The 116,270-nt window shown below is 38.4% G+C and overlaps 3 protein-coding genes across 5 annotated transcripts; 2 read left to right on the top strand and 1 right to left on the bottom strand.

The window, feature by feature from the left end:
* Positions 1-12,748: 12,748 nt before the first annotated feature.
* Positions 12,749-13,162, top strand: LOC121878799. The gene has a single exon (XM_042385222.1). The coding sequence runs from the start codon at positions 12,749-12,751 to the stop codon at positions 13,160-13,162; it is 414 nt and encodes a 137-aa protein (XP_042241156.1).
* A 2,267-nt stretch (positions 13,163-15,429) lies between these two features.
* LOC121878798 (mucin-5AC-like) lies at positions 15,430-73,392 on the top strand. Its single transcript, XM_042385221.1, has 14 exons — positions 15,430-15,532; positions 15,793-15,933; positions 22,216-22,320; positions 29,128-29,275; positions 30,364-30,458; positions 31,208-31,253; positions 43,345-43,380; positions 47,226-47,335; positions 49,728-49,871; positions 51,622-51,746; positions 52,074-52,210; positions 56,315-56,470; positions 63,610-63,749; positions 73,285-73,392. Exons 4-14 carry the CDS (start codon positions 29,179-29,181, stop codon positions 73,390-73,392), a joined length of 1,194 nt encoding a protein of 397 aa, XP_042241155.1. The 5' UTR covers positions 15,430-15,532; positions 15,793-15,933; positions 22,216-22,320; positions 29,128-29,178.
* Positions 73,393-86,572: 13,180 nt separating this feature from the next.
* On the bottom strand, positions 86,573-107,089 carry LOC121878784 (translocation protein SEC63 homolog). Of its 3 annotated transcripts, none has more exons than XM_042385195.1 (14): positions 106,955-107,089; positions 102,759-102,852; positions 101,847-101,961; positions 101,518-101,623; positions 100,582-100,805; positions 100,236-100,364; positions 99,536-99,723; positions 98,570-98,770; positions 97,433-97,599; positions 95,489-95,655; positions 95,035-95,197; positions 91,480-91,619; positions 90,255-90,452; positions 86,573-89,315 (listed from the first exon to the last, which is right to left on the bottom strand). In XM_042385195.1, exons 1-14 carry the CDS (start codon positions 107,079-107,081, stop codon positions 89,019-89,021), a joined length of 2,316 nt encoding a protein of 771 aa, XP_042241129.1. In that variant the 5' UTR covers positions 107,082-107,089; the 3' UTR covers positions 86,573-89,018. The 3 variants fall into 3 exon arrangements, with proteins under 3 accessions (XP_042241129.1, XP_042241130.1, XP_042241131.1); XM_042385196.1 differs by having other exon boundaries at positions 91,480-91,622; positions 95,053-95,197; XM_042385197.1 differs by having other exon boundaries at positions 95,053-95,197.
* Positions 107,090-116,270: the final 9,181 nt, after the last annotated feature.

Raw genomic sequence — 116,270 nt, 5'->3', positions numbered from 1 at the left:
ATAGTTGTGACTAGTTACGATGTTAGTAAGCAAATAGACAAACTAAAGCCTAATAAGTCACCTGGTCCCGATGAGATATTTGCCAGAGTATTAAAGGAATGTAAGGAAGAGCTTAATATACCCTTAGCAAAGTTGTTTAACATGTCCTTGAAAACAGGTGTAGTACCAAAATCCTGGAGGATAGCGAATGTAATACCGATTTTCAAGAAGGGGGATAGATCACTATCCTCTAACTACCGCCCTATGTCTAACATCAATAGTAGGCAAATTACTGGAAGCAATCATTTCAAACTCTATTCGAAATCACCTGGAGAAGCACCGATTGATCAATGATTCCCAGCATGGCTTCACAAGCGGACGTTCATGTCTAACTAATCTATTAACATTCTTTTCATCAGTTTTCGAATCGGTGGACGAGGGGCACAATTATGATGTGGTATATCTCGACTTTAGCAAAGCTTTCGACAGAGTCCTCCACGAAAGACTAATTAGAAAGGTAGAAGCACATGGCATCAAAGGTAATATCCTTAAATGGATTAGGGCGTGGTTACAGGACAGGAAGCAGCGAGTGAGCATTAACGGCACTAAATCCCATTGGAGCAATGTCACAAGTGGAGTTCCCCAAGGCTCAGTAATTGAACCATTATTATTTATCATATACATAAACGACATAGATATCGGCATAGACAGCAACATAAGTAAATTTGCTGATGACACTAAAATAGGACGTGTTATTAAATCTGACAAGGACTCCGCAACACTACAGGAAGATCTAAACAAATATTTCGAATGGTCTGAAAAATGGCAGATGAAATTCAACGTGGACAAATGTAAAGTATTCAGTATAGGAGATGTAAACAGGGAAACCAGATACCAGATGAACAACCATGCCATAGAGAAATCCGACTGCGAGAGAGATTTAGGAGGAATGATAAGTAGGAACCTTAAGCTAAGTAAACAATGTGTTTTTGCTCGTAACAAGGCTAATAAAGTACTTGGGTTCATACAAAGGAGTGTTAGTTACAAGACTAGCGAGGTCATCCTAAAACTGTATCTTGCTCTTGTGAGACCACGCCTGGATGATGCAGTTCTGTTCTGATCACGGTATTACACAATGGATATAGAAAATGGAAAGAATTCAGAGGAGAATGAGAAGAATAATCCCGGGCATTAGGAACCTTGAGTATAGAGACAGGTTAAGGCATCTTAATTTGCACTCCCGCGAGAGACGTAGAGCGAAGGGCGACCTGATAGAGGTGTATAAGTGGAAGGCAGGGCTAAACAAATGGAATCCGACTGCTAGAGAGATTTAGGAGTAATGATAAGTAGGAACCCAAAGTCAAGTAAAACAATGTGTTTACTCAAAAGAATAAGAAAGAAGCACTCTAAATTACAAGAAAGGAGTATGTTAACAACACAGCTTTTATAGGCTTCATCCAAACTGTATTCATACTAGAGAACTAATATTACGGATTAGGCAGTTCAGTTCTGTCATCAGACAGGTAACGGATATAAAAACTTCTTGGAAAGAATTCAGAGGAGAATGACAAGACTAATCCTGCATGGTGTCCTGAGTAGGAGGACAACAGCGGCCCAACTTGCACTCTCCAGAGATGCAGGGCGAGGGCGACCTGATAGAGGCGTAAGGAAGCTGAAAAGCAAAACAAAGGAAATATTGCTAAAGGTACTAAACTATCCAACCAGGAGCGAACTTCGTAACAATGGTTTTAAATTAGACAAATTTAGATTTAGACGTGAAATAGGTACCAATGCTTAAAACAGGATAGCATGAATGGAACAAGTTACCAAATAATACCACTATTAACTCGAATACTGAATAGCTTCAATTTATAAATGAGCAAAGTTGTATCCCCTTCAACATTGCATTACATAAAATTTTAAAATATGGAGTGAGAAAGCAGAAAGGTGTGGGTAATTAGAGAGATGGAGTAGAAATGAGTGTTGCCAATCACTCCTCAACAGCTGATATTTAACATAAGAACATAAGAAAATAAGGAGTCTGCAATAGGCCGGTTGGCCTGTGCATGGCAGCTCCTGTCGAGAGTTGCTACCACTCTATCATCCATGAATCTATCTAACCTCTTTTTAAAACTCTCCAGCGTTCCAGCACTTACTACAAAGTTGCTAAGCTTGTTCCACTCGTCCACCACCCTATTTGTGAACCAGTTCCTTCCTATCTCCCTCCCTAAACTTATCCCCTTTATTGATTCTTTTCACCCACTTAAATACCTCTATCATATCTCCCCGTACTCTTCGTCTTTCTAGGGAATGCAAGTTTAGTTTCTTTAACCTATCTTGATATGGAAGGTTTCTAAGTCCCGGAATCATTTTCGTCAGTCATACACACACACAAATTTGTCACACAATAAGACCCTCACTCCTTATGTTTCCCGTCTTAATTTCCTTTTTAGCGAGTATGTGAGTGGTGTTGGAGTATGTGTGTGTGGTTGTTGGAGTATGTGGGTGGTTGTTGGAGTGTGTGCATGTGATGTGTGGGTGTAGTGTTGGTGTGTAATGTTTGGCTGAAGAGTGTGGGAGTCAACCTTTTTGGAGGGTGATGAAGGAGGGTCACGAGGTCAGTTCCTCCCCTTCCTCACTCAAGCGTGGCTAATTGTGATGAATTTGATACCATAATGACCCTTAAGAAATTATCTGCAAAACGTTTGCAAATAGGCTATCCTTAAACAAAATATTTCTATATGATATAGTGATGGGAATTCCATTACATTATAAAAAGACATACGAAATGTTGATCCCGGAGTCAGTAAAATCTTTTCTAATTTTGTTAGTCACACCATTTTTTTATCAAAATAATCCTGAATACTTTACCTAAAAGTTTGGTTCAATAAATATATTTAAAAAACAAAAGCTCTACATGACATGGGTGTGAACAGAACTGTTTCTTTTATCTTCACCACTGGTCGGCCCGTTAGTCGCTTGAGCGATCGGTCACGTCTGTTACACACTTCACTCAATTGACTTTAATACATAACTAATCATGTCTTAACACTTGTGATAGAGGTTGGGTGGGAGATTATTGGGTCACGTTACTAACCTGACCTGATGCAAAGTCAGGTCACCCAGTGTTGGGTGGGGGATTAGTGGGTCTTATGACCTGAAGATGTCTTGAATGACATTATTTTTTACCTATGAGGTATATACATAGTACTGTACTGTATTATATATGAAGGGTACAGGTATTAATAAGCACAGATTATTACAGTAGCATATCTGTACTAATTAATGAAAAACAACTAAATATTATTGTACGTATCGTGAATGAGTCGGTACTTTAGACAAACAGTGAGGGGAGGGGGGAGGTGAGGTCACTTTTACCCCCTAATGGAACCTTCAACCCCTTACTAGTTCACAATGAGAGATTAACCTTATAAAATGTCATTGTCGATAGCGATTAATTTGAGTATAAACATCCCTCATTTTGCACCATATATAATAATTTTAGTAATTAACTTATACATTTGAGTACAGGTTATGATACTATATGTGGTTGCAGTTTCAAAGTCTTGTGACATCACTAATGTATAATGAGTCTCCATATGCCCTGGTTTATTCATTGATCAGTTGTCTCAGTGCAAAAGTAGTCCTGTCGAGCTATTATATATCAATTAATTTTAAAATAGAAATTATAATGTAAAATGTTATAAGACAATGGCTTAGTAGTGCTGTTAATGTGTGTGTTGTGTAAGTGTCTTGGCATGTCACCTCACCACCTGACTCCTGAACAAACTCTTCATCAACTTCCTCAAATCCCACAATGTGCTTGGCCAGCTCAACACACACACACACACACACACGGGAATTAAGACAACAAGCATCCAGTGAGGGTCTTGTTGTGTGACTGCATGGTGGCTAATTAAAAGATCAGCTGTTGAGGAGCTTATCTCTTGGCAACACTGGTGCATGTTATCACTCTTTTCCACTCCATCTCTCTCATCACCCACACCTTTCTGTTTTTTCACTCCATATTTTACAATGTTATGTTATGTAATGTTGAAGGGATACAACTTTGTCCTTTTATACTTATACTTATCACAATCTCCCTAAAAAACTTTAGGTTTTGTGTTTATTCAAGACATCTTCAGGTCATGAGACCCACTAATCCCCCACCCAAGAAAGGGTGACCTGACATTCCATCAGAAGATCAGTAATATGTGACCACTAATCCCCCACCCTACCTCCACCTGACATTGAGTCAGGTCATGTCCCCCCCCCAAAAAAAAAACTTTAACTTAAATATTTATTCAAGAAATATTCAGAAAATTCTCTCGTTTATCAAGCTCGGAAGATTTGTTCCTAAAGCCGGAAATTTTTTGCAGGTTCCGGCTTTGGGAATGATTTTCCGAGCAAATTTCAATTCTGGCTATCGGAGATTTCTGGGTTTGAGGGATTACGGCTAATGTATATATATATATATATATATATATATATATATATATATATATATATATATATATATGCTGATAACCACAAGGAAAGAAGAAAACACGAAGTTCCCAAGCGCTTTCGTGTAATTCACATCTTCTCCTTAGTCTGTACCAACCCCTGAAGATGTGAATTACACGAAAGCGCTTGGGAACTTCCTGTTTTCTTCTTTCCTTGTGGTTATCAGCATATACAGTACCTAGATCACGCACACCTACAGTGATTTACTTGCATATATATATATATATATATATATATATATATATATATATATATATATATATATATATATATATATATCACTGTAGGTGTGATCTAGGTATATATATATATATATATATATATATATATATATATATATATATATATATATACACACACACACACACACACACACACACACACACACACACACACACACACACACACACACACACACACACCATTTTTAGTCCATATAACACGCAGACTTTGAACATATATATATATATATATATATATATATATATATATATATATATATATATATATATGCAAGTAAATCACTGTAGGTGCGCGTGATCCAGGTATATGCTGATAACCACAAGGAAAGAAGAAAACACGAAGTTCCCAAGCGCTTTCGTGTAATTCACATCTTCAGGGGTGAGTACAGACTAAGGAGAAGTACAAAACAAGGTATATATATATATATATATATATATATATATATATATATATATATATATATATATATATATATATATATATATATATATATATATATATATATATATATACACACAGAGGAGGGTGAGATCAAGGAATTGGCTGTATTAAAGACATCCTGCATCGGACATCTTGCCTGCAGGCGGCTACCAATACTCAGCAGCAGCAACAACAACACAAATATTACCTGATAGACAAGGAAAGAGCGTCAAGAAGTGACTAAAGTTAAAACATAAGATGTCACAAAACATGTCTTGCAAGGGAACGAATGGATCGTTCAACACAGAAAACGCCAAGTTACGTTACAGTATCATGTGATACTTAGACATTCACTTAACCCTCTCAGCCTCGCACGACGTCACTGTGGCGTCAAACATACTGTATAAGGCGAAAAAACTTACGCTCAGCCTCGCTATGCCAACGTGGCGTCCAATGGGCTATATTTTCAAATAACTCAAAACTATTCAGTGAAACTGACTGAACTTTGGACGCCATTTGAAAGACGTCATTTTCTTTGTGTGGGCTTTGTTACCTTCCTCTAGACGGTCTTGGTCATCGTGTGCATGGCAGTGGAGCATGAAGCCAGTGTCGCTCTGGCCATTATAGTGAGAGGAGGCTGCGCTGCTCAGCCCTTTAATTATTCCATGAGTTTTTGTGTTATATTATTTTTCCTCATACCACAATATTCTACATGCTTTGTTCTTTATTTTGGAATATAGGACATATCAATGAACACCATAATACAAGGAAAATGTGAATGGAAAACAAGATCTTCCGAAACATTTTCCTACTTTTTCAAATTATACTCGAAAAATGTAGCTTAAATTTCAATAATTTTCAATTTTCTATGGTTTCATACAATTTTTTAGACAAATTTATGCTAGAAGAGACCCATTACATTTAATAAAACAATTCCATGGCAGTAAAATGAGACATAAAAAAATAAATAAATAAATAAAAAAAAATTCTAAAAACCAGCTTTTGTGATAAAGTCCAGAATGCGACATCTAGCTTTATACCTACGTATGTATATGCCTTGAATTAACTCGCCAGGTCAAGATACAGGCAATTAAAACATCTAATAATTACTTAAATACGCATTGCTACCGTCATCTCTTGCCCTAGAGCGAGCAGTAAACAAATGTCAACTATCGAGGGGTGGAGATGGGTGCGATGTCGACATCGCATTCTTGACTTTGTCACAAAAACTGGTTTTTAGAAGAAAAAAAACGGCTTTTTGTTCAATTAAGAATACGACGTCTAGCTTTGATTACCCGAGCAGGTGGTGACATTGCGTGTAAGGCTCCGCTAGCTTAGGTCCAGATAATAATTATAAACTTGTTTGGAATATTTTCCTTAATAAAGAACATTTACCGGAAGGTAAAATTTTAATTTACATATCCCAATTAGGATACTCACTTTATTCTGAAGAGGAAAAAGAAGGTCCTGGTTATGGAGATTGATTAGGTGGGGGAGGGGACCCCAGTACCACAACATGTGAAGCATCTTTCAGAGATAGATGGACATAGCTGTTTTGAAAGGTTTTTGAAGATTTCCAAAAGCCCACTTCTTTGATCTGACTGAGGCTCATATGCTGCAGAAAGGCCACAGACCCTGCATATTTCCTGGTGTTATGTCCCAAAAATTTCTTACCAGGGTCTGCTTGACTCACGAACTGAGATAAGTATTTTGTCATTTGACTAGGAGACAATTTCTTACCGTCTTGTGATGAGAATACATAGGGGTCTCGATTAGGGAATCTGGTTAACCATTGTTGAAGATTCTTAACTGGTCACAATATAAGAGGAACCCTTGTCTCATCCATTAGCCGTTATATCCTGATAAATTGAGCTTGAAAATCCTCCCTTTCTTTTCTTCTTAGAATCTACGTAGGAAAAAGGGTGACATATTCCTCAGAAAATACCAATAATGATGGATTATTGGAAACTGAAATCAGCTCACTGATTCTCATACCTGTTGCTATTGCTAGAAGGAAGGCTGCCTTCTGGAGCAATCTGTCCCGGTTCAGATTTATATTGTAATTAGGCACCATAAGAAATTTAGTAACTTTATCTACAGACCAAGGTGGGATTTTCTTCGCCCGAGGGGGTCTCTGAATGAAAGAGAACGATCTGAGCATTTGATAAATTCTTGGGTTCAAAGTAATATTAAAACCCAAAGCCAGAGGGTCAACCAATGCTGATTTATAAGATGCAATTGTATATTCTTGAAGGCCTTTAACTCTGAACAGAAAATCTAAAAATTCGAACACCACTATTTCCGACAATGTGATTGGAGTCGTTAACCTGATAAATTGTTGAAAAAGTTTCCAAGATTTCTCATATTGCATAGAAGCTTGGGGCCTATGACCTGCTATCACTTGGTTAACTACTGTATATTTGAATTTTAGAAACTCCAAACGTGAAGTGCCAAGGATATCTCGAACTGAGGGTGCAGTACTTGGTCTAGACATCCTTGTTGCAATTGTAGTGGATGCGGGCACCAGTCCAACAGATCCAGGCACCACGGTTGTAGGATCCAATATGGTGCAATTAAGAGAACTTTTCCCTGGAAGGATCTGACTTTGTGAACCACTTTGGGCAACATTTTCACAGTAGTAGTAGTAGAGCATTTCTTATAAGATTCGATCGTTCCAGAGATGCATAAGTTGGTATCTTGTGATTGTTATGAGGCAAAGAAATCTATTTGTGGAGTCCCAAATCTCCTCACTAGATACTTTAACTTTGATATCTTTAGGGACCATTCTGTTTCCGTCGATACTGGCCTGAGACGGGACAACGCAGCTGCTCAATTGTTTTGTACTCCCGGTATGTGAATTGCTTTGAGGTAAAGTGTTTGTGTTACCTTCACAGTAGAATAAACTAGAGAGAGAGAGAGAGAGAACAGGAGAGAGACAGAGGGAGTGTTGACAACGAGCTTTGCTGAGGTGTTAAGTGAGAAACAGATGGCCCCTCGCCTCCGGTTGACTAGTTCGATCAGTCTCTAGCTGTCCAGTGAGCCATCAAGTCAGGGAGTTAATAAGTCCTACATTAGACCCGAAACACGTAAGTTTTATATGGTGTAACACCATACTCTACTCAAATATATTATATGTAGTCGTTAATAGTGATGGAACGTACGATTGAATTAATTATCTCATATGTAACATATGTAATTTGTACTCTGCAGGTTGACCAAATAAAGAACAATAAAATCCTACGTGCAAGGGTTGTAGGGGTTCGTGATATTATGTGTCTAGCACTCAGGATGGATGGATAGAAACTCTAGATGGTGGTTTTCTTATATAAAATATATTGTATACAAGACAGTCTGGTGCTAGTGATGCCATGTGGTGAGGAGCTTGCTTGGAAGATACGTTAAGTGAGTAGCGTGCTTGAAGAGGTATCTGTGCAGGAGCTTCGTTAGAGGAGATGTTGCGTGTTGCTGTCCTCCATGTTGAATGAGGGCTGGACAGCGAGGAGCTTGCTTGGAGGAGGTGTTGCGTGTTCAGGAACGTAGGCCAGAATGAATCTCAGTGGAGAGAATTCGAGCTTATATACACAGCAGCCAGACGTAAACCCGTGGGAACTCGCCGGTTTCTCGACTCCGTTGCTAGGGTACTGTCGCATTGGAATGCGGATGTAGTTTGTAGGGGAGAGGTCCACTGCAGGGTCTCATTATCCCACAGTTGCTCATTGGGCGGTTAAAGTCAAAACGTGGGTCCTATAGTCTGCCGATACAGTCTACTGAGAACTGGCGAGTGACGTCGACGGACCTTCAGCGAGGCCCTTTCCCTCCGGCACCCGACACACCCCGCAGCAGAAGAGCGCCCCGGCCCTTTGTGTGAATTTGTGAATTGAATTGAAACAGTTTATTTAGCCAGAAAAAACCCAGATACAGAGTGGATAATAATAACAATATAATAATAGTTAATCCCAGCGAAAAGGGGTTGTGGGTTGAATACGTGTATAGTACTTGTGCAGCACTCGTATACAGTATGTACGTAGAGAAACGTGACGCCTCTGTAGGTGGGTCCACTGTCAGCCATTTCAGAAAAGACTGGTTTCGGTGCCAAAATTGTTCGTACAGGCGCGCGGGAGTGTTATCGTTCATTCCGGAAAGGCACGCAGCAGGGAGGAGCCGTGTGTCAGGAAAGAGAGTGGACTCTGCGTCAATAATATTCGTACGAACACGCGGGAGAGATAGTGATCAAAGCATACAGACAATTGGGTAACGTTGTGTAAGTAAGTAGTGAGGTCCCTATATAGGTTGAGAATACGAAATAGAATACATTCAATGGAATATATCTATTTCAGTATATTGGGATGAGCCACTAAACATTAAATGCAAGCAAGGGCGCTGCAGTAGTGCTTGTGACCTCAGCTTGTGTAAGGAGTCCCTATATTGATTGTGGGGTCTCTGTGGTCGTGTTAAGTGTGACATCACTCGTGCGTATGGCACGCGCTTGTGTGAAGTCACTCTTGCATATGGCACTGTTTGTGTGACGTCATTCGTGTATATGGCACTGCGTGACGTCACTCGTGCATATGGCACAGTTGTGTGAAACCACTCGTGCGTATAGCACACGTGAGTGTGTCACTCGTGCATATGGCACTGTTTGTGTGAAGTCACTCGTGCGTATGGCACTGTTTGTGTGACGTCATTCGTGTGTATGGCACTACGTGACGTCACTCGTGCGTATGGCACACGTGTGTGTTACTCATGCGTATGGCCCTGTTTGTGTGACGTCACTCGTGCGTATGGCACTGTATGACGTCACTCGTGCGTATGGCCTGCGTCAGTGTGACATCTCCAATTGTGTGATATCAGCGATCGTGGGACGTCACCATGAGTAGTAGCTGATACTAAGCGTACATTTATCGAGCAAGACAGATCATGCTCATGGAAGGGAATGAGTAAAAAATGTGACGGGGCAGTGATGATGCAGAACGTCACCGAAGGTATGAATCGACTACAAAGTAAGGGCAGCACAGAACTAAGTGAAAGCAAAGCCAACCTCTAGAAGGAGGACCTGAAAAGAATAACTCAGGAACCCATAGCCACTGAGACACCAGCCGATGCAGCATCATACTTCACAAACGGCTCGGTGGACCAAAACGTCATAGATCCGGAGCGACCTTCCACACCCAAGGTCAGACCCTTCGATGGAAACATTCTAATGACTGCTCCACCCTACAAACAGAGTTAGTAGCAATCTCAAAGGCCCAAACAAATCACATCCACCACCCGGATAGCTTAGGAAGTAGCCTCCCCAGCAAGTGCGGACCCAGTTCAGGGGGCGCGCCACTCCGAAACTGACCACTTCTAAGAGTGGGGGTTGGTGGTAAACGTTCACTGATCGAGGGTCCGCTTACACTTGCATACCTCCATCCCCAATCCCAAATCCGGCCTGGCTGCTCCAAGAACTCCAGCCGGACTACGGTCCGACAATCTCAACAACAACAACAACAACAGAAGATCGCGGAAAGGTGTTATCACTACTGTGGTGGGATGTAATCCTAGACAAGGTTCTTCAAACTCCAGAGCACGAGCAGTAAATATAAGTACAAGACTTGGCAGGATAACCAACACGTACAAAACAGGAGCAAGCAAAAGGGACTCCTTGTCGTAGCCAGGCCTGAGCCGATCTGAGAGAATTTAGCTAACTCGACAGGGAGAGTTGCTCGACATTACTAGGACAATAAATGAGATCTTCTAGTTACTTGACAAGCGCGGTACAGACATGGTACATCGGGACGTAGTCAGTAGACATAGGCATTACACATAAGCATAGATATCAGACATGCTATAATAATATATAGTAATACAGGCGTGTTCACATATCTTGGTATTTACATATCGATACGACTACCAGAGACACGACCTTCCTGTAACCGAAACTGACAAAGAAACGCTAGATACTCCAAGAGGACTCCCGACGCTCACCTTAACCGTGGAGCAGGGAACATTTCACCAGGGGGAGCGAGGAAGTACTTCCGAGCATCAAGCTCGCTCACCGAAACCACTAACGTTGATGAAGGACCATAAGGGAATAAGGAGCAAAAATACAAAAGGAAGCAAGGGAAGCCTCCTGGGATCGAGTGGATGTTGGAATTCACTATGAATATGGTACAAGGCGGAGGAGGCCCCAAGGGACAAGGACCGGAGGAACCAAGCTGAATATATGCAGACTCATCCTCATGCCAATCCTCGTCAAGGAAGAAACTTGTGGGTCTGGTGACATCAGGAATAAAGACAACCAGAGAAACAGACGATGAACGCTGCACGTTATGCCGCGGAGATCACCTTCTTCAGATGTGCCGGACATTCCTCAGCATGTCCACAGGGAAGCGAACTTCCCTAGTAAGGGAAGAACGTCGCTGCTTCGCCAGCCTGGGTCGTAATCACCGGATAACGGAGTGCAGCAAGAAGATGGTATGTGGTATAGATGGCTGCTCTGGGGTACACTCGAGGCTTCTATACTTCACGGGAGTTCTGACGAGCAGTGGCAAGGTTCAACAGGGCGAAGTCGAAAGAGGAGAACGCCAGACCAATTTCCAAAGGGTGAAATGAGCAATTACTGGAGGCACTTAGACCTAGAATGAGTGAACTTAAGGCCTTTATGCCACCACCGGAATCGGCAACTAGTGGAGCTAATTCATGGAAGACCGAAGCTGGTGCAAGCACCATGGGGAAAAGGGCTGGGAGTACATAAAGCGTGCTGATGACCACGAATAGAAGAAATCCGCATAGATGGGTCAGGGAAACCATAACCAACAAAGGAATTGATGATCGGCGTGAAGAACCCAATGATTACGAGTTGTGATTACAAGAGTCCAACAGAGTCGCACTTCCAATAGTGAAAGTCAGGATGGAGAAGAAGAATCAAATGGCGAAGGAGCAGTGGTCACCGGAGCTCTCTTGGTTAGGTTAATCTAGTTAACCGGCTGCAGGCAGAGAGAAGGCCAGTTTTTCCCTCTCCATTGGCACGATCATGAAAGAAAGAAGTAGTGTAAACACCAAAGAGATCAGTGTAAAGGTGGTTAGCGTAGGAGAAAGAAAGAGCCGATCCATCACTATCCCCGAGGTCATTATTGTTTCACCAGGAAGAACCGGAACTCTCAGACAATAAGAAGCTTGCCGAACAGCGATTGGCGGAACTGAGAAAATGCCTCCTAAAGAACCCAGGGTTCTCTCAGAGGTATCAAGAAGAGATGAGACGAGACGTCTAGTCGACGAGGGACATGCTGAGCGAGTCCCACGTCAAGAACTGAGTGTTACACCCGGGAAGACCTGGTATCTCCCACACCACCCTGTGTTGAATCCCAACAAGCCAGAAAAGGTGAGAATATTTTTTGATTGTACATCCGAATATGAGTTGATGTCAGGTGATGCAAGGGCCAGACCTTAACAACAATTTGATGGGAGTCCTCATCAGATTCAGACAAGGAAAGGTGGCACTCATGGCTGATATCGAGGCAATGTTCCACTAAGTGCGAGTAGTACCCGAACATCGAGACGCCGTACGATTCTTATGGTGGACGGACGACCAGCTGCAAGGGGCCTCGCCACTTACCGAATGACAGTACATCTCTTTGGAGGTATGTGTAGCCCTTCATGTGCCGCGTATGTGCTACAACGAACATACCAAGATTACAGGGAAAGTCTCCATGACGACATCAAGAAAGGGAATCGTAACTTCTATGTCGATGATCTGCTTCTTTCAGGAGCATCACCAGGTAAGGCGGCGATAGTCACTCGCCAAGTGAGGCAGTTGATGAAGAAAGGCGGGTTCAGACATGCAAAATGGATATGCAACCACAAAGGGGTCCTCGGAGCAGTCCCACAAACGGAAAGAGCCATGGAAGTGAAAGAAGTACTTTTGAAGGATGACAGGCTCCCAGCTGAGCAGGCATTGGGAATCATGTGGGATCTAGAGAATGACGAACTTGCAGTCCGAATCCAAATCCCAACGAAGCCACAAACGAAGTGAGATCTCCTGAGTATGGTCAGCTCCATATACGACTCATTCGGAATCATCGCTCTGAGCACCATACGAGCCAAAATCATATTCCAGGACGAGTGCAGGCGAGGCATCAGGTGGGATGAGCAAATGACCGAACACAACAGAGCCGCTTGGCGGCAGTGGCTAAATGATCTTCCCCACTTGTCTCAAGTACGTATCCCTCTCAAAAGATTAATGTCATTTTTAAATACAAAAGTGAAAGAAATTCAATACAGTCATCATATTTTCTGATGATTGTGAATCAAAACAATATGACTTCTGTGATGGCAACTCTCCAAGCTGTATAGTCTTGTGCAGCCTCTTTCATCAGGTTTTATATGAGGAGCTCTGGTCCATAACCTGCTAAGAGCCATATATCGCCGAGATGTGTTATGTATTGCACTGTATTCCCCAACCTCTCCTCTGTCCCCTGGGTAAGTCAGAGAGCCAATTGGGAACATGTAAATGTGGGTGAGGGTCCTCTGAAAAGATTATTATATGTCACACATTCCTACCTTAACATTTTCCTTCATTTGCTATTTTGGCACTTAGCAGATTATGGTCTGGAGCTCCTCATACACGAGGTCATTTCTCACAATCTATCCTTATGTCATTCTTGGCCTCCTCCTCCTCCTCCTCCACATTCAAACTCATGCATTTACTGACCCAATTGGTCTCCGCCATTCTCTTCACCAAACTGAATCATCTCAGCTTATCTTAACAAAACTTTGTCTATATAATAATGTCATTATTCAAACATCCTCTTAAGTCTGAAGAGAGTTTATCTCTGTCATGGTACACATTCATCTCAACATTCTTATGTCAACTCACTCAATCCTACATATATCATCCTCTTCGCCCATGTTTCAGTGCCATAAAACTTTGCATTTCTCACACTGGTTCCATTCAACTTTCCTCTCAAGCAAAGAGAAGATCCTCTGACTGCAAAATAAAGGTAACGGCTCCCTAAACCTCTTCCAGCCAAGTATGGTTCGTGCAGCTGAGTTATCTTTAGTGCCATCTCCACCATTGATCACATTATCCAGGTTGCAGAGCTCATTTATGCAATAAAGGGATATATTCCCAGTGTTGAGCTTTTCCAATCATGCTAAGGCCAGTGAGTGGAGTGAGTGTGAAATTTGAGTACATAAGAGGTGTAGTGGTGTAAATAGCATACTACAGGATGTTGATAATTTTATATGCTCTGTACAGTATATGCAGAGGTCCAGTAAGAGAATGAAGTATCTTCCCAGCTATGGCCAAACTATAATGAAACCTGATTAACCAACACAGTGAATGGTATCACTGGCGACCCCTTTCCAAGTTTCCACAGGCTTGCTAGCTGTTTATTGGCTCAACCGTTCTATAATTTATTTGTCAAACTCCTGGGAAGATACTTCACTCTCTCAATGTACCTGCACGTACACTGCACTAAAAGTGATAGTTATTGTGCTTATTTATGTGTTAACAATTAAATATGTTGGTAATTTTTGTTAATTCAGCAATATGTGTACATGTGCATGCTTGTGTATGTGTGCAATATGTGTGTTAATCATAGAATGTCATTTAAATGATACATAAGATTCCCATGCTTCATTAATATAATTTTAGTGATAATTTCACAAAAATGTATTTTTTTTAATGGTAATTAGTAATTATATAGAGTGTACACTTGTCTGTGTGTTCTCTGAAATTGTGTAAAGCTCTTCGTCATCTTAACTGTGATATTATTTTATAATGCTATAACTGTTTGTTTCAGCATTCCTCATCCTTCCATTAGGCATTGCTTGGTCATTACATAAAACAGGCATAACCTATCCTAGCCCAGTCTTTCCTAACCTAAACTCCCCTAACCTAATTTAACCTAATGTAACTTACCCTAACCTAACCTTACCTAAACAAACCTATCCTAATCTAATGTAATTTTTTTATTATATGAAATTATTTATTTCAACCAGATAAGATTTTTTCCCGTTTCTCTTTGAATTTTTATTCATAATTAGAATAAGTTGGTCAACACAGCCAGGATTGATACTCACCTACTACTTGATAGCTATAACACTTGTACAGGTACTCATATCTTATCTGAAATAGTATACAACTACAGTATTAAACTTATTAGAATACAGAGGTATTTGTACATGTACAGTATATTAGTAATGATAATACTTATTATTAAGTAAGTTAATAAGTATAGATACTATACAGTACAGTATAATAAAGTATTGAAACTGATCACTCTCTTCTCTTGTCTTTACAGTGTGTCCGGATGGCACAAAGTTTGAACGTAAGGCTATACGCTGTGATCGCATCTGTGTCTATTACCGCTCTACTTTCACACAGAAAGGCATATGTCTGGTAATGGAATGAACTGACTTTTAATATAAGGATGTACTCTATATCTGCCATTAAACAGTTAAAGCTATTAGTTACCCATCTTGACTAAATTTGGTTGAGTGATGAAAAGCATGATATTAATTTCTTCCTTTTATTTTATCAGTAAATGAGAATCAATCACACATTAAGACAGGCATATGAATTAGACATGAAATGTAATGCAGTTGACTCTTTTTGTCGTGCCTTTTAGGAGGTTTATTACTAAGACCTGAATGTTTCAGTATGATGGAGAATATGCCCCAGGCTGTGTTGATAAGGACTCTGGCATAGTTTGCCCTGGCAACAGATACTTGAGGGATAAGACAACATGTGTCTCTATTCAAGATTGTAACTGTCGCTTCCCTGATGGCACGCCTGGACCGGTAATGTTTTATTTTCTAGCTTTATTTTTTTTATAATTGTATAACCATATTATTTCAACTGATCTTTCTAATTTTGTGATTAAATTTTAAATGTACATTTTTGACTATCTTGTAGACTTGATTTTTCCTCAGATAACATTGAACTATAATTTCCTGTGCATTTGTAGTCACAGCTGATGCTTTTTTGAAAATTTATCAGTGAAAGGATCAACCTGTAAGAGGTTAGTGGATGATGATTTCAATAGAGATACATTTGTGACAGTGGCATTTCTTACCTAGGAGGGCTTCATTGAATATCATTAACCCGATAACTGTGGTCGAGTGATTCGCCGATCAACCCCCTCAGTGCGCAAAGAAACGCGAATATCGATTTTCCCCAAACGTAATTTTAAGTATCATGGATTAAAAAATAGTATGTAGAAGAATGTAGAAACCAAATATGGGTCCATTACTTACCATTACTCCCCAGCAGCAGCACCACAACCACTTCCCCAACATTACCACAATCACTTCCCCTGCAGCAGCACCACGCACACACACACACACACACTGCAATTAATATATCAATTTATTTAATTATTAATGGTCATTTCAACTGATTGGAGAATTTTTTAATAAAAATAAAAGTATCTTTATGTCAGCTTTATCTTTACAAAAATATTCAGTACTGATTGTGACTGAGCACAGCATGGCAACTATATTATTGTGATCCACGTCATGCCACTCCACAACAATAACAAATGACCCTCATGATTGGCAAAATATTTTCGAAGATTTTAAATAATATTTTCTATGGTATGATTATTGTTCCTTACATGAACGAAAAGTGCACTGCTTTCAGATGCTGTTCTAATATTGTACTTGTGCTTTCTGGGAAAGCATTGCACCTCAGAATTAAACAGCACAACAATAATAGAACAGCATAAGAACATAACATAAGAACATTAGGATGGAGGAAACTGCCCATAGTGGTTGGGAAACAGTTTAGAAGTGTATAAATCATCGTGTGTCCCAGAAAGACTTCTGGTTGAAGCAAGTTTAATAAGAAAAATGAACTCTATAAGCCTTAGTAATGGTCAGTACAAAACTGATATGTTACACAAATTTATTTGTCAGTTGCCCAAGGTTAGAAATGCTTTGAAAGCATTTGAGGTATAAGTAAGATAGATGATTAGTAGTTCTCGCATATTTTTTACCTGACTTAACATGAACTAGTTACGTCGCCCTTTCTTATAAACTCCTCTTGTGTTTTCGGTGGTGGTGGTATGTGGATTAGTGGATGTCATGTTTTTGACCTGGGATAGGACATGTAGCTGAGAGGATAGATGGGGTTTTGTCAGGGGAGGGTACCAAGCCAGTAGTGTGTCTTAGTGTAGGAGGTAACGACAAAGGAAAGGTTAGGAGTGAGAAACTTTTCAAGAGGTTTAGGGAGGTGCTGGGGAAGGTTAGAGATAGGGGAGGGATCCCGAGAGTATGGGGTGTCTTGCCTAGAAGGGGAGTTGGTCTGTCCAGGGCAATTGCTATAAATTGCCAACTGGAAAAACATTGTGCAAGCAATGGTTGGGTGTTCATTGATAACTGGCAACCATTCTATGGCAACGACTACCTGTACAGTCGTGACGGAGTACACTTGTCTCTCGCTAGGGTAAAGACGTTGTCTGCATCCCTGGAGCGTGAAATTGTCACTCCAAAGGGGGGGGGGGGGGCGCCAGTAGAGAGAGGTCAGGGTAAGTGGGAGTAAAAAAACAAGCATGTCCTGGGGAGTAAAATTGGTTACTCGGGACAAGGGGTAAAACAGGACCAGGGAAGGGTAGGTTTAAATGTATACTATACAAACAGTAGGAGCGTTAGAATTAAAATAGAATTGCTGAGAGCGGTTGTATGTACCGAGAATGTAGACGTCATAGCAATTACCGAAAGTTGGATGAATCTAGAGAGCAAGAACTTATTATCAGAGTACCACAGAGAAGGGTACAACCTTTTTCATAAAGACATGGAAGGTGGGAAGGGTCGCACTCATCGTCAGGGATACATTAAAATGTTTTATTAATAATTCAATAAAGGGTGAAATAGGAACCGAGTCTGTATGGGTATAAATTGCGGAAGGAAGAGAAAAACTAATTATGGGAGTGATTTACAGGCCCCCAAGTTTTGGGAAAGAAGCAGCTCAGCCCATATGGCAGGAAATGAGTAGGGCAGCAAAATACAACAACCTGTGCGTTATGGGGGATTTCAACTTCAGAAATATTGACTGGGACAACATTGTTGGTGACTATGAATCTGAAGACTTCCTAGACGCAGAACATGACAATTTTTTTAAACAACTAATTACAGAACCTACTAGAGGTGACAATATATTAGACCTAGTATTAACAAATAAAGAAAATATTATCAGAGATATCACAGTAGGGGAAGAACGAGGGAACAGTGATCACAGAGAAATCAGGTTCACCCTAAATTGGGAAACTAAAAAAATGACAATATGGTCAGTCCCAGACTTTCGATCGGCAGATTATGAGGGGGTTAAGAAGGTGCCTAGGTGAGGTCGCCTGGGAACAGTCAGGTCAATCCCTGGTAGGAACGGGTGAGGTCAATGGCGACACAACATTTGATCATGACTATAATATATTTACTAGTATACTACGTAAAGCACAAGAACAAAACATACCCTACGGAAAAATTTGGTCAAATAAGAATGAGCCAAGGTGGATGACCAAAAAACTTAAAGATGACATAGGAATAAAGAAAGGAATTTATAAGAAATTAAAGGGAGGGGAGGAGCAGCTCAGAAATAGGTATAATGAACTATCTAGGAATGTGAAGAAAAATGTAAAGGAAGGCAAAGAGGGACTACGAAATTAGGATAGAAAGAGAATCCAAGGCAAATCCCAAGGGATTTTTCTAGGTATATAGGACAAAGGTCAAGGACAAAGTGGGATCTTTAAAGTCAGAGAGGGGAAGTGATCGATGATAGTGAGAAAATTAGCAAAGCATTAAACAGCTACTTCTTATCAGTTTTCACAGAAGAAATTCATAAGGAAATCCCAGAGGTGGAACTGATATTTAGGGGAAATGATGAAGAGAAATTAAAGAATATCACTATCAGAAAAGAGGATGTTCTTAAGAAGATATATAAATTAAAGTCAAAATCCCCAGGGCCGGATGAAATTTTCCCTCTAGTTTTGAAAGAGTGTATTTACAAAATCATTAGACACGGGAGTTGTGCCAGACTTGTGGAAACAGGCAAATGTAGTACCCATATTCAAAAAGGGAGACAGAGCATCAGCGTCAAATTACCGGCCAATTATTTTGACGTCAGTAGTGGGGAAATTTCTTGAATCAATTATAGCAAATAGCATCCGATCGCGTTTAGAGAAAAACTAATTAATCTACGACTCTTAACATGGGTTTACAAAGGAAAAACTTGTCAACCAAATCTGCTGACTTTTTTTAGGAAAGTCTTCAAGGTAGTAGATAATGACGAAAATTACGATATTATTTACTTAAGAACATAAGAAGATAAGAAAATTAGGAGTCTGCAATAGGCCGGTTGGCCTGTGCATGGCAGCTCCTGTCGAGAGTTACTACCACTCTCTATCATCCATGAATCTATCTAGCCTCCTTTTGAAACTTTCCAGAGTTCCCGCACTTACTACAAAGTTGCTAAGCTTGTTCCACTCGTCCACCACCCTATTTGTGAACCAGTTTCTTCCTATCTCCCTCCTAAACCTAAACTTATCCAACTTGAATCCGTTGCTCCGAGTCCTATCCTGCTCGGATATTATAAGAACTTTATCTATATCCCCTTTATTGATTCCTTTCACCCACTTAAATACTTCTATCATATCTCCCCGCACTCTTCGTCTTTCTAGGGAATGCAAGTTAAGTTTCTTTAACCTATCCTGATATGGAAGGTTTCTAAGTCCCGGAATCATTTTTGTCATTCTTCGCTGCACCGACTCTAGTGAATTTATATCCATTCTATAATAGGGGCACCAGAACTGAACCGCATAATCGAGGTGCGGCCTAACTAGCGCAAGATATAGTTGCAATAAGACCTCTGCACTCTTGTTACTTACACTTCTAGATATAAAACCCAATACTCTGTTTGCCTTATTTCGAACATTAACGCACTGTTTTCTAGGCCGTAGGTCCGGGCTTACAAGTACCCCTAGGTCTCTTTCACAAGTCGACTTCTCTAGGTTGATGTTGTTAAGGCTGTATACATTATAAGTATTTGTTCTTCCAATATTAAGTACGCTGCACTTGCTGGTGTTGAATTTCATTTGCCATTTTTCAGACCACCCCTGCAGTTTATTTAGATCTTCCTGTAATGCATTTGCATCCTGCCCTGAATTAATTTGCCGCCCTATTTTGGTGTCATCCGCAAACTTGCTTATGTCACTGCTGATCCCAGTATCTAAATCGTTTATGTAGATTATGAACAAGAGTGGGCCTAGTACTGACCCCTGGGGAACCCCACTGGTTACACGGCCCCACTCAGATTTAACACCATCTACGCTGACCCTCTGCGTTCTATCGGTGAGCCATGATTTTATCCAATTTAAAACTTTCCCCTCGATACCATGAGCCTTAATTTTTCTCAGAAGCCTCTGATGCGGTTCTCTGTCAAATGCTTTGCTAAAGTCTAAGTAAATAACATCGTAATTTTCGTCATTATCTACTACCTCGAAGACTTTCCTAAAAAACGTTAGCATATTTGTTAGACAAGATTTTCCCTTTGTAAACCCATGTTGAGAGTCGTAGATTAATTTGCTTTTCTCTAGATGCGATCGAATGCTATCTGCTATAATTGATTCAAGAAATTTCCCCACTACTGACGTCAAACTGGTCGGCCGGTAATTTGACGCTGATGCTCTGTCTCCCTTTTTGAATATGGGTACTACATTTGCCTGTTTCCACAACTCTGGCACAACTCCAGTGTCTAATGATTTTGTAAATAAGTTTACGAGGGGTCCGCTAATCTGTTCCCTACACTCTTTTAAGACTCGAGGAAAAATTTCATCCGGCCCTGGGGATTTTGTATTCTTTAGTTTATTTATCTTCTTAAGAACATCCTCTTTTCTGAGAAAAGTTAAGGCTCATGGTATCGAGGAGAAGGTTTTAAATTGGATAAAATCATGGCTCACCGATAGAACACAGAGAGTATGCGTAGATGGTGTTAAATCTGAGTGGGGCTGTGTAACCAGTGGGGTTTCCCAGGGGTTAGTACTGGGCCCAGTCTTGTTCATAATCTACATAAACGTTCTAAATACTGGGGTCAGCAGTGACACAAGGAAGTTTGCGGATGACACCAAAATAGGGCGGCAGATTAACTCAGGGCAGGATGCAAATGCACTACAGAAGGATTTAAATAAACTGCAGGAGTGGTCACAAAAATGTCAAATGAAATTCAACGCCAGCAAGTGCAGCGTACTTAATATTGGATGAACAAATACTGTCAATGTATACAGCCTAAGCAACATCATCCTAGAGAAGTCGACTTAGGTGTACTTGTAAGCCCGGACCTACGGCCTAGAAAACAGTGCGTTAATAATGTTCGAAATAAGGAAAACAGAGTATTAGGTTTTTATATCGAGAAGTGTGTGTAATAAGAGTGCAGAGGTCATATTGCAACTATATCTTGCACTAGTCAGGTCGCACTTCGATTATGCTGTTCAGTTCTGGTGCCCTTATTTATAGAATGGATATCAATTCACTGGAGTCGGTGCAGATAAGAATGACGAAAATGATTCCTGGACTTAGAAACCTTCCATATCAAGATATATTAAAGAAACTAAACTTGCATTCCCTAGAAAGACGAAGAGTGCGGAGAGATATGATAGAAGTATTTAAGTGGGTAAAAGGAATCAATAAAGGCGATATAGATAAAGTTCTTATAATATCCGAGCAGGATAGGACCCATAGCAACGGATTTAAGTTGATAAGCTTATGTTTAGGAGGGAGATAGGAAGGAACTGGTTCACAAATAGGGTGGTGGACGAGTGGAACAAGTTAAGCAACTTTGTAGTTAATGCCGGAATGCTGGAAAGTCTTAAAAGGAGGCTTGATAGATTCATGGATGATAGAGAGTGGTAGTAACTCTCGACAGGAGCTGCCATGCACAAGGCCAACCGGCCTATTGCAGACTCCTTATTTTGTTATGTTTATTAACTGTAAGTTTGATCATGGTTTTCCCTCATTACTCCAAAATTTTAACATGCAAGTATATCCTTTTAGCTGGTTCTTATATCTCTAATGCTAACTATTTTACATGTTCAGCCTGGCCAAGTTTTCAAAGTATCAGAGTGTGAAGTGTGCCAGTGTGATAATAACAACTTGGTGTGTGACTCCTCTGCTTGTGCCACCACAACTACAACTATCACAGTAAGTAACCGTCTCCCTCAACAAAGGAATGCCTGGAAAAAATAATTTAATAGTCCAACCAAAAAATATATGAACTAGGTGAATGTAATTATTTGTAAAACTTTGCACAGTATGTGAGCACTGTTCATTCAGCACAAGATGGAGCTGCTTTACAGTGTATAGAGTAGGGTGAGCAGGCATATATACTGTACTTTATTTCTCTTCTTTTCATTCTTCATAAATGAGGAGCTCCGGTCCATAACCTACTAATAGCTATATATCACTGAGATGTGTTATGTATTCCCCAACCTCTCCTCTGTCCCCTGGGTAGGTCAGAGAGCCAATTGGGAACATGTACAGTCTCGTTCAAGATTCTTCGAACACTGCTGGAGACAGCTGGCAACTCAAGACCGTTTGTTTACTATAGTATGGAGTATAATATAATATGAAACAACAAAGCCTAACCATTAATTAAGCAACGGGGAACTAAGTAACCACTCACCGATCACTTTACATTTATTCCTAATTTTTACGACGTACTATAGTAAGCAAACGGCCTTGAGTTGCCAGCTGTCTCCAGCAGTGTTCGAAGAATCTAGAACGAGACTGTAAATGTGGGTGAGGGTCCTCTAAATAGACTATTGTATGTCACACCTTCCTATCTGAGCATTTTCCTCCATTTTTTACTTTGGCACTTGGCAGATTATGGTATGGAGCTCCTCAAATCTGCTTAGGCATTGTGCTTTTCCGGTTTAATGGAAAGCACCTATTACATTTCCCAAATTTCTCTAATATTATTTGTCACCCCTCCTCTCTCCCCTCACTCCTCCTCTCTCTCCTCCCCATCCTCTCTCTCCTCCCCCTCCTTTCTCTCTCCTCTCTCTCTCCTCCCTCTCCTCCCCTCTCTCCTCCCTCCTCCCTCCTCCTCCTCCTCCTCACTTTTCCCTTCCCTCCTCTCTTTCCCCTCGTATCTTACCCCTCGTATCTTCCCCTCGTATCTTTCCCCTCGTATCTTTCCCCTCGTATTTTCCCCCGTATTTTCCTCTCTTTTCCCCTATCTCTCTCCGCCTCCTATCTTTCCCCTCCTCTCTCTCCCCCTCATCTATTTGTCTCCCATCCCATCTCTCTCTCTCTCTCTCTCTCTCTCTCTCTCGTGGAACTACCATGTAGAGGGGGGACTGGTCCTCCCTTTCTCCATGGAGGAAAGGGCTTCTCATACTGGAAGGGTCATTGGGGAGGGAGGAGACTAATTGGTTTTGTTGAAGGCTGGCTAGTGGGACTTTCCTCCAGCTCAACCTCCCCGGACTGGAGAGTAGCTTTCCCAGGTGTTTGCTGTAGGCTGGAAGACAGGAATTCTGGAGGTTGTGATTCTGCACACTGCACCCTGCGGCTCGCAACGCGCCTCTTTGTTTCCTTATTCTGGTTAGATGGGAGGCTTGACTTGCAGTCTGGTCAAGTCAATCGGCTGGCCAATGTGTCTGACGTCCGAGCCAATCATTTGGCAAGAGTCAAGGAGGCACCACAAAGTCGACACCCTATTTTGTCCCGCAGGCACCAGACTTCGTGGTAGCCCCACTACCCCTTGGGCCATTGTGTGGCCTCCCCCCCCCCCCTTTCATTGGGCTCCTTGGTGCTTCGGTGGGTGGGGTGGGAAAGTGAAGGCTTGGTGATTGTTTTATGGTATCCATTCCCACAAACTCCGGGTGGCTCGTTAATGGACTAATCTCCTGGAACTCCTTCTTTAGTGGCCATTCTGGAGCCTTTTGTGGCTAGTAATGACCGACATTCTTGCCAGCATTGGGGACATCTTGACAGACTGCTGTCATGAGACGGACTCCCCCTGGTGTCTTTGAACCAGACTCATATGAGATATATTTAGTCTTATCTTCAAGGGAGATTGATCGAGAAAACCAGAATATTTTTTAAACATACCGAGATATTGTAAAAATATGTGGGTGTGCACCAAAAGTTGTACCCCAAGCAGATGTGAGTAATAAACTTAAGACTCTTAAATGTATTGCTGGAGCTCCAGTGTATTGTTTCCCCTCACAGCAGTATGAACCAGACCCAAGGTGTGGTGTATTGTACTCGGCTTCTCCAATACTTGGAGGAAATCTTACAGCAGGAGCTTGTGGAGAGAATCGAGAAAAAGGTCAATGGAATTTTAACACCTACACTGTCTCTGACCATCACATTGAACCAATTAAATCTCCCTGAGACCCTAATGGCAGCTTGGTATACACTGAAGATTAGGCTGTACATGCCTATGCCAAGAAGATTTTTTATTGCCAAAAGTTTGAACATATATCCACAAACAAGATCTACTATCTGTGTGTGCCTCATGTGGGCTTGATGCTCATAAGGATGAAGAGTGTACAGACCTTCCATCTTGTATTAAATGTGGAGAGGGACATGTATCAACATATAAATCTTGCAAAACCTTCCTCTTTCAAAAGGAAGTGCTGACCCTAGGGGCTAAGGAGCGAATTTCCTTTACAGCGGCAAAAGAGAGAGTCTCGGCCACTTTTTACACTGGCTCTACATTTGCCAATATAGTGTCTCGGGCAACCTCCAATAACCAGAGGCAGAATACAAGTAATCATTCATCCACAAAATACCTCCACATCAAAAACATCAAACCTAAAAATATCTTGTACTCTAATTCTACTACGCTTAAGTGCTTCATGTCAGTAGTTAGTGTACTGTCCTCACCTTGGTAATTGTATCTCAGAAGTTCACTTCTTCACCACTTAGCTCTCAAAAGGAAGAATGCCTGGGTAACAAAAGAAATCATAGTGAAGAATCTTTGGAGGGGGACACCCCTCCAAGGGTTCAGCCCACATATCATCAAGGGATCCTCGAGGGATAATAGGGCGTTGGCTCATGTCAACACCCCCTCCTCAGAGTCACCAGCTGATTCAAAGTTGGATAGCTCTACTAAGGGTCCTGCCAAAATACCAGCAACAGCAGGAGCCAGTCAACTGTGGGACCTTGATTCTAAGGGTCTACAGAATTTTGAGAAGTCTGGGCGGGTATCTCTGAATACCAACAAACCTGTGGCATCATCATCGCCCACTGGATTGCTGAATACTTCAGGTAAACATAGTCATTCCTCTACCTCCAAGTCAGTTCCCCCAATCAAAGTCAAAGACTTCCTCTGGAAAGCCCCTAGCGTCTGGTCTTGCCGGAAGTTAACAGAAATAATTTTCACTGATCCAATGGAACATACAATGGCTAAAAGCTAATTGGGAGCCTCGTATCATTTTGCTCTCTCGTATCTCACTAGTATATGTGTTTGCAGGAAGTGATGGATAATAAAGGCCAGCACCCTCCTCCTCATGGTTATCAAGCCATATACGAGTATTCTGACCGAATAGAAAATGGTGGTCATCATGGAGGAAGTGCCATCTTTGTCTCCACCTCCATAAATGTTTCAGTTACCACAACTGTATACAGCTTTGTTCCCCCCTGCAGGCAGTGGCTGTTCGCCTCCATCTAAGAAGGGTGTACTCTGTTCACTCTGCCTCCCTCCTGGCACATCAGTGACCAAGACAGATTTAACTGACCTAATTGGTGAGCTTCCTCTTCCATTCTTAATTCTGGGGGATCTGAATGGAAGGAGTAGATTTTGGGAAGACAGCGTGACCAATCCTGTGGTACAGGATCTGGATTTCCATATCATGAACACCGGTGCCCCAATCCATTTCCACATGCAGACAAGAACCTACTGCCATAGACCTCTCTTGTGCTGTCCAGCAGCAGGCATGGATTTTTTTGTAGGAGATCTGGGATGATCTACGTGGGAGTGATCACTTCCCAGTCAGCCTTCGCACACCTGACGTGAGTGGCTCTAACTGTCTTCCTCGCTGGTGTCTGGGGCTGATTGTATCCGCTTCAAACTCTTACCCGCTGTCCAGTAAGGGTGGGAGTGGACTTTACACCCTCCACCATGACTGTATCAAGAATTTTCGTCCAGGCCATTACCATGCTATTGTGGGGTCAAAGCTGGGTTATGCATGCGAGCTGTGCTCTTTAGCCAAACCAGCCAGGCTAAAGACCATCGATGCAATTAATTACACTGGCATCCATTTGGCCACGAGGGCCTTTAGATCCTCCCCATTACCCAGTCTTCTGGCGGATGCTGACGTACCACCACTGGATATGCATTGGCATTCCCTTCTTGCCTGCTGCTGGTACCGAGTACAATGTTTCCCTAGATCACCAATATAGGAGGTCATATCTGATAGGTCCGTAGACCCTAGATTTACCCATTGCTCACGCCTTCTCCGATCGTTTGCCTATTGTGTCCGGAGCTGGTTGACAGCTTGTCACTTCCCAACTCCTGGTCACAGCAGTGAAGGTGCCGACTGTGACCCCATGGGACCTACTGGAGGTGTACTTCTGTCAATACTTCCTGGAGAGCAAGGCTGATGTCAATGAGGTGATGGTCAGGATGTATTCATGGTGGCTCGGTGCATAAGATTTGGAGCCATGTCTTCTCATTTTAGCCACAATGAAAGACTTCCCGCCTTTGCATCCATTTTTACTATGGAGCTCTCTGCTATATGCCTAGCCCTTGAAGAAATTAGCACCCATAATGTTGTTAGTTTTATTGTTTTTAGTGACTCCAGAGCAGCACTGACTCCTCTGAAATTTTCAGTCGCATCAACCCTCGAGTATATATAGATATTTTTAACTGGCTAGTAGTTCTATGTCGGTAGGACCATAATGTGTATTTATGTTGGGTTCCTGCCCATATCTCTGTATGAGGTAATGAGAGGGCTGATGAGGTGTCCATGTTTTCTTCCTCGTGTCATGCTCCTTTGTATTTCTTCCCTGCGGTTAGGTCGACCATCTGGGCCTCTTGGAAGCTTCATTGGAACAGTTTATCCGTTCTCAACAAGTTTCAGGAGATTACAAGGAAGATTTCTCTGTGAGAATATCCTTGGATGCCCCATCGCTATAAGACTGCCCTTACCCGTCTCCGTGTTGGCCACTCACCTCGCCAAGTGTTTCCTTGTGGCTAGAGGACCACATCCCTACTGTGATAACTGCCAGGTTCCACTTAATGTGTGACACTTACTGGTAGTGTCCCACTCATGTTGACTTAAGAAACCATTTTTTGGTCTAGTGCCAGCAGGGGGACGGCTCCTTCTCTATCTCAAAGGTGCTCAGGGGGGAGAAGTTCAGCACCTGATGGTGAACTTTTTAAAATTTTAACTTCCATTGGGGTACTTGACTGCTTGTGATTTTGATATATAAACTTACTAAGCTTTTATTTTATTCATACGTATCATAGTTTTAACTTATGATTTTAATTTTGGAGGGTCAAATAGCCACTGTCTGCGACGCCAGATATTTTATCCAATCAATCAATCCTCTCTCTCTCCTTTCCCCATCTTTTCTCTTTTCCTTCCCCCAACACACACCAAAATACAGTAACTTCTAAAACTTTTTAAATTCGCATTTAATTGAAAACCAATATTTTTTTCACTGAACTACTAGCATATTGCATCCAATTTTGATGGAGATATTAAAGGGAAAGGAAAAACTGTTTTGTGAAAACCTGATGGATAATTAGTTTAGATTTTGGAAGTTAATTTTGAAACGAGAGTCTTAGTGTCATAAACAGACAAATTTAAGAATGTATTCCATAAACCATTTGTCTAATTATGTTCCTCGTGTTAATGTGAGTTTCGTGTTGCGCGAACTTTGTTTAAGTGGGGACAACGTACAGTCTGACCTCGCCTAGCAATTTCGTGTCTCAGAAGTCTGTTTTGCTCAAATTTTGCATTTTCTTGAGCACTCTCCAATAACCGTGTTTATCGCTTGTTCATGTGAGAAAAAATATAAATAAAATCATTGCAATACTCTAATGTGGCTTAGAAATAAAGAAATTACAAAACTATAAAATAAGAAAAATGAAGAGCATGGGTGTGTATGTCTGAAGTGCACATATTTGTTGAAGCAGTGGGGCTGTAACTGCGTCGGGACCCTAGCTGACTCCCTCCCCCAATGTGATGTCATAGCCTACACACACAGCGCAGCGTGGCAGCAGCCACACATCTCTAAGTCAGCTGGGTGGCTGCCTGCCTGAACTGTGTCACATCACCAAGATGATGGTTTGAGTGTGGAAGAAGCTATTTTTGTACATAAAATATGTGCTCTTAAGTTTTATGATATGATGTGTATCAATTTTATAGTTTAGCATATATTTTTTTTTCTTTCATTTTTGACATAAGTCTTTTGAAATTTGTTGAAATTATGCTAACCTTGTGCTCACTAAATCGTTTTACTCTGAACCACATCGTTTATATATCGGAATAAGTGTTAAACAACTGCCCAATAAATATGGCAATAGTGTGTAAGTTTGAAACAAAGGTTTATCTTGTAATTAGATTTAGATTTTCAGTAAATGATTAACAAGTTTTCCTGTTTTTAATGCTTATTCCACAAATTCGGGCTCGGTGGAATACCAATTAACACGAATATGCAAGGTCAGACTGTACCTGTATACAGACTCTGGATGTCGGGCTGTAGAGGGTAGACTTTACCACAATTTTATTATGTTTAAAAATTTTGTTTAGATTTTATTTACTGTTGTGCACCAGCCTAAGATGTTCATCGTGTCAAAATATTCTGTTTTTATGTCACAATTATGTCTCTTGATTCTATCTTTTCTTGTTTCAGGTGATGTTCCTTAAGAAACTCATTTGTGTCTTATTGATTTGTTTATTTTTTTATTCACAGAAACCAATGTATATTTTGTTCTTTTTATTGCTGCATGATGTAGATTACATTTATATGCATAGTTTTTTTTTCCATTAGCCATCATTTGAGTGTAATAAGTGGAGTTCGTGGCTGAGTGAGTCAGCCCCCATGAATGGTAATGAGTGGGAACTTCTGGATCATTATCGCAACAAGTATCCTGAAATGTGCTCCCAGCCAGAGAATATTGAGTGTCGGGTCAAAGGAAGTGAGTACTTTACTGAACTACACGAATTATCTGTCTTACCTATACCATTTCCACATCCAGAGCAACATGACATATGGAGAACTATTCACTGACACTCAATTGTTGATCAAATTCACTCCTTTGAATTTAAATTCCAGAATTAATTCTAAAATATTTACAATGTTTACTATGGAGTGTGTATTCACTATTTTTTATTATAGTTTAAGGGGTATCCAGAAATCTGTGTATAGATGAAGTACAGTAAGAGATACAGTGTTGAATTATCAAATTGGAAATTCTCTAATAAATATATTTCAACACGTGCAGACTGCAGAGCTCACATACGCAAGCTCTGTGATGGCTATCTGCACAAAAGCATTTACGATGGATAAATTCAGATAACAAAACTCTTTTTTATACATAAATTTGAGTACATTATTTTCTCTGGTGGGTTTGTATCAAACATAAATAGTAAAAGTTGTAATTTATATGGTATACTGTATCTTGTAGTTTGACACAAGTGTGTTAGTTCTTTGTCAAACCAGTTTTCCTCAAATGCAGGGAGGTTGTTTGCTTCCTCTCTTTTGAACACTGGGAAAAAGAATTTATTTAACACCTCTGCTTTGTCATGATCTGAGTCTGTGCACTTACCATTCTAATCTATATTCCTAAATCATATTCATCCCTTTCATCATCAATCCATGCATAATATGCTTCATTAAGCAGTACATGACAAATACAGCTCACAACTTACTGCCTCCTGCACCTCTATCCTCCTCACCCTCAGGCCCCCATCACCCCTTACCACTATGCACACTGTTACCAGAAAAAAAAAATCTCTGCTGGTTTACATTCAACTGTTTGGATTCAGTTGACAGAGAGCGAGTGACTGTGGGCCTGGATATGCCCCCTATTGTATACTGTACTCATTGTTTCCAAGATTTTTTCTGTAATTACTCTTTGACAAATATCTCATATTTTCATAAAAAAATAACAAATAATATTATTGCATTCAAGAATCCAAGTGATAAGGTATTTTGATAATCACTCCATATCACTAAATGTAAGTGTATCAGCTTGTATTTTCTTTTATGATATTTCTCCTTCAGGCCATGAGTCACCAGAGGCAGCAGAGCAGGTGTTCATGTGTAACACCCAGAAAGGTTTAGAATGTCTCCACTCAAAAAATCCCTCAGGATGCTTGGTAAGGATTTTACGGAAAGGAAACGAGTAAAGACCCTTGTAATTTGTGTTTAGATACAATACAGAGTTCATCACATTTGAACAAGGAGAGTTTAGATATTATGATATACATGTAGACATAAAAGAGAAGATATCTGAATATTTAAAAAAGAATTATTGAAAAGAGATTCCTTTTTGTTGGAACACTGTTGTAAGTATTGGATAGTGAACATCTGTATACCTTAGACCTAATGATACAAATAGGGATTACCATATTTTACAGCATATAAGATGCACCGCCACATAAGAGAAAAAATCGTCCATTTTAGCAGGGAATGTGCAGCAAAAACCTTTGTGTGTATTTTCCTCCTGAAGCCATAGTTTTCTTAAATTAATTAATACAGTACCAGTAAATGTGAGGAATAAATAAAAATATTTCCAATAAATAAGTTACAGCAAAAAATACTGTATTGCCAAATCAGTAAATAAAAACCAAATAAAAGTTTAATATATATATATATATATATATATATATATATATATATATATATATATATATATATATATATATATATATATATATATATATATATATATATATATATATAATGGTACAGTACTCTTTAATTAGGAATAATGTTTTTTTTCCAAAATGTTTATACTTCTACACTAGAATATTATTACATAGTAATATAAATGTTGAACTAGCCAAAGTTAGGTGGGCTATCACTACAAACAATTCTAAACTGAATCTAATTATGTTTTTGGCAGGACTATGAAGTGCGGTTCTTCTGTGGATGTGAAGGAACTCCAACACGTAAGTTCATAATGTTGTTATGGTTGTTTAATGTAATTCATTAAGGATACAGTAAGAGTTGCTTCAAACGTTTAGGATGAGATCAAAACGTTCTTTTTTTTTACCTACAAACTTTCTTCTTCATTAAACAATTCTCTCTGATGAATGAAACATATGGCAATACATTTTAAGTGAGGCTAGTAACGTGACCCAATCATCTCCTACCCAACCTTCATCGCAAGTGATAAGACATGATTAAGTGAAGTGTGTAACAGAGACGTGGCGATCGTCCAAGCGACTAACAAGCCGATCAGTGGTGAAAATACCCACTGTAAAAGTTCTGTTCTGCTCACGCCTGTATTATATAGAACTTTTGTTTCATTAAATATATTTATTTAACCAAACTTTTAGATAAAGTATCCAGGATTATTTTGATAAAAAAAATGGTGTCTAACAAAATTAGAACTGATTTTACTGACTCCGGTACAACATTTCTTGCGTTTTTTTATAATCGAATGGAATTCTCATCACTATCATATATAAATATTTTTTTTAAGGATAGCTTATTGGAAACGTTTAGTATAGAATTTACTAAACATCATTATGGTATCAAATTCATCTCCCTATCACAATTAGACACACTTGAGTGAGGAAGGGGGGAGGGAGGAAGTGACCGAACGACCCTCCACCCCTCACCCCTAAAAAGGTTCATCTCCAACACTCTTCAGCCAAACATTACACAAAAGAACATAAGACCATAAGAAAATAAGGAGTCTGCAAAAGGCCGATTGGCCTGTGCATGGCAGCTCCTGTCGAGAATTACTACCACTCTCTATCATCCATGAATCTATCTAGCTTCCTTTTAAAACTTTCCAGCATTCTAGCATTTACTACAAAGTTGCTAAGCTTGTTCCACTCGTCTACCACCCTATTTGTGAAACAGTTCCATGCTATCTACCTTCTGAATCCAAACTTATCCAACTTAAATCCGTTGCTCCGAGTCCTATCCTGCTCGGATATTTTAAGAACTTTCTCAATATATCTCCTTTATCGATTCCTTTCACCCACTTAAATACTTCAATCATATGTCCCCGCACTCTTCGTCTTTCTAGGGAATGCAAGTTTAGTGTCTTTAATCTATCTTGATAAGGGAGGTTTCTAAGACCCGGAATTATTTTCGTCATTCTTTGCTACACCGACTCCAGTAAATTGATATCCATTCTATAATAAGGGCAGCAGAACTGAACAGAATAATCGAAGTGCGACCTGACTAGTGCAAGATATATTTGCAATATGACTTCCGCACCCTTATTACACACGCGTCTATATATAATACCTAATACTCTGTTTGCCTTAATTCGAACATTAACGCAAACTTGCTTATGTCACTGGTGATCCCAGTATCTAGATCGCTTATGTAGATTATGAACAAGAGTGGGGCCAGTACTGACCCCTGGGGAATCCCACTGGTTCCACAGCCCTACTCAGATTTAACACCATCTACGCTTACTCTCTGTGTTCTATCGGTGAGCCATGATTTTATCCAATTTAAAACTTTCTCCTCGATACCATGAGCCTTAACTTTTCTCAGAAGCCTCTGATGCGGTACTCTGTCAAATGCTTTGCTAAAGTCTAAGTAAATAACATCGTAATTTTCGTCATCATCTACTACTTCGAAGACTTTCCTAAAAAGTCACTAGATTTGTTAGACAAGATTTTCCCTTTGTAAACCCATATTGAGAGTCGTAGATTAATTTTGTTTTCTCTAAATGCGATCGGAACTATTTGCTATAATTAATTCAAGAAATTTCCCCACTACTGACGGCAACTAATCGGCCGGTAATTTGACGCTGATGCTCTGTCTCCTTTTTTGATTATGGGTACTACAATTGCCTGTTTCCACAAGTCTGGCACAACTCCAGTGTCTAATGATTTTGTAAATAAATTTACGAGGGGACCGCTAATCTATTCCTTACACTCTTTCAAAACTCGAGAGAAATTTCATCCGGCCCTGGGGATTTTGTCTTCTTAATTAATTTACCTGCTTAAGAACATCCTCTTTTCTGATAGTGATATTCTTTAATCTCTCTTCTTCATTTCCCCTAAACATCAGTTCCACGTCTGGCATTTTCTCTTGACTTTCTTCTGTGAAAACTGATAAGAAGTAGTTGTTTAATGCTCTGCTTATTTTCTCACTATCATTGATCACTTCCCCTCTCTCTGACTTTAAAGGCCCCACTTTGTCCTTATTGAGAAATTCTACTGCGAGAAGATTTAGGAGTAAGGATAAGTAGGATTCTTAAGCCAAGTAAACAACGTATATTTACTCGAAACAAGGCTAATAAAGTCCCTGGGTTCATACAAAGGAGTGTTAGTTACAAGACAAGTGAGGTCATCCTAAAACTATATCTTGCGCTTGTGAGACCTCACTTGGATTACGCAGTTTAATTCTGGTCACCGTATTACAAAATGGATGTAGAATCCTTGGAAAGAATTCAGAGGAGAATGACAAGAGTAATCCCAGGCATTTGGAACCTTGAGTACAGAGACAGTTTAAAGCATCTTAATTTGCACTCCCTCGAAATATGTAGAGTGAGGGCCGATATAATAGAGGTGTATAAATGGAAGTCAGGGCTGAACATTACATTGCAAAGGAACTCAAACTATCCAACCAGGAGCGAACTCATAACAATGGTTTTAAATTAGACAAAATTAGATTTAGGCGCGAAATAGGTAAACATTGGTTTGGAAATAGAGTAGTGGACGAGTGGAACAAGTTACCAAATATCATCATTAACTCGAATATGCTGGATAGCTTCAAACATAGGTTGGATGGATATATGAGCAATAGGGGTTGGGTGATGGGACTGCCCTATCCCTATCCCAGCCCCAGGAAAACACACCCTAACCCTACGGTTCCTATCTCTTGCACAAAAAACCCTATCTAAGAAACTCACCTGGCTGTCCAGAACTACCACGACCTTATCACTGGGTAGGGTTTGAATAACTGCCCTTTTCTCTCCTGGCACCACACCATCCTGCGTCTTCTCTTCCTCGCTAGTTTCCTCCAACATTTGGTAGGGGTTACTTCACTCCACACCCTGGTCAGCTTTACTGAGTCTGACTCTAATCCCCTTGGAGACAACCACTCTCCACCCCTGCTCCTCCTGACCCTCCTCTGCAGATGTCCTGCTAGGCTTCGTTCTCCCCCTTTAAAATGTCTATCTCTCTCCTCAACTGCTCCAGCTGACTTAAAAGAGTGGCCACGGGGTCGTCTTTCCTCACACACCGTCCCTCTTCCCCCACAACACAACGATCCACAGCGGCCATTTCCTATGGTCACTAACACGAGCACTTAGCGGCACGTCCTTCTCCAAGCTAGGTCAAGTTGGTACTGAACTAGGTCAGGTCGGTACTGAGCTAGGTCAGTTCGGGACTGAGCTAGGTCAGGTCGGTACACACCATCACCCCCACACACACACACATAAACAAACACACCAAAAATCAGCCACACACACCCCAACATCACACCCTCACCACACCCTCCCCACACCCACTCCAACACCATTGACATAAGGAGTGAGGGTCTTATTGTGTGACAAATTTGCGTGTGTGTCTAACTTCGAGTTAAATATCAGCAGTTGAGGTGTGCTTAGCAACACTCAGTTCTACTCTATCTCTCTAATTACCTACACCTTTCTACTTTCTCATGTCGTTTTTTACTTATACTTATCACAATCTTTCTAAAAAATATTGTAGGTTTTGTGTTTATTCAAGACATCTTCAGTCATGAGACCCACTAATCCCCCACCCAAGAAAGGGTGACCTGACATTCCATCAGAAGGTCAGTAATATGAGACCACTAATCCCACACCCTGCCTCCACCTGACATTGCGTCAGGTCAAGTACACGAGACCCCCTAATTCCCCACAGCTCCATGGGAGTTCAAAATACCAGTCATTGCTGTAACACAGTTTCATTCACGGCCATATAATATAGCTTTTTAATTTTCAAATATATTTGTTTTATCAAACTTTTAGATAAACTATTCTGGATTATTATAGCGAAGAAATGGAGTTTCTAACTTAATTAGAACTGCATTTACGGATTCCTGTAGTTTAGACTCAATGAAAACATCCTAGCACCCAAAAACATTCTAGGGAAGTAAGCTAGTGTCCGTGTGTGCAAGATATCTAGCTTAGACACTCGGAAACTTTTCCCAGTAACCGGAAAATATTCTGGGGATAAGGAATTTTTCCGGGTTCGAGAAAGTCGTCTGGTTAGCCGGAATTCTCTGATCCCCGGACATGCTCTGCACCAATTGTTCTGGCTACCGGAGATATCACTGTAATTTAGGATCATTTGGTGCCAGGTTGACAAAATATTTTCCTAAAATTCCTGAAAAAAGAATCCCACACTGAACATGAGTCATTCCATACTCATTTGCTTACAAAGAGCAAACAGCTGATCGGCTTACCACATTGTCTGTCTTCAACACTTAGTAAATTGGTACAGTACAGTTGTGTATTTATCACCACTTAATAAATACTATTGTAGTGTATTTATCATCACTTAATAAGTAATATTGTAATGTAAAATATTATGTATCTGTCTATACCCTGGTTTATTTATTAATCATTTGAGTAAGTCTACAAGTAGCCAAACCGAGTCATCATTTAACACTCAAAAGTAGTGAATAACATTCTTAAGAAGGTTTCTTCATATCAAATGCTATACAGTGTGTTATAGTGACCCCTGTTGTAAGCTGGTCTGCTGAAAGCTCTCACTTGAACACATCTTGCGTAAATAACCTTGTGATACAGCTTATCTTTTTATTTTCAAGTCATATTACAAATTACATGCAGTATTGTATTTTTTCTCTATTACTGAAGATGTTATATTAATCATGATGAACCATAAACCATAAGAGGCCAATCATATGAGAATATAATACTGAATCAATAAATAAATAAACAAGACGAATGCAGCAACACCTGATCAGCCCCAGTGTCTTAGTTCTTAGTAGGCCTATAGCAAATCTAATTAGACTACTGTACAGTATTCAGTAAGTGTTGTTCATTTCATAAGATTTTTTAAATTTAATCTTCCACATTTCTTAAAATATTTTTTAATAGTATTTCTGGTGACCAGAGCATCTCAGAGTCCGAAAAAAGCGAATTTTTATATATTGAAGTCCGATTTATCGAGGTTTTACTGTACTTGTCAGTAGTAAACGTGCTGTATCACTGGCTGGCAGAACAACCCTCTGTCTCAGACCAAAGCTGATACCTTCTCCGAGAAGAAGGCTGTGGCCCAGTGTGAACTTTGCAAACTGATGAACGAATGGTGGGAAAAATATAGCGTGTGAAATGCAAAAAATTGCTGATCAACACAAGGTGTGTAAATTTTCAACTCCACTAAAACATTATATTGCCAATTACTCATAGTGTCACCCCCTCCACTCATCCAACGGTAACTCCCTAATTAAAGTCAAAGTAGCATCCGTCAGCATTGGAAAGAGCACTAGTAATCACTACTCAACTGAAACATGGATTTGGATGTCCTGACTACCCAGCAGGTCCCTCAGCATCCTGAGCTGAACCACCTCTGCTATCCAACATCCCGAATGAGGTAACTACTGCTCTCAAGCAGATGAAAAATAACATTCACAGGGCGTGTTGGAATCCCAGTCGAGGTGAAAACGCAGGAGGACCTCTGCTTCCCAGCCGTCTCCACTCATTCCTGGAAAATATATGGGACAAGGGAGACCGGTTAGACTGTGGTAACTACTGCGGGATCTCAGTACTCTCCGTAGCTGCAGAATTATCTCCCAAGTCCTCCTAAACAGACTTCTTCTTGAGGCGGAAAACCTCCTCCCAGAATCCAGAATTTCAATGTGGGTTTAGACCATCATGTGGTACCACTGACATGATTTTTGCTGCCTGCCAGATACAGGAAAAGTGCAGAAAACAGCGTCTTTACTTGTACATGGCCTTCATTGACCTTATTAAAGCCTTCGGCTGGGTCAACAAGGAAGCCCTCTGGTGGACCCTCAGGCACTTTGGCTGCCCACCTAAATTCATCGCTATTGTGGGGTAACTCCATGATGGTATGAACGGCAGTGTACTACACAATGGTACCCAGTCTGAGTTCTTTCCCATGCAAACAGGGGTAAAACAAGGATGTGTACTAGCACCAACTCTCTCTTCCATTTTCTTGGCTACCTTCCTTAATCGTGCTTTTGACAATTTAGCCAGCAGGGTGGACATCCAGTGCCGGATGAAGGGGGCATTTCAACAAAAGACGACTCCAAGCAGGAACAAAGATATTGGCCGATTCCATCACTGAACTTCAGTAGGCAGATACCTAACCCTTGGCGCTTACACTGAGCACGACCTACAGGAGATCCTGAACATCTACATTGTTGGGTATGAACACTTCCGCCTTGAGGTGAATGTATGTAAGACCCAGATTCTCTTTCAGCCTGCCCTAGGTTCAGACACACCTCCACCATCCATCCAGCTTTATGGTACTACTTTCTGTAATGTTACCCACTTTCAGTATCTCTGCTCCCACCTGCCCATCACTGCGGACATCGATGAAAAGATTCAGCATCGGATCAGATGCGCATCGCAAACCTTTGACAGACTCTGTACCCGTGTCTTCAGCTGTAGGAAGCTGAAAATATGTACAAAGTTGCACGTGTATTGAGCAGTGGTCCTCCCCACACCCTGTTATATGGCAGCGAGACATGGATCACATACAGGAGGCACCTCAAGGCTCCTGAAAACTTTCACCAACATAGTCTATGTTCCATTCTACTAGTTCGCTGGGAAGACGAGAGAACAAATACCAGTATTCTCGCTGACATCACCTGTAGGAGCATCGAGGCTACCATTATCCATGAACAACTGCACTAGACTGGCCCTGTTACCCGCATGGACGACAGTAGACTGCCAAAGCAGCTACTTTACAGTCCCCTAACGAATGGTAAATGTAACGCTAGCTGACTACGGAAAATGTATAAGGATAGTCTTAAGACAAACCTGAAAGAATGGCAAATCGACCCCTTCACCTGGGAGACGATCACTCCACACCGTAACGCTTGAAGGACCACCACACGAGAAGGTGTCAATACTTTCAAGTTAGCCCGACTGCATACCGAGGCATATAAGTACCGGCATTGGAATAACGCACTACATGTAGCCCCCGACATGTGCAATATCTGTGGATAGCTCTGCCGAGCCTGTATCGGCCTCTCATGTCACCTCAGAGCTCACCAACGAAGTTGACATCTTTGATACAGTAACTCATTTCATTGTATCATAGCTGGATGATCGTCATACTCTATTCCGAGTGACAGCAATATAGTACATGTTATCTTCTTGTTGATCACTGAGCCATGTGGTAGTCTTATTTTTCTTACGTTACTGCAGAAAAGTTCTCACGGGATAATTCTCGCGGTTCATTCATAGATTGCACGAAAATTATTTATTTTCAAAAACTTATTTTGGGATTCATGATGCTAAAATGTATAGTATAATTTTACATTGGCAGGAGCCCTATATTCCCAAGTGGAAAAATTATTTAAAAAGTTTCAGCTCTTTTTACAAGAAAACATTCTCACTACAGTATCCACTCAGTGAGAGCCGTCTTGATGCTGTGGGTGGATTTGCGAAACCGATGTTCCGGTGAGCAGTACCAGAGGGAGGGAAATTGTTTCCCATACTGGGTAGGTCACTGGGGAGGGTCCAGACAAAATCGCTCCAATCCTGCTGCCATTTTTCAGAGCAGACCGGCAGCATCATTCCCAGCCTAGACCACCAGGGCTGGAATACTCTACCATGTGTTTGCCGTGTGTGGTGTCCCATAATGCTGGGAGACGGGAGTCCTGGAGGTTGAGCGAAGCCATACCCTGCCGCTAGCAACACACCTGCTGGGCCCCCTATTCCAGCTAAGTGGGTGATTTGGTTGGGCCCGATCAAGTCAATCGGTTGGTCACAGTGTGGCTAGGGTCAAGTGGGCATCAGGGGACCTAGCAAGCCTATGGTCCAGGAGGTGCCGTCTTGGATACCCGCGTATGCTTCCCCGCTACCCCTGGGGTCACCAGGGTCTTATTTATGGCATTGACCGCCCCTTGTTGGGCTCCATGGTGGGTGGGAGGGAATAAAGTTATTTTTTTTTACGAGAAGAAGAGGCTTGAATGTGTTTACATTTGTCGCAGAATGGAAGAGACGTGTAGGGGTATCGAGATATTATAAATGTCGTCTAGCACTCAGGATGGAAGGAAACTCTAATGTGGTTTTCTTGTATAATATAGTTATATGATAGACAGTCTGGTGCTGGAGGTGCTGTGTGGTGAGGGGCTGCTTGGTAGAGACGTTCTGTGAGTAGCGTGTTGAAGGAGGTAGATGTGCAGGAGCTTCGTTAGAGAAGATGTTGCCTGTTGCTAGCCTCCTGGTTGAATAAATGTTAACAGCTAGGAGCTTGCTGGAGGAGGTGTTGCTTGTTCAGGAAAATGGGCAGAATGAAAGTTGGTTGGTGAGGAAGCTCAGAGAAGGACATGCTCGCTGGCGGGAGCGAGGACCGCCAGGCAGGCGAGGAGAAGCGAAGGGCTGCCAGGCAGCGGCGGAGGAGGTGGTGTTGCTTGTTCAAGAAGAATGGTCAGAATGAATCTCAATGGAGAGACAGAGCTTATATACCCAGCAGCAGCCGCCATGAGTCATGTTGGGAAAACCCGAGAAGTCGCCGGTGAATAGTTTCGTTGCTAGGCAACGGCACGTTGGAATGTGATAGCAGGTGGTGGGCTGCTACGCAGTTTGTAGGGGAGACGTCCACTACAGACGCATCTTATGTCTTCTTGCAACTTTTCAAGTAATTTGTACCAAAATAGAAGATTTTTATTGTCCACATTTATGGTTCAAATATTTTTTTTATGACTGCGTAAACTTGCAGATAGACCTTATTAATGTGGTATAGATGTAGATGTCCGTCAGTGATGAAAGCTAAATACGAGGTCATGTAAACATTTTTACCTAGACTTCGCCTTTGCTAGGACCAAGTTATAACAAGCTAGTCTGCCAAGTATCCAGGAAGTACCCATGACTCAGAGTTAAATAATACCTAACACAATCTAAGTTTATCAAACCTATTAAAAAAATGGGGTAAAAATTAACAGTGGTAGAGCAATATTTTTACTTAGAAAAATAATTATGTTCAGAGGTTTTTTATCCGATGCATTTAATAGTAATTTTATTTTTTTGCAAAATTAGTGTCTTAACCTAACCTAACCTAACCTTACCTAGCCTAACCTAACCTAACCTAAGAAAGCTGTAACACACATGACAAACAATTAAGTTATCAAGAAAAATTTCAATATCTATATTTAAAAAAATACATTTGCAGAGATAACAAACTTTTATAATCATTTCTCCAACATATCTATAAATCTGCTGATGATATATAAAGGTAACTTAGGATGCCACTATTGTGTATTATAACCTTTGATTATCTCTGTGAATGGATTATAAAAAAGAAAAGGTTAGGTTAGGTTAGGTTAAGTTAGGTTAGGCTAGGCTAGGTTAGGTTATGTAAGCGTGAGGTAAGGTAAGGTAAATTAAGGTTAGGTTAGGTTAGGTTAGGTAAGGTTAGGTTAAGTAAGGTTAGGTTAGGTTATGTAATGTAAGGGTTAGGTTAGGTTAGGTAAGGTAAGGTAAGGTAAGGTAAGGTAAGGTAAGGTAAGGTAAGGTAAATTATGGTTAGGTTAGGTAAGGTTAGGTTAAGTAAGGTTAGGTTATGTAATGTAAGGGTTAGGTTAGGTTAGGTTAGGTTAGGTTAGGTTAGGTTAGGTTAGGTAAGGTAAGGTAAGGTTATGTAAGGTAAATTTAGATTAGGTTAGGTTAGGCAAGGCATGTTAAAGTTAGGTTCAGTGAAGGTTAGGTTAGGTTAGGCTAGGTTATGTTAAGTAAGGTTAGGTTTGGTAAAGTTTAGGTTAAGTAAAGGTTTGGTTAGGTTTTTTTTTTTTACGGAGATTAGCTCACCTGGCACAGGTCACCGACCCACATCAGGCCTGGGGGAAACTATTATAATAATAATAATAATAATAATAATAATAATAATAATAATAATAATAATAATAATAATAATAATAATAATAATAATAATAATAATAATAATAATAATAATAATAATAATAATAATAATAATAATAATAATAATAATAATAATAATAATAATAATAATAATAATAATAATAATAATAATAATAATAATAAAGAATTATAAAGAAATACAACAATTTAAAAAAAAATAAATAAATAATGAAAAACAATATATGTATGTGTTGTCATGTAAGAGAAACAATTGAGACCCTGCAATTGTGTGTAAATGTGACAGAAAGTCAGATCAGCAACCTGGGACTTGGTAAATTTTCGTGATGGCGGCAGGGTCTACCATTAGACAACACATTATGCTTCCAATATTTTTGCAGGCGGTAGTACCTCCCTGTTTGATAGCTACCTACTCCCTACCACCAAGGTTAAGGTTAAGTTAGGTTATGTAAGGGTTAGGTTAGGTTAGCTTAGCTTAGATAAAGATTAGACTATGAAAAGGTTAGGTTAGTTAAAGATTAGGTTGGGTAAAGGTCATGTTAGGATGACTATTGATTGCATTATACCAAAAACCGATGAAAAAAATACTTTTTGTAAGAAAAAATGTGATGCCACTGTTACACAATTATACCAACCCTCTTTGGACAAGAGAACTGAATTTACAGTGTAAACACTCGAGTTACAGACTGCTAACAGACCCATAATTAAATTTTGAGTATGGGAAATTTATTGGAATGTAAGGAGTCTGTAAGTTACGGTACCGTATCTCTGCTACTGTACAAAACTGATGAGGGGTTTTGAGTATGCAGCCGCTGGACATTTTTGATGTTCACAGGTCAGTTGTAAGAATTTATGGGAGTGACACAAAAATATTTACCCAGCAAGATGGTAGCCTCCTAGTGGAGGTCTCCTCTCCCCAGGAGAGTGCTTGATTCCATACCCTGTCTGAGGTACCTGGTGCCCCAGTCTCCTGTGCTCCACATGCCACCTTTAACCAGTGTCGAGCGGTGGTATTCTCTAAAGAGCTGCTCCAATATTCAGAGGAGAAGCTTCTGGAGGAGCTGTGAGTCCAAAAGGTGGTGAAAATGGATAGGTTCTGCAAGAAAGAAAATGGCGCTCTTAACCCTACACCAACTCTGTTATTGACATTTGATTGTTTTGAAATTTCAACCTCTATCAAGGTTGCCTGGATCTCTCTTAAGGTGAAACCATATGTACCAAACCCTAGACGATGCTTCCATCGTCAGATGTATGGCCATGTCAGCCACACTTGTTGTAAGTTAGAGCACGGTGTTCTTGCAGTGTGTGTTAACTGTGGTAATGCCCATGACGGTCAGAAATGTCCGGGTCCAGTCTGATTTTTACACTGTAATGAGGTGCACCTGGTGCAGCCAAGCTTCCCATAACCTTATGGTTTTAGGGTAAGGGAAGCTGTCGTACAGTGCTCTCCTCTGGTATCTAAACTTTTAAGTATTCACAGTGCTTTGGTAAGACTGCAGTGTGGCATTTCAAGAGAGAACTGAGGTTAGTACTGGAAAAAAAAACAGAATTCAGGACACACTGGATAACACCCTTCTCAGTTATGGCCGGCCCAGGCATGATTCAAACCTTTGAAATATTGTTGAGAGATGTGCGCATTACCCCTGTACCATCAACACCCCCTTCTCATATGATAAGGATTATAAGAGGGTGGAGACAATGCAGCCAGTACTTATCACTTCTTCTCTACCAAAGAGTAACTCCTAATATCAATGGAAGAAAAATTATTAGAAGCTTCTTATTTGTTTTTCCAGTGATTACAACCTAGAGACATTTTGTGTACAGTGCCACTTATAGGTTCTGGAGAGAATTTTTTTTTTTAAAGCACTAGATTGTTCCTACAACACTTATTTACAGAAAATACTAAATGGTAGTCTTCCATTATTGAATTTATTTGATTTTTTTATATTTCATTGCATTATATAGTATCACATATTGTAATGGTTCTATTATACTTTTGACAGAATTTCCTGAGACCACAACACAACAACAAATGATACGTAAGTTTCTTAGCCTTTGGTATTCTCTTGTTCATTTTGAAATTATCACTTAAATTTTATTTAAACTTTGTCAAATTTCATAACTCTTGTTGTTTAATTTTTATGGGTGTTTCTATACAGGGAGTTCCCGGGTTATGAATGGGCTCTGTTCCTGAGGACGTTCTTAAGTTTGATTTGTACGTAAGTCGGAACACATGCTATGTGCATATCATACTTACAGAACAGTGTTTAAAATCCCACTACCGGTATATCAAAGCCTAAGTCCTTATATACATCTAAAATCACTTAATTTAAGACAAAAGAAGAAATAGAATGACAAAATACAGTAAATGAAAGTAAAAAATATGTCCTCAGGTAAATAAAATACTGTAAATTTCAAGTTTAATCCCATTCGTATCAGCGGGCCTTCGTAAGTCGGGGAGCTCCTTTATACAATATTATATAATCATAAGGCAGTAGTCGAATGCTACTGTACTTCTCTACACATTACCCTTAAGGATACTGACTTCGACAATTTTAATTATCATCCGATTTTCGTGATTTTTATATACCTATATGTTATGTATATCTATATAGTATTGATTATATCCAAGTTTCAAGCATTTTGGTTGGAAATTTATTATAACAAAATCGAAATTTCAAGAAATTTATTTTTGATATGCCTCTGCTATCTCATGAAGAGTCTTCTTGCATATTATTTATGTGATAGTTATCAACATAATTAACGAATTGTTGGAATTACTTTTTATATATTTATAAAATTATTAAAAAAAATCATATTCAACCACTCCTAATCTATTTTTTTAATAACAAAAAAGTACGACCAACAAATTCGAAGGTTTTTTTTTTTGCCCTTTCAAATGACAATTTTTTTTTATTGGCCCATAAATAGTGGATAAATTTCTGAAAATGTAATAAAAAATAAATTTTTGAATAAATGTTCTGGAGCAAGGGCTGCGGCAAGAAATGAGTCATACGACGAACTGTTTCGACAGTGGAGAGCGAACTGAGTTCCCTATTTGAATGCTAGTCCAGCCAGGGTTGCCAGATGGTTTCAGTTGCTTATGGCCAAAAACACAGGAATAAAAGGCCAAAGAAAGGTCAAATGGTAAAATTGTTTTTAAAAACCTACATACTCTCCAAATTAAACTTAGAAACCTTTAAAAACAACAAAGTAAACACAAAACGTTGAAATATTTCTAAATAAATCAATTTAACAATAATAATAGGCATAAGGTAAAATAACTCACCTCAATCTTGTTACAGGAATATCGTTATGTCAACTTCTTCTTGAGCGCTTCGTGCAGTCTGTTGTGAGTGTGAAGTTGATGCAACACCAATTCTACCACCATACGAATAGAGAATATCAGACTTGAAGTTCGTTATCATTCGATCCGTTATACGCATATCCTTACAACAGATTGAATTCTCGAAGAGATGCGCTCGGATTCTGATAATTGCATCTAGAAGATTGATTTGCATTCTGTTTCTTGGTTTTGTTTTGATTGCAGTTACCAGAGAAAATATTCGTTCAACAATAGCATTGCTTGCTGGTGTGACTAGGCAATTAAGTGCATAAGCTGCCAATTCCTTGAAGTTTTCATGATGATAGACACCAAGCCAAAATTTGGTTGTGTCATCTGGAATTTCATTATTTTCAAACACATTTTCTAGTCTCCAATCTGTTACAGTAATTTTCTAATATTGTTGTTCTATTTCATCTGAATTATTTTTAGCTAAATGCAACATAGGTAAATCACCTTTAGCTGTTTGGTTTAATACCTTCAAAGGATTAAGTAATGAAAGATTTTTGAATGCTTCAGCTGCATTGCACAATCTGGAACGCACTTGATCGATGGCCTCAACAATAAATATACGGCTTCTTCTTTTAACATCAAGGACTTTGCTTTCTTCTTCTTTAACTTGTTGTCTCTCCTTGAACTCCTTTAGATGACTATTAACTTCTTGCTGAAATTTGGCTCCAAAATCAATTTTTTCGATGCCTTTGTCTGTACCATCATTACTGTAAATTCTATTGCAAAGAGTTTTTCTGAGTGCCCGCCGGGCACCAGCTGCCCGGCGGGCCGGCACTCCGTTCAGTCTACGTATTGTAAACGCGTTCAATACGCGTTTAGTACGTACTTAAAAAATGGCCAAATTTTGGCCAAATTTTGAATATGGCCAAATCGAAATTTTGGTGGCCAAATACCTTCCAAAAAGGCCAAATATCTCATATTTGGCCATAAAAAGGCCAATCTGGCAACCCTGAGTCCAGCTGCTCCTCCTTCCTCGCTCTACAGTCAGCAACATAACAGAAAGATGCCAGATAGCAGCAGAGAAAACAGTAGTTATCTTTTCTTGTTTATTTCTTATGAATATTTTACTAGAGGCTGTTGATACACATCAGAATTACCTTGAGCATGCACGTGAGAGGGGGGCATTTAGCTGTCCATTTAATTGCCAAATCTCCAAAAATAACTTTGATATTGTGGGAATTTCTGCAGGAAAGTGCACAAAGATCTGATTTTTTTTTTTCATATTTTTCAATTATCTTTCCTCAGTCGGTTTCCTTAATTTAACCCTTAAGCCCTGGGTTAGGGTGCCGCTGGCAGTACCCCCACGTGGGGATAAATCGAGAAAAATCTAAACTCTTCCAAAAATAATTTTTAACATTTTCAAATGATAAAACAATAAAAAAATAAGTAAGGAAAATTATATATTGACCCTCTAGAAACTTCCCTGGCAGCGAGGAGGGAGAGAGGGAGGGGGGATATAATGGGACAGTGTTGTTTTGAATTGAATTGAATTAAAACAGTTTATTTAGCCAGAAAAACACAGATACAGAGTGGATAATAATAACAATATTAACATGGCTGAGCCATTTGATAACCTGAGCTCTCTTTTAGGCACCTGATTATACTATACATTTATCTCAAGGAAGTGTTATGTAACATTTAGTATCATCTGTAATAGTACAAAAGCATGGTGGAAATAAGAACATCTCATAATGTTACCACGGTTATCACTTCAATATTTATTAATTTTATTTATTTATTTATTTTTTATTTTTATTTATTTTTATACATAAATTACAGTGGAATTGAAAAACATAAGTATAATGAGGGAGCAGTACAACATGGGTTGTACAGTAATAAGGTTGAACAAGAGGACAGAGCTGTCAGGATTATGTCTAGTTGGCAATTATGTTTATTGCAATGGTAATTACTTCTCTATTTACATGATAATTTCCGATAAAACGGTTTTGATGGTACAGTAAAAGCAGGTACTGTAAATATAGTAGGTGTTACAAGAAATATTATTACTTAGACAATAGATATATTTTAAGAGATGATTTAAAGGAAGGGAGCGTAGTCTTTGCTTGGATGGGTGGGGATAAGTTGTTCCACACCTTCACACCTTGATATTTTATGGAGGTCTGGGACTGAGAGGAGCGCATGGAGAGTGGTCTTAGTAGCTCTGGATGCCTTAAGTTGTATCTCTGATTATTCCGGAACAGGAAATAATTATTGTCAAGCAGGTGATTGATAGATTTGTAAACAAAGAGGGCACAGCAGTTGCTGTTAATATCTTCGAATTTTAAAAAATTTTATATCGCAAATTTTTCGTTTGTGTGATCTGTTTTTTCACGTACTGTACCACAATCAATCAACCTTTCGGAATAATAATGTTTTGGCCTTGAAAACGTAAAAAAAGATAATACTATACTTCTCAAACAGTATTGTGTTTACTGGTGGTAGAGCTTAAATACTGCTCTGCTCCCATATTCTTCGATAAAGATATCCTCATAGCTGATAATTTCTCTAAGTTCTCTTTGTATTTCACAGCTCCGATTGCGGAGTGCATACCGCCCAAGAAGTACAAGACATGTGCTGTGCCATGTGACAGAATATGCAACTATCATTTATCGGTTCTACATAGTATCGGTGAATGCATGGTAAGTATATTTTATCTTCTTAATCACAAGGCATCCAAAGTGACCGCTAGGCTTTAAGAACACATATGTTGCTGGCAGCTCCACTTTTGCGATTTACAAGTTTCACACGGACCCCCAAATTCCCCGTTTTGCGACATTCGTGCACCTTCCTCCCAAATTTCACACTCCCCATAGTAATAAAATGAGTTTTGTACTTTCTACTTATGAGTCTCGTGTTTAGACCTTTCTTAAGTTATAAGTTAAATATTTTTGTGTGATTCATTACTGTTTTTGTTATATAAGATATACTGTAGTTTGGTATCACAAGTACTGTAATAAACACTATCAGCAGTTCGTCTATTTAAACATATCATCGGGAACTAACTATGACACAATAACTCCTCTGGGTTGAGTGTGGGATTTTGTTATGAAAACTTATTGTTTACAATAATGTTTTATTAACCAGACACCAGTTGAACCGAAATAATGTGGTAATTATGGTGAAATGTATTATTATTTTTGTCTTTTTTTTCCAATTAAGGTGATTTAGTTTGCATTAAGAACTTGTCAGGGCTTGTAAATTGTTTCCTTGATTATTATATAAAATTTTGGTGGTTAATATTGAGCTGCCTTGTGATAAGTAAAGATGGACTCCATTTCACCATCCTACTATATAGGTGCAAGGCCTTCTTGTGTACTCCAAACTGTTCACATGCAGAGGTCCAGAGTTTGATTCCACTGGTCTACAGCCAAAATGCTTCAGAAATGAGAGTAGTCAATCTTTACTAATTTGGGGGCACTGAGTACAAAAATGATGCATAAAATTGACAATTGCATCTACTTATGAGAAGGGGGAGTGGAGGTCAGTATAATTTTTTGTGGGGGGGGACAGGCTTATACTGAATGGACCTATTGTGCGACTTAAATGAATTTTGGCACTGTTTGCTATTCTGGCCACCTTGAGAACAGAAAGTGGATGGTGCAATCATAACTCAGGAATACATCGCCCTACTTACTGGATTGCATCAATTCGTTCTTGGAAGTCATACAGTCATAAAGTCTCTTTTCAGTGTTTGCTTTTGACATTGATGGTTTTTTTAACCAAATTTGAACAAATATGCCTAGTAATTGCGTGAACAGTGCAGATAACTTTTGTTATGTTTGTGGAGAATTGACTTTTGCATCACAAAAGCTTGCTATAACTGCCTTGGTTAGGAAAGCGTATCATCTTTATTTTGGCTGTAAGATTGGAGATCAGGACAAGAACTGGGCCCCTCATATATGCTGCAATATTTGTGCAGAACCTTCGCTAGTATTTGAATCGGAAAAGGATATATATATATATATATATATATATATATATATATATATATATATATATATATATATATATATATATATATATATATATATATATATATATATATATATATATATATATATAATCAACACCTCACCCCGCCAGGACTCAAACCCAGATTTGGTAAAACGTTACTCTGATCACCCACCTAAGTGGCATGGGTAGTCCCCATTAGAGGTTCACGGCGCCATAAGCTCGTTGAACAGGCCTCATGTGAAATATAACAGAGTCTAGGATTGCTTTTAGTGTCCTGGTGGCCCAGAGGTAACGTTCCCTGGTCACAATCATAAGATCGTGGGTTCGAACCCTGGCGGGGTGAGGTGTTGATTATATGTAGAAGTCCGCGAGCTTTATTGGGCTAATGAAATACATATATATATATATATATATATATATATATATATATATATATATATATATATATATATGTGTGTACTTTGTTATCAAAGTTAACTGTATAAACAAAGCATGGAATTGTCTTGCGGGTACACTTTTACATTTCTTATAAATTTTGTTGTCTTGTTTCTGATTATTTGTGAGAGGATTTTTAATTTTTAAATATACTTATTTTACCTCACATTTAGATAAACTATTCTGGATTATTCTAGTAACGAAGTGGAGTTTCTAACTTAATTATAGCTGTTTTTATAGACTCCAGAAGTTTAGACTCTTGGAAAACTTTCTCCAGTACCCAGAAGCATTCTGAGGATGTGGGCTAGTGTCTGTGCACGATGAGTAGTTTAGACACTTGGAAAATTTTCCCAGTAACCAGACAGGTGTTCAGGGAATTTTGTCCACACCCGTATATGTATGCATGGGCAGTACAATATACAGGGCATATTCACTCCTGAGGTTAGGTTAAGACCTTTTTTTTCTTAACTTCCTGTAACCCAATTTTGGTCATAAGGTATTAAATTTGCCCATTACACATATGCTCAACATAGTTTTATTCAAGAGCGTAACCCCCATGTTTGAGTCTACTCTTAAAAACAAAACAACTTTCAGTGAATGTCTTTTAAACATGTATGATTATAAGACTGCTTTTACCCATAGAATGGTGACAACTGTGCATATGGCTGTGTTGACAATCTCGACGATATAACCTGTCCATACGGTCAGTTTATGATAAATGACACACACTGTGTTCCTGAGGCTGAGTGCACTTGCCGACAAGATGATGCTGGACCTGCTATAATGGTATGTAAAATAATATTTCAGAATCTTATTATATGATAACAAAACAGTTAATGGGTCACAGAGAAACGCATTTATTCAGCAGATGTTTGGAATATTACCGACAAGATTACAAGTTTTATCTCGGTGTAGAAAAATGCTGTGAAATTTTGTTATTGGAAAGCCCATCCAGATATTTGTTTATTACAAGTGTTTTATTATTGCCAAATGATGTGCAATTAATATTTAAAAAAAAAAATTAAATATTAATGAAAATTGGGTGAACACTATTTGATTTCTTCACACATCTATAGACAGGAAATACTTTATACAGTGGGGTCTCATTTTATGCGAGTATACCATACCGGTACAGCGGTATGGTATAACATACATATAACATCATCCATCATTACCACATATAGCACCATCCATCATCACTACATATAACACCATCCATCACCACTACATATAACACCATCCATCATCATCACTACTTATAACACCATCCGTCATCACTACAGATCGGTAAAGTAGTTTCCGAGATTCTCGTGCGGACACACTAACACACACACGAACACACAGACATTCATTCATCTTAATCTATTTCATGATATATTCCTTTAATAATAATCGACTTTTCAAAGCCACTCAGTTATAGGTAAAATCCTAGACGTAATTTGCAACAACACACTAGATTCACACCAACGAATGGCCTTGACCACCGCCACAACAGTTAATGCTATGAACAGTGGTACCAACTGTGAAAATTAATTCCCACCACATACCAACTTGTATAAGGAATAATATAATATAATATATACCAGTAAATGTGAGGAATAACTCAAAATAATAATAATATAATATGAAAAAAAAATTATTCCCATTTGGTTACAATTGTTTGACTACACATGAGACAACTGAGATCCCTCACTCCAACCTACCCCACTTAGCGTGAATTCTTAACACATAAAGAAAGCTTATTTTCTTTTATGTTTTTTACTTTATGATAAGTTTGTTTTATGAGTTCAAAATTAACCATAACACCTCACAGCCCGGTAAGGTTAACCTACCGTGAACATGAGGGGTAAATATGAAATTCCACCACCGTAAAACTGTCCAGAACATCAGAGGTTGCGGACCATTTATTGCCATAAAATCGATTTTCGACCTGTAATATATTTTATAATATTTTTTGTATCTTAATGAACTGTACTACAGTATATTACTTAATTACTTACTTACCCTAAGTACAGTTCATTAAAAAATTAATTATCTTTTTATAAAATACTATTAGCTTATTTTTTATTGAAATATATACTGCGGCCTTTAATGGGGATACTGTACAGTGGTCTAATCAGATTTGATATCGGCCTAATGAGAGCTAATAGGTAAGAGATGACACCAGCGTGCTGGAGGTGAGAGATGGTGGAACTGGCTGTTGTTGCGTTCGCCAGTTTTTTTTATTTTTTCAGTAGAGTACTGATATATTATAAAAATATGTTCAATAACTAAAATGACTAAAATCACTAAATTTGGGGCTAAATAACCATAAGATCACTAATTTAATGCTATACCGCTACCCACAACTACCGTGCAAGCTATACTGTAACTATCGTCACATTTCAACCAATCACGTAAGCTATAACCGTATACGTCAGAATCACATAAAATGAAACCCCACTGTAGGTGGAAGTTCAGCTAATTTATGTTTTGCTTTTTTATGTATATGTTAGGACTAAAGTGATTTTCATTAGCCAATAAATTATTCTTACAGCCTGGAGTTTCATACAATCTACCTTCATGTAAGCGATGTACCTGCCAAGACAACAGTATAAGCTGTGTCCCCTTGGAACATTGTTTATCCACTCCTGTTCCTACTGAAACTTCAACCACAGAGCTGTAAGTTATTGCCCCAACCATTTTATCAAAAAACCTACATAGTAAGATACTTAATGCCAGTTATTATTTCCACATGTAAGATGATATATTACTCACTGTTCAAACAATATACTGTATTAAGGTTTCTAATTTTGTTCACATCAGACAACTGAAATTGAAAAGTAATAGCTAAAGTTCACTGATGTTGTAGTTGAAAAACAAGATTGTATTTGCTTAAACTATTTTCTTTGATGTATGAAGTTGGTGCTTGTACAAGAATTTTTCAATGTATTTGCATAGATCTGTACATTTATCTCCGGTTTTAATGTGATTTAAAAACAATTCTAGATGTGATGATTGGACACCATACGTTAGTAGTATAAATGAGGATGAAGATGGTTTCATGTTGACTGTGGACCAAATTCTTAAACAAAACAAATTGTCATGCGAACATCCTGCCAATGCAAGCTGCAGGGAAGTTTTTTGTAAGTATAGCTGTTGATGCAGGTTTATCCTGCATCCCTCCCCCCAAAAATTGCACACACATGCATCGGTCATGCAGTATTCCTCCATGACCCTCCCTCCCTCCCTCCCTCCTTCCTGCTGAAAATTAAGTAACTGTCACTTACTTCAAGGGTGATAGGGGTGTGGGCTGGTGCCTCTACATATGGTGTCCTTTTAAGACAGGGTTGCATTTATGACCCAATGAACAACAGATGCCTTGTAATTTAATTACATAAGTAAGGGGCTAGAGGGGGTGCCAGCGTCTAACACAGTTTAGGGCACAGGTGCACCGTGTTTAGTAAGCAATCCTCATTATGTGACACTTTATAATTTCTGGTGTTTGTTTAAGTTGGGAAACATTAATAACACGTTGTATTATGTGGACATACAACACTGCTTGTTAATTTTTGGCAATACTTGAGGCATGGCGATGTGTGCCATTATATGGGGAGAAACTTTACGTATAAGAATTTATTGTATGCTATCAATTGGGAAAAAAGTTTGAAAATATTTATTTTATTTTTTTAATAAACACCGAACCCCCTAGTATAAGGTAGCCATGAATAATGTTTATAATGTTTCTATTGTTATGCCATAACATAGCAACTTGAATTACGCTAAGGATTAATATAATAATGAGGGCACACATGGCACAACAAAAAAAACAAATTGGCAACTCTGCACAACTTAATCCTTAATATTTATTACTTAAAATTAATGTTACTTCACTACACGACAAACAATGTTAAATGCAAATGTTACAAAAACAAATAAGGACGAAATTGAGCGTCATGGGTTTAATCACAGCCCTCTTACTTTATCACAACAGTTCAGGAGTGAAGGTTTGTGATTATACACGTCACAAAAGATTTAAATAAAATTTAATAACAAAAGTTCACCATAATAAATGTGCAGTTTCCATCATGAACTATTAAATTTAATCAAGATAATATATAATATACATGATCACTGACTTTAAAAATACTGTATTTAGCATAGGACAAAATATTGTAGGCAATGACTCCTCACAAAGTTAAACTGCACTTGGTTTTCCATCCTTAATAAACAACTAATATGTGCACAGTATATAAACCATAAACCACTTTACACACAATTCATTATAACAGAGCAGCACTGAATATATAATACATAATACCCTCTTGACGAAATTTGGCTGCCGGCCACCCTTTATATAATGCTGCACTGATGATTCATGTATAATATGAGGACACGCATCTCGTGGTTCCAAGCCAGTGTTTTGAGACCGGGCAAAGTTTTTCATGCTCCAATCTTAACATGTTATTGCTATGTGTGGCAACAATGTTATGAATGCATTTGTTATGCAAGTTCATGACATGGCAAAGTTCGTAATAAGTTCCTTCCTGTGCTCGTGTGCTATGAATCTCGGAGTGTTGTGGTGGTGGAATGTGAACCTCACCATCGTAGTGCCTCGTTACCACATTGCTGAACTAGTCTGCGTCTGACCACCCAGTCTTACCTCAACCCTGGCCTCGGCGGACACCCAGCCAGGGGATGCCAAAACTTTTGATTGTGACTGTACAAAGAGTAAGTTCTTCCAAACGCATACCTCCCATGCATCCAGCTCGTGACATAGTTCAGGCAATCGACCAGCTCAGCCGACTCACAGGCATGTGCTCTTTATTCTATCTTATTGTATTGTTTTGTATTATATTTTCCATGTTTCTAAGTCACAACAGATTATTGTAATAATTATTCACAAGTTTTATAGTTTCATTACAAAGTCATATCTCAGTTAGCCGGAACAATTGATGTAGAGCTCTTCCGAGAATGAGAGATTTCTTAGTAACGAGACGACTTTCTCAAAGCCGAAAAAATCTCTCATCCCAGTAATTTTCCAGGTAACGGAAAAATGTTGTCTGAAGTTCCAGAATGATGCATTACATCATTTCTCAAACCCGGAAAAATATCCCCCATCCCCAGAGTTTTCTGGGTACCAGAAAAATTTTCTCTGAATTTTCAGAAAATGTGCCTGATTTTCATCTCTCAGCCCCGGAAAATAGACTCCCTTACCACCAAAATTTTCTGGAATTTTTCGGGTACTGGGAAAATTTTCTCAGAATTTTCCAGAAAATGTGCCCCTTTTTTTCTGTCGAAGAGTTTCGGTTAAGAGAGATTCTGGCTAACGGAGATATAATATAAAAGACTGCTGGGTTGGTGCATCGGCCACATAGTTTATAGCCAAGGCCTTGGCTAGAACCACTTCCATACACGTTCACTTCTCTCACATACACACTATGGTCTTTGTTTTTTATTTTATAATATAATTATCTTATATATTTCTAATCCACATTAGATTACTGTAGAGTAAGTCCCCATTTAACGTCGTTTCGTTATAACATCACTATTATTTAGATCCCAATAATTTGGTTAACGGGACGACTCAATATAACGTTGTCTTTGCTTCATCACGGACTACTTTGTACGACTCACCACTCTCTTTTCTTGCCGCGCTACGCTTTAATAGCTTGGAGCATTACCTTTCACTCACTGAACGTCACACAGCGTACCCAAGCGACGCCAGTCTTTGTTAAGCTTCCAGTCTTGCTTGTTCAAAGAGTTTTTGCTCAATCCTATACTGATGCTAATGGAGGAAATAACCTGTTTTGAAAAAGGAGAACATACTGTGGACAAAGCTGCTGCTCTAGGTCTAACCCCTACACCAGTGGGTACTATCCAGATCGACAGACAAGATTAAGGCTAGTGCTGGAAGTTGTAGTTCTCTGAGTGCAACAAAGACAAGTTGTTCTCGAAGTTCCGTTATTGAAAAGATGAAGGACCAGAATCAACACAATGCCCCTGTGAGCCTTATGGTTATCCAGCATGAAGCAAAATCCTTGTTTGATGACTTAAAGGCAGTAGAGGGTGAAGGATCAAAGGAAGAGAACTTTACGGCCAGCTAAGGATGGTTTCAACGTTTTAAGCATCGTTACAACTTCCATAACATTAAAATGACTGGTGAAGGTGCTAGTTCAAATACGGTTGCTGCTGATATATTCTTTCCTGATTTCAAAAGCATTGTCGAGGAAGAAGGCTACTCAGCGAAACAAGTCTTTAATGAAGTCTTTAATGTGGATGAGACTGGTCTATTTTGGAAGAGGATGCGAGATAGAACCTATATCTCAAAAGAAAGAGAAAAGAGCGCCAGGTTCTAAAGCAGCAAAAATCCGTTTGACACTGCTGCTTGGCGCTAATGCTGCTGGCGACTTCAAGCTGAAGCCTACTGTATGCTAATTTCTCGCACTGCCAACCCAAGGGTCCTGAAAGGTTACTCCAAGGAACACCTTCCTGTCATTTACAAGGCAAATAACAAGGCATGGACAACCAGCTCCATATTTAGCTAGTGGCTAAACGTGTACGCCGTCCCTGCAATGAAGGAATACTGTGCCAAGGAGAACCTTGTCTTCAAAATTCTTCTTGTCGTTGACAATGTTCTAGCTCATCCTCCCGATATCGACGACTTACATGACAATGTTCGAGTTGTCTTCCTGCCTCCTAACATGACAACACTGATGCAGCTTATGGACCAAGGTGTAATCGCTGCATTCAAGGAGTATTTTTTATTGTGCACCATGGCCCAGCTGCTAAGGGCTACAGATGGAGAAAATAAACCTATGGCCCAAGAATGTTGGCGCCGCTTCAACATTCTTCATGCAATCGACAACATTGGCAAGGCCTGGGAAGAAGCTTCTGAAAGTTGCTTGAATGGTGCATCAATCCCCAAATTTTTGGTACGGATCTTCCGAAATCCGTATTTCCCAGGTCCGGATCTTCGAGGGTTTACTGTACATCTAAAATCACTTAATTTAAGAAAAAACGAGAAATAGAATGAAAAATTACAGTAAATGAAAGTAAAAAATAAGTCATCAGGTTAATGAAATACAGTAAATTTAAAGTTTAACCCCATTTGTATTGGCGGGCGTTCGTAAGTTGGACATTCATAAGTCAGGGACTTTCTGATACTGTAGTTTTCAATGTATACAGATAATCTTAATCCAATGTACAATTTAAAAATATAACTTACTGAAACCAGCTCCCTTTCACAGCTCAACTTCCTGCTACTGATCTCCAACAAAATATAATCTGTGATGCCATACATGGTCTGAAGTGTCTCAGTGTAGACAATGTCGCAGGTTGTTTTAATTATGAAATTTCCTTCTACTGTGCCTGTGAAGAAGTTACAACTGTCTCAAGTACTATCAGTAAGTATTTTGCTTATCAGTCATATAATTCTCTAATTGTTCTGTATCTACCGTTACCCTTGTCTATGCTGTAACATCTACCACCAGTTAGTACAAAGCTCATCAATCATATAAATAAATATTGTACCTGCTGTTACTCTTGCCACTATATCTAAACTGATGAAATAAATTATTAAAGATCCACAATTCTTTTATGGATTTTAAAAATGCTGGCCATTTTATGGTGTGAATATTTAATAACCTTGACAGAGAGTTTAACAGCTCTTGCCATGGACCAACTTAAATTTATGCAACCATCCAGCTGTAAAGGCACAAGGCTCAGTATATGTTATTTTCTGGTGAAAGTTTGGTCGATTCACAGAAAAGTGACCCAGAAATGGGTACACCTTTAATTTGATGAGATTAAATCACTTGTACACAAACATAGGAAGGTTGGTCAATAATTATAAATGCTCTGTGCTACCCCTTCACAACTAGCATAGACACAGCTGCTTTATGGCTGTATTACTATATGGGCTTTGTTGCCACAGGTTCAGATAATGATAATGATGATTAATCAATGGTGTGGCCTATGACAATGATGATTAATCAATGGTGTGGCCTATGACAGTGATGATTAATCAATGGTGTGGCCTATGACAATGATGATTAATCAATGGTGTGGCCTATGACAGTGATGATTAATCAATGGTGTGGCCTATGACAATGATGATTAATCAATGGTGTGGCCTATGACAATGATGATTAATCAATGGTGTGGCCTATGACAATGATGATTAATCAATGGTGTGGCCTATGACAATGATGATTAATCAATGGTGTGGCCTATGACAATGATGATTAATCAATAGTGTGGACTATGACAATGATGATTAATCAATGGTGTGGCCTATGACAGTGATGATTAATCAATAGTGTGGCCTATGACAATGATGATTAATCAATGGTGTGGCCTATGACAATGATGATTAATCAATGGTGTGGCCTATGACAATGATGATTAATCAATGGTGTGGCCTATGACAGTGATGATTAATCAATGGTGGATGATTAATCAATGGTGTGGCCTATGACGGTGATGATTAATCAATGGTGTGGCCTATGACAATGATGATTAATCAATGGTGTGGCCTATGACAGTGATGATTAATCAATGGTGTGGCCTATGACAGTGATGATTAATCAATGGTGTGGCCTATGACAATGATGATTAATCAATGGTGTGGCCTATGACTGATGATTAATCAATGGTGTGGCCTATGACAGTGATGATTAATTAATAGTGTGGCCTATGACAATGATGATTAATCAATGGTGTGGCCTATGACAGTGATGATTAATCAATAGTGTGGCCTATGACAATGATGATTAATCAATGGTGTGGCCTATGACAATGATGATTAATCAATAGTGTGGCCTATGACAATGATGATTAATCAATGGTGTGGCCTATGACAGTGATGATTAATCAATAGTGTGGACTATGACAATGATGATTAATCAATGGTGTGGCCTATGACAGTGATGATTAATCAATAGTGTGGCCAATGACAATGATGATTAATCAATGGTGTGGCCTATGACAGTGATGATTAATCAATAGTGTGGACTATGACAATGATGATTAATCAATGGTGTGGCCTATGACAGTGATGATTAATCAATGGTGTGGCCTATGACAATGATGATTAATCAATGGTGTGCACTATGACAATGATGATTAATCAATGGTGTGGCCTATGACAGTGATGATTAATCAATAGTGTGGACTATGACAATGATGATTAATCAATGGTGTGGCCAATGATGATTAATCAATGGTGTGGTGATGATTAATCAATGTGTGACTATGACAATGATGATTAATCAATGGTGTCAGTGATGATTAATCAATAGTGTGGCCTATGACAATGATGATTAATCAAATTGATGATTAATCAATGTTAATTATGACAATGATGATTAATCAATGGTGTGGCCTATGACAATGATGATTAATCAATGGTGTGGCCTATGACTGATGATTAATCAATGGTGTGGCCTATGACAATGATGATTAATCAATGGTGTGGCCTATGACAGTGATGATTAATCAATGGTGTGGCCTATGACAATGATGATTAATCAATGGTGTGCACTATGACAGTGATGATTAATCAATGGTGTGGCCTATGACAATGATGATTAATCAATGGTGTGGACTATGACAGTGATGATTAATCAATGGTGTGGCCTATGACAGTGATGATTAATCAATGGTGTGGACTATGACAGTGATGATTAATCAATGGTGTGGACTATGACAATGATGATTAATCAATGGTGTGGCCTATGACAGTGATGATTAATCAATGGTGTGGCCTATGACAATGATGATTAATCAATGGTGTGGCCTATGACAGTGATGATTAATCAATGGTGTGGCCTATGACAATGATGATTAATCAATGGTGTGGCCTATGACAGTGATGATTAATCAATGGTGTGGCCTATGACAATGATGATTAATCAATGGTGTGGCCTATGACAGTGATGATTAATCAATGGTGTGGCCTATGACAATGATGATTAATCAATGGTGTGGCCTATGACAGTGATGATTAGAATTGTGGCCTGACAGTGATGATTATTCAGTGGTGTATTGACAATGATTATTCAGTGGTGTGGCCTATGACAGTGATGATTATTCTGTGGTGTGGCCTATGCCGGTGATGATTATTCTGTGGTGTGGCCTATGACGGTGATGATTATTCAGTGGTGTGGCCTATGACGGTGATGATTATTCAGTGGTGTGGCCTATGACAGTGATGATTATTCAGTGGTGTGGCCTATGACAGTGATGATTATTCTGTGGTGTGGCCTATGCCAGTGATGATTATTCTGTGGTGTGGCCTATGAGAGTGATGATTATTCAGTGGTGTGGCCTATGACAGTGATGATTATTCAGTGGTGTGGCCTATGACAGTGATGATTATTCAGTGGTGTGGCCTATGACAGTGATGATTATTCAGTGGTGTGCACTGTGACAGTGAACAATAAAAAGCAGCCAATTCTGGGAACTCAAACTCCCAGCCACAGGAGTGTTGGAGGTATTGTGGGGAGTGTTGACCAACACTGGGGCAGGTTCAGATATATATTCACATGCCAGTACATTATTTGCCAACAATGCATAACAGAGATGTGACCAACTGCCTAAGCGGCTAAGAGCCGATCAGTGGTGAAGAGGATAAAAGAAAAAGTATACGTTACATCTTTTTGAAGGTCTTTCATTGTTTGGTGATATTTTATAAACTTGTTGAAGTATTTAATTAAAAATAACTCGTTGTCAAATTTTTTTTATTGTATTGTTTACATTTATTCTCTTCACCACTGGTGGGCTGTCTAGCTGCTCAGATGCTCTGATCACCAGAAATAATTTTTTTTAATCCATGTTTAAGAAATGTTGAAGATTAAATACAAAAAAATGTGAAATGAACAACACTTTCTGAATACTATACAGTGGTCGAATCAGATTTGCTATATAATACCTTCAGTAATAGAGAAAAAACGCAATACTGTATGATATTTGTAATAAGACTTGAAAATAAAAGGATAAGCTGTATCAGAAGGTTATTTGTTCAGGATGCGTTCGGGTGAGAGCTTTCAGCAGACCAGCTTACAACTGAGGTCACTATAACACACTGTAAAGTATTTAATGTGAAGATACCTTCTAGACACCGTTATTTACTGCCTCCGAGTGTTATATGATGGCTTAATTTGGCAACTTGTACACTAAGACAAATGATTAATAAATAAACCAGGGTATAGGCAGATGCATAATACTTTACACTACAATATTACTTATTAAGTGATGATAAATACACCACAATAATATTTATTAAGTGGTGATAAATACACTACAATAGCATTTATTAAATGGTGATAAATACATTACAATAGTATTTATTAAGTGATAAATACACTACAATAGTATTTATTTAGTGTTGATAAATACATTACAATAGTATTTATTAAGTGATAAATACACTACAATAGTATTTATTAAGTGATGATAAATACACTACAATAGTATTTATTAAGTGTTGATAAATACATTACAATAGTATTTATTAAGTGATGATAAATACACTACAATAGTATTTATTAAGTGGTGATAAATACACCGCAATAGTATTTATTAAGTGATGATGAATACAGGAATGTACAGTACTAATTTGATAAATGCTGAAGACAGACATTGTGGTAAGCCGATTAGCTGTTTGCCCTTTGTAAACAAATGACTCACGGTGTTCAGTGTGGGATTCTGTTTTTCAGGAAAGCCGATTCATTTATGATAATATTTTATCAACCTGGCACCAAATGATCCAAAATTTCTTGTATTTGAGAATTGGGGTGAAATTGCACAAAGACGTGTTAGACAGTTAGAGGAACATTGAGGGAGAGAGTTGGAAAGAGTCTCCCATCCGTCCTACCCCCCGCCCCCTGTCAACTGCTCCCAGATAAACACTCATCTTTAACATATAATATACTCCTACACTTATTTGTTCTTAGTTTTATCTTTATAGTACTGTACAGTATATAGTTTTCTCTTTATTCATAAGACAAATTCTGTGGCTACTTACACATAACACTTTACAGTAAATAACAATCATCTTGGTGACAACCAGACTTATAGTCTGAGTTTTCAACCCAGAGAGTTCTCTCTCATATTTTTTTATTGTTGATGTAATATTCTTTTAATAACCTTGTTATACACTTAAATACCCTAGTTGTTGAAGTGCAGTAATAACTTAACAACAACTGATTTTTTTTTAAATAGTTCAGATAAGCAGTGTTATCTCCCCCCCACCCCATCCACTCCTATATGTCAGTAGTATGAACCATGGGACTACTGAGTCTAAATGGATCCAAACTACAGCTACACATATGAAGATGTTTGGACTAGACCACCTGTACAAAGTTGAGACACAACAGCGCTTCTTGCCACCCTGGCGGACAGTTCCCTTCGATATCACAATACCGACATCCGCCTAAAAAATTAATTATACAAAGCATTTATCTCCAACACACTGCCAAATTGAGAGCTCTTGAACACATACACACTCTACAGACTGATGATAATATCACACAGACCATCTACACTGATGGATCTCTAACACCGCCTGTGGGAGGGCTGGAAGTGCTATTGTTGTGATTCAACCTGACGGTAATATAATTGAGAAAGGAGTTAGAATTAACAACTGGGCATCCACTCTACAAACTGAATGAGTTACCATACTCACAGCTATTAAATTTATTGAAACCACTGTTACTGACAGTCTCATCATCACTGACTCTCTATCCTCACTACTTGCCCTTGGCACCCTCGACTCAGGTTGTCACCCCTGAAGATGTGAACTACACGAAAGCGCTTGGGAACTTCGTGTTTCCTTCTTTCCTTGTGGTTATCAGCATATATATATATATATATATATATATATATATATATATATATATATATATATATATTTATATATATATATATATATATATATATATATGTATATATATATATATATATATATATATATATATATATATATATATATATATATATATATATATATATATATATATATATATATATATATATATATATATATATATATATATATATATATATATATAATTTCTTAACTAAACAGCTACCTGTACTTACTTCTTCATGGTAGGCAACAAAAAGTTTTTATTTGTAAGAATCTTTGCCTTTTGTCTGTTGTTTTCTGAAGAATGATTCACTTGTTACAACATTCAGTACCAACCACAGACAAAACCTAATCTCTTGTAAACACTGGCATATACAGTAGAACCTCAATAAATCGGACTAATTGGGACAGACCCAGTCCGAAAAAACAAATATAGGTTGATTTTGATTTTGCCGCTTACAGCGGCTACTTTATTGTGCACCCCACACTCATCCTGTGAGCGGTAGCGCAAAAGGATTACAGAGTAGAGTTTACAAAGGGTCATAATAATTAACCCCCGTTGTTAGGATATTATGGCACTGAATGTTACACAGTATTTCATTTACATTATTTGTTTAGTTCTATACATAAAGGGTAACTTATTCACAATTGCGTGAGTACAGGCGTGTGAGGCAGTAAGTCTGGCCTCACACTTTGTTATTCACATTTACGTGAGAAGTATTCAAGCACATTGCGTATTTGGTTCTGTACATGAGAATTGATATAGTTACTAAGTGCAAAAAAGTGGATACAATCTTAATATGTCGGCTATCTTGCCATTAGAGATGAAGTGTTGTGCCATTTCACACACAGTGTGCTTGGACCTGTCCCTAAAAGGTTCTATCTTCACACAGTCGAGGACGTAGTGTTCAAGTGTGTGGCCATATGTCTGGCCACACACTATACATTTAGTTTTGTTTACATCTGCTTGAGGAACATACTGCCAAAGGTACTTATATCCTAACTTTAATCTAGCGGTTACAACATCTTGTAATCTAGTGATCTTGTTACTTGCTCCATATACATGTTTCACTTGATACATCTCATCATGGTAACCTATGGATCGACTAGTGCCTGTTTGCACTTGTCTACTTACATCAAACTCATCAATAAGTTCTTTCCTAATTACAGTTTTAAGGGTTCTTTTTGACAGACCCAAATTGTATTCAACGGTGTCTTTGTTAGACGCGAGTTTGGCGAGGGCATCAACTCTGTCGTGTTTGACCTTGACACCCCTGTCAACCAGGCACGAAAGCGCTTGGGAACTTCGTGTTTTCTTCTTTCCTTGTGGTTATCAGCATATACCTAGATCACTCGCACCTACAGTGATTTACTTGCATATATATATATATATATATATATATATATATATATATATATATATATATATATATATATATATATATATATATATATATATATATATATATATATATATATATATATATATATATATATATATTTTTTTTTTTTTTTTTCCATGTCCAGCCTTTGGACCTACGTCCACCTACACACATATATATATATATATATATATATATATATATATATATATATATATATATATATATATATATATATATATATATATATATATATATATATATATAATTTTAATTTTTTTTCCATGGCCAGCCTTTGGACCTACGTCCACCCTGACCCCATGTGATGCTTGGTCACCGTGGATCAATGACAACAATCCCATACACTTCACTGGTGATCTTGAATACAGAAACCACCGAATGCTACGAGAGACAATCGGTTTTTGTCTGGAGGTTAGTTTCTTTGCAGATCAAAAGTACATTACAGTATTATAGTTGTGAGATTCTTCTGTCCTTTCAGCACATATATTTTTCCTCCACAATGGGAACCAAATAACTGTAGATACAGTATGTGCTTCATATAAGAAATGGCTTTATTAATGATAGTGATAATGGTACAGTATAAAGGAATATATATGTAAGGATATTGTAGCCTTGCGTATGTGGCCAGTAGTCAAAGTTCTCTTTCTTATGTGTCAATTTTCTCTTTCTTATGACCACATACACACGTACAATAAAGGAGATCTAGCACTCAGGATGGAAACTCACAGCAGCGTTTTCTCTACATATATTGTATGTACAGTGCGGTAAGATGCTGGGGAGTTGCTGCGTTGTGGGTGTAGATGTGATTATTAAGGAAGTCATCCCATTGAGGGGTATATATCTTGCTCAGATGAAATAAATTGTGCTTGCCCGGTGGATGACACATAAGCCATAATGGCCTGTACCCTGTAGGCGAAACGGGCTTTTAAAGGGACCTTGACGTTAAGGCCCTGCTACCAGGACTCATTAAAAGAAACTATCAAGGTAATAATAAGGATCATTATTATTATTATTATTATTATTATTATTATTATTATTATTATTATTATTATTATTATTATTATTATTATTATTATTATTATTATTATTATTATTAAGCCGACAATTAGAAGTGTTTCTAAATGCCAGAACATAAGAAAGGAGGAAACTGCAGCAGGCCTACTGTATTGTCCCATACTGGGCAGTCCCATTTACACCCAACCCCTTTTGCTCATATATCCATCCAGCGTATTCGAGTTAATGATGATATTTGGTAACTTGTTCCACTCGTCCACTATTCTTATTTCCAAACCAAGGTTTACCAATTTCGCGCCTAAATCTGAATTTGTCTAATTTAAAGCCATCGTTACGAGTTTGCTCCTAGTTGGATAATTTTAGTACCTTTGCAATGACCCCCTTGTTTAGCCCCTGAATTCCATTTATACACCTCTATCATATCACCCCTTACTCTACGTCTCTCGAGGGAGTGCAAATTAAGATGCTTTAACCTGTCTCTGTACTCAAGGTTCCTAATGCCCGGGATTAGTCTTGTCATTCTCCTCTGAATTCTTTCCAAGGTTTCTATATCCATTCTGTAATACGGTGACCAGAATTGAACTGCGTAATCCAAATGAGGTCTCAAGTGCAAGATATAGTTTTAGGATGACCTCGCTAGTCTTGCAACTAACACTCCTTTGTATGAACCCAAGTACTTTATTAGCCTTGTTTCGAGCAAATACACATTGTTTACTTGGCTTAAGATTCTTACTTATCATTACTCCTAAATCTTTCTCACAGTCGGATTTCTCAATAACATCGTTGTTCATCTGGTATCTGGTTTCCCTGTTTACATCTTCCATACTGAGTACTTTACATTTGTCCACATTGAATTTCATCTGCCATTTTTCAAACCATTCGAAAAATTTGTTCAGATCTTCCTGTAGTTTTGCGGAGTCCTCGTGAGATTTAATTACACTCCCCATTTTAGTGTCATCAGCAAATTTACTGATGTTGCTGTCTACGCCGATATCTATGTTGTTTATGTATATAATAAATGATAATGGTCCGAGTACTGAGCCTTGGGGAACTCCACTAGTGACGTTGCTCCAATGCGATTTAGTGCCGTTTATGCTCACTCGCTGTTTCTTGTCCCGTAACCACGCCCTAATCCATTTAAGGATATTACCTTTGATGCCATGCGCTGCTACCTTTCTAATTAGTCTTTCGTGGGGGACTCTGTCGAAGGCTATGCTAAAGTCGAGATATACCACATCATAACTGTGCCCCTCGTCCACTGATTCGGAAAAAGATGAAAAGAATGTTAATAGATTAGTTAGACATGAACGCCCGCTTGTGAAGCCATGTTGGGAATCATTGATCAATTTGTGCTTCTCCAGGTGATTTCGAATAGAGTTTGAAATGATTGCTTCCAGTAATTTGCCTACAGTTGATGCTAGACTGATTGGACGGTAGTTAGAGGATAGTGATCTATCTCCCTTCTTGAAAATCGGTTATACATTCGCTATCCTCCAGGATTCTGGTAATACACCCGTTTTTAAGGGCATGTTAAGCAACTTTGCTATGGGCATACTAAGCTCTTCCTTGCATTCCTTGAATACTCTGGCAAATACCTCATCAGGACCAGGTGACTTATTAGGCTTTAGTTTGTCTATTTGCTTACTAACATCGTTACTAGTCACTACTATCTCGCTTAATTTATTTTCTTCACTATCTCTGTATAGAGTCGGTGCCTCGGGTATCATGTTTAAATTTTCGGTGGTGAAATATGTTTAAAAATATTTATTCAGATTATTGCTCATTTCTCCGTCGTTATCAGTTAGCTCGCCGGTATCTGACTGTATTGGTCCAATCTGTTCTCGTGTTTTAGTTTGATACATTTGATAGAATCCCTTGGGGTTTGCCTTCGCCTCCCTTGCTACCTTCAGTTCATTATTCCTCTTTGCTTTTCTTATCTCGGTCTTAACCCTACTGGCCAATACCTTATAATAATCTCGGAGGCAAACTTCATCACGATTTATTCTCCTACCTACAGCCTTCCTTTCTCAAATAATATTCTTTAAATAATGATTTATCCATTTAGGGTCATTGTTGTTTTATCTGAGTTTTCTGTACGGTATGTTCTGCCTTTGTGCATTAAGTAACTCATTATTTAAATTGTTGTGGAACTCCTCAACCTCAGATCTCGTGATCAGGTCTTCCTCAACCGTCAGGTCTCCAGGTAAGGTGAGGTCGCCCTCTGTGGGTACATTGTGTGAGGTCATGTAATTCACCCCCAAGCGTGATACCCCTTGTCTCAGCTGCCTCTTCAAACTATCAAAGTTTGCCCTTCTAAAATCTGGGACTTTAGTGGAATTTTCCTTGTGGTTGCCCTGAAATTCTAATTGGATTCTTATTGCTTTGTGATTGCTGTTAGCAAGTTCGTTCCCTACCTGGGCATATGATCAGTCATTCAAAGCAAGATACAGTGTACATCGGGATGGCACATAGATACCAACAACTCGTCGAGGAGAACTGGAAAAAAAGGGGAAATCAGAAGATAACTCAAACTGTTTTGGAGGGCAACACTGGATGCCCCCCCCCCCTCCCCACCCCCACAACAGCCACAGCCATGAGGGCTTTGACATGTGATTACTGCAGGGTGACGACAGATATAGATGTAGATGGTACAGGCCTAAGCAATGCAGAGCTTAGGACGATACAAGTTGCCGTAAAGCATGAAAGCTGTTGCTGGTACTGCTCTGACTGCATAGTCAAGGTGAAAAAGGCGATTGTAAGCCATAGGGGAACGAGTTCCTTTGCGACGAAAATAGATGAAACTGAATCCTTGCTGGTTGCCAAAATAGAACAAGTTGGGAAAGAGATCGTTGCAAAGACTGAGGAAGTAGTCGATAGAGTGGAGGTGGTTATAAAGAGGAGTTATGCTGAGGCCTTAACACGGCCACGGGAGGTGGCGGAGAGTAATGCAGGATCAGAACAGGTTCTACAGCAGCTAGAGACTCTGAAGAAGTGTGTCGAAGAAATGGCAATTAGCGGACCTACTGTTAGGGTAGAGGAGGAGCAACGGGAATGTTTCCGGTGCAGGAACATTGTAATAGTTTTGGGAATCCCTGAGAGCCAGGCGGAGGGAACTGAGAGTAGGATAACACACGATAAGACGCAGTTTAAAAATATTTGTCCAGAGGTTCTGAAGATGCCATCAACCCCTTAGGATGTGAGGAGGCTGGGACAAAAGCAGGGGGACAAGCCTCGCCCCCTCAGGATCATACTAGTGAGTGAAGAGGAGAAATGGGAGGTTATTCAGCAGGCAAAAAACTTAGCAAGGAGCGAGGCATTTCGGAGTGTATTCATTCACCTAGATCGCACGGTAATGCAGAGGGAACAGCACAAGAAGCAGAAGAAGGGGGAGTCAAAGAGGAACAGGGACGACTGTACATGAGTTATATTCAGGGGGAGGGAAGTGGAAGCAAGTGTGCCGACACAAGAGCCAGGGGGCAGCAGTGCACCCTCTACCCGCTCTACCCCCCACCAAGTGAGTGACACTTGCTCTGCCTACCAGCCGGGAGGAGGCGAACACCGTGTAAACACTGACATTTCTAACCACACTCTGCAAAATACAGTGCACTTAGCAAATGCCGCAGCTTCTGAGAATGGAAGGGGGCCTGAGTTACTACTAAGAGCAGAGACATTACTGAGAACAAATTTTGGCTTCAATGTCATGTACACTAATACTGACACGCTCCTTGATTAGAGAGAGGAGTTTGAAACACTACTGAAGGTACACCAACCCGATATTGTAGGAGTTGTAGAACTGCTGTACACTCGCACCAAAAAGTATCGGTGCAGGGTGAGATCGACGAGTTCCGAAACGATACTTATACACTGTGATATGTCGGGAGGGTTGGTAAGTGTATCCTCATAACCCCCCCCCCCCTCCATTAGATGTTGCCATATGGCTGACAATCAGAGCTACCAACATACAGCTGGAACAACTCGCCTTTCCCAATACCTATCGTCACTGGTCTCAAATTGTTCACACTACAGTATGCACCGATACTTTTTATTGCGAGTGTACAAGAATAGGAGAATCGACCCAGAGGAATGTGAGTTCAATATTACTGGGTATAACTCATTTACGAACCTTTCTCAAGAAACCTGCAAGAGGGGGTGTTGTTATATCTATGTTAGGCAAGACCTTAGAGCCAGTCAGGCGAGGGTACAGGGAGAGGATATTTATGAAGAGTCCAAGTTGTGTAAAATTAAATTAAAGGGAGGGGACTTACTTATTGCCGGGTATATCTACAGATCCCCAAACTGTGGCCCACTAAATCAAAGGAACTTAAGAGCCTTAATAGACAACGCAACGAAGCTCAACCCTAGCCTTTCAGATTTAACTGTTGCCTAGTTCAAGATAAGGACAGGCCAAGGTGCAAATATTACAAGGGAAATTACAATGGGATGGGGGAAGAGATGAGGGGTATCCACTGGCCTGAATCATTAAGGCACAAGAACGCAGACACTACGCTAAATATCATAGCTAGTAAAGTCACCCATTTGATCGATAAATATATACCCAAGACCAAACCCTGTGCCTCCAGGAATACGAGGGGATCCTTACACATGAACCGTGCGGCGGTCGACAAAGTTAAGAAAACCCAGAAATTCAAGACGTGGGTTGGGTCAAACGATGAGCAGGACAGGAGGATGTATGCAAGAGCCAGAAACCAAGCAAAGATAGAATGTAGAAGGGCTGAAAAGGAGTTCCAGAGGCTGGTTGCAAGTGAGGTAAAGTCAACCCCAAAGGCGTTTTACCGCTATGCAAAGTCGAAATTAAAAACGCCAGGAGGAGTATCAGACCTGAGGCTTGAAGATGGTAGTTATGCAGATTCTGACCAGGATAAACCAGAGGCTTTGAACAGCTTCTTTTCCTCGGTGTTCACAAGAGAGGATGCGATTAACCTTCCTGCGTTTCAAGACAGACGGTTCGACACAGCACTGACCCACATTGTGTTCACAGAAGAGGGTATTAGAAATAAACTGTCAAAGCTAAAGGTCCATAAGAGTCCTGGCCCTGAAATGGTGCATCCCAGAGTGCTAAGAGTTGTGCAACGATCTTTCCGAGCTCCTGAAGATCCTGTTTTGTAAATGCCTGGATGAACAAAAGGTCCCCAGTGAATGGAAAGTGACTTATGCGAGTCCTATCTTCAAGAAGGGCGATCGTCACTCCACGAACAACTATAGACTGGTGAGCCTGACCAGCATAATGTGTAAAATACTTGAGAGTATTATCAGAGATGCTGCGATGGAACACTACAAAACAACATTGTAAAGGATTGCCAACACGGTTTTATGCCGGGACGCTCCTGCTTAACACAATTGCTCAAGGTATTGGATATTTGGACCCATGTTCTAGAACGGGGAGGTAACATTGATAATATATACCTATATTTTGCCAAGGCTTTCGTCAGTGTACCCCTCGGAAGGCTGAAAATCAAACTGGAAGGGTACGGAATTCGGGGAAATGCCCTAGCGTGGATAGAAGACTTTCTACATGACCGCGTGATTAATGGCACAAAATCATCTGTACCTGTCACAAGTGGGGTAGCACAGGGCAATGTATTGGGATTGCTGTTTGTTTGTTTCATAAATGACATGCCTGACGTTGTACACTCCTCTATACAAATGTTTGCCGATGACGCCAAGTTATTTCGGGAAATCAAGAACCATGCGGTCTGTGAAGAGCTGCAGAATGATCTGAGCTCCGAGAATGGTCGAAGAAATGGCTGCTGAGATTCAATGTCACAAAGTGTAAGATGATACACCTGGGGCATCCCAATGGGATGAAGAAACTGCACTATTTGAGACAGTGTGAGAAGGACCTAGGTGTTTTATGTTGACAATGAGCTGAAGTTCTCCGGCTATTGCGAGAAGAAGGTAAATCGGGCAAATGTATTATTGGGTCTTATAGGAAGGTCGTTCAGATATGTAGACGGTCCGTCCCTCGTAATGATCTTAGAGTGAAGTGGTTCCCCATCTGGAGTACTGTCACACCGTCTGGTCCCCGAGATATGCTAGGGACTGTCAGTTGGTTGAAAATGTTCAAAGGAGGACCACCAGAATGGTGCCTGCACTTCGGCACAACTACCCTGAGAGATTGGAGCGCCTGAACTTGCCTAGCTTATACTAACAGACGGGCAAGGGGTGACCTAATTGAGGTGTATAAGCATCTCGAGGGGTACTACTCAGTCGAGTGTCCTTACTTGGAGCTGGTGGACGCTCGCCCCACAAGGGGTCACAGCTCAAGGTTGAATAAGCCGCAGGTCCAGAAAACTGTGAGGGCAAACTTTTTCAGTGATTTGTGAACTCTTGGAACAATCTGCCAGAAAGTGTTGACGGCATCGAGTGTGAGCTCTTTCAAGAGCAGACTTGACCAACACTGAAGCAGGTTCAGGTACATTCAGGAGCCGGTGCATGCCCATGTAGGGGTATCGAGATATTAATGTTGTCTAGCACTCAGGATGGAAGGAAACTCTAATGTGGTTTTCTTGTATAATATATAAGTTATATGATAGACAGTCTGGTGCTGGAGATGCCGTGTGGTGGGGAGCTGCTCAGTAGAAGACGTTCGGTGAGTAGCGTGTTAAAGGAGGTAGATGTGCAGGAGCTTCGTTAGAGAAGATGTTGCCTGTTGCTGGCCTCCTGGTTGAATAAATGTTAACAGCTAGGAGCTTGCTGGAGGAGGTGTTGCTTGTTCAGGAAAATGGGCAGAATGAATCTCAATGGAGAGACAGAGCTTATATACCCAGCAGCAGCCGCTATGAGTCATGTTGGGAAAACCCGAGAAGTCGCCGGTGACTAGTTCCGTTGCTAAGATACGGTAACATCTGGGGACAGCTCTCGCTTGGTTGCTAGGCAACGGCACGTTGGAATGTGATAGCAGGTGGTGGCTGCTACCCAGTTTGTAGGGGAGACGTCCACTACACCCAGTACTTGCCAACAGTGCGTAACAAACGTGACCGATCGCCCAAGTGGCTAACGAGCCGATCAGTGGTGAAGAGGATAAAAGAAAAATAAATTCATGAAATTTTTATTTAATTTAGATTTTCTCAAAGTAATCATGAGCACGCAAAAGGCCATAGAAGTGTTTTAGATTCGATCTAGACTACCGAATCCAACAAAAAAAATATAATAAAAATCGCTGGATCTCTGAAACAATTATTTTACTTGAATTTGTTGATAGTTGTTAACTTTTGTGCCTCCGGTGAGCTTACTGTAGTGCCAAGTTACATACTGTACTGTAAAGGAATGGTGAACTAGTTTAATTGGCCTCTATACCTATGATACCTTCGGTACTTTGAAATAGATAAACCTACAATGGATTTATGGTTAAGGTAGGGACAGTAAGCACCAGAAATAACCCAAGGAATTGAATCAAAATTTCTGGAGATATTATTTGCAGGATACTGAACATGAAAAATGCACAGAACTATTAGAACTTTACCTAACCTGTGCATTATAGTTTTGATTTTCGATAATAGTGGAATTCATTTGCATTTTCCATAATTGTTCTTTGGATATTAATGGTAATTTGAGGAAAGTATTACCACCTGTAGTTCGACTTACTTTTTTTTCCCACAGGGTATTCTTTGGATAGTAATATGACGACCTTATGTTTTATTTAGTTCATGTCTTTTCTATGTAAAATCATAAATCGCCTGTAGTGGCCAGGATATAAAGGATAAAGTAAATTGTTGGGGTTTAACATGGTGAAAAATGTAAGACACTAAAATGACATCTCTACGCGAAGTAATTATTTACCGTAAATATTCCTGATAAATCTGCAGCTGTTCATCTGCGGTTTGCTTACAACCAGCCTGCTCGGACATGAACATGCTCATGCCCACAGAAAAGTAAATTATACAATGATTGCTTCAGATATCAAAAGGTTAGGTAGGTTTCTTTGGTTGGTTAGGACTAGTTATATAAGGTTGTGTTTTGTCTTATTTTTATTACTTTCTATCATTCAAATAACTTGTGGGAAGAAGTGAATAAAATCAAACCACTCCTTCTGGTGGTAGTGGTTTCCTCGTACATTACCATATTAACTAATAAAATACAGTAGATACAGCTTAGTTTAATTGTTAAGTATTTGACTTTGACTGTTGCTAGTCTGGTGGCAAATTTGGGTCTCGTTTTACTCAATATTTGATGCTTAATGTAACGGGGTTTTTTTAATACCCGGTATATAAACTCGAGTGTTTTTCAACTTCTCGAGTTGAGAATCCCCAAGTAAAAAAACTTTTGTTTACGTTACTACAACCCTTTTCCATTGTAAAGCGACACATGCTTATAAGATTAAGAAATACACCCTTTTACATATCCGTTGAGACATTGTTACATAACTATTTGACAAATTTCATAACCGAATGACAGACAACACATCGAATGACAATCGAAAATGACTGTTGGTGGTATGTCATTCTTCAATTGTTACATTCTCAAACTATATGTAGACTGTCGGTTTATTGTTCATGTCTGTCAACTTCATAACTTATGACAAACATTTCCGTTAGCATGAACTAAGATATTTTAGATTGTCAATCGATATGTGTTCTGTCTGTCATTCGGTTATGAAATTTGTCTAATAGTTATGTAACAATGTCTCAACGGATATGTGAAAAGGTGTACTGTAACATTTAAATTCCTAAATGATATGAATTGGGTTAGGTTAGGTTGTTACTGTAAAATTTACATATAACAATTAATAAAATAACATGCTGCATAACTTCCTGAAATAAAAATTAGTTACAATTGTTTTTTTACAAGTTCAGACTTTGTGAATAGTGTACTTGAGCAACATTCCTCATACTTTAAGTTTTGTCCAAAAATGTTACAGTACTTGTAATATTATAAGTAGCTAGTATTCGCTATTCAAGGTTTTTCTTTGCAGATGACAGATCCAGTTGCTTGGGAGAATGTTGGACAGGAAGACAAGGCAGAATGTTGCAACACACCAGATGAGAGGTACACACCAGTGATAGTCAACGTTGGCACTTGATGTTACAGGAACTCTTCATTTCAGATTTATTGAAGTAAGAATCTTTCTTCAATTGTGAAATGTAAAGTCAGTTCACTTGAACTTTTCAACTGTCTTGGTGTCAGTTTGTAGCAAGGCAACAGATTGGCAGGCATAAGCTGTGTAATCATAGTTCTTAAGTATTTAATGTTGTATTTATATTTTAAGGGATAATAACTTGTGATAATTTCCACACTTTGAGATGTAAAATTTAGCAAGTGAAACTCACTGGTAATAAAAATATCAAGGGAACATGAAAAAGTTTGACATAAACTCCCCTTCACCAGGTGGTCTCGCAGTGCTGTGGGTGTACATGGGATATGTTGCTGAAATTCTGTAGAGTACTGTAATTTACTCATGATATTTGTCACCACTTGCACATGCTAATTTTTCCATTCTCGTCCAGAAGTGTGAAAATTATCAGATCAACATTGAAGTTAAGTTAAATTATCAGAATAGGAATACGAGATTAAATTAAAATTATTACTCGAAGCACAACTCCACCAGCCAATCGGCTGGCTGCTACAAGCTGACCCTAGGCCTCAGTTGCTAAGTTGAACAAACTTCAAACCATTAAATACAATGCTGCTTAAGGATCTGTTAACCAAAATTTGATATCTGGATTATTGCTTGTTCAAATGATTTTTAGAAAATGTTAATTACTTTTGCAATGCTAATTACTCGCCACTTATGGGTTTTCGAGGTCATTTCTTGGTGCTTGTGTATTATTCTGGATGTACTTAAATAGTTTGGCACATTATATTTTAGTTCTGAGAGAAAAAGTATTTTTGGCCAAAAATCCTTTAAGGGGCCTTACAATTTTGTCCAAAAAATTGATTTTGCTCAAAATCTCAGTATAGGTACTCCTGAACATGCTGCTTACGAATCTGTTAACCAAAATTTGATATTTGGGTTATTGCTTGTTCAAATGGGTTTTCAAGGTGGGCCACGGTGGGCCAGGTAGGCCAGGGTGGGCCAGGTTGGGTCATGGTAGGCCAGGTTGGGCCAGGGTGGACTTTTTGTGAAATATTATTACCCAATTTTGCGAAGTAGATTATCATAGAAAACGGAAAATTTGTATCATAAAAAGTGGGAAATATCTACTTTCCGGGAAAGTTGGTTGTCTACTTTCCCAAAAAGTAGATTTTCTACTTTTCGGGAAAGTAGATTATCGACTTTTTGGGGAAGTAGATTATCGACTTTTTGTGAAATATTACCTAATTTTGCGAAGTAGATTGTAGTGGAATTCTCCCCTACAAACGCTGTTTGTCGCTGCCTAGCCGACCCCACCAATTCCCCAGTGTATGCCTCGTGGTCTAGGTCAACCAGCGCCGCCATACACCACGGAGCGGGGGTCAACTGCTAAGCCACGCCTACCCCCGCTATTTAAGACCTGACCTCGTGGTGATCTCTCTCTTTCTACCTACACCAACCAGCCAGCAACACCTCCGCCTGCCTGGCGGCCCTCGCTCCTCCGCCTGCCTGGCGGTCCTCTCTCCCGCTGGCGAGCATGGCGACCCACAAGCTGTCCTTCTCTGAGCGTCCTCACCAACCAGCTCTCTCTACATCACGCTTGTAACCATGCTGCCTTCCCAGCACCAAGCTGCATTGTACATCCAATACAACATGTATATAGAGAGCACATTGTGAGTTTCCTTTCTCCATTCCATCCTGAGTGTGAACCAAACAATCTCATACCCCACAAATGGTGACTCCCGGAGATTCGCACTCACACAGGATGGAGGAGAAACTGATCACGCTCCCAGTCTTCAAGCAACATGGAAGACTGGCTTATCCACACAGAAGCAGCTCTCATCGACTCTACAACTACTGTTTCTACACCGCAGGTTAGACACCCTAGAGCAGCTCTGCTACTCTAAGCAGACACCAGCTCCTCTTCCTGCCCCAAGCACCACGTCCTACCGACCCCAGCACACCCGTCCTGCCTCAGACGCCGACCCCGGCCCAGCAGTAACCCCTGCCGCCCCTGATGCGGCCTCTGTTCCTGAGTGCGGACCCACACACCCCTCTTTTCTCCCTCAGGTACTCCCTGCTAATGTCCTGCACCCTGCTGCTGTCGTGGACCCAGCTGCTGTCACGAGCCCTCATCCGCTTCTGCTGACGCAGCCCCTGCTCCTGACCCAGGCCCACACACCCCAGCAGGCGCATCTGACGACTCTGTACCTGCCGTGAGGGAAGCACAACATTCATCGCCTCCACACACCCTTTTTCTCCCTCTCTTCTCCCACAGATAGTGTGTATATAGACAGTTGTATCCAGCGACCGGCTCATCCACGCCATCGCCGTTGTCTCACATGAGGCATCCACCGCCCGTTCTGCCTCACATGTGCTAAGCAACTCTGCAGACAACAAGTCTCCTACACCGCCTGGAGGGAAGGGGGAGTATTGTAGTGGAATTCTCCCCTACAAACGCTGTTTGTCGCTGCCTAGCCGACCCCACCAATTCCCCAGTGTATGCCTCGTGGTCTAGGTCAACCAGCGCCGCCATACACCACGGAGCGGGGGTCAACTGCTAAGCCACGCCTATCCCCCGCTATTTAAGACCTGACCTCGTGGTGATCTCTCTCTTTCTACCTCCACCAACCAGCTAGCAACACCTCCTCCGCCGCTGCCTGGCGGCCCTCGTTCCTCCTCCGCCTGCCTGGCGGTCCTCTCTCCCGCCGGCGAGCATGGCGACCAACAAGCTGTCCTTCTCTGAGCGTCCTCACCAACCAGCTCTCTCTACATCACGCTTGTAACCATGCTGCCTTCCCAGCACCAAGCTGCATTGTACATCCAATACAACATGTATATAGAGAGCACATTGTGAGTTTCCTTTCTCCATTCCATCCTGAGTGTGAACCAAACATCCTGAACCCCACAAGATTTTCATAGAAAACGGGAAATTTGTATCATAAAAAATGGGAAATACTCTACTTTCCGTGAAAGTTGGTTATCTACTTTCCCGAAAAGTAGATTTTCTACTTTTGGGGAAAGTAGATTATCGACTTTTCATCGAAGTAGATTATCGACTTTTTGAGAAATATTACCTAATTCTGTTTAGTAAATTATCATAGAAAACGGGATATATCTTGTTTTCTATGATAATCTAATTCGGAAAATTAGGTAATATTTCCCAAAAACTCGATACTCTACTTCCCCAAAAAGTCGATAATCTACTTCCCGGAAAAGTAGATAACCTACTTTTCAGGAAAGTAGATAACCAACTTTCCCAGAAAGTAGATATTTCCCATTTTCTGTGATACAAATTTCCCGTTTTCTATGAAAATCTACTTCGGAAAATTAGGCAATATTTCCCCAAAAGTCGATAATCTACTTCCCCGAAAAGTCGATAATCTACTTTCCCGAATAGTAGATAATCTACTTTTTGGGAAAGTAGATAACCAACTTTCCCAGAAAGTAGATATTTCCCATTTTCTGTGATACAAATTTCCCGTTTTCTATGAAAATCTACTTCGGAAAATTAGGCAATATTTCCCCAAAAGTCGATAATCTACTTCCCCGAAAAGTCGATAATCTACTTTCCAGACAAGTAGATAATCTACTTTTTGGGAAAGTAGATAACCAACTTTCACGGAAAGTAGATATTTCCCATTTTCTATGATCCCGTTTTTTATGATAAGTAGATAACCAACTTTCCCAGAAAGTAGATATTCCCATTTTCTGTGATACAAATTTCCCGTTTTCTATGAAAATCTACTTCGGAAAATTAGGCAATATTTCCCCAAAAGTCGATAATCTACTTCCCCGAAAAGTCGATAATCTACTTTTCAGAAAAGTAGATAATCTACTTTTTGGGAAAGTAGATAACCAACTTTCACGGAAAGTAGATATTTCCCATTTTCTGTGATACAAATTTCCCGTTTTCTATGAAAATCTACTTCGGAAAATTAGGCAATATTTCCCCAAAAGTCGATAATCTACTTCCCCGAAAAGTCGATAATCTACTTTCCAGAAAAGTAGATAATCTACTTTTTGGGAAAGTAGATAACCAACTTTCACGGAAAGTAGATATTTCCCATTTTCTATGATGCAAATTTCCCGTTTTTTATGATAAGTAGATAACCAACTTTCCCAGAAAGTAGATAATTCCCATTTTCTGTGATACAAATTTCCCGTTTTCTATGAAAATCTACTTCGGAAAATTAGGCAATATTTCCCCAAAAGTCGATAATCTACTTCCCCGAAAAGTCGATAATCTACTTTTCAGAAAAGTAGATAATCTACTTTTTGGGAAAGTAGATAACCAACTTTCATGGAAAGTAGATATTTCCCATTTTCTGTGATACAAATTTCCCGTTTTCTATGAAAATCTACTTCGGAAAATTAGGCAATATTTCCCCAAAAGTCGATAATCTACTTCCCCGAAAAGTCGATAATCTACTTTCCAGAAAAGTAGATAATCTACTTTTTGGGAAAGTAGATAACCAACTTTCACGGAAAGTAGATATTTCCCATTTTCTATGATACAAATTACCCGTTTTTTATGATAAGTAGATAACCAACTTTCCCAGAAAGTAGATGATTCCCATTTTCTGTGATACAAATTTCCCGTTTTCTATGAAAATCTACTTCGGAAAATTAGGCAATATTTCCCCAAAAGTCGATAATCTACTTTTCAGAAAAGTAGATAATCTACTTTTTGGGAAAGTAGATAACCAACTTTCACGGAAAGTAGATAATTCCCATTTTCTGTGATACAAATTTCCCGTTTTCTATGATAATCTACTTTGGAAAATTAGGTAATATTTCCCAGAGTCGAAATATCTACTTTTCAGGAAAGTCGATAATGAACTTTCCCGGAAAGTGTGTGTGTATATATATATATATATATATATATATATATATATATATATATATATATATATATATATATATATATATATATATATATATATATATATATATATATATATATATATATATATATATATATATATATATATATTTCATGTAGATCCACAATATATACATATTTTTATTTTTTTTTTGTAAAGGCCTGGGACTTTGAGATAGAACTCCCTTGCCAGCCTAATCAGGATAACAAACAACCGTTAGATTGAAATCTCTTTACTACGAAAATAAACACAAATATTGACACCACTCACACAAATATCAAATAAACAATTAAGGGAGTCAAACAATTAAGGGAGTCAAACAGTTAAGGGAGTCAAACAATTAAGGGAGTCAAACAATTAAGGGAGTCAAACAATTACAGGAGTCAAACAAGTCAAAGAAGAGTAATGCTGTATGGCAGTGAAACATGGGCAATTAAAGGGGATGACATAAGTAGACTTGAGCAACCTGAAAGTAAAATGGTGAGGTGGATGTGTAAAGTAATGCTGAAAGACAGGAAACCCTGGACCCTGTTCAGAGCTTGGAGGGCAGCTGGGTATTGAGAGTACAGTATACTGGTAAAATCCTACAGAGGCAGATTGAGATGGTTTGGATATGTGGAGAAAATAGACAAGACCAATTAAACAAGAGGTGCTTAAATCTAAATGGGGAGGTGAGGAGAGCCAGGAGCAAGCCAATAATGACAGGTGGGGGGGTGTAGGTTGTAAGAGACGACAGAGTTAAGAACCTGACAAATGACTGCACAGCACACAGTTGCCATCAGGTAACTGCAGCTAACCCTCACAAGCACGGAGTATGGCCGTAAAACAATGATGATGAATTACAGTAGTCAGTCAATTAGTCATTCGGTAAAGTGCTCACTGATCCTCCAACAACAGCTAAGAACATGTTACATACCCACACCACTTTACCTCATGATATCTCCAAGGATGATCAAACCCCCACAACCTTACCAGATGATGCATCTCAGGATATTAAGAAAAAAACTGTAGTAGTTAAATTTTATTCATAAACAAAATAATTCTTTGTGCTTACTTTGCCAACTACTAACTCCACAACAGTTACACTTGTTTAACAAATTATAATTATGAATACATAATAAAAAATATAAAAAAAATCAATAAAAATTTAACCATTTGCTCTGTCGCTCTTTGAAAGTATCCCCGGTAACAAAATATTTAAAAATAGAAAAATATACAAAAATAATGAAGCTACAATCCCATTCATATACAAACTTTGGGCACCAATGGCCTTCACCCTTGAAAATTGAAGAAAATTCATCAGTTTTTCAGACAGCTCTTAACTCCTACTATTACTAATGACTAATATTGCAAAAACTAATTCCTAAAGATCTATGAGACTATGCCTCTTGTAACAAAAATCTGTAGTTGTTGATTACTGAGATGCAAACTTCTAAAGTTGCTGAGCTTTAAAAATATCAAAGATAAAAAATAAAAGGGAAATTTCAGGTTTCTCGGATAATTTAAACAAGTACCTGTACTATAAATTAAGCACCAAATAGCCTCATCCTCTAGAGTCTAGACTATACAATTAAAAAAAAAAACAGGACAATAATAAAACTGGTGGACTGTATCAGCAGAACATTTGGCACCAGGTCGTCTGGGCTTTGAATGAGATACATCCATTACCAGTTGTTTGTTAAAGTGAGAATGAAATATACAGTAATATGCAATAACTAAATATTTGGGAAATATAAAACAAGTTTACAGAGATGGCCCTCTCACCTAAATATATATCTACTGTACAAAACACTTACACCTTTACCATAACCTTATTACAAACATCAGGTTGTGAAAGGTTTTTCTTGTATAAAAAAAAATTTATGTCTAAGTATTATAATGTTATATAGTTTCTGAGTTCTCCACATTTTTCTTAAACTGAAAGTATAAATAGAACATATCATTTAGAATACTGGAGTAAAAAATGCCTTTAGTTTTCCTGAGGATATAAGATGAATATTAACTATGAAGGAAAAACAAATTCTGTGTAACTTGATATAATATGTTGGAGGAAAAAAGATAGGTTCAGTTTCCTGAGGAAATATATCAAGATCAACTGACAACTGAACTTTCATAAACAATAACATTGGTATCTGTCATCTCTTTTAAGAAAAACTCCACCAAATGTGGCAAATACTAATACAGTACAGTAAAAGTATAATGAACAAAAGTATCTGCAGTGATGCCCTTTGAATCTATTACAGTACAGTATAGTATTTTAATAAAAATTGCCCAGACATGTGGCAAATACTGAACTTAAAAATATCATAAAAAGTATCTGAAGTGGTATGCCATATGGCTGAAGAAAGATAACTTGATCAAATACTGACCATTCACCTTGGTCAAACTATAAGAAATTACATAAGTTTAAGCTACAATCCATCGTCTCCCTCTTCAATATCTCAACCCCACAATTTGTCAACCATAAGTCCCAACAATAACAGAACAGTAGAAATGTGTTTTATTTCAAACATATAAATAGTTTAGAAAGATTAGACAAGTATAGTTGTCAAATCAATTCACCGTTTCATCTTGCCAAAGACAACATATTTCAGGCAAGGTGTTTCAAACTGTTGGATGTTGTATATGGGAAAAACACTGTGGCAGGGAGTTCTACCAAGTGCTAGCCCAGGGTATAGGTTCATTATTTTAGACAAAGGTTCTTTAAGAAGAGATATTGACAGAAAAGTCATTTCCCCTCCCTGATGTTCTCATTCACCAATGGTGGTGTGAGATGGTGGCACTCTTGGGTTGAATTCATTAGATCAGTGACTGGAAGTAACTGTGGAATGGGGAGAGTGATGGTGAGACTTCCCTAAAAATGAGTAAATTTGTATTTTTTGGGGTAAGATTTTCAGTGTTGATTGTTTTGGTGGCTCTTTTCTCCAGTAAGTCAATAAGGTGGAGTGCCACAACTTCACACCCAGCCTAGAGAAGACATCAGTATTCAGTTTGGGAGTGTACATATCTTACAAAAATGGTTGCCAGTTGTTCATCAGTTAAGGAGGATCTGGCTCTGAATAGGAGACAGTTGACGAGAATGATATCAAACAAGTGTCCATTGTGTCTTTCAATATTAGATATCTATGAGAATGTTGATTTACTCTTATGGTGGATAACGTCAAAACCATATACTGTACAGGTACCTGCACTGTACTTGAAGGAGGGGCATGACTAAGCATCTTTAACAATGTATTGTTGACAGCTAAGACTCCTCTCCAAGTTCTTCAAGATGTAATGGCCTTTTGTTTTCTTTCTTCAATAAATTCAAACAACACCAAACTTCCACTACTGTACTATTTACTATGATACAAACAAACTCTGATATACTAGTATTGAATTCTGAAAATTATGGAAATGTAACATGTTGTAGGATTGATCCTTGTGGAAAGTAAGATCACAGAGGTGAATTGGGGAATTAAGAAAGTTTCCAGCTTTATCACATATTCTGGGGTGGATGGCAGGTATCATGTAATGGTACAGTACTCTACAATCATTCACTCAGAGGTTGTTTATTGAAATGTCCAGCACCACAAACTCTTATATAAAATACTACCATTCCACTCTGCAAAAATGTTGGTGAAATCCACTCTGAGATACAATATTAATTTGAAAAATTCTATATAAGTTGTCTGGGGAATTTTTGTTAGCGTACTTCCTAATTTAAGTAAAATGCCCTTTGCATTACGGTCTGTAAATACACCAATATTCGTAAGTCATACACTTCTACTTCATTACATTCTCGACTATCCCCCACTTGACTAAATTATATATCGTAATTATGAAAATCTTCCTTCGTTCAGTCTCTACATCACAGCAAATATCCCTCCTTTGCATTAGAACCTCCCCTTCTAACAGAGTACTTTATTTATATTACATTATACTTTCATTCTTATTAAATATTCTGCTCTGTAATCTATTCCAGTATTTTGCATGATGATCACCAGATAAACTTCAAGACACTAAGTTCCAGCATTTCTCACCACATTATTTTCCATGAGCACATTTCCCAGGACTTAAGAGACTATTTTCCAACTCTTGTTCTCTTGCACAGAAGAAAATACAGCATCACGCTTGATTCTTTTTACCACTACTCCTAATGTAATGTTAACTTCCTTTCTTAACACTTTAAAATATTCTTTCTAGGTACATCAAGCATTCACATCGTACGCCAAACCTTTGATAAGGATTGACCAAGCAGACAATAACTCGGATGTTAGATGGTTAAACATAGAACCAGCAGCATTGGTATAGATATTTTAGAAAGAAGACTATTTGCTCATACTACCTTAAAGAGATTTTGTCATTGCCCATATCCACACTCATATCACATGGTCAACAGCAAAAACAGTATAACGCGACATGACGCCATACACACGCGCACACACACATCTGCATAAGATGTCCCAACACAGCTGATACCCATTAAAATATGTCACACTCGGCTTTAATCCAACATCACAATATATTCAATCTTTATCACATTTACTGTAACTTGTTATCATACTTCAGTGTAACAGCAGTCATGAAGAAAATTTATCTCATGAAGATCTGAGGAAAATTCATTGTTTCATTAAAAAAAAAAAGTGAATTGTCCCCTTTTAAAAGTACAGTACAACTTTGTTCAAGTCAAGCCACACATCACAATTCCACCACACTGTTCTACTCATCCAAGTTTCCATCATTCATGTCACTTATTACAATTCCTCATACTTCCCAAAGTCCATTAATTCATGTAGCCTTTGGCAATTCCTCCTTACCTCATTTTCCATCCCCAACACAATTTGGAGGGCAGGACTGTTCAAATAATTCATGTAAATACAAAAATCCGCAAGTCTGATACAGTACAGCAAAACATCTAACTGTATTTCAACATTCTTTATTCATAAAACAGGTATCTCAACACTTTCAGAGCTTTCAAAATATTGTATAAATATTATCAAATTATCCCAATACCTGTATATATAAGAAAAATGTGCTTCACATATTATTTCACCAAATTTGTAAAGCTTTCAACAAGTTTTAGATTTTCTATACTTGAAATTGTATATATGTCAAATTTTAAACATCTTTAGAATTGTGCAATGGGTAAAATATTAACTTTATTTTGTCTGACTTAAGTAATGAATCAAGACAGAGAAAATTTGTCATTCTGTCGAATTTTAAGTAAAATTTTGTTAATAAAAGGAGAATTTATTTTCTATTGATTCACTCACCCTTTAAGTGGGAAAAAATATGACCATTATAATACACTTATACTTCATTACATCACTTGTTCAACAATGGCATCACTCATCTAAAGAATGAAACCCACGATTCCAACAACACACAACACACATTTAGTAACCGAATGACTTGCCACCATCGCACAAGTCACAAAGCTTTCCAAACTTGGTCATCTATTGATCCCTTCATATAAAAATAAACAACACTACATACTTCTATAAATCAAACTTCTTGACTAAACTGTATGAATTTTTTGTTTTCTTTCAATGACAAGATCAAAGCCAAATTTCTTGATTATCCGATCAGGAAAATAAAAAGGATAATGTGGCTGCCTGAAAATACAAGAATAACATAGAAAACTACCAGTACTTCTTGAAATAAACATAGACCTGTACTGTATACTAAACATTAAAGCCCTCAATTACAGCATATTTCGCTGATATGAAAGAAATCTTATACTGTACTGTACTGTAACCGTAATAATATACAGCATTGTAAAAAATATATAATCTCTATCCTTTCTACTGTGGTCTAAGAGTAATAGGATTCTCTACACTCATAAATTTAGGCCATTCTTAAACTGTAACTGCTAGACTTCAAAAATATTTCCCTTTACATACAGTCATTAGTACAATCGGCCAAAGAAGCGATGTCACTGTTTTCAGAATGATTCGTTCAAATAGCAGTATCTGGCAACGCGACGGGAGTCGAGTCGTAGTAAAATGGTACAGTATTGTATATTAACGAAATCCTGAGCTGAATTTCTCACTGCCTAACCTTTTTCTGGCATTCCCTTATATTTCTGCAGGTTAAAGACTTCAAGACGGGTAGTAAAGACGAAGAAATGTGTGCAGAAAAAAAGGACAGCCAGCCCATGATGATACACCACAAGCCAATAACTTTTCTAGGTGTAGAAGAATCTACATAAGGCTCATTTCCTTGTTTAAGTGGTTTTATTTCTAGAACAATATGAAAGGTGTTCGTTGCTCTTTAATAATTATTACAGGTTGATTGAATAAGCGTTCATAGAAGTCGGCAATTTACAGGCCTAGTAAAATTTAAATTTTTCCCAAAGAACGAATGACCGTTAAACAAAATTACTGTACCTAATATTTTATATTTCATTATTTGGTGCTATCTAAAATTCCAAACTTTTTTTATGAGTGCATGAAGAGTATGAATAATATTTCAATTCATAGTTTTATTTCATACTAATTTCAGCTTAATACAATGTATACCTACTCATTTTGATGTTCGTTCTTTCTCTGTAAATTATTCCTGAATGTCCCTGAGCAATACTCTTGTATGTCATATTATTTTGTTTCAAAATACCTGCACTGTACAGTCAGTTCTGCTATAACGCGATAGTTGTGTTCTTGTAAAACATCGTGTTATAGAAATTCGCGTAATAGAAATAACAGGGCTTATGGAGAGAATAGGGTTAGGTGCAGATTACTACTCGAAATCGAAAAAAATTTTGTAGTTAGCCTAACACAAAGGATAGCACAGTCTAAATAAATGTTACATTCATATCTAATAATGAAATCATACAGTAAATGTAACACTTTACCTTGAAAAAATATGAATATAACCTGATGGGGGAGAAGGGTGATTTTGAGGTTGATAACATCGAGCTTCTCTTCAAGGGTTATAGCCTTTCTTTTACGATCATCACCAGGAATGCGATCACCAGAACGCTTCTTGGAGATATTCTTCTTTACCATATTCACAGTTAATACCACAAAATTGGAGGAATAGTTAGCAAAAATCGCGTTACAGCAAACAAGCGTTCGCGTTATACAAATATCGTTCCTCTATTCATAAATCGTGTTAGAGCCAATTCGCGTTGTCAAAACACGCGTTATAGCAGAACTCGCTGTATACCGGTACAGTACTGAACTAATATTTTAACTACGGGTACTATACAGGATATATGATTTTTTTCTTACATTATGAAAAATTGCTTTAGCATTTATTAATTAATTTTTTACTACTCTCTGTATTTCATAAAACTGTGTTCCACTTATAAATAAATAAATATATAATATATATATATATATATATATATATATATATATATATATATATATATATATATATATATATATATATATATATATATATATATATATATATATATATATATATATATATATATATATATATATATATATATATATATATATATATATATATATATATATATATATATATACTGTATATAAACTAAAGCGAGCCTGGTAGTCGCCAGACACCACTTTCTGAGTGAAAATTTCAGGAAATTGTGACATCACAAATTTGGGCGATTGTATATCCTATGAGGCTTTCCGTGTTCATATAACGATGACGTCAAGGAATATATTCACTTATCCGTGCAGTAGGCAGAACTCTTAAACTGGCTGGCAGTCTAACATGTCAAATTGCCTAATGAACAGGGTTTTGCACTTCTGATAAAATTAATTACTGCCAAACCAATTTCCAAAAGCACAGGACAGAAAAACTGCTGATCTTTCAATTAACAATGTCCATTAGAATAACTGCATGTTACAGCTCCTAAGACATGTCTCAGCCTGTACAAAATGGTTATAATAGCTATTTTTGTCCATTTTATATGAATTCATCAACTGGGGATTGAAAAAGTGAGGCACAAACCCACCTCCCTTCAATATAAATTAATTCTGTACTTAAGATCAATTCTAAACCCCAACATTGTGATTGCCACTTACTGGTACAAGCTCCAAAGCCGAGTGTGATATGTCCTTCCCTTAACTATTGCATACAGAGCAATAATTAAAATTCCCCATCCATTTGTAGGGACTTGGAAATATATGTAAAAATAAATAAAATAAATAAATACTAATTTGCAATCCAGACCCAGGAAGCAGTTGGTATTGTCTTGGATACTGATACTAAGAATCTCTTTTCACTCTTGGTGTTGAGAGCATGGTGGTGAATACAAGTTCTAGTACAAGGTGTGTAAATATTGTACAGCACATGAAAAAAAATGATTATGTATATATCGGTGTACTGTACTGTAGATGTATGAAAATAAAAAAATACAAGATCACATAACCGCCTTACACACACGACCAGTAACCTGCATGGATATATAGTGGTTTTGTGAGTACAGTATAAGTAATATCAAAATTGGTGTAACTAGTGCCACAGTGTAGATAAAAACAACTGCAAATGTTATGCATGAACAATAAAAACACTAAGCGTGCAAAAAGATGACACCAGCACCCAGTTGCCTCAAGCACCACAGGTTGTGTTACCAAAGACACAGGACATTTGAACATTATATAGGAGCTTTGAATGCATGTTAATATTTTATTTATTTTTTACATTATTCCCCATAAATCTAGACAGAGAACTTTTTTTTTATCGTGTATTTATCTATCTACGATTATTTTATTTAACAATGAAGGGGTTAAGTGCGCCAAATACCACTCAGTCATTTGCTGTGAAGTTGTTACAGTCAAAACCTATTAAAATGAACCTTGTGATAACCATTATTGTTTTACACTTATGACAACTGATATTATTAAAGCTGCTACAACCACCATAAACCACCTCGGTTGGGTTATCAAAGCAGGTCTCTTCATTTACGTGAACCACTCCTATCACATACAGTACCGGAGTACAACCCCCCCCCCCCCACAAGATCCTGACTGAATATGGGATTTTATGAGAATCTTTAATAGTCGTAGGTATTTTACTCAACTTTGTTCTCGTGTAATACAGTATTTGCAAACAAGACTAATTTTGCACGAGAACTTAGAATTTTTTTAACGCTATAAATAAAAACAATCGATCATAATGAGATACACAAGTGGAGACTTGAATATCAAGAACATTCCCTGATTTTTTAAAAGATATGTTGAAGAAAATAAAAGTTAAGCACACCTAAACTATATATCCTTACTAATTTAACAAGGCATGACAAAGCATATCATACTCTATTTAAGTCTGTAATTAAATTTGGAGACAAAACATGAAATTGCACATTACTGAACCTGTTAAGAAGTGTTTTGGACATATACTGTACAGTATCTTTGTCAGTGATCATTTCAATTTTTTTTCTTTTAAGTATCAGTCCATCTGTGTTCATCTTTTCAATTTTGGAATTCCACAATTCTTGTTCACCTTTAACCCCAAGTTTATAGCAGTGTTCAATGATGCACCTACTGCAAGTGGCTAGCTTTAAATTCAAGTTTGCTTTAAGCTCTGTTCATCAACATAATGTAAGAGAACCTGCCAACTGCACCCATTTGTAAACAAGATGACGTCATCGCAGAAGGCCCCACATGTATGTCCACAAAATCTTGTTAACTAAACAAGTTGACAGCTGTGATCAACTGAGGTGCCCCAGTGAGCAGTCCCGTGTTCCTGCTTTGCAAGGTTGTAGAACCAACCAATAACATGTTATTATTTTGCCCCATGACTGAATTAAATACAAAATGTATGATAATCCTAAATACAAAATGTATGATAATCTCAAGTAAGACTATTTTATATAAAAGAGTTTCCCTTCAAGGGCCTTGTCATTATCAAGATACGGAATGACTACAATGCTGAATACAAAATATAAATAAAACAGCAAAATGCACCTTAATGAAATGTGACACAAGATGTGCCTTCATCCATGCTGTACTATACATACACCACTAAATATTTTTAACTTAACCACTTCAAAATTGTCAAATTACAGATTCCTACAACCTCTACAGAATGAAAGATCTCTAAATTGATGAATATCATAAGGTTGTTAAAAAATCCACCAAAGAGCTAGCAATATCAAGTTCAGAATGAAGTGAAAATGTGTATAAATATACAGTATTACAAATTCTTCATGGTCTAATATCCATTACTGACCCAATATGTCAATGAAAGTCTTACTACTGTGAGAAAGAGAGAGATTACCAATGAAAATTTTCACTCTGTGCTGTCAGTATTGGATCCATAAAACAGCCACCTTCGTAGGTAGAGAGACACACTGTTGTGGAGGCAGATCTTGGCAATACTTCCACTCACACTACAAAAAAAAAATAAGTCCGGGTTCCACATACATCTAGTTTAAACTTCCAACATTATATGAAAATGCTGCACCTTTCTAGAGAACATATGAAGGACTGTTCAAAAATAGAACTAGAGATATAAGCTTTGGATTTAAATCTTCTATGAGAAGATGAGCCTTTCTGTAGGCTCACAGAGGAATCGTTAAAGTCACAAGCCTCAACGATGCATTGCATCGTTGGTATATTTTGGTGTATTTTGTAAAACCAGTACAACTTCCTTTTATATTCACCATACTTGGATCCAGTGAGTTGAAGCTGCGGATTATTTAGTTAACACAAAATATTGACATGTAACAGATCAAAGAATGAAAATAAAAGTAAAACTGGATGAAATTACTTGGCCTTGAGCTTCCAACAGACCACAGATCTATAGTGTACAGTATGGTACTCAACTTTAGTCTTCACATCATTCTTCATCGCTTTCGTCGGTGACTTCCTCATCTGTGGTGTACTCAGAGTCCTCACCATCATCTTTCCCTATCTCATTGTCATCATCATCATCCTCATCACTCGTACATTCTAGCCACTGCGGGTGTTCTGTGGGGATCTCCCGTGCTTCTTTCACATCTAGTTTAATGTCTTGATTCTGATCCAAACCTAAATATGAATCAGAACGCAAACACACTTGGTAGCTGTAGATACCTGGCTTCTGTGGTGCTGTGAACTTAAGCTGAACTTCCTCATGATCCACCAGGTTTGTTATCTATAAAAAGAACACACACAACATCGTAAAATATTAATCTTCCGGTAGAATAAGAAAGAACACCATTAGAAAAACAAAACAATCATTACAGTACAGCACAACTAAAATAAAAAAAAATCACTATTTTCCCATAATGAAGACAATGAAAATTTCTGAATAGTCAATTACCAACTGGTATAAATATCCACCAGAATAACAGATGCAGACTCTCTCTCTACCTCACCACATCACTATTGATTCACATTTCATTATACTACACAGTACTTCCTCTGCATTCATACATATCCTAATTTTATAGGATATTAGTTCTATGTATGTATGTATGTTACAATATTTCTCGATCTGAAAGTTGATAGAAATTAAAAACACAGAAATCAGATGCTAATACTTAACAAATAATAATAACCTCTCTATACCACCCCCCCACACACACAAAAGAGAAGGCCTGTACATAGAAGAACCTAAATAGAACACAGAGTACAGTACAGTACTATGCATAATCTAATAAATATATTCAAATCATCAAAGTAAAACTCACTGGTAGAAGGCATGCACTGTAAAGTGGTAAAAGATTCTTGTTCCAAGCTTAGTAGTACTGTATATAAAGATAAGTAAATTACTCCTTACACTGTTAAGAGGATAAAAGTAATGGCATGTACTGTATACATAAAAAAATTGAGCAAGTTGATATAATGATACTGTACAGTACTTCAACATGAACAATGGATAACTTGTACTGCAACAACACCTGTTCTGGAGTAAACATTGCTGCCTACTCTAGATTAGTACAAAGCCACATTCTTAGAGTGCAGGTGAGATGAGTACATTACTATGATTTAAAATATCATTCCTATTATTGACCATTTGATTTTCAAAAGAGAAAAATACAGCAACTTTAAAACTGCTATACACACATTTACTGAGCTGAACAGTTCTCACCTGGTAAGGAGCAGTACTGAGCATGTGCTTCTTGCGGTCACAAACATATGTCCACCAATACTCTTGCTTATCATCAGGGAAATACGGGCAGTGTACCGTGTGTGACATCTTGGATTTACCTTCAAGAGCTTTCTCCCTCTTAGTCAGACCCTTCTGGAACCTTTCCCATTCTGCATCATCATCAGCAGTGTTTGCATGCTGCCAAATGAATATGGTTTTAATAAAATGTTAATAATAACTACAGGAACTAATGCACATTCTAAATTCCTAAGTAAAGATATTTGTCTGTTTTCTGCAGCCCTTACCCTGCTATAAGACAAAATGTAAGGGCATCCTCCAAGTATAGATGCTTAGTAGCTATTAGTCCAAGCCTTGACAGTGACCACCACACCATACACTATCACCCTTCCAACTGAGCCTGGCCTTGTGATCAAAGTCTCACTCCAAAAAAGAAATGTCTAATGCAACACCAAAGTCTATCTATTTTTCTGATATCCTCATTCTAACAAGGAACATCACTGAAGGGGGTGACCATAACAAAAGTCTCCAGGTTGTGATATACACTTCCCTTACAGCACATTGCCGTTACATACCTCGTACCTACACATTCCCATCAATAATGCTGACTGCCTTTATTTTATCTTATTCCCTCATGCTGATTTTTGTTATCCTAACATCAAAAGATTTTCCAAAGGACAAAAAATTATAATATATAACTCTCTTTGTCACTTCATGATACAACACCTCATATCTTTGCTCTTAGAAACTGTCCCACATCTACAAACCTCTCAAATTATATTTAATTTCTGGAATAAAATTTCAGAAAATTTTGGTGGGACAACTTAAAAAAAAATAAGTTAAAGGTTTTGCTCAATGACTAAGTTGCCAGTCCTCTTGACCATCAGCCCGTGGGACATCGGTTCACATTGAAAGCCCTTCTGGGGTTTTCTGAATATTACCAGGGTTTTCAATTATTAAAATCACAATCAGGAGGTATGAGTTCAGTGGTATTGAGACAATCAAAGTGAGAAAATTATAGAAGAGTATTTAATAGCAAAGTCAATGGAGAGAGGGAGAAGGGTAGATGAAGATGAATGTACAGTACTGTACTTCAAGCTGAAAATTTTTATATAATGTCATTAAAAAATTTAGGCATGACAAATGAAAATGTGCAAACCTATATGCCATCCTGCATTAAAATTGGGAGCATTCTAAACATTATTACCTTATCATCTCTATGGGATTCAGTGTCTGCTTCTTCAGCAAGCGATTCATCAGAATGGGAAGCTGAATCATCCTCATCTGTGTCTTGATCAGCTTTCTCTTCAATAACCTCTGCTCGCTGTCCCTGCTGCTGTGAACCTGCTGCTGGTAAATAATCACACACGTCCATAAGCTTCAGCAGTTATCTCTCAATTCATCTGTCAAGGACATACTTGTATATTCATGCCAAAATAGTAAAGTTCAAATATAAACTGTGCACTGCAAATAATGCAACTGAACGACAGCAAATACACAACATCCATATCACAAATAAACACTACCACAAGGCAAACATTGTACAGAATAATACAACTGATGCAATACAATGAAAGTGAATCTACAACTACACCACAATTAAACATTGCCCAGCCTTCTCATTTAGAGGTAAAGTAAGAAGCAAGCAAGAATAAGTTGAAGACAGAGATCTGGGGATCTTGTTCTGATGAGGATGTACTGTACAGGCATGAACAGTAAGAACCCTGTAAGTCAGATGAGTTCTGGCTTAGGGGAGGTTACGTGGGGCAACAGTTCCCACCTGTTTGATATTGCTATCACTGCTCTGCCACGCACTCAGGTTTTTGTATTTAGTGCTTCCACAGAGTATTATTATGACCTCTAAAGCAAGTAAAGGAGAAAAGGAATGGTCATTAGAACTCCACCAATTGAAGAGAAATTGGAGATATGAGACAGAATCAATGTTGGGGTCTCCATGAATGTTTAAGTGCATACTAAATATTATGAGTGTAACTAAACAGAAGTGTGAATATACTGAAGCAGTATCGACCCGCACAGCACACCCGCACCAGATAACAATCAGGGCAAGTCAGTTCGGAGACTCATTCCATTGTCTCAGTTTCACTACAGGGAGCGAACTTTTGTCCACGATAGTACATATTGTCATTGTAAGCAGCTCCCATCGTCCTCCATTTCAAGGATCATCTGCTACAATAGAAGTACCATATATTGTACAATAATGACAATGGTTTGTATGCTTGGAGTGGCAATTTTAATATTTGTATTGGTGTCGGTTCTTTTATTATATTTTTTCTAATTTGTTGTGCAAGTACTGATTGTGGGTTTGGTTATAGTTAAGGTTTATGGTAAAGGAATCCTTTAGTTGCATCTGTTTTTTTTTGTACACCAAAGCTGTTTTGTTTTGGTGGTCACAAGCTAACAATGATTCGTCAGTCACAACACAGCCGTCACACTGCCAACAACAACCTTCTCTGATGGGAACCATCTTATACCTTCATTGTTGCTGAACATCGGTGGAACACCTTCAATTTAATCTAATTTGAGGAGTATACTTCTGTTGCACCCTATATAGATCAATCACGAGTTTTTTGTAGATTGCATTTAAAACACCTTTCCAAAATTTATATAAGATCGCACGCTACGAAAAAAGCAGCATTGCCCTAGTGAACGCAAAACCTGTTTGCTTTCTTAAGACACACAGAGGTGTTAACTTAAGTTCCAAGATCCCAGACTCTAGCACATTTAACTTGCATTGTGCATGTGGTCTTAGTTAAGACCGATGATTTAAGTGTGCTAGTGGAGGGTTAAGTGACTTAAATACATTAGTGCATCCAGCCCCTGGCATCCTTCTAACCATTCACACAGAGAGCCCTCAAGAGGTGAGCATCCTCTTGCCTTTTTTGTTCTATAACCTCATTTAACTGCTATTTTAAAAAAGTCAAATATATAAGGAGGAATTTATGCACAATGGTAACCAGACCAATTGACTGCAACAAATTTAGATGTAGAGTAGACAGGACATAACTGATCTACATGCTCAGAACTGAAAAAGTTATGAACAGGGAGTCACAGTGCATCTAGTACCTATAATTCTACCTGGAAGTATTCTAAGACAACCACTAAGATGTCACTAAGAAAGTTAGAATTTCTACTTAACTAAAACATAGAGGACTTAAATATTATTTCAAGATTAGGCACGTCTTCAGCGCATGTAAGGATAATTTTATTCATCTCAGAGGGGTTAAGATATGAAGATATGAAAACATAGGCACAAATATAAACTTTATAAACTTACTACTGAAAATCCATAAATCCATTTTATAACAGAGCAAGTGAGAAATGACCTACGAATAAACATGCCTAAGCTTAGTGTTTTCCTAATACTGTACAGCATTAAGCCATAACCAACTGGAGATAATCCAAAGAGCACTCATCTCCCCCATGACAACCATCATCTTAAAAACAAGAGATAATGTCAGAGTTCTCCCTCATGGCACTATAGATAACAAGCCATGATGCCACACAGGTCATACTTTCCACTACACAGACTCCATCTCAGTTACTAAGAACACCCAAGACAGGCAGATGGGGATCCTGGCCACTCCTCACAGGCTTTATTATAAAATGGGTTTTCAGTCTTAAACCCTCATTGACAATTTGACACCAGATTGAACTAACCCACCAATCACAAGCCAGCTAGTTATAGAGATGTAGTAGGGGAAAGAACCTCCATGTGCCATACAGTAGTACCCAGCCCAATAAATAGTTTACTTTCCACATGAAAAGGAAAACAGGCACTCACCTTCTACATCCCCCCCTAGCATATGCAAAATTCTGGTGTTGCCCCAACCTATGGGAGTCAATCTTTAATACCATCTGAGAAATGGAAACCCCATTGTCTGGAAGTATCTGTCCATACAAGCAAGACACCAGAGTGGTGTAAACTAAAGTATTTTCAAAATCCATCAGTGAAAGAAAGTTTCAACTTCCAAGGAAACAGGACAACCACATCCCTGAATCTTTTCCCTATGACTGATTCCCCCTCCTGACCACTAATGATTGGCAAAGCCTCCAGGACTAACTCGCCAAAGTGGCTGTAAAACCCATCTTTCCTACTGCACACTCACATACACGACACCTTCCTAAGGAAACTGACCAAATTTTCTTAGCTAAAAGATGAAACCAAAATCAGTTCTAGTATCCCAATGGAATCCCAACCACTGTAAACCCTGAATTGGATAATCTCTAGATTTCTACCAATTCACTAAAAAGTCTACACTAGCCATGATTTTAGTTAGGATTGGCCCAGAATACATTAAGTAGACATGTCTCACCTTGGTGACTGGAGCGAGAGGGTTGTTACTGTACTGTGCTGCTAAACTAACATTGTCAAATATAATGTGATCTACATACTGAAGACCCCCTGTATCTTAAGGGGAAACTGCGACCTCAAATCTCTCACTTCCGAGGCAAAATTGTCACAGGGTGTTGAGTCATCTTCTTTTTATCTCCACATCCTTTGGCATTCATAAGTTGATCTGAACTGCCACAAAGTTATATGAATTAATGCAACCTTAATCAACACCACATACAAGAAATATTTTTTGGGGGGACAGCCACACCAATCCAAGTACCATTACATTACTAAAGCTCACTGAAAGCCAAAAACACAAGACAACAAAAAAGCCAATCCTAAAATAATGTTCAGTGCTATATATTCAAGACCTAAACCAGAACAGAAAAATAAAATGGAAAAACAGACCAAGTTTATTTTTCTTACTCTTCTCTTTCTTCTCCTCTTGATGTTCTTCTTCTTTCTTTGCTGTGGGTTGTTGATGTTGTTTTTTCTTCTGTGGTTGAGACTTTCCTCCCTTGGACTTTCCTCCCTTTTTAGGTTGAGGTTTCTTCCATCCTGATTTTTTTCCCTATTAAACAAATGTTCAAAAGTAAATACTGTATATTATGAGAGGAAATGCTGTCCCAATAATACATACAACACTGAATAATAAGAGGAACCAAATTCAGAGGAGGGTCCCTCATCAGGATGGTTCAATTATTTCTACATTACTACAGTATAAGTGACTGTTAGAGAGATGGCCATATGAGCATCAGGTGAAAGACAGGAATAGTTAAGAAGATAGGACCACAGGAAGATCAAAAGGAAATTAAAGAGAATGGTTGAAACAAAGCATAAGAAGAGCAAATGGAATACTTACAACAGAAAGGGCAAGAGACTCTTCATCCTTCTCTTGACCATCGAGCCGCTGCTCAGTTTCCTGAAGAGTATGTTCATACACTTCTCCCATTGGGCGTCGCCTCAGGTTCACTGTTACTGTTACTATTGCTCCAGCAGTAAAAACGCCACTATCGTCATCATCAACGACTGAAGGAAGAGAAAAATCTCATCATTAGAATTGCACAAATTAAACAAAAATTTAAATACAAAGCAAACCCCCTGATCACCCGCAGAGATTTCACCATTATGGCAGCAACAAACCCATTTCACTGAATATTGGAAATACCTGGTATCTGTACTTAATTTTATGGCCTCACACATCCTAAACAAATCACTTATTACCCCATAACTCTGTGGAGTTAATATCCAGGAAATGGTGGCTGGATTTATTTCACAAAAAAATTACAACTTCTCACTGAAAATTGAACCCCGCAAAGAGGGAAGGGGGTCTCAGAAACAGTAGTTACCACCTAAAGCCCAAGGTAACAAGTTCCGATGTCACATCAGATGTGTGCACCTCGTCTATCAATACAATAATGCCAGACCACATACAATAGTAAGCATTATCACTAAGGCCAGTGAAACAACTCTCAAAGAAATCATACAGGAAATAAATTTTTGGCATTGTTAAACATCAACATTTACATTGTTGGGCACACTTGATGATATTCCTTATCTACTCACTTCAACAGACACCAAAATAATAATACTTAATACATAATGCTAGTATGTACTGTATCAGAGATTGGTTCACAATCCTCACACAAATATGATTTCATATTAAATGATAAGTGCAGTAGAGTATTGAGAGTAAGTAAACTTATAAGGTGAGATGACCTTACCATAATCACTATTAGCAATACTTTGCTTATCTCATTACTTGACCTCCCATCAGCAATAACAGAAAACATCATAAGAAGTATTACAGAAATTCCTTCAAAATGTACCCAATGAACCTTGTTACAGTGGGTATGTAGCCTGCAGACCAACACAAGCAGCTTGTATAACCACAGAGGAAATTCATAAGAATACAAATACAGATAAGCACCAGAAGTTGCCCATACCCTTAGCATGCTTTTCAAATTTTCACAGAATAGCACAACCGATAAAAATTTGCTGATGTACAACACATTCAAAGAAAGAACATCCCTTTACTGTACAGTACCTTATCTAACTATACATCCATAACCTATACTTTAGTACCTCTAAGGTTTTGGAATCTATTGAACACAGGTAACATTTTCATCACCATGAGATATACAGTACTAATTACTAGTCTCAAGAGATATATTGTGTGGGTTACAGCTAAGTCATTCCACTGCACTTTGCTCACAATTCTGATTTTGTTCTCCATTAACTTGGAGAATCCTTTTTCCCATCTAATCTGACACTTCTATCAAGCTGCAGTGTCAATATACAGTAGTCATTAAGACATAATCAAGTTACTTTCCCATTAATGTTAGGGATGCTTCAGAGTTCTGTTCTTGCTCCTATCCTCTTCAGTTCACTGATGAACAACCTTCTCTCAAACTACTGTATGATTTTACATGCAAACAACTCAAATTTTTAAAACAATTCCTTTATAACACTATTTAGCATGCTTCCATCCAACTCCTTGCAACTTGGTTAAACATCACACAAACTTTAAATTAGAATACTGTATTTCAGTCATCACAAACTAAAAGACTGCTGTCACTCTCACTGGTTTTAAAACTCAACAATTAGCTATAACTCACTGGCATTACATTTTTCAGCCACCTCTCACCTTTTAGAACATTCTTATGACACATACCCAAGTCAAAATCAAGGAATAGACTACTGATAACTCATGATCTCTTCTGCATTCTACATATTAGAAAACTTGCCTAAAACTCCTTAAAATAGTGAAGATAATATCTATGGTAATTCCAACATGCAATCTCACCTTCATAATTAACATTCATTTCAATCTTTGGCATCTTCCTGCACACAATCATAACATCGTTGAACTCTTCTTCTGAGAGAGAACGTAAAACATGATGCCTCTCCGTAGAAGAGAGAGATAGAAGTTGCTCGATGGTCTTCACTGGTCGACGTTTACTCACAAAATGCCTGTAATGATATTATTATGATCAACTGATAATTATCTAACACAGTACATTGACTCCTAAGAACATACATCATCGTATATTTCCATCAAACACACAAGTTGATGTATTTCTCAAATTCCTGTATGCCTCCTTCCCTATTCTTCATATATGACCTCACTGTGTACTCCTTGTAACAAAAACAAACTCCTCTGTTTCTGTGCACCATCATTTACAATGCCAATTACTGTATTCCCTTTCTAATTCTACATTTCCAATGAATTTTTTATCCTTATTCTGAGTTCTCTCTTTGCACCCTTCCCTCAATCAAACTTGAGCTCCCACAAGAGTGAACAACTTCCCAATTGAAAACTTTAAGTCCCAACATTTGGAGCCAAAACAGAACAGTATGGTAAACATATCTGCACAGCCGTAATGCAAGGGTGGAGTACTTTACAAGAGCTGAATTATGAGGATAATTATATCTTCTTCACTTTTCCCCTCTATAAAGCTGGGTGGCTGAAATCACTTATTATTTCTCAATACAATATATTACCTATATATTTCTAATGTTGTGTTACCTCTCTTAAGAGATGGAACATGTGATATTTTCCCAAACATTCCATCCACCAATCATCTCCATTCCTTCAATTTTAGATGCCATACATTAACAACTGAACCATTTACTGTACTGAAGAAATCTATTAGTTGGTTTGGGTGTCATGCAAGGGAAATTCTAATAAATCATTAGTGTTGCATTAGTCAAAATACAGTCATACACTAGCTAGATAAGAGGAGTCAAATGGAAAAATATACAGGTAAAAGTGAAATGATGAAAAATAACCAAGTGAAATAAATCACATTATGGTGAAACACTCTAAGTTAAGACAAAAAAGTAGAATTCAACCAAAAGATGCTTTGGTGTTAAATAACCTCTTGTATTCTACTATCCTGTTATCTTTTTTTAAGGGTTAAAAACACATACAAGACTTCACCTTAGGGACTCTTCTGTGACATGAGGCAGCTGAAGCAGAGGATTCTTGGAGTCCCAGAGAGCCTGCACAATATTTGAGGAGAGTTTCATACATGCTTCAATGGTGTCCAGAGAAGGCAGGCGAGCAATACGACCAGCATGTGCCAGCATTATCAGCTGAGACACACAGGTCACCATCTCCTGAATCAGTATGGGACAGCACCTGCAAATTACAGTCACCTTTAATTTATAACCACACACAAGGTTCCCTCCAAACACATATTTACTCCCTTAATTTACAGTTGTCACAGAAATTGTACATGATTATAGTGGTTTTGAATTTCACAAAAGCCATGGTTGTCACTGCCCATTGACTGGCTGTGACACCACTTTAAAAAAATAAAATAAAAATAATAATAATATTAATCAAAAGCTGTGCCCGTCATCTGTGTTAGTCATTGTACCCTTTTTACCTAGTGGTCGCTAATGTGTGTAGATTGATACTTCTTTCTTACTATAAAATGCAGAGCTCAGTCTAAATAACCTGGTTAATATCATATAAATACTCTAATTGTATGTCATCAACATAACTAGTCAAGTAGTACACAAAGTTCATTTTCAGGTTTAGGTATTACACAACACAATATTCCTCAAGCATCTGAAAGTGAATGTTAACAAGTAAGGAAAAAGAGCATATGTTCTTCACATCTGGCAGCCCTATACCATAGTACAAGAGAGCTTGCAAGAACATGAAAAACTATATAAAAATGGCCAGTTTCTCTCTTCACTGATATAATTACATTTTTGGCCCATTGAAACCAAAAATCCAATTTGCCTATAAAAAAAAAATTAATAAAAATTATCTGAGTTAGATTGTATGATTCCTTTGACTAACTACAAGGGTAAAGTACTGTTAAACCAGAATATACCACGTAGCCAGCCAGTGAGCTGTCATTATCCATTACAACAACAAAAAACTGATACTTACTTGACAATATACAGCCGGTCTTGGTCCAGGGTATTATCTGGAAGCTTCATACGAGAAAGATGTGCATGTAGCAGGGAGCGCGCCTTCATGGAGTATGCAAAACACAGTGGACGTTCCTTGTTCTTTTCTCCAAGGTTTGGCAACTGTTTTATCAACTGTGGCAATTCTACATTATCAGTTGGACGTTCCTGTAAATCAATAAATAATCAAAAAGGATACAGAGAATAAAAAATAAATAAATAAGGAAATGTGAAAGTCAAGTGTTGGGCAGAAGGCAAACCAGGGTCTGTTCAGGTGTTATAGACATAAAGAGGGAATGGGAAGTAAAAGATGAGTACCGGGTAGTGTGTGTGTGTTTACAGGCACCTTGTTACACTGTACAGTACAGTACTTGAGAGAAGCTTGAAAGAATAGAAAAGAAAAATATATTCAAGCAGCACTACAAAAAATAAATGTAATAACATACAGGTATTAAGCCACTGACAAAAACAAATGTACTAGGCAACTAACTGCACACAACCTAATAAGATTAGTTTCAACAGTGTCGCAAAACTGTACCAGAAATGTTACTGCTACAACTCGGTGATCATGATTCAAATTCAAACTCCTTCTGACAATGAAGGAAAATTGCTACACAGCAGAAATCGTGACAAGAACTTAGGCACAGCATCCTACTTTAACATTCAATCATTCAACTTACAACAATCTCATGATTGTGTCCCTTCTCAAATTCCAAGGATGCTGCCAGAACCATGAGCGCCCTCTTGAACACCATGTGTGGAGTTTTATGGAAGAAGTAATAATACAGTTGTGTTGTGTCAAGCAGAACCTGGAAATTTGTCATAAAAATCTTCAGGTAATTCAAAATCAAAATATATTTATGCTGGTCAAACAAAACTTGAATATGTCACAAATATATTCAAATAAACCAAAATCTTATATTAAAAGATCAATTAAACTGAACACAGTACTGTACAATCAGTATGTCTGCAGGTACAGAATCTTCAAGCAAATACCCAGTACAAGGCACATGAAAAATAACATACCTGATCATTGGAGAACTTGGAAGACCGGTACCACCATATGGCAACAACTGTGGGCAGAGCGATCATAAACACCAGCCCATATAGGCCCAGCACCCACAGGGAATTCTCCTTCTCAACAATCCATGAAGGAAGAGCAATTCCAAAATGCATTGCCCCGGGACCATCCGGGTGACCATACCGCTCATAGTTTCGTCTGGCATCATCGTCCGTCAGTGCCAGATATGCTACATAATGGATAAGATTATTACTTGATCATAAGAAGGGGAAGGTTCAGCAACATTAAAAAATAAGTAAACTTTGGATTTTGTTTATGAGTAATATCTATACAACAGGAACTCAAACTTCTACCGAGTCTCTGATCCGCCCAATTTTACATTTACCTGTATAGTACAGTACAATTAAATGAACATTCCCCTCATACAAAAATCTACCTTCCATCATTTGTTAGATACCAGTACAGTACTACTATCAATGTAACCTCCAGAAATGACCTTTGAATGCAACTGTCAGGAGGAAACTGCTCTTTGGATATAGAGACAACAAGTGCAATGTATATATAAACAAGTAAAAAAAAAAAATGAATATACTTTATTTGGAAAATAAGGTGGCAGTCCCAAAATAACCAATCCTAAAAATCTAGGTTATTTTAATACCATGTACAGTATCCTATTTCTGGAAGCTTAACAATGTTACTTCATTTACTATTATACAAAAGAGAAAAACTTTATCCTTGTGTTATAACAAGGCAATGAAAGACACCAAACATGTTGATACATTGACTCATATTAAAAGACAAGGGGATCTGCAAAGGGAAAGCTTAAGAATGAACAAAATCATTTACAGTATATCATTTATTAATTTTTTCCATAGCATGCAATAACTACTACACATCCCACTACCAAATTCTTTATATATTTTAGTTGCTAAGTTCCTCACCTTTATTTAACCTCATAAACTTGCGTTCATCGCCTGTAGGCTTATCAGGATGGTATACAAGAGACTGCTTCCTGTATGCTTTCTTGATCTCAGCAACAGATGATCCCTAAGAAATATGAATCAATATACTGTACTGCACATCCATACAACCTTGCCATGACCACAATTTTTTTTTATAATATTCACCTAATACAGTACACCAGAACATGCATTAATTTCATAAAAGATTGTACATACAGTATCCATAAAAATTGGCAAAAAAAAAAATATCTGTACTACAAAAATATTATATGTTAATGTTTCCAACCACAAGGCAATGAGTGACTCACCACGCCAACCCCAAGTATATCATAAGGGTCAAAGTTGGCATATTCATAATCAAACTGTTGTAGCTTGTACACGAGGATAGCCATCACAGCCCAACCCACTAAGATTAACCCACGCCTGTGGGAGTGAGAAAAGATGCATTTTATTAACAAACTTCATTAAAGAAAATTTACTTATCATAATTTACATCTATAAATTTGCAGCTGTGAATGTAACATATTGATACAAATTCAGAAACTCACAACATCATACCAACTGTAACTAAATTTAAATAAATAGAAAGGAAGGATTAAAGTAGAAAAGCCTGGCTGAGCAGACAGAAAAAGTGACTTGAGAGACCAATTACCACAAAACACCCTATGGATATCTTGGGATTTTACTGTGAAAAGAGAGCACCACAGCAGAAGGCATCTGTTACAACAGTAAGAATAATAATGAATGAGTGACAGTAAATAAAGGGAGAGTCTAGTTGCTCCCAAATACAGTCACCCTGCAATATGGTAAGAAAATTATTATAACAAGTTAAAACAAAACTTCTCAGGCCTTCCTGGGGGTTCCAGTGAATAAAAACAATGGTGTGGAGAGGTTGGACAGTACAATAGGTAGTCATAATGGAAAACAAGTGTACTGTACTATACTGTACATGTACTAGTAATTAATCACTCACTGATGACCCAAAGACCAAAAATTAACAAAAATACTACAAAAACAAACTTTAGTCACTGAAATAATCACTGGTTTTCCTCAAACTCAAAACATGCAAAACACTAAGTTTGTGTTCCTAATGGGTTTGTATACCCTGGACATAAATTAATAGATATGAGAATACGGTACAATTTTTTTTTTCAAAATAAATTGTTTAAAAGACAGATAAACTAGATACAGTAGCTAAATTTCTCTACCACATGACTTACTGAGTATTTTTGCGTAGTCCTTTCCATTTTTCGGGCTTCTTGAGTCTGGAGTGCTTTCTTTGGAATACTTCACAGCAGTCTTTCTCCTGGTCTTCTATAAATGAAAAAAATTTATATCAATATCTAAGGTTTAAATATTAGTTGGTTGTGGAAAAAAAATGTCAGCCAACAAAATTAACTATAAAATGTGCCTGTGAAGCATGAGCCTTATCAAAAATTTCCTCACAAAGGCTGCATGGCTTACCATTACATACTGTACTGTATCACTAAAGATCTCATCAAAAAGCAATGGGGAGTAATGTGGTAATCCTTTCCTCAAGCCTTACCTAAATATTTTTAGATAGAGGTCCAGGAGAGAGTTGCCACTTCATTCCCTGATGTTTATTGGTTTAATTTTCACTGTTGTGTTTGTATTAGTAAACATTCAATTTGACTCTGCAGACCTATAACCAGTATTTTACTTATCACTGTGGCTAATCTTATGTATCTGTACAGCTCATTTCTCCAGGATAACTCTAAGGACATAGAGGTCAATGGGGTCACAACTAATACTCATCACCTTGTCTCTCACATGCTCGAGGAATTGTGCTTGTCACATTGGGCCACATTCAAAGTCATCATGCCTCCATCCATTGGGACCCCAAGCTCGTGTACGGAGAAGTTATTCAAGAATGTGCTTCGGGCACTGCGATGGGTCAGGCTCCCGATCCTCCAAGCAGGGCTACCAACATTTCCAAATCGGTTGGATGGCCTACTGTGGCCACAACCCAGGTGTTGAGTAATCCAATAATATTTCCCCCAAACACAAAAAAGAAAAGAAAACAATGTCAATGTGATATAGAAATTATCATTCTCTGGTGTTTGTGAGGTTTGTTTGGAAGGTAATATTTCACCAGGTGTTGGCCACACTCGGGTGGCTGGTGGTTGGTATGCCGGGAGTCAGTTATCACAACACAGCACAGGAAATATGGATAGCTATGAATGTAGCACACTGCTGTCTTTTAAACAGTCCTGTGCTCTGGTTAGCCTCATTTAAGAGAAAGGAAAATTATACAAGACAAGGCATCTGACCCCTTGAGTTATGAAAAAAGAAAAGGGCTTTGTTTGCTGAGGCACGGCCGCACGCTCATGATCAGCCAGGATTATTTAACACTTGTAAATACAGTAACTGACAATACTTTAATGTATATGGAAACAAGAGTTCCTGTTCTAATAAACTCATTTTCTATCAGTTTTGAATATATTCTATTTCAATATATCAAAATTTGGAGGGCAATTTTTTTTGAAGTTCATCAGGACTGACATAGGGCTGACACCCCCTCCCAATGAATTGTTCCAACAATCCTGATAGGAAACCCGATCCACCGGGACTGCCTTCAGGTATGTAGTCTTCTCTGAATCAATCGGGATCACTATCGTGTATGGTTATACACGATAGTGATCCCGGTTGATCGGGTGGTGTAGCAACTGTGACTACGATGTCTCTTACTTGAGGTAAGGATAAGTTAGGTTTCTCGAGAAACCTTCAAGTTTCAGCTATCATGAGAGACAACTTGAAGAAATTTGGTCATGACCCCAGTGTCCACATACCCTGTAGTGAACTTGGAGAATTCACCATCTAGATCCATAAAAATAGCTTCAGCCTTCAACTATTCATCCAGAGCCTCATGCAGACGCTGTACCAACAAAGCACAAGTCTGGGAGGTTATGTAGCAAATCATTTATTACAAAAGGATCACAAACCAATTCAACCTGACTAGACCTGACCTAACCTAACCCCCAAAATAAGCTACAGTATATTTAAGTTTGGGTGATTTATGTCGTTATAAATTATTTATGCTATATATAGCCCATAAATCAAACTTTGCTAACATGTCTGAAGCATTTTGTATTGAGAATTATATTTTAAAAACTTATGTTTACATTACTATTTCCAACAAATTTGACGGTGTTGAGTGATTCATTTCTCCTATAATGTGGCTTACGATAGTTTTTGTCAATACTGTACACCTAAGCACTAAAGGCACAGAGGCCACAGCCATAACCTACTTAAGTAAATTCAAGGCCAAGGCTAATCATACGGATAAATTTTCCAATTCTGTCTCTTGCAAATGCCAAGAATTAAACACTTCTCAAAAAACTCTAACCTAACCTCAAGCAAGAGAAAACACGATGAGCACAATTTTTCTAGCCATCCCAAGAAACAACATGATGATATTTGTCTGTACAATTACACAAGATGCAAATTCAAAGATATATTATCACAGTTCTATCAATGGATCTGTGAACTAAAAGTACCCTACCTTCCTTAAACAAAATCCCCAAAAGCAAAATTTCAAGTGTAACGCTGTTGCAAATTGGATAAGGGTCATCTCGTACCCAAGACAACTCATACCCAAGATAAATCGTACTCAAAAATGTTAACTCGTACCCACGCCAACTCGTACCTAAGATAACTCGTACACAACTCGCGCTTTGATTTTTTTGAGATGGAAGCACAAGCTTTATGAAGTACTGCAGAATACAAAGTCACCAGAATTAGACAACGAAAGCAGCATGTTGATGACAACACTTCTCCAGTTTATATTATGCGGGCTGCAGACTAGAATGGCTGTACGTATATAAAAATGTACACAATCGGTTCAGAGTAGTGATAGAATGCTGCCAAATGGATAATGATGACATCAGAAATGAGGCTCACAAATTTGCGGAAGTGTATCCCATGATTAACAACCGTAAGTAAGAACTGGACGTATTATTGTGTCGTAAATTCTCTGCTTTGTTGTTCTTGATACTGTACAGATCTTGCATCTATTACCGGCTCCAATCCTGGCTATAATTTACATTGGTTTTACATAATTTCTTCTTCAATCTTGTTTTCTCATGTCATAAGTGATCCAAGGTATTTAAAGGACTCTATTTCTTAAATATTCATTTCACTTATACCGGCACGTTGTGGGTTTTGCCTTTGGTTTCTTTCCATGATCATTGTTTTGGTCTTATCCACATTTATCTCAAAGTAATGTTGAATTTGCTATTTCCTTAAAGGTTGTTGCCATCGTATCTACTTCTTGGATGTTGTTGCTTACTATATCCAGTTCATCAGCGTATATGAGGATTCTAATTTTGATCGTATTCAATTCCTTCCCGCATATGGTGGATTTCTCTTGGTATATATATGGTTAATGTAAGGATATGAACTATCTCGTAAATTGGGTACGAGTTATCTTGTAATTGGGTACGACTTGACATGTTCTGCTGGGTACGATTTGCTCGAGTACGAGTTGTCCAGCACTGTTGCAAATTTAGTACTGGTTTAAACTATGATTTTAATCAAACAACCCTACGATGTGATATATCGAAATTGGTCAATTTATAGTAGTACACCATTCTTTCTTTGGGTATTAGAAATGTGTAAGAAAACACATAGAAAATCACCAAAAACCAACCAAACCTAATCAGGGGGGTCCAGGAGGGCGGAGCCCCCTGATTTGGTTAGGTTAGATAGAACAGTGCACTATTATAAAAAGACCTCTAAATTACTTATATACTGTAGTTAACATACACCCATACCTAAGCCTCATAGATTTGCTCAAAGCTATATAAATGATATATTGTAATTACGATAAACCAACCTGACTTACCTAACCTGATCTAACTTTATGATTGCAAGGTTTTATTTTGTTATCTATATTAGGTTATGTTAGGACTTGAATACATGCAGAGGAGGTGAATAAAATAATGAATAAACTTGGAAACACAAGTCGGAAGATGAAAGAGATAGACAAAAGAGGAAAAGAAGTAAGTAGACGGTATTGAGACACGGTTCATGTTTTATGTTGATGCAGTTTAGAAGTAGAAAAAAAACGTAAGTTGGAGGTACGAGTAACAGGCCGGGGATGAGGGTCAGACTGCTCTTATAACAGCTGGTAGCCAGGTTAACCGGGGAAGGTCCCGTTATTCACCCTACCTAAAGTTCGCCTTCACACTACCACCTCTAGGCACCCTGTCATACATCTCCTATACCTTTATTCAACTTTACAATCCTCCTTAGTTAATTCCTTCACCTTATATTGTTACATCCATCCCATTCAAGAATATATTTAGGAGTAAATAACTAGACAACAGCTGAACACAAACAATCACATGTATTTCAAGGTTAATTATGGCTTAATACGGATATAAAAATAACTTACCTTCATTTGTAGCTGCTGGCCAAAAGTAAAATGTACAAGGTAGTAGAACTAATCCCAGAAAACTAGTCAGGAAATAGAAAAATGTTGAGCCAGATTCATCGTACTCAAACTTCATTCCAGCCATCATGAATTCCAGCTCACTACTGACACAAGTACCAACCCGTAATGGCTAAGAGGCGCTAGAGTTTTGTTTAATTTTACTGTATATATTAACTGATGGTTTTAAAATTACTTAAGTGAAATTAAATATCTTGCGTAGGTAATTAACCCCAAGAAGTGATGTAGAATTTTACTATCACAAATTTTACTTTTTAAATTTCAGGTAAGTGGTTGGTAGTGTGAAATGAGCAATATTCTACAATTAATAGTCCCAAATGGCCTTCAGCTACACTAGTCGGAGGCCTCATATTTGTTACTCTTCTGGTAATTAATCTTTAAATGATAATGACTTGGAAATGGTCCCGAGGTTTAGATATGCTTCTCAGATTGGCTATGTTGCCGTAAATCACAAAGTTTCACAAACATCTCATTTTCAGGTTTATATGTAAACCTGATAAGCTATCCGATAACTAGTGACAGCAGTCTCTTAAAATAAATCCACTAGTCGCGAAGGAAGATAAAAAGTCGCATACAGGAATCAAAGTCGCTAGATATAGCGACTTGTGCGCTGAGATGGCATTCCTGCTACTGAGATGAAAATCAAATGAGACTCTAGAATCCTGTTTGTAAATGAATAAAAATAATATATACAATCCATCAAATTTAAAAAAACATCTAATTATTTTAGCAATGTAATTTTCCGTATTTTTATTATCTATACTGAAGCTATAATGTACGCTCAACAATTTAGACGAACGATAACTAAATTATCTATGTAATTCTACATTGCAAAGAACAAAACGCATTCATCAGGGAATTTCGTTTTAAACTTGACAAAAATGCAATTCAATTCTATCATAATAACTCCCTCGTGCACTGCACTTCAAATTAACGAAGTAAATCAGTGGTAATTGTGACTGCTGACACGTAGCATGTGAACAGTATACAAATGTCAGTTCCTCGCGTGGTTGTAAAGTATGGACACTCCAAATAGGAACTTTTTAGAGAATACATTAAATATACATATGTACATTTTTTTTAGTCCTGAAGAGTAGAAACTGTTTATTTTTCTAACATTTGGAAATCAGATAATATACACTAGTAACAGTAATTGCATGAACTTTTGTGTGGTACTGAAGTATATTGTCAGGACGATCAGGGAAACTTTTATACAGTAGGATTATTCTACGCAAGATTTTACTTAAGCTATCATAAATGAGATAACATCAAAGGTCAGTCGGGTCAAGTGCAGGGATAACAATTAATCATGCGGCTTTGAGGTGTCATTTATAAAGCGTCAAACGTAGGTAAGCAAATCAAGAGAAACACTACAGTAACAGCAGTTCAAGAGTCAAAACTACTTAATGTGACGGTCCTTCATTCTGTTGTTGGTACTATTATGTATTCCTCAGCTTTAACAACTAAGGTTTTGAGCGCGGTCTTTATTTGTCCAGTATATGCACTAATCCTGAGTAGACTGGATCTCCAAGTTGCGGCAATGTAATATAAAAATGTTTAATAGGCCAATATTATCCTAGCTCTATATTGGACGAATGAACAATGAAAAAATTAACCTGCTGTACATACGGATGGTGCAGTGTATAACAATATCCTAATATGTGTATGATAGAGACTCGCATGACCAAACATTGAGCAACGGTTACTGTACTGTGTTATATTTCCGGGAAAAATTATTCAGTAATGGCTAATCTAGATTTAAAACTAGACGGTATATTGGATGGTATTCGTCGGTCTGAAAATTATTTATTGACGAGGAAAAGGAATATCATTGAAGGTAATAAATGTTAATTACAGTTTTAAGTTTCATAGCAATGCTTGACCGAATTGAAAATGTCAAGCGAACAAGTTGTGTTAGTTTGTAACATTCTGGCCATCCGCTGATTTTTTTTTTGCCATTTATTGTTTTCATTCATGTTAGTTGATGCTATAGTGCAAAGATGCAAGGGTCATGGGGTCTTCATGCCCACTCAGAAGTGGCAATGTCAGCCAGGAGAGAATATTTTGATGGTCTTGAGAAATAGACGCCGAAATATTTTATACAAATATTTTTTTTTAAGTTGGAGATAAATAGTTATTCTGAAAGTTGCAGGTGGCCAAGGTTGTTTTTTAATGACACTAGTCAGTAAATTGGTGATGGTATTAAGTGAGAATGAAATTTACGTACGGTGTGACGTGTGTTGGACGTCTACCAATTCTTTAGTCACGAGGAAGAGATTTGAGAATATGATTCGCCAGTGGAAAAATATTTTTAAGCAATAGTCATCGTAGACGTGCTAGGATACTAACATGACACAGTAGATGCAGCTGATAATTTAGTTTCCAAGGAATACATCAAAGCAACCCCTGCAGCCTAGTCAAACTCACTAGGTAAACACGCTGAATCTGTTCAACCAAAGTGTGTTTACCTCTTGGCATTAGACCACTGTTCAGTTTTGTGTTGAACTATGAGACCAAATATGAAGGATATGACCTAAATTAATCCTCTTAATCTAAATACTTAGATTTGGTTAAACTAGAGCAAATACGAAAGATGCAGACAAATCAACCTAATCCAAATTTCACCTACTAGATAGGTTTGGTTAAATTAGGGAGCAGACTAACCACCCAGACGTAATGAAGAAACCTAACCTGACGGGACCAAAGTAACCAATTGTTAACATAACTAAGGTTGGGTTTATTCGTGTACTCTACCCTGTCATAAATGTTCCAGCACCACAGCTTTCACGTTTAGCGTTAAGTTCCCACTAGTATTTCTCTGAAGATTTTAAGCTGGATTTTCGTGAATTGACATTACTGTAGTTTCTTTTATTCTTTCCACGAAATTTACATTATGTTTTTACTCAGCCCCTTACTGCAAATGTGCACCAGGAACACCCAAAGGTTATTTATTTGTAACAGTCTCTTGCAACACTGAAGTGAGAGCACCATGATCTGTAACCATACCTTTACTAAATGGTTTAATTTTTAATTTTCAACTTTTGTCATTTTAATACGCCTACGCTCTAAATAGTATGGGTCATATTTTGGTGTTTTGGTTTTCAGCATTGCCAGTTACTGTAGTGTGTAGATACAGCTTATCGATGGGAAATAGACAAAAGTGTCAGTTGAGAAGCATAATGATAGTTTAAACAATGCCGAAATAAAAGCTTTGCGTTCGAAGTATCGGCTAAGAAGTTTAGCGCTCGGAAATACCATTTGTGAAGCCAACTGTCTCCAAATTCCTGTAAGAAAACCGTAGTGTCAAGGGACATAAGTATGAGGTGGTGACAGTATTTGTTATTTAGGTAACGAGTTAGGCTGGTAATCGTATCCAAGTAAAAAAAAAGTTCAAATCCCCGTCTCTCTCTCTCTCGGGAATTTTGAATGGACGAGTTGACGGTTCTGGGCAAACACAAGAAATACACTGCCACGCTCATATAGTGATAGTCGAGATAAGTTTATTTCTCTGGAAACAGGACCGCCATATGCAATGACGTCACTAGTTTCAAGCACCACTGGGCTGCAGTCGTAGTCATGGACATTTCCTAAGTGAACAAATATGCCGTGAAGAGCAGCTTCAAACATAGGTTGGATGGATATATGAGCGATAGGGGTGTAAATGGGACTGCCCAGTATGGCCCGCTGCAGTGTCCTCCATTCTTATGTTCTTTTGGACATAAAAAACCCCCAGGTTCACACCAGCTCAGCTGTCATGTACTCTTACCTGATAGACCTTTTTTTCAGTGCATTTACACAGTATATCAGTACTAGATGGAGATACGAGTAAATTTAGAAGTGATGACATTGTCTGGACTTTGTTTTGATAATGCCTGATGCTAGCTAAACATGACAACATAGTTTTGATGATTCACTAATGAACCACTGGGATATATCATCATTTATATTAATTAATGGGTAAAATTTTACTATAACTACCATAAGTATTTTGATGTTAAGATTCGAGATAGGCTATATTGGGTAAATTATTAGTTTTGGTCATCCCTGTACTTAGACATACAGACTGCTTTTTTCTGATGGTTTGCAATTTGTTATGAACGATTGAGACCTTCATATCAATCGGAAATCACTAGTTTTGAGTTACTACACCCCCCCCCCCCTACTGATGTATGTTAAGCTAACCTGATAACTCATCATACCCCGTATTTTCTTATGCGATCGATAAATGTTTTGCGACAAATCCTGTAGAGATAATGTGTCTTATTGTTTAAAGTACTTAATCCCATAGTTAGAATCTTAAGGTTCCCCAAATGACCATACTCAAAATAATACCAATATTGTTTGGAATGTTTATACTATGAAATTTGTTGCATGGGCAGCTAATATCCATTGAATTAGTTTATGTGCTTAGTAATGTTTATATATTCAAAATAGTATTACTGTGTTACACAATAAAGCACAATTAATTATCTAATAATATTTATTTACTGAGCCGATCAGCCGAGAAGGTTGGACAACTACAGCTGGCTGCCTCCCGCTGGGAAGTTCACTCCAACCAGTGACGTCACAACCAATCACAGCTTTTCGCAGTCACGTGACTTTTTAGGAACTTTAACCCTTATTTTTGACACTTCTTGGCCACATGTATTAAAAAATATCATTGCCATAGTGAATTTAAGCGTTTTCTTTACCCATTAACCTGCCATTTTACGAACAAATTCCGACCGAACCTTGATATGTATAACAATGTAACACACACACATTATAGTAGTAACACTTAACGATGTTCCACAGTGCAAGAGCGGACGAAGCAACAGTTGATAAAGACAGAGAAGCGACGAAAAGAGATTGAGTGCCTTGAGAACCAGCTGACAGTCTTAAAACCCCAGCTCACCGCGCTTGAGGTTCAGCTCAACACCAATAATGTCTTCCGGAGTAAACTGGAGGAGCAGTGCAAGCTGGTTGAGGCGCAGGTGGAAGAAGAATGCACGATTTTGGTGAGTTAAACTGGGTTTTCCCAGGTCAGAGGTACAGTCACCCAAAAAAGTCCTGTCGCGAACCACGATTCAGACTCGTGAACCCGAAGCAGTAGACACTGATACATTATTCTGTCCATAAATGCTTCGGATTCAAGAGTCTGAATCTCGGGGTTCATGGTTCGCGACAGGACTTTTTTGGGTGACTGTACAAAAGTCGTGTGTAGTGATAGTGGGCGCTGGGCTTTTGCATTTTCGGGAAATTCAATACAATATGAATGTGCTTCACGTGTATTTTAGAACACATATGACGGTTGGATAACGAAAAATACATACTAGTTTTATAACCATTTCTGCTTGGAAGCACAATTCAAGACAGCTATTTTTTTTTAATATCAGATGATGTATGTAGAATTCTGCCTAACCAAAATATATCTTTAATAATGGTTTGTAATAGTTTGTTATGATGGTTTGTGCTAACTAGAGGGATTAAGAATATTTTTGGAATTTTTAAACCATTGAAATCTGTAAGTCATTGTACACGGGACAAATTCATCTGTAAAAGTATGTGCGTTCTTGTCCATGTGTGCGGATGTGTGAAGCTATGCATGCATGCTTTTGTGCATATATAAAAGCCATTGTGACAGACAGGAGACTGCTAATATCGTCTCCGTTTATTCATTTTAGCAGGCATATGTGTGTACCATATGCTTCGTTTCTTGAAGAGAATTTGACTCCTGTGACTATTAACCTTGCCCTATATTTTATCGGGTTGACGCAGAATGCTGAGGACGAGAAGCGAGAGGAGTTGACGGAGAAGCTGGTGGGGGAGGTGGGAAGATTATACTCGAAGGTGAGGCTGGACAACCCTGAGATTCTTTTCAAGAAGGAGGCCTTGACCCGGGAGCTACAATATCTTGCGATGGAGGAGAGCCGTCTTCAGTGTGGTCAGTGACTCAGTACCACGCCACCAGTATCTGTGGCTCTTTGGGGTGGGGGTTAGATTAAGTTGACTGGGGAGATGAAGGTAGGAATCAGTTAGTACGTGAAGAAGGCAGCATCAGTCAAAGTCTAGTCCTGTTGACCTTGCGTCATGTAGAGGCATGGAAATTAATTTGTGTTTGTTTTGGAAATCTGTGTGAAGTACTGAGTGGAGAGAATAGAATTATGATTACTTTTGGGACGAGGGTGGGAGCAGGGAGGAGGATGAGGATAGGAAAAAAACGGAAAATGTGAGATGTGCCTAAATGTGTGTGTGTAATTGTGGAGACGACTGGAGCCATCATATACAGGACGTAGTTACTGTACACACAAGCTGCAGACCGTATTGCCTCTTTGTGTGAGTCACTCATTTTCATTGGATTTAGCTTATTTAGGTTTATTCATAGTATTCTGATAAAGAGTCGGGCTTCTTAGTGGACAGCACTGAGAAAATTGAATTGTTCTTTTATTTAGAGAAACATAACTACTGTACTATTTTTTTTGGCAGTCCAGGCTTCCTATCTCGTTCTTATATAGGAGTCAGCCTCTGCTTGATGGAGCCAGTGTGTCGTCTTTTTATTCAGGCTTTTGACACACTCTCATCTTACCAGAAATGAAAGTGCTGGAGGACAACCGCCGAGAGCTAGAGCTGATACAGACGACAAAGCGTGAGTTGGAAACAAACATTAAAGACCTCCAGGAGACCACGAAGAATCGGGCCCAAGACCTCAACAACCAGCTGTTGTTGGCCCACCAGGAGAGAGATAGTCTTATGGATCCCAACAGTGAACCAATACAGCGGTAATTATTCACCCGAGATGACTGTTTGTTATTGCCCTTTTTGTTTTAATTCCTGCCCATATAATAGTCTTTCATCTCTATATAATCGCCTGGCCATTCAATTTATCTTCATCTTTGTTTTTCTCTCTGTAATTTTTCATACATATTATTCATTTATCATTACGCTTTTAACTTCGTGATTATGTCGTAACCTTTGCTGGTGCATTTAATTCTGGCTTGCATAAGATTTTAAGCTTCTTCAATCTGACTTCATGTTGAATATCCTCCTCGTATATATGATTACTCTGATGATATTGAACGTATTACCTAATGTACTGTTTTAGTATCAAATGACTGGGTTAATACGTATCACGTGGATGACTGTACTGTAATGTATGTGTATGAAATATTTTTTTTCCTGAGAAATTATTGGTTATTGAAGATTTTGGGCTTATTACATGTCTTCCCTGTTGTCTCCGGCTTAATGGTGACAAGGTTGGCAACGTAGTCAGATCTTTGAAACTGTTGTATAATGCTGGAAGATTTGTGAAGAATATAGTAGTCTAGGTTGATAGACTGCCAACTCTCTATACTTTCCATAACTGTGACCATTCCATAAGCATCTCAAGACACCCTAACTGACTCAAAGATAGCGTTATTTTTTTTTAGATATGATAAAGTTTTTCTCATGTGCAGGTTAGGCTCTGAGTTGACTAGTGCGCGGGAAGAGGGGGAATATCTGGAGGCCGCCCTACAAGCCATGAGTATTGAACACAGCCAACTCTCACGGACACTAAGGTAACCGATTACTCTTTGCTTTGTATGTTAATATTACTGCCATCTGTGCCACAAATTAAACCATATATTGTTTTTATATTATGCGAGTAAATACTAGGAAACAGACACGAAAATTTAAAATCAAACGTTATACCGAGGATACATTAGATATGGAACTCCCACCTAACGGATTATATGAAAGAGTCCGTTATATGAAGGTTTTACTGTGATTAAGGTCCAAAATATCTCTTTAATGTTCGTAAATTTAGAGTTTATGTTTACGTGGTATTAATTCTTAGCAGTAGCAGGAGGACCACCAGGCTGGTGCCAGCACTTCGGCACCTCAGCTACCCTGAGAGATTAGAGCGCCTGCAATTGCCAAGCTTATACTACAGACAGGCAAGGGGGGGACCTAATTGAGGTGTATAAACATCTCAAGGGGGCACTACTGTACTCAGTCGAGTGTCATTACCTGGAGCTATATATACTGTTAATGAATATGATATATTCCTTTGTATATGAACCTCTGTCCTGCGTGGCAGTGAGAAGTGATACCACCCTCAGCGTCAAGACCTGACTGAATTACTCAGAATAGGCAAACTGTACTCCAAGCTTTGTCAATAAATTTGTTAAACTAAACTAAACTACCTGGAGCTGGCGGACGCTCGCCCCACAAAGGGTCACTTCTCAAAGTTGAAGAAGCCACAAGTCCAGAAAACTGTGAGGGGTAACAACCTGCCAGAGTGTTGTGACGGCACAGAGTGTGAGCTCTTTCAAGACCAGACTTGACAAGCACTGGAGCAGGTTCAGATACATTCAGGAGCCAGTACCTGCCAACAGTGCGTAACAGAGACGTGACCGATGGCCCAAGCGGCTAACGAGCAGATCAGTGGCGAAGAGGATAAAAGTAAAAGTAACATAATCCAACCTAACCTAACTTAATCTAACCCAACCTCGAGGTAACGTCAGATGAGATAAGCTGGGGGAGGGGCTACTCTTCATGTGATCGAATGCATTTTTTTTATTCACTACAGTATAATACAAGAACTGCGACACAGCTACTATTTTCACCTAACCAGTCTCACTCATCTTAATCTCCCCATAAGAATCGTTCTTATTGTCAGGGGTTAGGTTATGGTATCTTGATATATTATGGCTTGTAAAGGAGTTGTTTTTTCTGTCCTAGTGATCAAAATAGAGAAGCGTATACAAGTGAGACCTTTTATTATAACACGCACACACACACACACACACACACACACACACACACACACACACACACGCGCGCACACACACACCGTAGTATCTTTTTAGATAGGGATTTAACGAACACCTGCAAAATTAGGAATGCCAGCACTTTCCATAATTGAAATATTAGGTCATTATTAACATGGAGTACTTGTCTTCTTTAACTTATTCATAAACTAACTCGAGTGATTGCATTATTTTTTTCTCTCGCTAATACCAGGACAAAGGGAGGTGATTCACCTTCACTTCCTTCAAGTACTGGTGAACAGGACTCTCATCCCCGCCAGCACCGGTACAACTTCAGGTCGTCAACTGACACTGTGACCACTGTTCCTAATCTAATTGGGACAGTGACGCAAAATGCTTCTGGCTCTACATCTGAAAATGGAGACAATGAAGGTTTAAAAGGCAGCACTGGGGGGCAAAACGTTGGTGGGACAAAGCCAGGAGTGACGCCCTCCACTCCCCGCACCTTCACCAGGAACTCTCCACCTCCG

This window comes from Homarus americanus, unplaced genomic scaffold, assembly GCF_018991925.1.
Source record: "Homarus americanus isolate GMGI-L3 unplaced genomic scaffold, GMGI_Hamer_2.0 scaffold40995, whole genome shotgun sequence".
NCBI classification, from domain to species: Eukaryota; Metazoa; Arthropoda; class Malacostraca; order Decapoda; family Nephropidae; genus Homarus; species Homarus americanus.
The sequence above is the reverse complement of the archived record's forward strand: the minus strand, read 5'-3'. Positions and strand labels throughout refer to the sequence as shown.

What these genes read in the sequence shown, in the direction of transcription:
- LOC121878799 (XM_042385222.1), top strand. Translation starts at nt 12,749, where the DNA reads ATGACAGTACATCTCTTTGGAGGTATGTGTAGCCCTTCATGTGCCGCG.
- LOC121878798 (XM_042385221.1), top strand. Translation starts at nt 29,179, where the DNA reads ATGAATGGTAATGAGTGGGAACTTCTGGATCATTATCGCAACAAGTAT. An exon ending in AACACAACAACAAATGATAC is followed by an intron (nt 43,381 to 47,225) that starts GTAAGTTTCTTA and finishes TGTATTTCACAG; the next exon opens with CTCCGATTGCGGAGTGCATA. An exon ending in ATGCTGGACCTGCTATAATG is followed by an intron (nt 49,872 to 51,621) that starts GTATGTAAAATA and finishes TTATTCTTACAG; the next exon opens with CCTGGAGTTTCATACAATCT.
- LOC121878784 (XM_042385195.1), bottom strand. Translation starts at nt 107,081, where the DNA reads ATGATGGCTGGAATGAAGTTTGAGTACGATGAATCTGGCTCAACATTT. An exon ending in GACACAATCATGAGATTGTT is followed by an intron (nt 99,724 to 100,235) that starts GTAAGTTGAATG and finishes ATTGATTTACAG; the next exon opens with GAACGTCCAACTGATAATGT. An exon ending in GAGTAAGAAAAATAAACTTG is followed by an intron (nt 91,620 to 95,034) that starts GTCTGTTTTTCC and finishes ATTTACCAGCAG; the next exon opens with CAGGTTCACAGCAGCAGGGA.